At 40.6% G+C, this 144,179-nt stretch overlaps 3 protein-coding genes, 1 long non-coding RNA gene and 1 pseudogene across 19 annotated transcripts; 3 read left to right on the forward strand and 2 right to left on the reverse strand.

The window, feature by feature from the left end:
• The first annotated feature begins 7,531 nt into the window (after positions 1-7,531).
• LOC113926409 lies at positions 7,532-8,339 on the forward strand (annotated as a pseudogene).
• Positions 8,340-34,958: 26,619 nt separating this feature from the next.
• Positions 34,959-56,938, reverse strand: DRAM2 (DNA damage regulated autophagy modulator 2). 7 transcript variants are annotated; one of them, XR_003517964.1, is made up of 12 exons: positions 56,779-56,927; positions 55,571-55,695; positions 54,432-54,501; positions 51,955-52,049; positions 50,538-50,682; positions 46,457-46,524; positions 45,050-45,189; positions 39,152-39,329; positions 38,549-38,631; positions 37,208-37,300; positions 36,026-36,677; positions 34,959-35,157 (listed from the first exon to the last, which is right to left on the reverse strand). XR_003517964.1 is itself a non-coding variant. In XM_027583013.1 (11 exons), the coding sequence occupies exons 5-11, from the start codon at positions 50,666-50,668 to the stop codon at positions 36,570-36,572; spliced, it is 801 nt and encodes a 266-aa protein (XP_027438814.1). In that variant the 5' UTR covers positions 50,669-50,682; positions 51,955-52,049; positions 54,432-54,501; positions 55,571-55,695; positions 56,779-56,927; the 3' UTR covers positions 34,959-36,569. The 7 variants fall into 7 exon arrangements, 6 of the variants coding, with proteins under 6 accessions (XP_027438814.1, XP_027438823.1, XP_027438830.1 ...); XM_027583013.1 differs by having other exon boundaries at positions 34,959-36,677; XM_027583022.1 differs by having other exon boundaries at positions 34,959-36,677; positions 55,571-55,692; positions 56,779-56,922.
• Positions 56,939-56,954: 16 nt separating this feature from the next.
• Positions 56,955-94,312, forward strand: CEPT1 (choline/ethanolamine phosphotransferase 1). Of its 3 annotated transcripts, none has more exons than XM_027582991.1 (9): positions 56,955-57,059; positions 63,783-64,192; positions 69,569-69,716; positions 71,753-71,894; positions 77,715-77,799; positions 91,270-91,401; positions 92,073-92,231; positions 92,729-92,854; positions 93,450-94,312. In XM_027582991.1, the coding sequence occupies exons 2-9, from the start codon at positions 63,854-63,856 to the stop codon at positions 93,567-93,569; spliced, it is 1,251 nt and encodes a 416-aa protein (XP_027438792.1). In that variant the 5' UTR covers positions 56,955-57,059; positions 63,783-63,853; the 3' UTR covers positions 93,570-94,312. The 3 variants fall into 3 exon arrangements, with proteins under 3 accessions (XP_027438792.1, XP_027438787.1, XP_027438800.1); XM_027582986.1 differs by lacking the exon at positions 77,715-77,799 and adding an exon at positions 84,517-84,601 and having other exon boundaries at positions 56,957-57,059; XM_027582999.1 differs by lacking the exon at positions 77,715-77,799 and adding an exon at positions 84,517-84,601 and having other exon boundaries at positions 57,051-57,180.
• Positions 94,313-96,291: 1,979 nt separating this feature from the next.
• On the reverse strand, positions 96,292-115,414 carry DENND2D (DENN domain containing 2D). Of its 5 annotated transcripts, none has more exons than XM_027620732.2 (12): positions 115,253-115,414; positions 110,061-110,236; positions 109,086-109,198; positions 108,312-108,381; positions 107,523-107,600; positions 106,272-106,412; positions 105,010-105,158; positions 101,305-101,482; positions 98,289-98,330; positions 97,793-97,877; positions 97,233-97,472; positions 96,292-96,800 (listed from the first exon to the last, which is right to left on the reverse strand). In XM_027620732.2, the coding sequence occupies exons 1-12, from the start codon at positions 115,284-115,286 to the stop codon at positions 96,724-96,726; spliced, it is 1,383 nt and encodes a 460-aa protein (XP_027476533.1). In that variant the 5' UTR covers positions 115,287-115,414; the 3' UTR covers positions 96,292-96,723. The 5 variants fall into 5 exon arrangements, with proteins under 5 accessions (XP_027476533.1, XP_027476523.1, XP_027476515.1 ...); XM_027620722.1 differs by lacking the exon at positions 115,253-115,414 and adding an exon at positions 114,845-115,182; XM_027620714.1 differs by lacking the exon at positions 115,253-115,414 and adding an exon at positions 113,519-113,829.
• Positions 115,415-129,925: 14,511 nt separating this feature from the next.
• On the forward strand, positions 129,926-132,047 carry LOC113937077. Of its 4 annotated transcripts, XR_003524483.1 has the most exons (5): positions 129,926-130,019; positions 130,196-130,329; positions 130,961-131,065; positions 131,175-131,510; positions 131,868-132,047. It is a non-coding gene; the product is annotated as an uncharacterized LOC113937077 (long non-coding RNA). The 4 variants fall into 4 exon arrangements; XR_003524489.1 differs by lacking the exon at positions 131,175-131,510; XR_003524482.1 differs by lacking the exon at positions 131,868-132,047 and having other exon boundaries at positions 131,175-131,555.
• The last annotated feature ends 12,132 nt before the right edge of the window (positions 132,048-144,179 follow it).

Raw genomic sequence — 144,179 nt, forward strand, 5'->3', positions numbered from 1 at the left:
AAAAAATTAACTTTGAAAAACTAATGAATCATGGTAAAAAAAGCCATGAATTCTATGTGCAGCATTCCCCTAGCACTGGAGTTCTCCCGTTCTTCTTGATTGGTAAACTTGGTCTTGGCTTGCTGGTTCTTCGTGCTGATCTTCTGGGGGAGGTGCCTGTTGCGGTGGTTCCCAAATGTCTTTGCTGGAGGTGCAATTGCCTCGCCCTGTTGGTCCGGTCTAAGCAATTGCTCAGGTTTGCTCCTAGGAGCTTTTGTTCCCTGCAAGCTCCCAGCACAGCTTTGGAGGACCAGAGTGAAATGGTGGCCTCCCAATCTCCGCCCGGAGGAGCTGAGAACTCGGGGCCCTGCTCCTCAGTGCGCCCCCAGAGAAAAGCAGTCACTCCCATCTCCCCGGTCTCCTCTCCGGCTGCACTCTGTGCTCACCCGGCCTGTGACCGAGCGTTTCTATCTCTGGCACCCGACCCCATGTGGAGTATCCAAACCCAGCAGATCCCTGTGGTGCCCTCCCGCGCCACTCCTCCCAGGGGAGGAAGGGGAGTCTCCCCAGCTCTGCTGCTTGTTGGGTCCCTGCTGGAAGAGCAGTGGCCCGTCTGGGCCACGGATCACAGTTTATGGGAACCCCAAGCTGAGAGCACGCGCCTTGGCTCCATCTCTGCAGCTGGCTTCCCCGCTCCGATACCTGGGCGCTCTGCTGCACTCAGGCACCCCCGGTGTTGAGACCACACTGTCCCACGAGGGTTCCACCTCCCACTTAGCCACTGGAGCGACGTCCCTCAGCGGAGCTGACTTCTAAAAGTTCCGATTTTGTGCTCCTCGGCTCTATCACTTGCCAGAAGCGGCCGATGGATGCCCCCTCCCCCGCCGTCTAACCTCCGGAATATCGCCTCGGCTTCACTTCTCCACACATCCTACCTTCCAGAAAGTGGTCACTTTTCTCTTCAAAGAGTTGTTGCTATTCTTTTCTTCGATCTCCTGTTGAGTTCCTGGTGTTCAGAATGGTTTGATCCCTATTCAGCTGAATTCCTGAGACCAGACGAAATCCAGGTCTCCTACTCCTCTGCCATCTTGCTCCGCCCCTCCTTTTATTATCTCTTAATTACACCTTCTTATACGAAAGTCTTAGGGGTTATATAGAGATTACAGCAGACACCCCTTATTAAAATCAAAATTTGTGTATTTCTGGGGCAATTAAAGGAAATTAAAACATTTCTATTCCATTTATCTTTGTTTTGATTCATGTGTATTTTTTCATATATTTTACTTCTACATATATATTAGGCTTAGGCCAATGATGATATGATAATGATGACGATGATTTTATACAATCAACAGTAATTTAGAATTACCCATTTATATATCCATTTTGTTTCTGTTTATTCTTTAATTGCTAATAGTGCTTCTGGAATCTTAAATTTACACAAAGAACCTCCTTCAATATTTCTTTAATGAAGGCTTAATGATGAAATGTCTTGGCTTTATAGGTCCAAAAATGTCATCATTTTTCTGTTTGTTTGTCTAAAAAAATTCTTTTTTCATGTAGAGTATTTATTTATTTATTTTTATTTAAATTTTGTTAGTGAACTTACAGTGCAATATTGGTTTCTGGAGTAGAATTCAGTGATTCACAACACCCTTTAATACCTATCACTGATCTGGCTCATCCCTGATCCACCTCCCTCCATCCAGCCTCAGTTTGTTCTCTAGAGCACTTAGCAATCAGAAAGAATGAAATCTTGCCATTTGCAATGACATGGATGGAACTAGAGTGTATCATGCTAAGTGAAATAAGTCAGTCAGATAAAGACAAATGCCATACAATCTCACTCATAGGTGGAGTTTAAGAAAGAAAACAGATGAACATATGGGAAGGGGGAAAAGAGAAAAGGAGAGAATGCCATCATTTTTACTTAATATTGATAGTTTCACTTGATACACAGGTTTATGTTGGCAATTATTTTCTTTTAGTTCTTTGAATAAATTATTCCATTGAATTCTGATTTCCATCATTTCTGTTATCAAGTCACTTGTAAATGTTTTGTTCCCCCTTTAAACACAATTTTTCTTTTCTTTGGGTGCTTTGAAGACTTTCTCTTTTTCATTAATTTTTATTAGTTTTGCTATAATATACCTATGTATGTTTGCTTTTAATTTACCTTTATAAGTTTATAATGCTTTTTTTAATTTGCAGATTGATTTTTCTTCAATCTTCTAACATTCTTTAGCCAGTATCTCTTCAAGTACTGTTCAGCCCCATTCTCTCTCCACCGTCTTCTTCACTCCAATCAGTCTTTTTTCACTATAACCAACATATCTCGTATAGTCCTTCTTCAAATATCCACCTATTTGCTTCTCTGTGACATCACTGTAATATTTTCTTCTGACCAGTCTTCCAGTTTGCTTATTCTCTTTTCCTCTACATCTTATCTATTAAGTGAATATTATTTTCAGTTATTACAAGTTTTTATCTAACAAATCCATTTGATTTTTTGGTATAGTTTTAAAGTCCATGTCTGTTAACTCCATTATTCGGATTTCTTGGTTGTCTAAAATATTTTCTTGGTATTTGGTTTTTCCCCCTTCCCCACCCATATACTCATTTAGTTGTCAGATATATTAATGTGAGATTTAATGTGAAAAACTATAGATACAATTTGAGACTCTGGCTGATGTGACCTTTCTCCAGACAGGATTTGCTCATGCTTCTGTTAGGAAGATAGGCTAAAGGAACTAGAAATCCCACAGCAGGATGACTTATTTAAGGAATAATATGATCTGAAGCTTGGCTTCAAACTATACAAGGGAAATTCTACATGTACCTCAACCTCACTCCTTTCAGAGTCCCAACTGAATGTGTGGGCTTATTTCCCAAGGTCTCACCTCCTTCCTAGGGCCAATTACTGAAATATTTGTCAATATACTATTATTGACTCCACAGAAAGTGATGCTTGGTTGTGTACCCTCTCTGTATCTACTTTTAGAATCAGCAATTGCTATAATTTGAGGAAAAAGCAGCACCATTGACAGGATTGCTTCTTTGAGCATTTCTTCTTTTTAAAGTTTGGCTCCCAAATTTGCCAATATACCTATGTAAGTTTTGATGCCTTTTTAACATATTTATGCTTTTTAGGATAAACCTTATTGAAGTATAACTCACATAAAATAAATGTGTTCATTGTAAGTATAGAGTTAGATGAGTTTTGAAAACCACATACACAATTCACAGTGCTCACCATAGCACATACCCTCCCCAATGTCTATCACCCAGCCACCCCATCCCTCCCACTCCCCACCACTCCAGCAACCCTCAGTTTCTTTCCTGAGATTAAGAATTCCTCATATCAGTGAGATCATATGATACATGTCTTTCTCTGATTGACTTATTTTGCTCAGCATAACACCCTCCAGTTCCATCCATGTCATTGCAAATGGCAAGATCTCATTCTTTTTGATGGCTGCATAATATTCCATTGTGTATATATAACACATCTTTTTTATCCATTCATCTGTCGATGGACGTTTTGGCTCTTTCCATAGTTTGGCTATTGTGGACATTGCTGCTATAAACATTGGGGTGCACATACCCCTTCGGATCCCTACATTTGTATCTTTGGGGTAAATACCCAGTAGTGAAATTGCTGGGTTATATGGTAGCTCTATTTTCAACTTTTTGAGGAACCTCCATACTGTTTTCCAGAGTAGCTGCACCAGCTTACATTCCCACCAACAATGTAGGAGGGTTCCCCTTTCTCCACATCCCTGCCAACATCTGTCATTTCCTGATTTGTTAATTTTAGTCATTCTGACTTGTGTGAGGTGGTATCTCATTGAGGTTTTGATTTGGATTTCCCTGATACTGAGCGATGTTGAGCATGAGAGACTATGGACTCTGAGAAACAAACTGAGGGTTCTAGAGGGGAGGGGGTGGGGGGACGGGTTAGCCTGGTGATGGGTATTAAAGAGGGCATGTACTGAATGGAGCCCTGGGTGTTATACACAAACAATGAATCATGGAACACTACATCAAAAACTAATGATGTAATGTATGGTCATTAACATAACATAATAAAAAAAAAGAAAGAAAAAAGAAAACTATATACAGCAATGTAAACACTACTAGAATTAGGAAGTAAAAGTATTCATTTCCCCCAAATTCCCTTTGCAGCCAATCTCCTAAGACCCAAATCCAGGCAAAGATGTATTTGTCTTATATAATTAAAATTACAATTTGTTTTTTGCCTTTTCTAAAATTTCTTATGAGTGAAATTATATTAATGTACTCTTTTGTGTCTAGCAAACACTGTTTTAAAATGTTATCTATATCTTTGCATATATCAGCAATTTGTTTCTTTTTATTAGCATTCCATTGTGCAGATACACCACAATGTGTTCATCCATTTACCTGCTGACAGACATTTGCATTATTACCAGTTTATAGTCATTATTAATACAGCTTCTACAAAATTCTAATACAAGTGTTTTTGTGGACGTAAGTTTTCATTTACTTTGGGTAAATATCCAGCTGACTTGTATGGTAATTGTAAATTTGAATTTATAAAAAACTGCCAAACATTTGTATGTCTTCTTTGGAGAAGTGTCTGTTCATGTCTTCTGCCTATTTTTTGACTTGATTATTTGTTTTTTGGGTGTTGAGTTTGAGTTCTTTATAGATCTTGGATATCAGCGCTATCTGTAGTGTCATTTGCAAATATCTTCTCCCATTCTGTGGGTTGCCTCTTTGTTTTGTTGAAGGGGGGAAATCAGAGGGACAGATGAACCACGAGAGACTATGGACTCTAAGAAACAAACTGAGGGTTTTAGAGGGGAGGGGGTGGGGGGATGGGTTAGCCCGGTGATGGGTATTAAGGAGGGCACGTACTGCATGGAGCACTGGGTGTTATATGAAAACAACGAATCATGGATCGCTACATCAAAAACTAATGATGTACTGTATGGTGACTAACATAACATAATAAAATAAAATTAAAACAAAAAACAAAAAATAAAACAAAACAAAAAACGCTGCCAAACAATATTTAAAGGTGGTGATAAATTTTACAATAACCAGAAACATTAAAATTTCAAATACTCCATATTTGGCAATATTTGTGTGAGATATCAATTTCAGTAAATCTAGTTAGTGTATAGTATAATTATATTGATATTTCAATATGCACTTCCCTAATGACAACAATGCTGAATATAATTTGATTCTGCCATTGACCATTTGTTTATCTCATGTTAACAAAGTGTTTAATTTTGCTCCCCTTCTTTATGAATCTTTATATTGGTGGATTAAAAGAGTTCTTCAATATTTTGGATACAAGTCCTTTGTAAAATATATGTTTAAAATGTTTTGCCCTACTCTCCAGTTTTCCTTTTCATTTTCTTAAGGGTGTGTATAGGGCTCTCCAAAGAAACCTGTATATGTGTGTATGTGTGTGCATGTAAGGATATATGTGGAGGGGGGTAGAGAGTTTTTAAAATTGTCTCACATGATTGTGTGGGCTGGCAAGTCATAAATATATAGGGGAGGTCAGCAGGTAAGAAATTCAGGTAGAATTTGACACTGCAGTATTGAGTCCAAAATCTCCACTGCAGGTTAAAGACTAGAAATTCAGTCAGACTTTTTATGTTCCAGTCTGGAAGTGGAATTCATTCTTCTTGAGAAACCTGTTTTTGCTCATAAGGCCTTCAATTGATGGGATGTAGCTAACCCACATTATGGAAGATGATCTGCTTTACTGAGAGTCAACTGATTATAAAGGTTAATCATATCTAAAACAGTATCTTCACAGCAACATCTGGATTAATGTTTGGCCAAACAACTGGGCACCATAGCTTAGCCAAACTGGACACATGAAATTAATCATCACAGAGTGTCTGAAGCAGGGAGTCTAATTTATCAATTTTAATGGCTCAAGCCTTTTACATTTTACATATTAAAAATAAACTTTGCCTACCCCAAGACTGTTAAAATTACTCATAAATATACTTTTATCAATTTTATAAATTAGAAATCTTAAATAGAGGTCTGTGTAGAATATGTATTTTGTGTAAGGTATTGGGTAAGTGCCAGTTTTGTTTCTTCTTGTCTATTCAGTGTTCCAGCACTATTTGATGAAAAAACTATGGTTTTTTTCACTGAATTTCTTTGGAACCCATGTTAAAAATATGTAGACCAGGTATATGTGATGTATTATTTTCATAAGTTTTTGTAAGCAAGACTCATTTCCTCACCTCCTGCTTCCAAAACTAAATTCTTGAGAAAGAGATTTATTTGAAATAATTGGTTCACCTGATTGTGGGGCTGGCAAGAATCTTGTTTTGACAGAGCATTTTCACTTCACTTTTTCAAACTCTAAACATGTTACTAAAAAGTGTCAGAGAAACTTCTGGAATGGTCAAGTAAGGACTTCTTATATCCACTCCTCTATAAGAGAGACACACAGAGACAGACAGATACAGAGAGAACACTGGCAAAGTGGTCAACATCAACTTTTTCAAAACTCTGGAAATTACCCAAAGGTGCAACAAGCTGGAGAGCATTTCTTCAAGAACAACAATTAAATCTCATTGAGAACTGTGAGCTCTGAGGATGCTCTATTCCTACTCTGCTCCATAGGTCAGTGGTAGTCTTGAAAAAGAGAGGCCTAAGAGCAAGAGTAACTAAAGACAAAACAAAACCCCAGCAGTGTAGTAGCTACTGAAGGGACAATTGTTTGGGAAGTTTCCAAAAAAGCCCACTGCCAGAGAACTGTCACTGTTTGACCTGACTGGAAGCTTCCTGGAAATGCCCATTCACAGGGCTTTGAATTGACTCAGAGTTCACGCAGTGAGGAAACATCTGGTTGATAGTCAAAAACAAATAATAGCAATTGTATAAAATTGCAGCTGCAATTTTAGGCAGAAAAACTAGTTAGGGCAAAAAAATTAGGCAAAAAAACTAGTTAGGGCAAAAAAAGATGGCCAAGAAAATTACATAGGAAAATCAAGGGAATAAATGTTCACAAACGGTTTTGAAAGGTTACACACTATTCCTAGAGACCCAGATGGCAGAATACATGGGCAAGGTTAGATGGACACTCAGGAAGATAATTTAAAAGATCCTAATCTTTCCCCTATGGAAACTCTGAATTACTGCACAAGCAGGAAATGAAAGCTAAGAAAGAACTGTAAAGTATTAGAGCATTGAAGGCATACTGCAACATACATACACAGAGCCTCTTTGTAAATGGTGGAAGATTTATTGCTTTAAGTCATTTAAGAAAGTTTCTACCAGTCACTAGCTGACTATGAAGCTTACCAAAGATTTGGCTCCACACAACAAAGAATATGGAATGTACAGAATTGATCTAAATAAGTATTCAAGCAGCAAAGTAACAAACTTTTGGAAATGGGAGTAAAGGGTGAGTAGGGCTGATTTCTAGAGTTCCTTTATACTAGCTCTTCCCTGGCCCTCTGCCTCCACCACCAGTGGACACGGCCTGCCCGCTGGCTTCAGGGCTTTGGGTTCTTCCCACATGTGCATCATGAAGCTGCTATGGCCTGCCTGGTGGCACCAGATGGCACTAGGCCTGGGTGGCCTGGCACATGGCACATGGCTGGCAGTGGCATGGCAAGGCAGCCCAGATGATGTATGGGTATGCTTCATGGTGGACACAGGCAGCCTGGGGGTGGGGGAGGCGTGTGCCCTGGGGTATGAGCAGGCACAGCATGGTGACCTATGCTGCTGTCCACAATGCACAACGCGTACAAGAACCTCCCAGCCAAGGAGCTGGTCATGCTGGCTGAGTATGTGGCCTTCAAGTCTGTGCTCAGTGCAGACTTGTTCATGCAGCTGGACCGGCTGCTGGCCAAGCTGCACATGTGTGACCCTGTGCATTGCAGCCACCTCTACTGAGGTTTCTTTTTAGGCCAAGTCCATGTCAAGCCCAGGAGCACTAGTACGAGGCCAACTGGTTATTCTGTGACTACTAGCTACCCTACACACTGGGGGCTGGCTATGTGCTTTTGACCAACCTGATGCACTATCTGCACCTCAGCCACACTTGTGCACATTGCACAGTAACTTAGGTGTTCTTGGGTGCTTGGCTCTTGTCTATGGACATTCAGCATGAGCACAACCCGGGCTTCAACACCAAGTATAAGTACTGTGGCTGCAGTAACCAGTACCTGGTGACACACAAGCCCAGCCTAGAGGACATGCTGGAGAAGCACCACACACTGATGCAAGAGGGCTACCTGTACAAGCAGGAGGTGCAGCTGTAGCTCTCTGACATCTATGACTGGTCCCCACCTCCCTCACAATGCTGTCAGAGGAAGGAGGTCATACCCTGAGCTGCAGCCAATGACCTGCCATATGTCACAATGGCACTGGAAGGAGGCCAGGACAGATGCCTTGGGAGGTGGCCACAGTCAGAGTCATTTGTGGGCCTGAGGAACAGCCACTGAGGTGGCTTCCCACTGACCTTGCATGGGCAAAGTGACAGGTTCTGGCTAGTAGTCCAGAATTAGTCCGGCCCTTGATAAGACCTCGTTTATTCAGTGACCAGCGAGGTTTTCAGGCAGATGCCAAGCAGTAGTGGATAGAGCCTGGGTCCCAGCTCTAGCAGGTACCAAGGGCTGTGCACCCTAGTGGCCACAAAGAGCATCTTGTTCTGGGTCTAAGAGACCTATGGTGCTTGCCAGGGCAACACATTATGTCCAGGCAGAAATGTCCTGTGCCTGGATTTCAGCCAGCATTGGCCTAGACTGGGAAGATGCCCAGTTTTGGTATGATGGCAGACAACAGGGGGCTTACAGCCCCACCCCAGCCTGTCCACTTGCTGTCTTCTCCCAAGGTAGGGGCAAGCACCTAAAGGCTGGAGCTGACAGGCACTTGCAGGCCCTTTCCCAAAAAAGAAGCTAGACTTGTTCAGGGGTGAGGACTATGTCATGTCCTGCATCCTGTGTAGACCATCCACCTAGGAAATCACTGCACCAAGAGCTGTGGGGCAGAGAACTGACCCTCACATGTTGCAACTTAGCTGTGTGTTGTACTTCAGTGGCTTTTATCAAAACTGCTGTAGATTTATTGGGTTAGGTTACCTTCTTTAATGTCTCATGTTGGTATCATTTGTCATGTGGAAGTCTAAAACTTAACTTTGTATTATATTAATTAGCTTCAATGATATTTTGGTCTGTGTTGCTCTAGAATGATTTCATGTTAAAAGCAATTCAGCACTAGCCTGTGACTTATTTATAAATATTGTAAATCTGTGTAGGTAAGAGTTTAAGTTGGGAGTGTGTATGTCTCAGTATTTTTTAAATTATTTAAGGGAAGACTTTTCTATCAAAACTTGGAATTTTTGGACCAACTGCTTTTATGGCTTGAGTTGTAGACCCATTCCTGCATGTGTGTTTAAATGTGGAAGAATTCGTGAACCACCCAGGCGCCCCTCCCCGGCAGTTTCTAAAGGTCGTGCTGCTCCAGCGAATATGTGCTCCCACAGGTCCCTGAACTTGACTCTTTATACCACACGAGGCGGACAGACCGGAAGCTCTACGCTAAGCACCCTCAGGGTGGGCTGGGACCACTACTGGCCTCTCTGATTTTGCAGCGCTCCGGGGATCCCTGGGCTGGAGTGCCCGGGACAGCAGCGGGGGAGGGCTCCTTTGTTCCGACAGCGCGGTCAGGTGGGAAGGACGTGCGCAGGGAGGCCGGCCGGCAGAACCGAGAGCGGCGCGCGGACATGCAGCCCCAGGCGCTCCCGGCGCTCGGGCTGGCGCTCTCGCTGCTGCTCCCGCCACCACGCCCCGCCCCCCCGCCCTGCCCCGCGCCACGCTTCAACACCACCTGGGAGGCCCTGGACGCCCGCCCACTGCCGGCCTGGTTTGACCAGGCCAAGTTCTGCATCTTCATCCACTGGGGGGGTGTTCTCCGTGCCCAGTTTCGGAAGCAAATGGTTCTGGTGGTATTGGCAAGAGAAAAAGATACCTATGTATGTGGAATTTATGAAAAATAATTACCCTCCTAATTTCAAATATGAAGATTTTGGACCACTCTTTACAGCAAAGTTTTTTAATGCGAGCCACTGGATACATATTTTTCAGGTTTTTGGTGCCAAATACATTGTCTTAACTTCCAAACATCATGAAGGTCTTTAACAGATTGGCTGAGGCACACCCACACTGGAGAGAGCTATCTGCTTTACTTAGTCTACCTATTTAAATGTTAATCTCTTTCTCTGCGCATCGAATCCCCGTGGGAATGCAAGCTGGTGCAGCCACTCTGGAAGACAGTATGGAGGTTCCTCAAAAAGTTGAAAATAGAGCTACCATATGATCCAGCAATTGCACTACTGAGTATTTACCACAAAGATACAAATGTGGGGATCCAAAGGGGTACATGCACCCCAATGTTTATAGCAGCAATGTCCACAATAGCCAAACTGTGGAAAGAGCCAAGATGTCCATCAACAGATGAATGGATAAAGAAGATGTGGTGTATATATATACAATGGAATATTATGCATCCATCAAAAGGAATGAGATCTTGCCATTTGCAATGACATGGATGGAACTGGAGGGTATTATGCTGAGTGAAATAAGTCAATCAGAGAAAGACATGTATCATATGATCTCACTGACATGAGGAATTCTTAATCTCAGGAAAGAAACTGAGGGTTGCTGGAGTGGTGGGTGGGAGGGATGGTGTGGCTAGGTGATGGCCATTGGGGAGCGTATATGCTATGGTGAGCGCAGTGAATTGTGTAAGACTGTTGAATCACAGACCTGTACCTCTGAAACAAATAATACATTGTATGTTAAAAAGAAAGGAAGAAGAAGAAGAGAAGAAGAAGAAGAAGAAGAAGAAGAAAAAGAAGAAGAAGAAGAAGAAGAAGAAAGAAGAAGAAGAAGAAGAAGAAGAAGAAGAAGAAGAAGAAGAAGAAGAAGAAGAAGAAAGAAGAAGAAGAAGAAGAAGAAGAAGAAGAAGAAGAAGAAGAAGAAGAAGAAGAAGAAGAAGAAGAGAAGAAGAAGAAGAGAAGAAGAAGAAGGAAGAAGAAGAAGAAGAAGAAGAAGAAGAAGAAGAAGAAGAAGAAGGAAGAAGAAGAAGAAGAAGAGAGAAGAAGAAGAAGAAGAGAAGAAGAAGAAAGAAAAGAAGAAAGAGAAGAAAGAAGAAAGAAGAAGAAGAAGAGAAGAAGAAAAGAAGAAGAAGAAAGAAGAAGAAGAAGAAGAAGAAGAAAGCAGGAGGGGAAGAATGAAGGGGGGAAATCGGAGGGGGGAGACGAACCATGAGAGACTATGGACTCTGAGAAACAAACTGAGGGTTCTAGAGGGGAGGGGTGGGGGATGGGTTAGCCTGGTGATGGGTATTAAAGAGGGCACGTTCTGCATGGAGCACTGGGTGTTATACGCAAACAATGAATCATGGAACACTACATCAAAAACTAATGATGTAACGTATGGTGATTAACATAATAATAAAAGATAAATGTAAAAAAATAAATAAATGTGGAAGAATTCTAAAACTAACAGAAAAGAAAAGCAAAATAACTAGTTTTTAACAAAAAATATGAATCATGCAAAGAAACTGGGAAGCCGTGCAGGAGCCAGCCATCAAGATAGTGGTCCATCTCCTGCTATGGCTTGTTAGTTCCAGAGAAGCTTTGTCCTCCAAAATTCTAGGTTTATATTTTGATCTGACTGACAAACGCATAAAAGCACAGTGGGTGATCATTTCAAACACAGAAGTGATTTCCACTGTCTAAAGAACTTAAAGGGAAAGAACACTTGTATTTTCCTTTTGGGTGCAAGTATTTAAGGAAACCTCTGTCAGGTCACTGGCTAAACATGTAGATAACAGAGCAGGGACATCATGATCACACATGACAAAGAATACAACATTTGCAAATAGTTTGGAAAAGTCACCTTTTAAAGAAACAATAATTTTGCTTATCATCAACCAACAGTTGAACTCCCTGGACAAGGGGAGAATCTGATTTCCAGAATCAGTACATTATGATGGTCAATATGTCCAGTTAAGAACAAGAACAACATATTACAAAGCATTCAAAGAAACAGAAATGCATGGTTTACTCAAAGGAAAAAGAAAAATTGATAGAAACCAACCCAGAGGAATGTTGGACATTGAACTTGATGACACAAAGACTCTAACTGTCTTAAATATGCTCAAAGACCTGAAGGAAATAATGAACAAACAAATAAAGGATATCAGAGAACAATGTATGGGCAAATAGTGAATATCAATGAAGAGAAAAAAAATTATAAGAAAGAACCAAATAGAAATACTGCATCTGAAAAATACAATAGTTAAAATAAAAAATTCTCTAGAGCACCTCAATACCAGATTCAGATAGGAAGAATCTGAGAACTTGAAGATAGAATAATTGAAATTAGCTATTCAGAGGAAAAATAAAAGAGATTAAGAGGAGTGTACAGAGACCAAGGGGTTTGTGGGACACCGGTAAGCTTAACAATATATATATATATTATGGGAGTCTGAGAAGAGAAAAGAAAAGGAGAAGACAAAAAAATTTGAAGACCCAAATTTCCAATTATGATGGACATAAGTCTACACACACAAGAAGCTCAACAAATTACAAACAGGATAAATAGATTCACATTAATGCAAATTATTTCAAACTACTGAAAGACAAAACCAAAGACAGAATCTTAAAAGCAGAAAGGAAGAAGCAACTCATTGGGGTGCCTGGGTGGCTCAGTTGATTAAGGATCCAATTCTTGGTTTTGGCTCAGGTCATGCTCTCAGGGTCATGAGACTGAGTCCCATGCTGGGTTCCATTCTCAGCACAGAGTGTGCTTGAGATTCTCTCTCTCCTTTGCCCCTCTCCCCCTTCTCTCTAAATAAGAAATAAATCTAAAAAAAAAAAAAAAGCAACACATCATGGTATAAGGGATCCTCAAGAAGATGAACAACCAATTTCTCATCAGAGACTATGGAGGCAGGAAAGTAGTAGAATGAGGGTGCCTGGGTGGCTCAGTTGGTTAAGTGTCTACCTTCAGCTCAGGTCCTGATTCCAGGGTCCTGGGATCGAGCCCTACATTGGACTCCTTGCTTAGTGGGGAGCATGTTTCTCCCTCTCCTGCTCTCCCTGCGTGTGTGCTCCTTCTCTCTCTCAAATGAATAAACAAAATCTTTAAAAAAGAGAGAGAGAGAAAGTAGTAGAATGATATATTTAAAACAAGCTGAAAATAAAAATCTGTCAACCAAGAAATCTATATCTGGTAAAACTACTCTTCAAAGATAAAGGAAAAAATAAGACAGTCTCACAAAAACGAAAGCTAAGAGGGGCTGTCAATATCAGAGTCACCTTACCAAAAAAAAAAAAAAAAATGCTAAAGGGAGTCCTTCAGGCTGAGATGAAAGGACATTAGATGGTAACTCCAAGCCATTCAAATAATGATTACTGGTAAAGGTAATTACATTGGTAAACATAAAAGCAAGTATAATTGTTTTCTAGTTTATAAGCCCTCTTTTTATACCCTATAAGATTTAAAAGACACATAAAAGATTAATTATAAATCTATGTAAAAAGATGTAATTTGTGACAATAACAACATAAAAGAGGGATCAGAGCTAAATAGGAGAAGCATCTATGTATATTTTGAAGCTAAGTTGGTATCAATTCAAACTAAATTATTATAAAGTTAACATTTTATCTTTAATGCCCACAGTAACCACTAGGAAAATAACCAAGAAATATGTATATACACTGAAAAGGAAATAAGGAGATAATCAAAATTCTACACACACACACACACAACACACAAACACAAATCAAACACAAATGAGGCTTATTAGAAAGAACTGAGGAAGAAAAAAAGGTATAAAGCATATAGAAATATATATAGAAATATAGTAAAATTGTAGTAGTCCTTCATTGTCAATAGTCACTTTAAATTTAAATGTATTAAAGTCATAATTAAAAGACAGATTTGTCATAGCATATCAATTAAAAAAATGATCCAAGTACATGCTGCATGGGCCAGACTCATTTTAAATACATAGACACAAATATGTTGAAAGTATAAAGATGGAAAAAAGATATCCCATACAAATAACAGCCAAGAGAGCTGAGTATTTATACTAACATCAGACAAAATGGATGTTATTTTTTATTTTATTTTATTGTTATGTTAATCACCATACATTACATCATTAGTTTTTGATGTAGTGTTCCATGATTCACTGTTTGCGTATAACACCCAATGCTACATTCAATATGTGCGCTCTTTAATACCCATCACCAGGCTAACACATCTCCCCACTCCCCTCCCCTCTACAACCCTCAGTTTGTTTCTCAGAGTCCATAGTCTCTCTTGGTTCCCCTCCAATATCCCCCCCCTTCATTTTTTCCCTTCCTACTTCTTTTTTTTTTTTTTTTAACATATAATGTATTATTTGTTTCAGAGGTACAGGTCTGTGATTCATCAGTCTTACACAATTCACAGCACTCACCATAGCACATACCCTCCCCAATGTCTATCACCCAGCCACCCCATCCCTCCCACCCCCACCACTCCAGAAACCCTCAGTTTGTTTCCTGAGATTAAGAATTCCTCATATCAGGGGCGCCTGGGTGGCTCAGTTGGTTAAGCAACTGCCTTCGGCTCAGGTCATGATCCCAGGGTGCTGGGATCAAGCCCCACATCAGGCTCCCTGCTCAGCCAGAAGCCTGCTTCTCCCTCTCCCACTCCCCCTGCTTGTGTTCCCTCTCACGCTATCTCTCTCTCTCTCTCTCTCTCCCTGTCAGTTAAATAAATAAATAAAAATCTTTAAATAAAAAGAATTCCTCATCTCAGTGAGATCATATGATATATGTCTTTCTCTGATTGACTTATTTTGCTAAGCATAATACCCTCTATTTCTATTCACATCATTGCAAATGGCAAGATTTCGGGTTTTTTGATGGCTGTATAATATTCCATTGTATATATATACCACATCTTTATCCATTCATCTGTTGATGGACATCTTGGCTCTTTCCATAGTTTGGCTATTGTGGCCACTCTGGAAAACAGTACAGAGGTTCCTCAAAGCTACTGTATGACCCAGCAATTGCACTACTGGGTATTTACCCCAAAGATACAAATGTAGTGATCCGAAGGAGTACATGCACCCCAATGTTTATAGCAGCAATGTCCACAATAGCAAAATGGACTTTAAATCAAAAACTGTTACAAGAGACTTAGGGACATTATATATTAATAAAGAGATAATTCATCAAGAAAAAATATACACACACCAAAAAACGGAGCTCCAAAATATATGAAACAAATATTGACAGAATTGAAGGGAAAAATAGTTCTATATTTCAATACACCACTTCCAATAATGGATTGAACATTTAGACAGAAGATCAGTGAGGAAATAGAGAACCCGAAGAACACTGTAATAAACTAGACTTAACAGATAGACACAGTAGCCTCCATCCAAATTCAGCATACACATTCTTCTCAAGTACACATAGAACTTTCTTCAGGTTAGACCATTCGAGTATATAAAACAATTCCCAATAAAATTCTCAAGATTGAAATACAAAATATCTTCTTCTAACACAATGGAAATGCTAGACACCAGTAACAGAAGGAAACTGTAGAATTCAGAACTGTGTGGAAATTAAATACACTCTTAAACAACAAATAAGTCAAAGAAAAAAATTACTATGGAGATTAGAAAATATTTTGAGATGAATAAAAATTCCAAAACTTATAGAATGAAGCCAAAGTGGGGCTAAGAGGGAAATTTATGTCTACAAATGCTTATATTAAAAATAAATAAAAATCTCAAATCAACAACTTAAGTCAACATCTCAAGTGATCAGAAAAGAGGGGAAAAAACTAAACCCAAAGCCAGCAGAAAGAAGGAAATAATAAAAATCAGAACAGAGATAAATGGAATAGAAAACAGAAAAAAGAGAAAATAAATTAAACCAAAAGTTGGTTCTTTGAAAATAATAACAAAATGAACAAACCTTTACCTATGCTAAGAAAAATGAAGGAAGATGAAAATAACTAAAGTTAGAAATGAAAGTGGAGACATTACTACCAACTTTAAAGAATTAAAAAGATTTTGAAAGAATACTATAAATAATACACCAATTAGATAATTTAAATAAAATGGAAAAACTCCTAGAATACATAAATCACCAAAACTGACTCAAGAAGAAATAGAAAATCTCAATAGATTTATTATAAGAGATTGAATCAGTAATCAAAAACCTTCCAAAAAAGAAAAGTCCAGGAGTAGATAGCTTCACTACTGAATTATACCAATCATTTAAAGGAGAAAAAAACAAAACAGAAAATTAGCACCCATCCTATTCAAACTCCTACCAAAACTTAATGAAAAAAAAAAAAGAGAGAAGATTAAAATTACTAAAATTAGGAATAACTAAAGGGATTTCTCTACTGACCAAACAGAAATAAGAGAATATTAAAGGGAAATACAAAACTACAATGAGATACCACCTCACACCTGTCAGAATGGATAAAATTAATCACACAGGAAACAACTGGTGTTGTCAAGGATGCAGAGAAAGGGGAACCCTCTTACACTGTTGATGGGAATGCAAACTGGTATAGCCACCCTGCAAAACAGTATGGAATTTCCTCAAAAAGTTAAAAATAGAACTACCCCATGACTCAACAACTGCACTACTAGGTATTTACCTAAAGGATACAAAAATACTGATTTGAAGGGACACATGCACCTTGATGTTTATAGCAGCATTATCAACAATAGCCAAATTATTGGAAGAGCCCAAAGGCCCACTGACTGGTGAATGGATAAAGAAGGTGTGGCACACACACACACACACACACACACACACACACACACAATGGAATATTATTTGGCCATCAAAAAGAATGAAATATTACCATTTGCAACAACGTCGATGGAGCTAGAGTGCATTATGCTAAGCAAAATAAGTCACAGAAAGACAAATACCATATGATTTCACTCATATATGGAATTTAAAAAACAAAACAGATGAACATAGGGGAAGGAAGAAAAAAAAGAGAAAGGGAGTCAAACCATAAGAGACTATTAACTATAGTCTGAGGATTGCTGGACGGGAGTGGGCAGGGAATGGGCTAAATGGGTTATGGGTGTTAATGAGGCCGGTTGTGATGAGCACTGTGTGCTATATGTAAGTTATATGAATCACTATATTCTACTATATTCTACACCTGAAACCAATATTACACTATGTGTTAACTAACTAGAATTTAAATAAAAACTTGAAATACAAAAAAAAAAAGGAATAGGGGAAATATTATGAACTACATGCCAATATGTTCCTAGAAAAAACACAAACTATCAAAACTGACTAAAAAAGAAATGGAAAATCTGAATAGACCTATTCCAAGTAGAGATGGAATTAGTAGTTTAAAAAACTTACAAAGAAAACCCCAGGTCCAACTAGCTTAAGTGTTTAAGAACTATAATCAGTCCTCCATAGTCTTACCCTGGTATCAAAAAACAAAAGCAAAAAACAGTATCTGTTAAGAATATAGATGAAAAATCCACAGCAAAACACTAGGAAACTAAATCCAGCAACACATAATGAAGTTTTATACAACATAACCAAGCAGGAGTTATCTGAGGAATGCAAGGCTATCTAACACCAAAAAATCAATGCTATATATCATATTGATTTAATTAAAAATAAACAAGATTATCTCAGTAGATCCAGAGAAAGCATTTGACAAAATTCAATGCCCATTCATAAAATGGTCATAAAAATGTTCAACAAACTAGGAATAGAAGGGAACTTTTTTAACCTGATGAAGGGCATTATTTAAAACTCTATAGCCAATATCATACTTAATGTTGAAAGAGTGAATTATTTCCCCCTAAGATCAGAAGCAAGAAATGTCCTTTATCAGGGAAATACATTCTTGTCACTTCTACTGTACATTATAACAAAGGTTCTTGTTTGGGCAACAACAACAGAAATGAAAGGCATCCATATTGGAAAGGAAGAAACAAAATCATCTTGGCTCACAGATGACGTGATTTTGTATATAAATAATATACACACAAACTATCAGAAGTAATAAATAAATTCAGCTAGATTGTAAGATCAATAGACAAAAACAACTGTCTTTCTGTGCACTAACAATAAACAAAATAACGTGAAATTAGAAAATCAATTCCATTTACAATAGCATCAGAAACACTTAACAATAAGAATAAATTTAACAAGTGTAAGACTTGTACACAGAAAACTATAACACATTGTTGAAAGAAACTAAACAAACAAACAAAAATAAATGGAAAGACATCTCGTGCTCATGGGTTGTTAAGGTGATAGTGCTCTTGAAATCGATATACAGATTCAACAAAGTCCTTATCAAAATCCTAGCTAGCTTGTTTGCAGAAATTCACAATCTGATTCTAAAATTCATAAGGAAATGCAAGGGACCCAGAATAGTCAAAACAATCTTTAAAATGAAATATAAATTTGGAAGACTCACACCTCTCAATTTAAAACTTTCTATAAAGTTACAGAATTCAAGAAAGCATGGTACTGATGTGAAGACACACACACACACACACACAAACACATATATTTATCTATATGAATAGAACTGAGAGTAGAGAAATAAATCCAGATATCTATGGTAAACTTATTTTCAACAGGAAAGCCACAACACTCAATGGGAGAAAAAGTAGTGTTTTTACTACAAGTGGGGCTTGAACAACTAGATATTCACATACAAAGAAATAAATTGGGACCCCTACCTCACACCATATACAAAACAATTAACTCAAATACATCATACACAAAAATGAAAAGCTAAAATTATAAAGTTCTTAGAAGAAAGGTTACAAATAAATCCCCATAAACCTGATTTAGGTAAAGATTCCTTAGAAATAACACCAAAGCACAAGTGACAAAAGAAAAAATAGATAATATGGACTTCATAAAAATTAAGGACTTTTGTGTATTGAAAGGCAGCATTAAGAAAATACAAATAATCCGTTGAATGGTAAAAATGAATGTAAAACACAAATCTGATAAACTACTTGTATCTAGAATATAGAAAGGACTCTTACTATTCAATAATAAAAAAGATAACCCAATTAATAAGTAAGCAAAGAATTTAGATAGATATTTCTCTAAAAAAGATACACAAATGGCCAATGAACTAATGACAAGATGGGATATATCATTACTCATTGGGGAAATGCAAATCAAAACCACAATAAAATACACTTCAAATCCACTAGGATGACTTAAAAAAAAAAAGTCAGATAAGCAAGTATTAGGTAGCATGTAGAAAAATTAGAAGCTTTATACATTGTTGGTGGGAATATAAAATACTACACTTACTTTGAAAAAGAGTTTGGAAACCCTTAAATTTATTAAGGGTTTATGATCCAAAGTATATACGTGAGTAATAAAAACATACATATGATCCAAAGTATATACATGAGTAATAAAAACATACATCCACAAAAAAAGTTGTACTCAAATGTTCATAACCACAATATTCATAATAGCCCCAAAGTAGAAACACAGATTTCCACCAACTGCTAAACAGATAAGTAAAATGTGGTATATTTATACTATGCAATGTTTTTTGACAAAGGAAAAAAAAAGCAATAATGAGTATTGTTGTTTTGGGGTGTTTTCTGTGTTTTTTTTTTTTTAATAGTAGCCATCCTGATGCACGTGAGGTGGTATCTCATTTCGCTCTTGATTTGCATTTCCTTAATGATGTGATATTGAGTCTTTTTTTTCATGTGTTTATTGCCTATTCACATATCTTCTTTGGAGAAATATCTATTTAAGTCCTTCACTCAAGTTTGAATTGATTTATTTGGCATTAGGCTGTTGAGTTTTAGAAGTTCTCGATATACTCTTGATATTAAGTCCTTATTAGATAGATGACTTGCAAATATCTTTATAACTTTAAGTGTGTTGCCTTTTTTCTCTGTTGATAATATCTTTTGATACATCAATTTTTTAAATTTTCACAAAGTCTAACATGTCTATTTCTTCTTTTGATAGCCATGCCTTTAGTGTGTCATATCCCAGGAATCACTGCCAAATCAAATGCTGTGAAGCTTTTGATCTATGTTTTAGGTGTTATATTTAGATTCCTTACCCATTTTAAATTTGTAAGTGTTATTAATTAGGATCCAATATTTTCTTTTGTATGTAGATATCCAGTTTTCCTAATCTCTCTGTTTTTTTTCATTTTATTTAAATTATCTAATTATCCACCATTTGTTGAAAAGACTGGGTTTTCCCCAATGAATGGTTTTGGTACTCTTTTCAAAAATCACTTGGCCATACAACAACAAGACATATTGTAATTGAATTTGCAAAATATAATGATAAAGAAAAAGCCTAAGAGCAGGAAGACAAAAGAAGTCCCTAATTTACAAGGGAAGAACCATAAGGCTAGCTGCAGATCTCTCAAGAGAAACATGGCAAGCCAGAAGTGAGTGGCATGATATATTCAACGTGGTGAATGGGAAAAACCTGCAGCCAAGAATACTCTATCCAGCAAAACTACTATTAAGAATAAAAGGAGAGATAGAGTTTAACAGACAAGCAAAAACTAAAGGAGTTCATGACCACTAAACCAGCCCTGCAAGAAATATTAAGGGAGATTGTCCTCACGCAATGAAATAAAGTTTTCAGACACCAATCTGAGCAGCCGTGCAGGGCTGCCTCTGCAAGGGACAGCAGCAGCAACTGAATCCTGCACATAGCTTTTATTTTGTATCAGAAACGCAAGGACAGATGCCTCCAAGTGTGGGAAAGGAGTACAAAGGGATGGCGAATATCTTGAAGCAGGCTAGCATTTTCCCCTACACGTAGGCACGCAGGGAGTCAGTCATGGGATAAGGGAGGAGCGAGATGTTTGGGCTAGCAATTGCCAGGTGCAGAAAGGTGGGGACTGAGGGTCACATTCTTTCATAGCTCCTAACTTATGCCCTGTCCCTGGAGATCATGGGATCCTGCTTCTACCGGGCCATTGTGCTCAATAGCCTGAGAATAGGAATGCTGCTAATGTTTCAGCTGCTTCCACAGTCACTCCTTAGGGCTTACAATACACTTTCTAAGACTAACCCAAGAGATCATGGGATCCTGTTTCTACTGGGCCACTGCACTCAATAGCCCGAGAATAGGAACACTGCTGACATTTCAGCTGCTTCCACAGTCACTCCTTAGAGTTTACAATATATTCTCTTAATCTATGCCTTACCCCAGAAGATCATGGGATCCTGTTCCTAGTGGGCCATTGCATTCAATAGCCCAAAAACAAGAACGCTGCTGATGTTTCAGCTGCTTCCACACTCAGTCCTTAGCGTTTACAATATATTTTCTCAGAATAACTCCACAGGAGAATCTTTGAGTGCAAAGGAAAAACCAAAAGTGACAAAGACTAGAAAAGAATAGAGAAAATCTCCAGAAACGACAAAACAAGTAATAAAACGGTACTAAATACATATCTATCAATAATTACTCTGAAAGTAAATGTACTAAATGCTCCAATGAAAAGACACAGGGTATCAGAATGGATTAAAAGAAAAAAAGACCCATCTACTATATACTGCCTCTAAGAGATTCAATTTAGACCTAAAGACACTTGCAGATTGAAAGTGAGGGAACGGAGAAATATGTATCATGCAAATGGACACCCAAATGGAGTAGCAATACTTATATCAGACAAAGTAGATTTTAAAGCCAAGACTAACAAGAGATGAAGAAGGATACCACATCATAATAAAGGGGACTAAACAACAAGATCTAACAATTGTAAATATTTATGCCCCCAACTTGGGAGCACCTGAATATATAAATCAATTAATAACAAACTTAAAGAAACTCATTAATACTAATACAATAATGGTAGGGGACTTTAACACCCCATTTACAGCAACTGGACAGATCATCCAAGCAGAAAATCAACAAGAAACAATGGCTTTGAATGACACACTGGACCAGATGGACTTAATAGTATATTCAGAACATTTCATCCTAAAGCAGAAAAATGTACATTATTTTCAAGTGCACATGGGAGATTCTCCGGAATAGATTGCGTACTAGTTCACAAATGAGGCCTCAACAAGTACAAAAAGACTGAGATCATATCATGCATATTTTCTGACCAGAATGCTATGAAACTTGAAGTGAACCACAAGAAAAAATTTGGAAAGACTACAAATACATGGAAGTCAAATAACATGCTACTAAACAATGAATGGGTCAACCAGGAAGTCAAAGAAGAAATAAAAAATTACATGGAAACAAATGAAAATGAAAACACAACAGTCCAAAACCTTTGGGATGCAGCAAAAGCAGTCCTAAAAGAGAAGTGAATAGCAATATAAGCTTACCTCAGAATGCAAGAAAAATCTCAAATAAACAAACTGACTTTATACCTAGAGGAGCTAGAAAAAGAACAAATGAAGCCTAAAGCCAGCAGAAGGGAATAATAAAGATTAGAGCAGAAACAACTGATATTGAAACAAAAACACCAGTAGAAAAGATCAATGAAAATAGGAGCTGGTTCTTTGAAGGAATTAATAAAATTAATAAACCCCTAGCCAAATTTATCAAAAAGAAAAGAGAAAGGACTCAAATAAATAAAATCAGAAATGACAGAGGAGAAACAACAACCATGAACACTACATCAAAAACTAATGATGTACTATATGTTGGGTAATTGAATGTAAATTAAAAAAAAACCCAACTACACAGAAATATAAACAATTATAAGATAATTTTATGAGAAACCATCTGCCAACAAATTGGACAAACTGGAAGAAATGGATAAATTCCTAGAAACATATAAATTACCAAAAGGGAAATAGGAAGAAATAGAAACTTGAACAGACTGAAAACTAACAAAAAAGATTGAATCAGTAATCAAAAATCTCCAAACAAACAAAGGCCCAGGGCCAGATGGCTTCAAAGGAGATTTCTACCAAACATTTAAAGAAGAGTTAATACCTGTTTTTCTCAAACTAATTCAAAAAATGGAAATGGAAGGAAACCCCAAATTCATTCTATGAGGACAGCATTACCCTGATACCAAAACCAAAGACTCCACTAAAAGAACTACAGGCTAATATCCCTGATGAACATGGATGTAAAAATTCTCAATAAAATGCTAGCAAATCTAATCCAACAGTAAGTTAAAAGAATCACTCACCACAGTGAAGTAGGATTTATCTCTGGGCTGCAAGGGTGCTTCAATATTCATAAAGCAATCAACATGATACATCATATTAATAAGTAAAAGGATAAAAACCATATGATCCTTTCAATAGATGTAGAAAAATCATTTGACAAAGTACAACATCAATTCATGATAAAAACCCTAAACAAAGCAGGGTTAGAGGGAACATACCACAGCATAATAAAGGACATATACAAAAAGCCCCACAGTTAATATCATCTTCAATGGGGAAAAACTGAGAGCTTTTCCCCTAAGGTCAGGAACACAACAGGAATGTCCACTCTCACCACTGTTATTTAACATGTACTGGAAGTCCTAGCCTCAGCAATCAGACAACAAGAAGAAATAAAAGCATCCAAATTGGCAGGGAAGAAGTCAAACTTTCACTATTTACAGATGACATGATACTCTATATAGAAAATCCAAAAGACTATCAAAAAAATGCTAGAAGTGATACAGGAATTCAGCAAAGACACAGGATATAAAATCAATGTACAGAAATCTGTTGCTTTTATATACACTAATAACAAAGCAGCAGAAAGAGAAATCAAGGAATTGATCCCATTTACAATTGCACCAAAAATCATAAGATACCTAGGAATAAATCTAACCAAAGAGGTAAAGGATCTGTACTCTGAAAACTATAGAACACTTAGGAAAGAAATTGGTGAAGAAACAGAGAATGGAAAAACATTCCATGCTCATGGATTGGAAAAATAAATATTGTTAAAATGTCTATAGTACCCAAAGCAATCGACACATTCAGTGCAATTGCTAACAAAATAACACCAGTATTTTGTATAGAGCTGGAACAAACAATTCTAATTGTATGGAACCAGAAAAGACCCCAAATAGCCAAAGTAATGTTACAAAAGCAAAGCAAAGCAAAGCAGAGCTGGAGGGATTACAATTCCAGATTTAAAGCTGAATTACAAAGCTGTAATCAACAAGACAGTATGGTACTGGCACAAAAACAGACACAAAGATCAATGGAACAGAATAGAGAACCCCAAAAGGGACCCTCAACTCTATGGTCAACTAATCTTCAACAAAGCAGGCAAGAATATCCAATGGAAAAAAGACAGCCTCTTCAACAAATGGTGTTGGGAAAATTAGACAGCCACATGCAGAAGAATGAAATTGAACCCCTTTCTTACACCATACACAAAAGCAACTTCAAAATGGATGAAAGACCTAAATGTGAGAGAGGAACCCATCAAAATCCGAGAGAACACATGCAGAAACCTCTTTGACCTAGACTGCAGCAACTTCTTACGAGACATGTCTTCACAAGCAAGGGAAACAAAAGCAAAAATCAAGATAAAAAACTTCTGCACAGCAAAAGAAACAATCAAGAAAGCTAAAAAGTGACCTACAAAATGGGCGAAGGTATTTGTAAATGACATATCAGATAAAGGGCTAGTATCCAAAATCTATAAAGAACTCACCAACTCAACATCCCCAAAAAACAAAAAATACAGTCAAGAAACAGGCAGAAGACATGAATAGACATTTCTCCAAAGGCATACAAATGGCTAACAGACACATGAAAAAATGCTCAACATCACTCATCATCAGGGAAATACAAATGAAAACCACAATGAGATACCACCTCACACTGGTCAGAATGGCTAAAATTAACAACTCAGGAAACAACAGATGTTGGCAAGGATGCAAAGAAAGGGGAACCCTTTCACCCTGCAAACTGGTGCAGCCACTCTGGAAAACAGTATAGAGGTTCCTCAAAAACTTAAAAATGGAACTACCCAATGACCCAGCAATTGCACTAGTGGGTATTTATCCAAAGCAAACAAAAATAGTGATTCAAAGGGGCACATGCACCCCGATGTTTATAGCAGCATTATCAACAGTAGCAAAATTATGGAGAAAGGCCAGATGTCCATCGATGGATAGATAAAGAAGATGTGGTGTGTATACACACACACACACACACACACACACACACACACACACACACACACACAATGGGATATTACTCAGCCTTAAAAAGAACAAAATCTTGCCATTTGCAACAACGTGGATGGAGCAGGAGAATATTGTGCCAAGCAAAATAAGTCAGAGAGACAAATACCATATGATTTCACTCATATGTATAATTTAAGAAACAAAACAGATGAACATTGGTAGGGATGGGGGTGGGGAGGCATACCAGGAAACAGACTTTTGACTACAGAGAACAAACTGAGGGTTGGTGGAGGGGAGGCTGGTGGAGAGATGGCTTAAGTAGGTGATGTGTACTGGGGAGGGCACGTCATGATGAGCACCGTGTATTGTATGTGAGTGCTGAATCACTAAATTATACACCTGAAACTAATATTGCACTGTATGTAAACTAGCTGGAACTTAAAACCTTGGAGAAAAAAAATCACTTGGCCATATATATCTTCATACAATAAAGATTTATTTCTGGGCTCTCTGTACTATTCTACAGGTCTGTAAGTCTGTATTTATGACAATACCACACTTTTGGTTCCTGTAGCTTTGTAGTAAGTTTTATAATCAGGAAGTGTGAGTCCTCCAGCTTTTTTATTTTTCAGGATTCTTTTGATTATGCAGGGTCAAGAGATTCCACATGAATTGTAGGATATGTTTTTCTATTTCTGAAAAAAAATCATTGCAGTTTGATAAGGATTGCATTGAATCTGTAGATAACTTTGTGTAGTACTGGCATTTTAACAATATTAAGTCTTCCAATCCAGGAACATAGCATATGTTTCCATTTATTCATGTTTCCTTTCATTTCTTTCAGCAGTGTTTCGTAGTTTTCATTGTACAATTTGTCTACCTCCTTGGTTAAGTTAATTCTTGAGTATTTTATTCTTTTTCATGCTATTTTAAATAAAATTGTTGTAATTTCCTTTTCAGATTGTTCACTGTTAGCATATTTTTTAGAGGGGTGGGAAGGGTGGAGAGAGAGAGTATCCCAAGCAGACTCCCACTGTGCATGGAGCCCAAGCCGGGGCTTGATCTCACAACTCTGAGATCATGACCTGAGTTGAAATTAAGAGTCAGACATTTAACTGACTAAGCAACCCAGGTGCTCCTACATTGATCAATTTTTATATGTTGAACCATCCTTGCATTCCAGGAATAAATTTTGATGCTCAGGTTCTCTAATCCTTTAAATATCCTGCCAAATTCTGCTTCCTTATATTTTGTTGAGAATTTTTGCGTTGATGTTCATAAGGGATATTTGTCTATAGTTTTCTTGTAGTTTCTTTGGTATAAGGGTAATGCTGGCCTTTAGAGTAAGTTAGGAAATGTACCCTTCACTTTTTGGAAGTCTGAGAAGGATTGGTATTAGATCTTTAAGGGCTTGGCAGAATTCACCATGAATCTACTAGGTCCAGGGGTATTCTTTCTCTGAAGATTTTTTTTATTACTGATACACTCTCTTTAGGATTTTTGGTTTATTCAGATTTTCTATTTTTTTATCATTTTTGGAAGAGTTTTTTTTTAATGTTATGTTAATCACCACACAGTTCTTCATTAGTTTTTTTTTTCTTTTTTTATTGTTATGTTAATCACCATATATTACATCATTAGTTTTTGATGTAGTGTTCCATGATTCATTGTTTGCACATAACATCCAGTGCTCATTGCATGGAGGACATTAGCAGATTTTCTATTTCTTTATGATTTAGTTTTGGTGGATTTTGAATTTCTAGGAACTTGTTCATTTTATATAGGTTATTTAATTTGTTGGCATACAATTATTCATAGTACTCACAATCCTGTTTATTTCTGTAGAATCAACTGGAATGTTCTCACTTTCACTTTTGATTTTAGTAATCAGAATCTTTTCCCCTTTTTCTTAGGCCATCTAAGTAATGGTTTATTGATTTTGCAGACTTTTTCAAAACACCAACATTTTTTTCATTGATTTTCTTGATTAGTTTCCTATTTTGCTAATTTCCTCTAATCTCTATTATTTCCTTCTTTTTGCTAATTTTTTAGGTTTAGTTTTCTTTTTCTAGTTCATTAAATTATAAATTAGGTTGTTGAAGTACTTTGTAATAATGTACTTTATTACATTTTACAATGTAAGCATTTATAGCTATAAATTTCCCCCTCAGCACTTTTCCTGTGGCCCACAAGTTTTGGTGTTTTTTTCTTTGTTTTCATTCTTCCCTACATTTTTCTAATTGTCCTTGTGATTTTTTCTGTGACCCATTTTTAAAGATTATACTGTTAAATTTCCAGAAATTTGTAAATTTTCTAGTTTTCCTTCTGTTATTAACTTCTAATGTCATCCCATTGTGGTCAAAGAAGATATTCTTCTGTACAATGTCAGACTATGGTATTTTGTTATGGAAGCCCTAACAAAATTATACAGAATTTTAATCCCAAAAAGTGGGATGTTGCTATAACAAATTTCTAAAGTGGCTTTGGAACTAATTAACGACTAGAGGAAGAACTTTGACATGCATGTTAGAGAAACCCTACACTGTTTTGAAGAGACTACTGGCAGTTGTATGGATCTTAAAGGTGCTTCTAAGGAGGCCTCCAATGGAAATGAGAAATGTGTTGGGCATTGGAGGAAAGGTGATCCTTGTTAAAAAGTGACAAAGAACTTGCCTGGACTGTTTTCTAGTGTTTTGTGGAAGACAGAATTTGTAAGTGATGAAATTGAATATTTAACTGAGGAGATCTCTCTCTCTTTTTTTTTCCTTTTTTTTTCTTTTTTTTTTCTTTTTTTTAAGTAGGCTCCATGCCCAGGGTGGAGCCCAATGCAGGGCTCAAACTCACAACCTTGAGATCAACACCTCAGCTAAAATCAGGAGTTAGACACTAAACTAAGCCACCCAGGTGCCCCTACCTAAGATTTCTAAGCAAAGTGCTGCTAAAGTGGCCTGTTCCTATTTGCTACTTATGGTAAAATATCAGAGGAGAGAGATGATAGAAGGTGGAGTTGTAATATGCGGAATTTAAAAAACAAAAAGAAAAACAAAACAAAACAATACAGAGGAGCATAGAGGAAGCGAGGGAAAAATAAGACAAAATCAGAGGGAGATAAACCATAAGAGACTCTTAACCTTTGGAAACAAACTGAGGGTTGCTGGAGGGAAGGGAGGTGGGGGATGGGGTAACTGGATGACAGGCATTAAGGAAGGCACATTATGTAATGAGCATTGGGTGTAATGAACACTGATGAATCACTGAACTCTACTTCTGAAACTAATAATACAGTGTATGTTAATTAATGGAATTTAAATTAGAAAGAAAGAAAGAAAGAAAGAAAGAAAGAAAGAAAGAAAGAAGAAAAGAAAGAAGAAAGAAAGAAAGAAAAAGAAAGAAAGAAAGAAAAAGAAGAAAAAAAGAAAGAAAGAAAGAAAGAAAGAAAGAAAGAAAGAAAGAAGAAAGAAAGAAAGAAAGAAAGAAAGAAAGAAAGAAAGAAAAGAAGAAAGAGAAAGAAAAAAGAAATGGGGGGAAAAAAAGATGGAGTTGTGGGGCACCTGGTGGCTCAGTCGTGAAGCTTCTGACTAGATTTTCAGCTCAGGTCATGATCTCAGTGTTTGTGACATCAAGCCCTGCACTGGGCTCCTGAGCTGAGCAGGGAGCCAGCTTGAGATCCTCCCTCTCCATCTCCCTTGCCCCTCCCCTAAACTTGATGATTTGGAATATTCCCAGCCGATCAATGTTACAAAAATCGAGAAACATGTTTTGTGATAACACTAAGGGTATGGCTAAATACTCATTTGATAAAGAGATTACAAGTGTTTGTATCCCTCAAAATTCAAATGTTGAAACCTATTCCCCAATAGGATTGGTATTTAGAGGTAGGGCCTTTGAAGGTGATTAGGTCATGAGGATGGAGCCCTCATCATGGGATTAGTGCCCTTCTAAAAATGAAACCCAAGAGTGCTACCTTTCTCCTTCCTCCATGTGAGGTACTGAAGAAACAAAAACAAACAAAACAAAACCATTAACAGGAAGAGGGCCCTCACCAGACACCAAAACTGCTGGCTACTTTGATTGAGCTTAGTCTCTAGAACTGTGAGAAATAATGTGTTATTTATAAACCACCATATTTATAGTATTGTTACAGCAGCCTGAATGGACTAAGACAGGATGTTACTCATAGATCCAATCAGCTGTCTCAGCAGTAGCTAGGAATAGAGAGATGGGGTTATACCAGCAGAACATTGCTAGCTTGGATTGAAGGGGCAGAGATGGGAAAATATAAAGGCAGGCTATCAGACTTCTGGGATACTAAAGAATTGGATCTCAGAACTATCCATCTGTGAACATGTTTTAGACTTCAAGAAAAGGGAAGAATGACCCTGAAGGTATTCCGAGATCAGTAAGACTGCCACTGCTACTATGGGATCATAAGGCACAGGTCCACGGGTCAAGGCTTCATTTCCTCTTGAAGTCTTTGTTAACTTTGATTCCAGAGGGCAGAGCCATCTCATGGTTTTCAGTAGGCCAGATTGCTGCCCAGGGCTGTAAAGGAAAGACTGCCACCCAGGGCCTCAGGGACCATACACTACCACCCTAGCAGGCTAAGAAGGTGGATTACTCCCCAGTGGCCTGGAAGACACAGCACTGAGCTAAAGAGGATTATTCTCCAGTCTTAAAATCTAGTGAAATGTTGCCTCCTAGGTTTTGAACTCATATGGGACCATGACTCCTCTCTTCATTCTGATTTCTCCCTTTTGAAATGGAAATGTTTAACCTATGTCTCTTCCATCATTGTATTTTGAAAGCAGATAACTTATATGGCTTTCATAGTTTCACAAATGGAGAATTTTGCCTAAGGATGAATCATACTTCAAGTCTTGCCCACATATGATTTAGATGATACTTAGATGAGATTTGGGATTTAGAGTTGATGAAATTGGCCAAGACTTTTGGGGTGTTTTGATGAGGATGAATGTATTTTGCATATAAGTACATGGATTTTGGTGGTCCAGAGGGTGGACTGTTAGGGATTGGATTGTGTATTCCCAAAATTCATATGATGAAGTCTTAATCCCTAGTTCCTCAGAATAAACCTTTCGGGAGACTGGGCTTTTAAAGAGGTAATTGAACTACAATGAAGCCATTAGGGTGGCCCCTAATCAATCTAACTGGTGTCCTTATAAGAAAAGGAAATTTGAACACATTAAGAGAGACACATGTGCATGCACATGAGGACATGTGTGAAGACACAGCAAGAAGCATTATATGGAGGCCAAGCAGGTGCCTCAAAGGAAACCAAACCTGCTAACCATTTTGATCATGGATTACTAGCCTCAGAACTGTAAAAAAAATAATAAATTTCTGTTGTTTAAGCCACTAGTGGGTAGGACATCTGATTCTGGCACTTATTTCCATTATTCCATGTTGTGCATCTTTCATGTGCATTTTGTCCATTCATGTATCTTCTCTTGTGAAGTATCTGTCAAATCCCTTTGCACATCTGAAAAAATCTGGATGGATCATTTTATTTTTATTTGTTCATGTTCTTTATATATTCTGCAACCAAGTTCTTTGTAAAATGTACATACTATGACATGTTCACCCAGTCTGTGGTTTCTCTATTTAGATTCTTAGGTATCTCCTGATGAACAGAAATCTTAAATTTTGAAAAAGTCTTCTGTATCATTTTCTATTATGTTTCTAGGAAAATTTTGCCTTCCTCAATGTCACAAATATATCCTCATAGGTTTTCATCTAGAAGCTTTACGGTTTGGGCTCTTTCCTCTAAGTCCATGAAACACCTCAAAATGTCTATTTAAGACTAAGTAAAGGTTGAGGTCACTGTTTTCCATTTGGATGGTCTGGTTTGTAAAATCATCAGTTGTTGAAGACTTTCCTTTTCTTGTTGAATTTTCTTGACTCCAGTTGAAAATCAATTGACTATGTAAGTGTGGTCTATATTAGGACTCTATTATGTTTCAAGGTGTATTTGTCTATCCATATGTCAACACTACACTGCCTTGTTTATTTTAATTAGAATACATCTTGAAGTTGGATAGTGTAATGTAAATCCTCCAATTTTTTCAAGATTGGTTTTGCTATTCTAGATGTTGTAAATTTCCAAATTGTACAATCAGCTTGTCAATTTCCTCATAATATCCTGCTGGGGTTTTCTTAGGGGTTACACTCAGTCCATAGATCAAGTAGAAATTGGCATCTTAACAATATTGAGTCTTCCAACAAAGGAATGTGACATACCTTTCTATTTATTTAAGCATTTTTAAATTATTCACAGCAACTTTTGTACCTTTCAGTATAAAGTTCTCATACATATGTAATTTGATTTGTTCCTAGGTATATGACTATTTTATATTATAGATATTATTTCAGTTTTCAAGTGTTCATTGTTAATACAGAATTGCAGTTTATCATTATTGAACTTCTATCCTGTAACTTTTCTAAATTCACTTATACATCCAAAATTAGTAGTTTTGAATATTTCATATAATTTTTGTAAATACACACTTTCCCGTTTTTTTCTTAATCTTTGTTGTTTGTTTCTTTTTCTTACCTATTGTACTGGCCAGGGCTTGTATTGTGATGTTGAATAGAAGGGGCAAGCATAGATATTTTTGCCTCCTTTCCAATTCCAGGGGAAAAGGATTTAATATTAAACCATTAAACATTATATTAGCTGTTTGATTTTCATTGATGTCCTTATCGAATGGTAAAAATTCTCTTCTATTTTTGGTTTACTGGGAGTTTTTCATCTTGAGTGTTTAATTTTGTCAAATTGTTTTCATTACTGTCATTTCCCCTTTATGTTAATTTGGTGTATTATATTGCTGGGATAAACCCAACTTGGTCATGCTATATCATTTTTTTCATTGTTAAGTTTTGTTTCCTACTATTTTAAGTATTTTTGCATCTGGATTCATGAGGGATATTAATCTTTTTCTTTTCTCATATTTGTCAAGTTTTGTTACTAGAGTTATGCTGGCCTCATAAAAGAAGGTGAAAAGTCCTCTTTATTTCTTGAAAGAGTTATGTAGAATTCAGTGTTATTTTTAAATGATATATTTAACAAAGTTCACCAGTGAATTATTCAGGGTTTGGAAGTTTTCTTATTGGAAAGATATGTAATTACAAATTCAATACTTTAATAAATATGGAAATATTTTAGATTTTTTTCTTCTCGTATTTTTGACAAGCTATGGGTTAAAAGACAATTTGTCCATTTCATCTGAGTAGTTGAACTTACTGGTATAAAGTTATCCATAACATGCTCTTACTATCTTTAATGTCCAACAAGCTATGTAGTGGTATCTTCCTTTTCATTCTTGATATTAGTAATTTGTGTTTTCTCTTTTTCACTTGATCAGGTTTTTGTTTCCTAGGCTGTCATAACAAATTACCATAAACTGAGTGGCTTAAAACTACAGAGATGTATTCTCTCACATTTCTGGAGGACAGAAATTGAAAATCAAGGCTCCTTTTAAAGGCTGTAGGAGAGGATTACTCCTCACATCTTAATAGTTTCTGGTTGTTGGCAATCTTTGACTTGAAGATGCATTACTCCAATCTCTGCCTTTGTCTTCACTAGGCCTTCTGTTTCTATGTCTCTCTATGGTCTTCTTATAAGGACACCAAGTCATTGGATTTAATATGATCTCATAACTAATTATACCTTCAAATACCCTATTTCCAAATAAGGTCAAATTCTAAAGTTCTGGATGGACATGACTATTATTCAAGCCTGTATATTAATCTTGATAAGTGTTTATCAATTTTTGTCATTTTCAAAATCTCACTTTTGATTTTGATTTTCTGTTAATTTCTAACAATTGTGGATAAGTTCTCAGTCAATATCTCTTCAAACATTTCTTCTGTACCATTCTCTTTATCTTTGCCTTCAGAAACTCAATTACGAGACGCAAGGCCATTTGATTTTGCCTTCAAAACTCAAATACTCTATACTTTTTATTTTCACTCCCTTTTTGTTTTTTACTTTTGATTGTCCTGTCTTCCAAGTCTATCATTTCTTCTGTGTTAATCCTATCATTTTCAATTCTAGAATTTGCTTTATTTCCCATAATTTACATGTCTCTGCTGAAATTCCCCATCTCTTCATGCACGTTTTCCACCCTTTTTACTACTTCCTTCAGCATTTTAATCATAGTTAATCTACCTCTGATAACTGTAACATGTGGGCAATCTCTGAGTTTGCTTCTATTTCTTTGCTCTCTGGATCAAATTTTTTGCTCCTTTGCAGGTCTTATCATTTCTTGCTGTATGCTGGGTATTTTCCATAAAAGAACAGTAGAAAATAAAATGAAAATAAATAATAGTTACCTCCACAAAAGGGCATGCCTGTTCCTTTGTCAGGCCCTTAGAGTGGGAAGCTGAGTTAATCTAATCTGTAGTTGAGGTAGAGATGAGCTTTACTGCTGATTTAGTTTAACTTTACCACTTGCTTCAAATATTTTAAATTAAAAGGGTTTCCTTTCAGCAGGGATTGGGATCTGAGCATTGGTGAGATCCTAGTGGAACCTTTGTGCTTTTCAGCTAAACTGCCCGGTTTCCAAACATGCAGACTTCCTCTCTGCACTACATTCCAATAGCATATTTTAGAATTCCTGAAGCATTCTCTTTGTATTCTACTCAGGCTTCCTGAGTAGGTGAACTCTCTCTCAAATTACCACGCCTTTTGGAGGATACAGTTACTTATACTCACGCCTCAGAAAGATTTTTTTCTTATTTTAGTTCTGTTCTATGTTCTTATCTTCCTATAAATGAGTGGTTACTAAATTAGCAATCTGGCTGGTTGAAAAGAAGACATGCATTGTGGATTTACAAAGATACTAATAAGCCAATGTTTACTGAACTTCATTTCACAGTTAGTCTATACAGGACATCGAAGAGATAAAGAAAAGTTCTCTTTCTTTTTCACAAATCCACTGAACACTTAGGATATATGGCACTATTCTGGCAACATACAATATAATCTAAGTAACTGGGATGGATAAAAATGGAGTTCCTAAATTATAAAAGATCTCATTTGATTTTCTAAAATCTAAAATTAGAAGTGGACTAGTTCAGGTTCATTTTATCATGTGATTCTGTCATCTCCTAAAATTTTGTCATCAATATCCATTTAGTGTAAGGAGAAAAAATTGGGTAAGAGCATTCCCATTTTTCAGAGTCTTAGTAAGAAAATAATGAACACCCATTTCATTTACATGTCACTGGCTAAAATTCAGTCTCATGCTCCTACTTAATTGAAAGGGAAGCTGGGAAATATAGTCTTGCTGGGTTTCCAGGACAAAAAAGAAATAGATACACTCAGTTCATAGAACCTGCTAATTTTGTCAGCTTAAGACCTTCTATTTTTAAAGATAAATATTCAGTACAAAAATGTTGAACTGAAAAGGAATGCCTTATCTGTTTATCCAAGCTACTGTACTGACAGTGGAGGTAAGGCATATTTTGAGGGAGGGGGTGGTTACCTTCCATTACTTTAGCCATAAGTGAAGGATAAACACATATTCAAAAATCTACTTATAATCCCCTTTAAACTTAATATTTTCAGCCTCTGTTATGCCTATGGGTAAAGGTTAAATGATGGAATTAAAATACTATCAGAGTAACATTTTGTTTTAAAATAACTTCTTTAATGTGTTAGTGCACATTTCTAAGCCTAATATTCTAGTATGGACCTGTAAATCCAAGTTTTTCTCTATGCCATCCTCCCCACATATAATTTATAAACTTCGATTCTATCAATTCCTCTCTCACCATGCTGTGGTCCTTCACAACTTGAATTTCATCTTCCCCGATGTACAGGAGTCAGGACTGAAGGCTGTTTCTCAGGTATGGCTGCACCATCATTTTCAGAGGCATGACAGAAATTTTTCATGGTTTATAACCATTTTTTTTCTAGTGATGCCAGATTTCAATGAATCAGTGTTTACTGAAATATCTCCCATGTTCACTCCTGCATGATAGACATAATCAGTATTTTATTCCACTTTGTCTTATTAGCCCAGAAATCTTCAGAAATATTATTTACATAGTCTTCTATCTAGCAACTTATTCTTAATTGAGATCTGGTTCCACCATATATCCATTTTCCTTTAAAAGTGCTCCTTCTTTGTACTTTAAATTTGTTCTCACCATTTTTTATTTTGGCTACAGAATCATTTCTTCTAAAATGATAAACCTTGTTAATCTTCTTCAGATTCTTCTGAGAACCAGTCACTGAGCACTTTCTGGATGAGTAATTTGAATTTGAGTTTTATCTGGGATCTGTAAACCACCCTTAATCTGCACAGATAGGGATCCAAGTAGAAGCTATCTGATCATTTGCATGACAGAGAGAAAGAAAACCATTTTGGTGGATACCTATATCACAATTATTTTGTACCTTTTTTTTTTTTGGACTGATTTTGTCCTTTAGAATTTGGGTTCTACAAAGTTCACACCCTGTTTAAAAGGCTTAATATCTGCCCATTCAAGACTACTTTTATAAATAATTATAATATGCTATAAATGAAAATCTAAGAAGCTCTTGACTGCAGTTTGTGGTAACTTACATTAATCATATCTGCTGTTATTCACAAACTTCTCAGCCTTATGTATGAACACGAACCCTTATTTTATGTAAAACACAACTGAAGTAAATCTGCCTATAGCTACTTCTCTCATGCATTAGTGATTAAAATCTCATTTCAGAGACTAAGCTTCATGAAACTATTGCAAGTGTGTGTGACAGACCACTTGGCATAGTATTTGGCTTTGTGGCAGGAATCAAGTCCATACCTAGAGAATCACCTGTGCAAAGCTTAAGTAATGAAAGCACTTACATGAATTCAGGTCTGCTCCCCTTAATAAGTGGATTCCAGAAGAAAAACATTTTATAAAGACTGTAAGAAATGTACTGATATGGTAAAACTATTATCTCAAAATCCAATTCTAAAGGAGCTGTTGAGCAATGTGGATTATCTGGGGTCCTGGAAAATATCTCTTATAAAAGTGCTCCAAACAAAACATGGTTTACAATGATTTAGAAAATATGAAAGGCTGGATTTTGTAGACTGCTTGGTGCACTTCTTGTTGTTTCTCTTAAATAAAGTAGAAAAAAATCTACAGTGTTGTAGTCCTTTGATTTTATTTTCTGGGATTAAAAAAGTATAGGCATAAATGTTTTTACGTGGTCTTCTTGAAGATATCCTTTAAAATAACTTGTGAAATGGCTTTATTTATGTCTCTTGATTATCAGTATTCATCAACATCACTGTCAGCCTTGATTAACTGGTTAAAAATTTCAGAGCAGAATAAGGAACTTTCATGAACATTTCCCCCAATCCCTGAGAATCATAATCATCACAGATATATTTTATCCCTTCATCATAAATCTCTGGAAAGCAGCCGTGTTCGTTCATTGTTCACAGGGCAAGGAGCAGTGTCATAGAGAGTTAATCCATGTAAATTGGCTTCCACTCGTAAAGAAATTTTCTGTAACAGAAAAGAAAATTATATATAGGCGTTTGTTCCTTAAAGACATCTTCAATGTCTTCAACATCACATCTTCAATATGTTCTGAAGAATATTTGTGGGATTGGAGATGTAAATCAATTCCAATGAATAACAAGATTGAGACAGATGTACTGCCAAAGGTATCATCTGTAGTATCAACAGTTAGGTAAACCAAGCTTTCCTACTCAGAAGTTCTTCATTTTTCTTTGGTTACTAAAAGGAATCAGTGAAACTAAATGTTGAGGATGGCCTACGTAAACAGGCAGAGTTGATGAAAATTCTGTGAAAAGTTTTCTGCTTACTTGTTTTACAATCCTATTTTCAAGGTTGAACCCCTTACTAACAACACACTACTTCGCCAAACACAGAAATGATTTACCTGAGAGGCTTGTCTTCTGGCATCGCTGCTTATGAAGTTAATTTTCAGAAAGGTTGGAGACTTGACTATAGCAACTTCTTTTGTTCCACCTGAGGGAAGTTTGTGTAAATCTAATGCTGTGTTTTCTTACCTGAAAATCACGGATGTAAGTCAGGAAAAAACCAAAGAAGGAGAAAGACATAGACCATTCCGCTGCAGTGGTGATCATGTGAAGCACATAACCCTTGAGTGACAACGGAAAAAAAAATAATTGTGAAATTTCATCTGAATGATCTAGAATTTCTCTCAAATAAAAGACCCATAAAACCTGTAAACCAATCTGCCTTCTGAAATTCAAAGGACATCAGGTAAACACTAAGGACATATTAATACACTATGGCCTTTTGTTAAAAATGTATCCATGAGTTTATTAATTGTAACAAACATGCCATATTAATTAAAGATGTTACTAAAAGAGGCAGGTACAGAATATATTGATAACATGGAACTCTGTGCACTATTTTCACAATTTTCTGTAGATACAAAACTGTCTAAAATAAGGTTTGTTTAAAAACTTAATTCTATTTATCTTTTATAAATAATTCTATATCTGAACTTTCTGGAAAACAAAACAAAACAACCCTTAATTTATTGAACATATCTCAAGAATTAAAGAAAGACATTAGGAAAGTCCTCCTAAATGATCTAGCTATCGTAACCTCCTCCAGAGCAAAAAAAATTTCCATTTGAAGAACTAAGAACAGGAGAAGCTCTACTCTATAATCAGGAAGTTACTCCCTTTCCCACAGCCATAAGATTCATTAAATGCCACTAAAAATGTCAGTAAAAAATGCTCATGATAAACTTGTGTTATTTTTAGAGCATTAAATAATATATGGATTATAACTGAGGGAAACTAGTAAATTATTTCATTCTTTCATTCTCACAAACATGTCCCATCCAGGGCTAATTCTTTAAAACTAATTCAAAATGAAATACCACTGCAAGGTTTGTGAAAACAGATGAACTTATTTTATCATCTAGCTAGTATATATCCCTCCTCTTTTTTTCCTCAGGGTCAAAGATGTTATCTCCACTCAGATATCCACTATATTAGAACCCAAATGCAGAGTCCATAATAATAAATCTCTAGATGGTAATTCAGAAAACAAGTATTCCAATAATAAAAGATCTCAGTTGGGTATGTTGTACATTATATACATATTTAGAGGAGTCAATTTCTGAGAAAACTCTTTGCCATCACAATTCTCTTTGTATCTTGAAAATGTTCACTGCTGAAACGTGACAGAAGAATATAGGTGGTGCTACATAAACTCAATCATACATAGAAAATAATCCTAATTTAACAAAATGATTATTCTACTGAAAAAGTATCATTTTTTTAGTGATGACATGAAAAATACATCAAAATCAACCAAAATAGTTATCTTTAATATAATTAAACTAAGTTTTATAGATTCCAAGTTCTTACTCTGTCTTCAGGGTTCCAATGGAGTTTCTGTACGATATCTTTGCCGAAATTCCCACTGTACAAAAGGGATGAGCAAGTTAGCACTATAAAAAAAGTAAGTCAAGGAAAATCTCAGAGAAAACCTGTAAGCTTAAATTAGATTCAAAATAAAAATCACTTTAAAGGTCCACAAGGATTACTCACACATGTTTCCAAGGTCCAAACCCATTTTCTGAAAGACTAGGTATTATACAGCAGTAGTGAAAATTAAAATGTACCCGGAGGATTACTATGAAATGGTTTGCATAGGTAATCCCTCTTTGCTCAGTAAATCAGCAGCACTAGCCTAAGATTCTGCTACATAATTGTTCTCGGGAGGGCGTTAACTCATCCTTCCTATCTCTGAAGTGAGTATGATCAGGCTAAATCTTATCTTTGTTCCCAGCTCAATTACTGAGATCCTACGTAAAATTTGAATTTCATGTTTCAAGTCCTTTAATTTAGGGTTACTAACCCAAGAATCTCACCCACAAAATGCCTGCTCATAATATGCCAACAGTGTTCACTTATATTCTGTTACTCAATTCCCTTCCAAGTATAGCCACATTTTACAGCAAAGGATACTGCTAAATGCACTTACTCCACACCAGATAACCACCAGTAGTCTGATCCAGAAGACTTGTTTGCCATGAATTTTGGGCTGCATTTGGTAGGAAAGGATGGTCTGAACGAACATGTATAACGAGCCCATACCAAAGGTGAGCACAGCTCCACATACATGCACAACAAAAAAGGCTGTTTTCTGAGAGGTAGAAAGAAGAAATAAGTAAATAAGGGCACCTCAAAACATATTGCCAACACAATATTTGAAAGCACAAGCTAGTGATCTCAAAAGAACAGTCACTGAATGGAAAAGCACTGTGAATTCTAGAGATTACTTCCTGAAGCAATTCTCTGTCAGAGTACTCCACAAAAGCCAGATTACAGTAAACCAAACTGTTCATATGTCACTACTGAAAATATGACAGTAATTATTCATTTACTCATTGAATAATAGGTTTTTTTGGGTACCTTTTCTGTGTCAAGCACTGTTCTAAGAACTCAGATATATTAGTGAACAAAACAGACAAAAATCTGGCCCTCAGAGTTTACATTCAAGTGAAGAAGCACAAACAATAAGTGATAAACTTTAGAAATAAGTAAAGTCCATCGTATGCTAGATGGTATTAAGGGTTATAGAAAAAGAGTAGTGCCTGGTAAAGGAGGATCAAGATGGTTGGGAAACTGGAGGGAGGGAGTTTCAACTAAAATCTAATTTAAATCTAAGTGCAATTGAAAGGTCAAAAAATTAAAGCATTCCCTCTTGGCTCTCACTGATTGGTTTTGATAAATTCCAATTCTTTTCTCCTTTACCTCACTCAGCAGTATCCATTTACATTTTACTTTTTATCACATGTACCCTCTGCTTAAAAGTGACAAGCTCTCCAAAAATTCTACAAACGTTTTTGGTTGAACCACTCTAGTTTCTGAAGGTGATGCAGTCTGTATTTCACTTGGTTGAGAAGGCACCATAGAGCACCTGGCAGAGAGTGTATGATGGGGTAACAAGAGGAGAGAGGTTAGGGCTTGGGTCCCTTCTTTCACAATCGACTGTGCTAATTCACAAACATAGAGCCCAATTTTCTTAGTTGAAGCTATAAGAAGTAAAAGATAGTAATGTTTTTGCCAAAGCCATTCATTTTCTTTTGGAGAGGAAGGGCTATTTTGATTCAGTTTGTGGTGTTATAACTGGCAATAAGTTATGAGTACTGGGAAGGGAAAAAAAATGCATTGCTATTACCACTTTGAGTAACAAAGAAAAAAAACTTCAGCACCCGTAAAACAAAACAAAATGGTATTATCTTCTTATGGGAATTTATCTATACATATGAATAAAGGCTAGAAAAATATAGGCAAAAATGAAATTAACTATTTTAGGGCTACAAGGAGGTGAATTTTTCCTAAAAAAAAAAAATTCTCATATGTATTGATGAAGGTAAATACAGATATAGCCTGATTGATGTCCACCTGTGATCAGTCCCAACAACAAAATCCTGTGAATTAGAAAGTAAAAATAAAGAATGGAGAGTGCTTATTACTGTATTTTTATAATTAAAAGTAAAGGCATTTAAAACTGGTTTTAACTGGCAGTACTTCTGCTTGTACATTCAATTTTGTCATTTTAGAGACCAGGGGAACAGCAAAAGATCTCGAAATAGGCCAGGGAGTATTTTTCCAGTGGAATGTTAGAGCCTCTGGGGCTGGTTCTACACGAATGTGAGTTTTACTTGGCTCTGATTAGGCTATTTTTCACAAAAAACTTCCGTCATGATAGAAGTTATGTGTAGAGATGGAAGTTAACTTATAGAAAACTAATAGTAAGGCAAATAATCCATATCTATACAAACGCAAGTTGTGTCTTTTTTAATGTTATTATCACTCTGTGAATAATGACCAGTTTTACATCATAAATTTATTTTAGCATTCCCTATCTGACTACAAACGTGTGGCACCTTGACTTTTCTTTTGGGCTGATTTGTAATACCTACTGTTTCCCTCATTAATTAATAAGTTAAATAAAATCTTTGGCACATGTGCAAAAGTCATTATTTTATCCTCTTTAAAAATATATCCTTTCACAAAACAAAGACAAAAACTTATCCTTTGACAAAGACAAGAAAAATTACAGAGATATGTGTGGTCAGGAGCAAATGTCTGATAAAGAACTTATAAATATTCAACGGTCTGTAATCTTTACCTACAAGCAGTTAATGAAACTTAGGAACTAATCTCCTGCTTACTTATCCTCTCTCTCCAAAGTTTCCTTGAGGATAAATTTTATAGGAAGAAAGAATGGCATGTGACAACAGAGGCACATATCATAGAATTATGTTGCCATGAGCCACACAATACCAAGGATTACTGGTAACCACTGGAAACTAGAAAAGAGGCATGTGTCCCCAAAAGGGAACTATCCCTACTAACATCTTGGTTTTAGACTTCTGGCCTCCTGAACTTTGAGAGAATAAATTTCCGTTATTACAAGCCACTCAATTTATAGTATTTTGTTATGGCAGCCCTATGAAATTAATATAGATTTCTGTTTACTTATCCCTTCCAAGTTTCCTCAAAGATAAATGTCCTGGGGGGGGAAAATTCCTCTAAATGGACACTGAGGACTCTTAGCATATGTTTGTTTTGCTGAATATTAGTATACACAGTTGTTTTCAAAGAAATTAAATTTGTGTTTTTTAAGGCAGATTTTTTCAAATCCCATTGGGTCTCTTTAAGCGTAGACAACCACAGTAAAAGCAAGAGAATTTTTATCCATCATGCATAGTCCCTTTGGCCTCTTTAATAAGTCACTAAACAATGAGAACATCTTTGTTCGAAGTGCTATGTTAGGTGCTGAATATACAATGGTGAACAAAACCATTGTGCTTAGAATTAATGGAGAAATAGATCAACTAAAATTTTTAGAAACCATAGATATAAAATTAGACTATACTAAGTGCTGTGAAGAATTTGTTTCCAGAGGCTTAGAGAACACAAATACAAATAAAGAAAACTCGAACTATATAGGAACAAGTCTAGTCACAGAGAAGACCTCCCCGAGGAAGTAGTATGCACTGAGATGTTGAAGACACCTAGATCTATTTAGGTTTGGGGTTGTGAAATGTCCAACAAAAGAAACATGTGAAATGGAGTAAAATAAACTTGTCTTATTTAAGGAACAAAGAAAGTCCAGTGTTATATACAAGGGAGGATATTAAGAAGGGGAATGATGTAGAACGAGGCTGGAGAAGTAGATCATGCAGCCAGATCATGCAAGACCTTTGAATTAATCAAGCAGTTTGGCAGTTCATCAAATTCCTTTTTCTCTCTTGATTACATCTCTTTTCATGGAACTTTGGTGCTGTTCAGCTTTAAGCAGGGGTACAGGGAAACAGAGTGAGATATATATATAATTCCAAAAGATTACACTGGCTGCCATATTAAATGAAAGGGATGTTAAGAGTGAAGGCAGAGGAAGTATTTAGGAGGCTATGGTAGCAGGCCAGGCTACGAGAGATAATGAAATCTGATCTGGTTGAGGAGATGGTAGGGAGAGCAAGCGGAGATGGAAATGAAGAGAAGCAGATGTTTTCAAGAAATGTTTAAGGGGTAAAACCAACAAGCCCCTACTTTAAAACACAGTGCTAGAGTCTCTTCCAAGTCAAACTCTGTAACTTGAGTTTGTTTCTGCAAGACAGAAGTGGGAAGAGGCAGGGGCAATGCACTCACCACTTAAAATAAGCAGTAAAAGTTTACATGAGAAAGGAAGGAAGGATATCGGGGTACTGTTATAGAGTCTGCTTATAAATAGGGCCCAGCAATGAAGCCATCAGTGAAGGATGCAGAGGAAATTCAACAGGTCCAAAGTTGCATGAAAAGAGATGTGATGGAGAGAGAAAAAAGGAATTTGATTCAAAATTTAAAGGCCCAGGGACCCCTGTGGTGAAGATTAACTAGAATGAAAGCTAAAAGGAACACAGCAAAAAAAGTATATAAACCGTTTTTGTAGGCAAATGAGGAAAAGGTAGAAAGGCAGAGTGCACAGGTTACAATCAGGAACTGCCATTGGAATTTACTGGATCGCATAAACAAATATCAGTTAGTAACAGAGGTAGCATCTTAAGTGTGGAGGTCACTTTGGGATTCATTTTTACCATACAGAGATGAGAGATAATTGATAAAGGGACAACTGGAACGAAGACTCACTATCCATATACTAAAAATTCCCCAAAACATTTTTAACGCTGAGCTTTAGAAACTGATTAGTGAAGGCAGGATCCTCTTTGTGGCAAAGACAGCTAGCTAGCTAGCCATCAAAAATTCTGTGTCCCTTCCATAGTATGGAGTTGCCCCAGGAACTGATGCTCAGAAAGACTTCATTTCCCAGCCCCTCTTGTGTCTAGCAAATAAATGTTAATAGAATGATGTGAGTCACTGCCAGGTCAAGGTTGTTAAGAAGCAGGTGTGATTTCTGTATATTCTCGTTGACTGTTTCAATCAGCTGGATGCAGAGGATGGTAAGGACTTAGAGAATGGGAAAGCTCAACGATGGATAGTGTCTGCGCCTTAAATCATTGTGGGAGGAAAGCCGTTTATCAGCCAGAAATACCCGGAGTGGATGCATGAATATGCCTCTATATGTGTATCTGTATGAGTGTGTATAAATAGTTACTAGATGTCTAAATAGGTTATCAGATGTCTAAACTGAAACTCTGAAGACTGCAGAGAGATTAATCAAAAAAAAAAAAAAAAACAACACCTATACGCCTGGGATACAGCTGGTATTACCGAAGACTCATCTGAAAGAATGTCAGTAGAAAGGAATATGAAGAGTTTGCAAATATTTGTGAAGGTTAACCTGCTACTTTAAGAATTCCCTGAGAAGGGGCACCTGGGTGGCTCAGTCGGTTAAGCGTCTGCCTTCGGCTCAGGTCATGATCCCAGGGTCCTGGGATCGAGTCCCACATCAGGCTCCCTGCTTAGCAGGGAGCCTGCTTCTCCCTCTCCCTCTGCCCTACCCCTGCTCGTGCTCTATCTCTCTTGTTCTCGCTATCTCAAATAAATAAATAAAATCTAAAAAAAAAAAAAAGAATTCCCTGAGAAAAATCTGGAAAAGCTCTATATCCTCCCTTTACCTCCTCATATGAGGGGCTGAGCACCTAGAAATAGAGGTGATCGATGGGAACATCTAAACAAGAATATAAAATAGGTAAATGAGTGTAACTTGTTAGGCATTTTTTTTTTCCAAAGATCTTTATTTTTAAGTAATCTCTACACCCAACACGGGGCTCGAACTCACAACCCCGAGATCAAGAGCTGTATGCTCTATCAAATGAGCCAGCCAGGTGCCCCTCTCATATATATATATTTTTTTAAGTTTAAATCTATAATTGTGTCACTTATAATTTATATCAATTCTCTCTGGTCTTGGCGTAATCTCCAACTAAGCAGTAATGAAGAATCTAATAGAGTCCTGTGAATCCTTAAAAGGTCAGAATAATTTATAGGTGTTCAGGAGCTTACTAAGAATGAATTGTTCTAATTGTGTATGTAGTGATCCCGAAGAAGGTCAAATAATTTCAAGGCAGGGGATTCTACTTTGTTTTTTTGTTTTTTAAAGATTTTATTTATTTATTTGAGACAGAGAGAATGAGAGAGAGAGAGCACATGAGAGGGGGGAGGGTCAGAGGGAGAAGCAGACTTCCTGCTGAGCAGGGAGCCCAATGCGGGCTCGATCCTGGGACTCCAGGATCATGACCTGAGCCAAAGGCAGTTGCTTAACCAACTGAACCACCCAGGCGCCTGGATTCTACTTGGTTAAGGCAAAGAAACAATAACAGTGTGTAACTGAATGTTTCAGATTTCCTTTTTAACATGTATTAATTTATGTACCTCAGGAAAATACCTATGCTGAGCTAAAACACAAACCTGGAAGTTTGCCACAACAGAAAGTCCAAAACAACTCAGTAACCCAAGTACAAGGCCAGCCTTGTTTAATTTGATGATACGACTCTCTTCAGGATTCAGGGCATGAACTTGCTTGTAACGAACATAAATGGTAGCAATGCCTGGGAAGAGATAATCCGAAAAACAACAAAGTAATAAGTAAGCAGGGAATAAAGTTGCCAACAAAGAGTTAACAAAGGTGACCTAACATATATCTTCCTTTCAAATTTAATTTGAGAGAAGAGAAAAAACGAAAAGCAGAAACAGCTGTTGATTTTAAAGAACCTTTAAGGTTGCATTATGGAACCAGTAATATCTCTGTGTGACTGAAAGGCACTGGCCTCCCATGGGCCTCACATTTACAAATATTTATGATAAAATTTAAGAGATAAGTCTGATGTTTTCTGACAATTTCTAATGATAAGTTTTATATAAAACAAAATATCCTATATGATTAGCATTAAAGTTTAAAGTAATTATTGCTAAAATATGGATAAAATGGGTACCGGCAAAAAAAAACACCAAAAGGTGATTTGCCTCACTCCCATTGCATTTTATTTCAAATTATTACAACTTGGTTCAATCAGGTATAGCAGTCGATTACACAGAAAACAAAAACAGCCACTTTACCATCCTTGTTAGTCAAGAAAGGGTCAAATCAAATAAAATTTTCCATTGCAAAAATATTGCCAAAGAACTCAGAAGTGTAGAAAATGAAACAGAGATATGCTTTTGTAGAAATGTTTTTGAAAACTTTAGTCATAAGGTGAACTTCTATGCACTGAATCATTCATTTCCTTGACATAAATTTTTGATCCAAGCAGATAATACATATGATATGGAAGAGTTCAAATATTTAAAACAATCACAATTGATGGAAAAAATGTTTTAATCATTAATAAAAGTTTGATTCAAAAAATAAATAATGAACAGGAATGTAAAATACAGTAGAATTCCATTCCTTTGGTGTTAGAACACCGTTCAAAAATCAAAACACGGTTCCACTGCTACTCTTAAACTTCTAAATTGTTTATCCTAAATAAATTTAGTTGGTGTTAGTTGTGGTCGGTGTGTTTATAGCTTTTTGTCCTCTACTGGTCATTAAGAAATCCACTTAAGGTCTCAAGAAATATTTGGTTATACTTTACAACTTCTATTTGGATGAGTAGTCAAATAGCCTTATAGATATTTTTTAAGGATTTATTTCTATAATTTAGCATTTTTAGAAATTGCTTTTCTTTTAAAAGGAACATTATCTGGGACCAAGAATTTAGTGATAACATTCCCTCAGGTATAACCAGAAACTAAAACAAGTAACACAAGTGTTTAAAGAAGGAAAGAGCAATTTCACTATTAATTTTGATTTTTAAAACAATTCCCATTACTTACACAAAACTGCGGCAATATTTAACATTGCCCCAAACAAGCATTTTTCTGGAGCTACTGTACCAGTGTCACTGAAAGAAAAAGAAGAAGGTATGTGGATTTCTCACACTAAATATACATGTGTTATTTTTTCTAAAGAATAAGAAATAATGGGTTACTTCAAATCCTGTATCTTTTTATACATTTGTAAGTTCAACTCAAATAATTTTAGGAGAACATGACAGTTCAAGCTCACAGTACTTATCTAGTTCACTTTTTTTTTTTTTAAAGATTTTATTTGAGAGAGAGAGAGGGAGAACACAGAGGGAGAGTGAGAGGGAGAAGCCGACTCCCCGTTGAGCAGGGAGGCCGATGCGGGACTCGATCCCAGGACCTGGGATCATGACCTGAGCCAAGGCAGACGCTTAACCGACAGAGCCACCCAGGTGCCCTAGTTCACTTTTATCTCATATCACTTGAGATTATTTCTTTTTCAGATAACAGAAATCAATAGAAATTGATTTAAAAAAAACAAAAAACAAACCTGGGTGCCTGGTGGCTCAGTCAGTTAAGTGTCTGCCTTTGGCTCAGGTCATGATCCCAAGGTCCTGGGATCGAGTCTTACATCAGGCTCCCTGCTCAGTGGGGAGCCGGCTTCTCCCTCTCCCTCTGCCCCTCCTCCCCGCTTTTTTCTCTCTCTCTCTCAAATAAATAAAAATCTTAAAAATATACACAAATAAAAAAATTTAAAAAACCAAATCTATCCTGGGTATGTTAGGGCTGTGTTACTAACTTCTATAAATTGGCCAGGTATGTTCCTCTGTCCCACTTGAATGTTCCCTAAACACTATAGGTCCTTTCACAACTCTGCTTTTGTCATGTTTGTTGACCCTGTCTACAAATCAATTAATACCTAATCATTTCCTGTTAATTTAAAAAACATTTATCAAGCACCTACTATGTGCCTGACAGTATTTTAGGGACAGAAGTATAGTGGTTAGTAAAAGAGACAAAGCCCTTCCCCTCTTGGATCTTCCATGTGAGACCAATTTTTCCCTACCCTCCAAAGCCTTGGCCAACTCCTCTAGCAGAATGAGGACTCGCAGAGCATTCTGTCCAGACTTCTGTTAAAATCACTGATCACAATGTATTGCGATACATCGGCTTACATGCTTGTGCTTCAGGGCAGCAGGGAAAACACAGGTCCAGATAACAGCCCACCTACCATTTACTGTGGAACCTTGGGTATGCTCTTGTGTCTCTCTATAACTGTTCCTTATCTGCAAAATGGGGCCATTAATTCCCTCCCAGCCTCATCAGCTCAACATGAGGAAATGAAACTGACAATACATGTTAAGATCTAGCACAGCAGCAGACACAGGGGAGACACCCATTAAATATTAGTTCCTTTCCCTTCCCTCAAACTACAGTAAAGATGAAAAAGACAAAGTCTTTGACCATGAACTGAAGTACTAGAGGAAAGAGATAATAAGGATCTCAGCTAACACAATGTAATGGGAATAAAAAAGAGATGGAAAATCACATCTGGTAAGGAATCAATAAGGTTTGGTGAACATTTGGTTTAGGTTTATGAAAAGTAAAGTAACACATATAAATTCAAAGGATTGCTCCTTTCGACTCTAAGATATACCTTTAGAAACAAAAGATTTAAAAAAAAAAAGAAACAAAAGATTTTGCTACTCTGATCATCTTCAGGGAGTGAGGATTATGGTTTTGTTGTTTGTTTCTTCTACTTTTCAAATTTTCAAGAATAATATACATATATATTCTTATAATCAGAAAAAAAATTTTCTGATTCCCTAAAATTTTAATAGTTGTATTTCAAGAGATGCTGCAGTTTCAAAATATCCTAGAAAAAAACAAAAACATGCATTTCCAAGATGGCTGGCTGCCTCGGCTCTGGAACAGTTTGATACAAACTGGCCTACAAGTGAAAACAGCCAAGTCCATCACCTCATCAGCACAGCACTCCAACCCAGTGGTGATCAAACTATTTTGATCACATGTCACCAAAAAAAAAAAAAAGGGTGTGATTATGTAACTTCAAAATATATGTATTTATTATATAAGTTCAAATATCAAGATTAAAAAGTATACACAGAAATTCCAATAATTTGTTCGTGTGCCCCGGTACTCATCTCCTGCATTCTACCTGGGCATCCATTACTTGAACCAACTAAGAGAACACCTGAAACATACTTGGCAGTGGAACTGTCTTTGGAGTGAAATTTACATTTGGTTATTTCTTTTGGGACTATTAACAATTAAACATTTTAGATGGGGTCTAGGAACTGAAAGGAACTTTGCAGAGCATCTCGTCTAACTTAAGCATTCTTCAAATGAAGGAAATGAGCCTGAGAAGTAAAATTAAGTAGTACTGAGTTTAAATGTATTAGAACATTGGAGAAAGATCCCAGGGTAATAATACTACATAATACTATAATATTATAATAATACAGAAAAATAAAAGGGCAGAACAGGGACGGAAAAGGAAGTGTCTAGGTTACTATCAGAAAATCACATGCAGTACCATCAGAGAACTGAAACTCTGAAAAAGAACCCAAAGGCCTCTTAAATGATTAAAAGCTCCTTAAAGTGAAAGCAGACAAGTTCCTGAATGGCAAATAAAAATGCTGAAAGGCACTCAGGAATTACTGATGTATGTTCTCTAAAAAGTTACTAAAGAATGAACTGGCTCCTTAAGCTACATGTTCCTCTAGCAGAGTGGTGATCAGTGGTGATTAGTCATCAAATTATTCCTACAGTTGGAACCTTAAATTCTAAAATATCTTTGGTTTTTGTACATCTTCCCAAAGTGTAGCCAATTTGTTGCTATCTTTTGCTTCATACCATACCATTGTGGGAACAAATGTAGATGGTAACATTCTGATCTCTTCTTGATATTTTAAAAAGATAAATTTAGCCTTCTGGTTTGTCATCCTTTAAAAATTCACTATTTTCTATGTTGGAGAGGTTATTTTTCAGAATGTAAACAAATAAATAAATGAAACAACTCTAACAACAAAACAAACTATGGAAGGAAATCAATCAAACCACTAATTACCTCTGGACAGGCAGGAGCTGGAGAGGGGTTGAAATAGACTTTCATTTTTTACTTTTATAATCAGTCTAGTATTATTTAAAATTTGTTAGGATAAGTATATATTGCCTTTATAACTGGAAAAAAAGAGTTATGAACATAGCACAAGCAACTGAGTGCCCATACTTACATCATTATTAGTTTTGAAATTTCAAAAATATTACTGATAAGTTTTGATATTTAATGTGTCAGAAAGATCTAGACAATATGTCATAAAGGTTAAAAGCAGGGTCTCTAGAGTCAAATTGCCCAAACTGCATTTTGGTTCCATCCCTGAGTCATGTGGCCTTGAACAAATAACTTATTTCCTTCTCTCTTACATGGGGGTAAAAATTCTTACTTCAAAGGGTAGTTGTAAGGATCCAATCATTTATCATCTGAAGAATGCTTAGAACATTACCTTGCACACAGTAAGTAGATGGATAAATAGTTGTCATTACCATTATCTTTTAATACTATTACTGTTGTTTGCAGCATTTTTTAATTTTAAGGGGAGATAATTCCACTTCTATCTTCTGAGACAACCTCAAATATTTATTTGGAAGACAAGGCACTTAAAGTGTCCTAATTCACTAACTAATTCACTAAGTGAATCATACCCCTCTATCTCCACCTTTCTCTATCACATGGAAAGAACCAAATACAACTTCCTTTTTATATTCTTTTTGTTTTTTTTTTTGGTTTTTTTTTTTTTTTTGGTGCAGTGTTCCATGATTCATTGTTTGTTCATAACACCCAGTGCTCCATGCAGAACGTGCCCTCCTCAATGCCCATCACCAGGCTAACCCATCCCCCTACCCCCCTCCCCTCTAGAACCCTCAGTTTGTTTTTCAGAGTCCATCATCTCTCATGGTTCGTCTTTTTGTTGTTGTAATGTCGAACATAAAATCTGAATTTTAAAATGTTAATGTGGAATGTTAGCTTCACTGTTAGAATGTGAATGATGCATAAACAGTCTCCTATAAAAAAATACATTTCACTGACCTGATATAAGGCAGAGCAGGGTCAACATGGTGAAGTGTTATGGCCGTAATGTACGAAAATATGAAAGCAGCAGCTGTCCAAATTACTAGGGCTGAAGGGAGGAAACTGAGACCTTGCTGAAACCACCACATCTCAAACAGGTCTTCTGAAGTAGAAAAAACAAATTAGAGAAGATTATTCACAAGTATTTCCTCTCTTCTACTTTAGCCACCCACTCCCACTATCTTGTATTTATCACCATGAGCTGTTCCACTTCTGAAATCATCCCCCACACCATCTACTACACCTGCTTGCTTTCAGTTTTTCTGTAAATGGAACAAAGCTTCACCCACTTGCCATACCCAGAAGCGTTCTTTCTACCCCAGCTTTTCACACATAATCAAGTAGTAAGCACTGTTTATTCAACCTCCTAAATTTCCTTCAAATCTACCCTTTCTCTCCATCTTCACTGCCACTACTCTACCTAAAGCACCATCATTTCTTGGCCAGATTATTATTATAATCTCCCAAATGGTCTTTCTGTAGTGTGGACCATGACCAATCTAGACTCTACCCTAAAACCAGAGTGATCATTCTAATTCTGAAATACCAATCTGACTACCTATTCACCTACAAAGAATATTTCAGGTCCTCCCTGTGCCCTTATAAATTGTCTTTCCTCCTTAACTCAGTCTACAGGGTCTTTGCATTCTCTGATCTCTACTTACCTTTCGGTAACTCATCTCTGGCTACTTCTCTGTTCCCAATTCCTTGCTCTAGCTTTCATCTTCATCATCGTGACAAATGCAAACACAGTGTCTACTGTGTCAGCATGTTACTAATCACCTTAAATACATGATCCCATTTACTTCTCACAACAGAATTACAGAGGTTAAGAGCACTGTCCAAGGTCACAGGGCTAGGACTCAGTAGAGACAGAATTCAAACTCAGGCAGTTCTGTTCCAACATCAATCACTATGCTATATGGCTACAGCAAACTTCTTTCAGATGTTCAAATGTGTCATGCTCTCTTGTACACTTGCAGACCTTCGCATACACTGTTCTGTCCGGATAACAGGCTACCATGCTATCACCCTCTAGCCTCACTACCACCTGTTAACTCCTATATATATATATATTTTTTAAAGATTTTATTTATTTGACAGAGAGAGACACAACGAGAGAGGGAACACAAGCAGGGGGAGGGGGAGAGGGAGAAGCAGGCTCCCCGCCAAGCAGGGAGTCCGATGCGGGGCTCGATCCCAGGACCCCGGGACCATGACCTGAGCCGAAGGCAGACGCTTAACAACTGAGCCACCCAGGCGCCCCTCCTATATATTTTCAAGTACCAACTCTTCCAGCTTGAGCTGAGTGTCCCTACTTTGTTTCCAAGAGCACCCTTTTACTTCCCCGACCAGGGCATTCATCTCACTTAACTGTTGCTTGTTTGCTTGGTTTTATCTTCCTCACTAAACCTTAGGTTCTGACAGAGCAGGAACCAACCGTTTTGTTCACCATTCTATTTCCAGCTCCTACATGAGAGAGAAAAGAAAAAGAGCACCTAAATACACACATATCACTCATCACCACTTTCTCTCTTAAATTCCAGACTGAGGATGTTGTTTCTGAATTCACTTATTACTTGACATTAATGTTTCTGAATGCATTTAATTTTTAAAAATAAATACAGAAATACTTTCAAATTATAAGAAATTACTCCTATGTATGTGAAAATAATGTCATGTTTGGAGGAGTATCTTCTCATAGTTTGATGGACAGAAACTGAATATTTCCCATGAACTTTGTAAGAATAACTCTTATCTGTATAATCCTCCCATGTGCTCAGCTTCTTCCAAATAATGAAATCTCAGCATTTTTGACTTGTACTTGTCATTTACTCTGATCATCTGACTTGTTGCTAAATATGTACATTTAAATCTTGCTAAATAAGTTTCTTTTCCTTTATCCCTAAAGTCACCATTATAGACTTGATTTGAATAATTTCCTACTTGAATTACCACAACCTCCTCCTGTTTTTTTTTTTCCCTTTTTAGTCTTTAACATTCTGTCAATTTTCTTCATCAATTTACTTAAACATGACAATTCCTTGCCACATTCCTATAGTGCTTTTCCCAGCATAAGTTTCTGAGACAGTAATTCTCAATTTCTATAAATTTTGAATTACTTCTTAAATCTTTCTTTCTTCTCTTTGAAAAACATTTTATTTTGGATAATTCTAACATAACATCCTTAGAGGCATCTAGTTTCATATTTGTTGGTTCCACCAACCTTGCACCTGTTTAATAGTTTTTGACTATGAACTTGTATTTGGATTTTAATTGGGAGTATTCTAAAAGGCTTAGGTTAAGGGTGAATCATTCCAGGGAGGGTCTATATCTATTTTTGCCAAGCGGTCTGGCACATTACCAAGGGGCCAACTTTAATTTCCTGACTTTCAGGTTTTCTAGACCATGTAGATATGTAAATTTGAACCTTAAATCTGAGTGATGGCAGACCCTGTAGTTTCAAGTTCGCAAGAGGTACCTTTACGCACCCACCTGGACATGGGTGAAAATGAACAAATTTCTTTGTGGCCAGGAAGGAGGTATTTTCCCTAGCCCACCTTTCATGGAGTATAGTTTTTTGAGGATCCAGGCTGAATTTGGGGGAAGGTGGTTCTCCAAGGCCATGGGTTATGCAATTTCAAGTAGATATATTTACATTTTAAGTTTCATGAACAAAATCATCCCCTGAAACACATTTATACAAACTACCATGTGAATGGTGCCTCTTGGAGTTGTATACCTGAGAGGTCAAAGGGCTATGAATTCTTTCTCTCTACCTTGGGTGGGGAGCAAGAGGAGCCTATCACCTGTCCCTAATTGTGCTTTATTTCTACTATCAGCCAAACCAAAAGACACACTGCTAGTTTACTACTCTGGTTTGTTTTCTCTTTGACCTTTTAGCCCTGGGGATTTCCCTTTCTGTTCTACAGGCCTACAATGCATTTAAAAGGCTAATCCAGCATTTAGGAGTTTTGGCAAAAGGAATTTCCAAAACATTGTGTCCATCTCATTGCTAGAAGCATAACCTCCTCTTCCTTTAATCATTTTTGTTTGCTCACATCCTTCCTATTCTTTAAAATTGAGCTCAAATACGATCCTCCACACTCGACCCTTCCTAATCTCTTTGCATCCGGAAACAAGCACTCCTTCTTCTGAGAACACTTGATTTGCACATCTCTTATGGATATTGTCTTCTACAGTATGACAAACAAGGAAAGGTCTTAAGTGGATAAAATCCTTGGTGAGAGACTCCACTAAGCATAGCAGAGGACCTTGCCTATAGTAATCACTAAATATTTTCTGATTGAACAGCCAAAACCAAATCTTCTTAAACCCCAAAAAGATTCATGATTTTTCTATTTCAGTAAACAGTAATGCCATTTTTCCAGGTTATCCAGATTCTAAGACCTCAGAGTAACAGTAGGTTCCAAAATAGTACGCTCTAGCCACATGTGGCTATTCAAATTAAAATTTCAATTGACTAAAATAAAACTTAAAAATTTAGTCTTTCAGTCACACTAGCCACATGTCAAGTGCTCAAAAGCCCCATGTGTCTAGAGGCTACCATAAAGGATGGTGAACATAGAGAACATTTCCATTAACATGGGAAAGTTCTACTGAATGATGCTGAGTAGCTATTATAGGGATTGTACTGACAAAGCACAAGTAAAGAAACATGTTACCGATACATAGTAAGTGGTAGCTTTTAGTACTGTTAAATGGTCTAAAATAATACCCACTTCACAGAGATTTATGCAAGAACTAAATGAGTTTATATATGTAAAATACTGTCACAGATGATCAATAAATGGCTGTTGTTCCTCTTTTAGACTGTAAAAGATGAATTACCTGTTTTATAAGCTCATAAGATATTGGTCTTCAAATCTGCACAAACCAGCACCTTTGTAAATCCTGAAATCTATATACAAAGAAAATAAGAAAATGTTTCAAACCACATTCTTTTAAACGTACAATTTCAAGTCAATGCACCAATATCTGTTCATGGGTAGGACACTATGTTATAGAATTATTAATACGTTATTTTTCTTTAAAGAGCCAATACTTGTGTTTATTTTTTTATTTTAAAGTTAGTTTGGTGAACATACAGGGTTATATTAGTTTCAAGTGTATAATATAGTGATTCAACACTTCCATACAATACCTGGTGCTCATCAGGTTAAGTGTACTAGTGTGTTTTATAATGATGTTGTACCATCTGAAATTAATAAATCTAAGATATTAATTTTCCTATCCTTTCTCACATTAGACACCTTTCGCTGATGTCAAAAAAGATAAAATAAAAGGAAAAACACTGAATTTTCTCCTATGGAAAGGAAAGACAAAAATGAGCAAAGACCAATAGTTTATTATTAAGCAAAATAAAACATTAACTAGTCCGTGTGATGCAGCGGGAAGAACACAGTTGTGAGATCAGCTTTACCCAAGTGCAAATCCTAGCTTTATCAAGTCCCAGCTGTATGATTTGAGGAAAATTACTAAGCTTCTCTGAGTTACAGTATTCTGATTTACAGTAGCTATCTCAAAGGGTTGTTCCTTAGAGTAGAACAGAGAAGGCATACAATATAACAATGATAGCTGATTTATCAATTCTGTACAACTGTAACTAGCCACAAGGATGGGGAACAACACCTAATTCTTTGCATGTGTGAATCATCTTGGATTTGTATCTCCTCAGCCTTTGAGGGTTGTGTTTAAACTGACAGTTTAGAAGACAAGCAGGGCTTGAAATGATTTACCAGTCTGCTAATGACAACTGAAAAATTTAAGCGCCCTGACTTGGTAAGGAAGACTACTTTTGCCCATATATTTTCACAGTGGAAAGCTAGAAGTGTGGCTGGCTAATTGCCAAGTAAACAAAATTAAAATTTTAATGGTTAATGATTTAAGAAACCTTTGAAAATAGGCAAGAACAACCTCCATCTAGTAGTAAGAGTGCTTAAAGATATATTCTTGCATCTCTCACCTACCTTCTCTGCTTTCTTTGAAGATCCATGAATCAGAACAGCAGTTACAATTCTTAAATTTCACAAATGTTTGAATGCCACTGGTAATAAGATTAATTCCTTATACTGTCTCCTCTAAGTGGTGACTGCTAAGAAACAATAAGAAAGTAAATTCTGGATGTTCCAAGTGAAGAGAGAAAGTCTTAAGCTCTTTTTAAAAGTCCACAGAACCACCAGGCCCAAAGCAAAGCATAAGAGAAAACGGTTATTTTTCTAAACTCTAACCTGGCCTTCTGACAAATGTGATATTGTTGTAATTGTTAAATCCTAAAGAGTCTAGAAGATGAAGTAACTTTTTATATATAAGTTGGATCAAATGTTACAAGGGGAGAAATGGGGGAGAATCTGATAATGCCACAAGAATTACGGAACTGCATTTGGGTACTGATTTATAAATTAAAATTTGGGAGAACTGGAAAAATTATTTCCCCGGTGTGTTTACTGGTTTTCAAATGTATCCTAATGTAAAGAACGAACAGTTGTGAGGATACAAAGGACCAGCCATTTACCTTTCTGCCCCTCAGGTCCGCCCCGCGACGGAACTGCGCGTGGTAGACGATCTTCGGATAAACACAAGGTCACCAAAGATCTCAATTTCAAACCTGCCCCCAACCCCCCTACCAAGGAATCTGAGCCCGGGAGTGAAAATTGGAACGCGTACCCAACCGCAGTTTTTGTGGCACTAGGGCGAAGGTTCTCGGTAGCCGCTTAAAACAAAACCCAAGGCATTATTTACACCGCTGCCTCCTTATAGAGGCGCATAACCCTGGGACGCAGATCTCAACTGGGCTTTGCCTGCGGCCCGGAAACGATGCGGGAAGCGGACCCTGGCTCCGCCTGCTCGGGGTTAGTAAGGGAGAGGAACCAGGAGACACCAAGGATGGGGAGACAGAGGTGAAGCACGGAGGCCTGAGCCCAGCCCGCACCCGCCCCCATCCCCCAGGTCCCCAGGAGCCCGCCTGCGCTCCGGCCACCAGCGGGTCCCTCTCCCGCGCTTCGCACAGTATAGTCCCGGGAGGCAGGGCCAGCCGGCACGCGACTCGAGCGCTGGCCATGGCATTGGGGGTACGGGGCTCCGGGCGACTTCCACTTCCCAGACCCGCCTAATCCCATTCTCTGACGCACACCCCTACAGGGGGCTAGGGCCCACCCTCAGGCCCTTTTCAGCCTACCTTGTTTGCTTGGATGAGCCCGCCAGGGTTGGCCGCCGCGTCCGAAGACGGCCCGCGGGACCGAGACAGGGCGGGATGCTAGGGCGCGCTCCCGAGCAGCCAGGAACTGTCCTGGGGCGCGCTTACCTCCCCGAGGAGCGCGCCCGCGCCGCCGCTCGTTCCGACCCTGTATCCCTTTACGGCAACGCGAAAGTGTCGCGAACGGGCTGCCGTCGTTCAGAGTCACTCAGTCGTCTGGAGGCGGAGGTCTAATTTCTAGCAGCGTGCATTCGGGGGTCGGGGTAAGGCTGCGGGGCTCGGCCTTGGGAAGATGGCCGGGTGTGACGGACGTGTTGGGGGGCACGACTCTCGAGAGGCGTGGAGAGAGAGCTGCATGCTCTGGGGTGGGGCATTGGAATATAGGTGTGTATGGACTCAGCGAGGCGAACGCAGTGCTTCCTTGCGCCGGCTGGCCTCGCACTCGGGTTGTGGGGAGGGCGAGGGGCGCCTGCCTCTCTGGCCCCGGGTGGAGAGATTGAGGTGGCGAAGTGCTAGCGCGGGAGCCCGGGGGCTGCTGAGTGGGGGAGCCGGGAGTTGTGGTGCGGAGAACCTCGGCTGGCCGGGGCTGGGCGGGCTGGGGGCGCTGCCCTGGTGGAACCGACCTTGCCATGTCAGGTCCACACCCTCTTGCTCAGGTGCTGCCAGGTCCCCAAACCGTGTTGCATCCGGTGCCGGGGTGGCCTGCCTTTTGGAATGCGGAGGTGGTGTTTCGTGGCTGGGCCACCGTTCTTGATCAGCAACTTTTCTAGAAATTTCAGCGTATATTTCTAGTATATAAATAGGGTTTATTTCAGCAGTATTCTTGGAAGGAGAAAGGACGGGAGGGTTGCTAGTGCTTGCAAGTGTTCCCAGGGACACTGGATGAATAGGATCTTTACAATTAGCTGTGTTTAACTTGTTTTCTCAAATTCGGTGCTTGGCGTTGTGTCATTTTGCTGTTTTGCATCATTGGTATCGAATATATAATTTTGCTTGAGGTTTCTTAGTTCATTAATGAATCCATATTATGATAGGCAAATTCATAGTTATCTTTCAGCAAATATTAATGTCTTATCTTGTATGTGGGCAGAGAATATTCAGTTTCTACACTCGACCTAGTAGGATAGGAATGTGTTCAATATGTGTATTTAATTGACTTACGACAAGTTAGACTGTCGTAAGGATACTTAGCATTACTACTTTAGAACGTTGGCATTCACATAAAGTTCCAGCGATTGAAGTTCTAAAAGCATTTATTTTGCGGCATTTTTGTTTTGTGCTGAGAAAAACTGTAGTCGGAGCCCCTTGTACAACTTCTCTGTACAGTGCTTCCATTTGAGAAATAAGTTCGATAAATCTGCCTCTTGTATTAACCTGTTCCGCCAGAGGCATCTTTATTTTTTTGTCCAGTTATAATAGATTGTTCTGAATATTTAGGGTTTCATAAATTTATTCTCCTTCCTTTCCCACACCCAGTCTCTCTTCAAATTTACATTATAAACACTTAAATGTTTGAATACTATAACTCTAAACTTTGCTATAAGTCAAATTACATTTTATTGCATAGTCAGTTTGTTTTCTAGGCAGCAGTAGAGTTCTTTAAGCTGGCTAAAAGTGCTGGTGATGTTCTTTTGAGGGTCATGCTGTGTTGTCTTTTTTTAAAGGAATACGGAAATAATCTGTAAAATGCCAGACTTTTGCTTTTCTTCTTCTTTTTTTCTAGAGGAAGTTGTTTTCTTTTTTTTTTTTTTTTAGGAATGTAAGATTTCACTCCAGCAAAACAGTAGATCTGAATTGTATTACACAGTACTGTTTTTGCTTCCAAGTCTGCTGAAAAGGCTTTTGTTTTTGCTAACTTGTTCTGTGTATCACTTGTTAAATAATGCTGAATGTAATCCTGTGATCCTATTAGTTTCCCCCCCTTTTTTTTACTTTTTATAATTTGCTCTACTTTCCAAATAGTGTTAGCCATTAGTATTTTTCTTTAGTAGTGCCATAAAGGTTGGAAAGAGCTGTGTAGTCACTAATTCCTGTGAAAGGACTGTAAACATACTGCTGAATCAGTGCAGCTCAAAACTTGGCACCCTTAGGCATGGGGGATGGGAATTCTGGAATTTCAGACTACAGGTTGGATATTGTGTAAGTTTACCTTATGCTATGCTGAGCAGTTGGAGATGCCTTTTTTTAGTGGGATACTTGTCAGATGTTCCCCAAAGCTGAACACAGGAATAATGTAGGCAGCATGCCATTTTCCTCAGCTGCTATAAGCACAGATGTTCTATGTCATAGATTTAGCTTCACAATTTGTGTGTAATTTTAGTAAAGGTATTCATTAAATATCTCTGATTATATTTTTGTACCTTTGTTGGGCTTTTCCCATAAATATTCATGCCTGCACAAAGAAAATTTTTTGTTAGACCATATGTGCACCCCCTCCTCTGGACTCCCACAACGGTTTGTTCACAGCACGTTATAACTCAGCTGTTTATAAGACTCTCCTCCCCCCACCCCCCTTGAGTTTCTTGGGATCATGGATGGCATACTTCAGTCTGTCTGTTTCTTCAGGGTCTAGAACAACTAGGTGGTCATTAAATACTAGATGAACCATTTTTGTTCCTTGTTCCACAAATAAGTCCTAATTACCTACTTAATGTTAGTTATGATAGGAGAGTCTGGGAAAAGAATGTTAAGACAGGCATGGTCTCTGCATTCATGGAGCTAATAGACCAGTGTGGGGAAAAGACCAAAAACAATACAACAAACAGAAAAGTTCAAAATGTGATTAAGTGCTATGAAATGAGTATTGCACTAGAACCAGGTTATAACAGAGAAGGGGAATTTGCTGATTACAAGTGGAAAGTTTACAATAGCTATAGCCCTGTGATCAGTATTATACCAAAATGAATTCCAGGTTGATGGGAAGGTTTTCACCTGAAAATACTCACTTTTACTATTATGATTTATGAAACTATATCCTCAGTTAATAAATAAGTTGTGCTACAAAATTACAAAATGTTTTATAAGCTCATTGATAACTTTTCAAAACATAAGTATAAAATCTCAGTTCTTTACTATGGTCTATAAACCTCTGCATTGTCTGGCTTTTCAAACTTTATTTTATGTCACTCTTCCATCTGATTTATTGCTATCCAGCCATAGTGATCTCAAAGGCACCTGAACAAGACAAGCTCTTTCTTGCCTCAGGGCCTATTCCCTTTACTTGGACTGTTCTTCCTTCTGCTTTTGGAATGGCTAGCTCCTTTTCTTCCTCTGATTTTGATATAAATGCTACCTCTTCATAGATTTCAACCACCTTATCTAAAATGTGCACCCCTTACTATTTTCTGGCTCCACATTTTGCTTTCCTCATAGCACCCATCACAATGTGTAATGCTGTTTGCTTGTTTACCTGTTTTTAGTTATTTTCCAACTGGACATGGGAACCAGGACAATGTCTATCTTGTTTACTGCAGTCAGTATTGGCTGAATCCATTTGGAGCTTGGAATTCATTTTCTCATAAAAACTTATGACTGGTGGTTTCTAGGCTAGCCAGTAATAAATTTTAACTCCTTACATTAACTGATTTAGTTCCTTGTAGTGTGGCAAGAAAAGGACATTTTCTCTTCACCCTTTTGGGCATAGGCCTGACTAGGTAAAAAATCTCAAGTGGCTAGAATAATATTTGTACTATTTGCTTCTCCATTCCATATACCTATCCCACATCCTATTTCCCTTTTTCTTCATAAAGTTCGATCTTTTATAATAGTCACCTACGCTGTTGCACTCCCTTGAGATATGCTTGTTTTTCCTTTGCTGAAGTTCAAAACACCTCTTTTTTCCCTGAGATGGTTTGAATTGCAATAGCCTCTGGGGCTCAGATGTGATCAGATGAATGAAGAGTGGAGATGCACCTGTGGCAGTGACAACAACCTCTGTGCCTATGTCTATAGGCATGTATTGAAAGCAAAGTAGATATCTGTAGGTTGGGCTACATGTATCTGAATTTATATTTGCAATCTTGTTGCTAATAGCTTCACAGAGACAATGTTGCCAAATTGAAATAGTTAAAAACTCATTGGCTTTTTTTCGTTTTCTTTTTAAGGATTTTATTTATTTATTTGACAGAGAGAGGCACAGCAAGAGAGGGAACACAAGCGGGGGGGGGGGGGGGGGAGTGGGAGAGGGCGGAGCAGGGAGCCAGAGGCAGGGCTCGATCCCAGGACCCTGGGACCATGACCTGAGCCGAAGGCAGATGCTTAGCCGACTGAGCCACCCAGGCGCCCCTCATTGGCTTTTTTTCATGTATGAATTATGTAATGGCTAGTTTTAGGAAGGTTTTTCAAAATGTAGACTTTTCTAAAAGAGAAAAAGTAAAAAAAAAAAAATCTAGGTCAGAGGGGGAAAACACTGAGAAAGAAGGTATCAGTTTATCATATAATCCTGCCAAATGCTCAAACTTAAAACCTTTAGGATCAGTTGCTTGTAGTTGTTTAGGGCCAAAAGCAGGCCAGCACCCTCAATATGTCACTTGATTCTTACAGTAGGAAAATGGAATACTACAATAATAAAATATAAATTGAGGTGAATAAACTTTTTATTCCCATTTTAAGTTGAATCCTGTAAAAGCTGATGTATTATAGCTCACCAAATTTGAAGATGCATCATTTAACTATAGAAAAATTTGACTACTATAAAATTAAGTTTTGTGTGGTTATCAGTCTGTCACTTTCTCTAAAATGATCTTGTAACCAGTTGACATTAATCAATTATTTTGTGATACAATTGGGTGTGTGGAAGAATTCTTTGAAATAATAAGATATTAGCTTTGATTTGCCTTGGTTTGAAAATTATTTCAATATTTTATATCTCAGTGCACTTTAGTTAAATTTTGGCACTGGTGATTTTTTTAAGATTTTTGAAAATTTATTTAAGGCGGTTGATAATTACAAAACTACTTTCTGAACCAATTGAGACACATGATTGAGATTTTGGTTGTCACTCTAGATCCTTGGTGACATTGAAACTTTGGAACTTGATATGTATGGGGATAGAGAGTAGTCTTGGGCATGTTTGATACATTGTTGAAATGTCCTGCTTCCTGTATCACATTCTGTATTCCCATAGTGGAACATTTCTGGGAATTTCATATTGCATCCTGGATAGGTTTCTACCAGAAGATCAAAGTACAGCTCTCTTGGTTTGATGCCACTACCCTTTTAGTTCTATCAAGATTATCCCTCCCCACCTTAATCTTTTTATGGCTTTCCTTTCTTCTGCTCTGTAACCCTGAGTTTCCTCCAGTTCTTTATTATTTTCCTTTTTTCCTCATACTTAATCCCGTTGAGAACTTTTCTACTTTCAAAACAAAACAAAACAAAAAACTAGACTTTAGCATCCAGAGTTGATAACTTGAAATTTTCAAGTCTTAAACTCCAGGTATTTGATCTTGTCTAAAACATATCTACTTAAAAAGTTACTTTTATGTCTTTCTAACCCATATCCCCGGATCCCCTTCCATCACCCTCCAAGCCAAAGTAACTGGTTTTCTTTCCTAACTTCCCTTTTTTGTCTCTGTTGATTTGTGTTTTCTTTTGCTCCTTCACCTTTCATATCTAATTCCTAAGTGCTTTCCCTTGATTCTTCCTTCTAAATAGAAATTACAGATTTGACTGTCTTTCACATTTCCATTTTTACCACCCTCTTCTAGGTGCTCACCACTTCAAAGGTTTGAAGTCACCATACTAATTTTTGAGTGTTCTCACTACATTCTGCAGTCTGATGAATATATATAACTACCCTTTAATCTTGAAAATATTCTTGTCATTTTCTTATGTTGCTTAGTAATTTATAATAATTATGTTATCTTTAATCTTTTCTAAGTCAAGTGCAAGTACTTCAGGGATTAAACTCAAGGTCCTTTATGAATAGTCATCACTTAATACACTTACACTTTTGGGCGCCTGGGTGGCTCAGTTGGTTAAGCGACTGCCTTCGGCTCAGGTCATGATCCTGGAGTCCTGGGATCGAGTCCCGCATCGGGCTCCCTGCTCGGCGGGGAGTCTGCTTCTCCCTCTGACCCTCTTCCCTCTCGTGCTCTCTGTCTCTCATTCTTTCTTTCTCAAATAAATAAATAAAATCTTAAAAAAAAATACACTTACACTTTTTTCTTACTACTTTAGTTTTATTAGGTATTATTAGGTCACTCTGCTAATATGTATATTCTGTCTTCCTAGGGTTAGGGGTTTTTTTGTGGGGTTTTTTTTTTGCTCTTCACCCCTGCCTGAAATGTCATCAATATCCCTTTCCACTTGTAAGTTTTATCTTTCAATTTAGCTTAGACAGAAACCCTGTGTTTGTGTGAACCTCACTTACCAGCTGTATGAGGTTGGACAAGTTAGACCCTGTGCCTTAGTTTCATTTTCTGTAATAATGGGGATAATTAATAATCTTTACCTTCTAGAGTTGTTGTGAGGATTAAATGAGTTAAAATGTGAAACATGCTTGAAGTGTTAGTGTGTAGTAAGTGCCCAATGTTAGCTGTTAACATTAAATTAAAATCTGATTTAAGACCCATACTATTCAAGTCATTCCTCTGATATTAGTACTAATTTGCTAGCTGTCTTTGGGTATGCCTTTGGACCTCAGTGTCCATGTATGTGAAATGATTAGGTCATTTCTAAGATTTGTTCTGTTGTATTACTGAAATCAGTGTGAGATAGGAAAAAAAGGCAAGAGCTTTGAAGTCAGACAAGCTGTAAGGTATCAAGAAGCATATTACTATTAAAATCCCTTAATATTTTTCATCTGAGGGTGAGGTTATATGACTTCTTTTGGCGCACACCATCAATAAGAACAAGAACTAAAAACAGATCCCTGGTGTTCTGATCTGTTTGATATGCATTACTGTTACTAGTTTGTTTTTTAAAATTTACTGACATTGATATAAATAGTGGCTGACAGATGTATCTTTTTCTCTTTTGTTTAGGTAAAGACCAGCCACAAAAAGCCGTGAAACAAGATAAATTATTCTCTTCAAATAAAAGACAGCCAAGATCCATGAGTGGGCATCGGTCAACGAGGAAACGATGTGGAGATTCTCACCCGGAGTCCCCTGTGGGCTTCGGGCATATGAGTACTCCAGGGTGTGTATTAAATAAATTGTTTCAGTTACCTACACCACCATTGTCAAGACATCAACTGAAGCGGCTAGAAGAACACAGATATCAGAGTGCTGGACGGTCCTTGCTTGAGCCCTTAATGCAGGGGTATTGGGAATGGCTAGTTGGAAGAGTTCCCTCCTGGATTGCCCCAAATCTCATCACCATCATTGGATTGTCAATAAACATCTGTACAACTGTTTTATTAGTCTTCTATTGTCCCACAGCTACAGAGCAGGTAAGATGAATTTCTTAACAGATTTGAGCATTTGTTATGTACCCAAAACTGTAATTGGGATTTTTAGGTCACTTTAGCTAAAGATAATTTGATTTGACAGCTGTTTATCAACTGTTTTAAATACCGTATCACACATACTATTAATAAAGATTATAACTGCAGTCTATGTTATACACTCTGTTTATGAAACCCAGAAGCAAAAGGTGGAATCTGATTCTAGTAGGTAAATTAATGTTATCAGGGATTAACACGTAAAGATATTCCTTTTAAAATCAGTAAATCTCAATATAAAAAAGTTTTTAAAAATGAGTGAATTTTTTAAAAATATTTTAATAGCTGAATGAAATCTTAGCAAAGTTTAAAATGATCGGAGAGAAAAAGTCTCTAGTAGTGAGATGGCACAGCTGTAAATCAGTTTTATCAAAAGTGGTTTCCTCTCTATTCCTGTGAGAATTGTTCAAATATCCCTTTTCTCTTCCTGTAAATATATGTGACTGATAGGCCTCAGGTCTATCTCTCTTATACTAACAAAGCAAAAGACATGTAAGAAAAAGTCAATATAATACATTTCCTGTTGTGTATTCTGCAATGGCTGCTGTTAAGAAGGGGAGCAGTTATTGCTGACGAAGACATTCTTCCTGGGCCTTCTTAAGCACAAGTCTCTATTGCTGGTCCCTCTCTTACCCTCTGTACCCATCCATTACTTAAAACCAAAACTGAAACTAGAGCTCTTCATCGGAACAAGTAAATCGATATTTATCTCTTTGGTTTTAAAATTTCCTTGATAAAAAGGGAACTAAAATAGTGAGGTAAATGGAAGAGAATCAGAAACATTTATTGTGCCTATAATAATCCGAAAGATCAGTCCCGGGTAATCAAGAAGATAGAAGGGGATCCTCAACTGAAGGTATCAAGAGGTGATTCTGAACCATATGAAATCATCACGGTCACAATAGTTCTTACCTTGTTTTAAACTTGAAGTAATCATTTAAGTAGTCCTTTCAGATGATTTGTTCTTTGCAGTAAAATTATCACCATCCAACCCTCTGTCTGTCCTTTTTGGTTATCATCAATTCATTTGTTTCCACATATAGCTCTTAAAGTAAATGGCTGTTGAACTTCACAGTCACCTATAAAACACGTTTACTTGTTTTTTTGTCTTCTTCCAGATGTTCATTTTCTCGTCACCCTTGAATACTTTTCTTTTAATTCCTCTTTTACTATACAAATCCCGTCCATACAGATTGTATATTCATACAGATTGTATGAATATATTTCTGATTTTTATCATTTTCTTAACTATCTTCCTTTATATCAATCAGGAAACTTAAAAAAACAAAACTTAAAAACAAAAAACTTAAAAAACAAAAACCAGTATGACTGTTTAAATGTGTTCTGGGATTCTTTATCACATGTCCTTTGAACTATTTTACCTGTGGCTTATTTGATAGCCACTTCCAGAGGAACTTGGTCCAGGTCTCACACATCCTTAGAGATACAGCAGAACAACGGGGAGGTGTGTTGATTCTAAAGGAAGCTCTCCAACAATCCTAAGCTAGTTCCATGATGGGGATCAGGGACTGAGCGCAAGTTCAAAGGTAGCTCAACCACTAATAGTCATTTATTGAGGAAACTTCCAGAATGGGAACTATTCTAATCACAGAGAACTTTTCAGAATTGCTGCTAGGAGGAATCAAGGTAGAACATGACTGGAACCACTGTTTGGTGCTCTGCTAGGGAAGGTAGTGTCCCACAAAGGCTATGCCTGGATGTATTTATAGCTGCACAGTAGAAATCCTAGTTAGGCTTTAGATCACAGTGCATTAAAATAGGTCATGGCTGTCTTCCATGTCTTCTTATATCTCTGTGATCTTCAGTAAATTATGTAAATTCTCTTAAGTCACAGTTTATCCTTTGAAATTTTATTTTGTGGTATTAAGAGAAATAAAAATTATCCATTTAGAGTGCCTAACATAATGCTCAATAAGTGGTTATTATTTCATTGGTCAAAAACACGAAGTATGTAACATGTTCTTTCCCACAACCTTCCTCTTATCCTGATTGCCCCTAATAATACATATATATGGTATCACAAATTATTTAAGTCCTTATTGAATTTATTTATTTTTTTTTAATCCCTGTTTTGGAGTCAAAGTGTTCCATAAATTGATTACTCAGGGACATTCTCATTCATTTTAGCTCTAATTCCTATGGCCTTGTCCCAGTAGGTGAACATTAAATTTCATGTCACCAGGTATTGTGAACTTTCCATATGTTTTTTTTGTTACTGATTTTCTTTTAATACATTAGAGTTTCAGATAATCTTTCTAGTAGAAAAGAATGTCACTATTGTGATGGTTTCTGCGGAGTTTGCCATTCTTTTTAGAAAATAACTTTCCAGTAGATAAGAAAGGAAAATCAGCCCTTACTTTTCACATTTCTAAGGTAGAAATGTAGACTTAGCCCTTTTTATATGGATACCAAAATATCCTCATGATCTGTTTCTGAGCCTAAGTATTTAAATCTTATCAGCTAGTAGCTTTGGTTTTAGTTTCCTAAGTTAATTTGGAATTTATCTTGCAGCTTATTATATGTTACATATGCTTGAGTTACCTTTGCCGCATAAGATAGATAAATTGGTATTAGCTATTTTATACACAGGAAAACCAGGATTGAGCTATGTGCTGTTACCAGTGAGAGCTCCCATCAGGTTTAAATATAACTTTTTGGAATATGATCATAAGAGTTTTTTGTTTAACATTCATTTGTTTTTGTTTTATATTACCAAATTTAATGTTTTTGATCTGATTTGCTAAGAAATTTCTTAGATTTTTTTTTTAATATAGAAGATTGGAAAGAAAATTAAAGTGGCACATTGCCCATAATCTTACTGCCCAGACTCCTACTGACATTGAAAAGGAAAGGGGAAACATTACATAGTTGGAAAAATTCAAATAGAAAGGAATAAAATAAAAGTAAAAGCTTTTTTACCTGACTTCCCTTTCCACTCTTACCTCTAATTCCTCTTCTTGTACATAATGTAAGTAAGTTTTTGCTATATCCTCCCAGAAAAAGAAAAAAAATAAACACTATTGCATCAGCATATGTACACATTTGTATGTGTTTAAACCCCACAGTTCTGTTTCAAAAGCTTCATAAAACCATGTTTCTTAGAATTTTTTCACATGAGTTGACTCATATAACAACATCTCTGCAAGATTTTGCAAGTCAGTTCATTGCCTGATTGTGATAAGATTATTTTCCTATGCTGATTCTTCTCCACCCACCTATCAGGGTGTGATGCTTTCCTGAATGATAAATGTGTTCCTTTATTGATTCAGTGTATCTCTCAGGCTCTTAAACCAGCTGAGACCAGGCTTATTCCTGAATGAGAGGGTTTTCCTCCTTTTTTTTTTTTTAAAGGTTTTATTTATTTGAGAGAGAGTATAGGTAGGCAGAGGGGTATGCAGAGGGAGAGTGAGAAGCAGGCTCCTTGCTGAGCAGAGAGCCCAATGCAGGGTTCAGTCCCAGGACCCTGGGATCATGACCTGAGCCGAAGGCAGACACTTAACCGACTGAGCCACCCAGGCGCCCCTGAAAGCTTTCTTCCTAAAACACTTCTGAGTTGTGAAAGAATGGGAACAAGGAAGAAATATGTAAATATTAGTTTAGTATTCTACAGATTCACAGGAAGAAAGAACGATCTGGAGACTACAAGACTTTGCTTTCTCTTATATATATATGTAATTACTATATTGCCATTTTCTAGGACTGTGTGTATACTGAGAGTTGAAGCTGTCTCTGTTTCAGACTAACACTTTGCCCCCATTTAAATCCAAAGTTTAGACCCCAAGAAGTCCCCAGCTTTCTAGTCCTGTAAAGCAGTACTGTCCATTAGAAATTTCTGTGATGATAGTTATGTTCTGTGTCTGTGTGGTCCGGTGTGGTAGCCATAGCCACATCTGACTCTTGAGCACTTGAAATGTGCCTAGTGTAGCTGAGGAACTGTGTTTTTAGTTTTATTTAATTTTAGTGAATCTAAACTAAAATAGCTAATCCAAATATATCTAATAATCTAAACTGAAACTAAAATAATCAAAAATATATCTAATAATCTAAACTAAAATGGCTAATGTAGGACAGAGCAGCTCTAGAGAGTTACTAGATTCCTTTAGGAGCAAGAAGCAGTAGACTTAAAGTCTGGAAGGTGGGGTTCTTAGTCACAAGATTAATCAGTCCAGTGACCTTGCCTATTAAGTATGATTACACAATCACAGTCATTGCTTTCAGGGTTTGTAACTCTGGTTTAGGCTATGGTCCTTTTGATAGCTTCAGTGTTCTAAAATATGAGACTCTTAAGAAAATGTTTAAGAGAAGATCCTTACCTTTAATACTGAGAACTAAATAGAATTTTGAAAGAAACCTCTTTGCAGTACAGAATATAAATATTATTTGCAGCTCTGAGTAGTTTTAATTTGCTGCTGTGAGCATTTAACACTCGGTTTAACTTGATAACCAATACCTGAGAAAATACCTTGTGATTATAGAAATTTTTTCATCGCTTGGGCATGGGAAAATAGTGAAAAGTGATAAAAAACACTCTTCTACATTCTTAAAGAGAACACGTCAAATAGAAGCTCCCCTTTTTTAACACAACATTTAAATCCAGTATTAGTGGTTCAGTTTCTGTCTGGGAAAAGAAATTGTTCCTTGAAAATGTGCCCATAAATATTTGAAAAATAATGTTCTAAGCACTCTGTGTACTAGATCATCATTTCCCTAGTGTCATTCCATGGAACGCTGAAGAAGTGTGTTGAAAAATAGGTTACATGCTCAAATAAATTTGGAAAATGGCAGCATATTGTGTCCCCCTTCTTGAATATTCACGGTGTGTATTAGCAAGATTAATGGCTGGAAGAAGTCCTGCAGTAGAGAAGTCTGTTTAACATTGTTTAATCCAGTATTTCCCACATGAGTTTAGCGTGGAATTCATTTTCTTCACATAAGACGTGTAAACATCTTGAAAGATACAATTTGGGAAGAACTATACTAGATTATTTTTTAATTGACTCTTAGAGTCTAAATGTTAGGAGGAATGTTATGGAAGTTACCTTGTCTGATCTCTTATATAACCTTATGAAGTAGTTATCCAGCATCTGCTTAAGCACCCCTACAAAGCAAAGAATTTGATTCTTTTACAATTCCAATTGTCTCAAAAAGTTTTTCATCACATAGCTCTTGGATCCTCTCCCATAGCTTCCAACCAGTAGTATTTCTCTGGAGAATAAAGATAAAATATCTGTGAGTAAAAATATTATCAGTGAAACATAGTAATGAATGTCTTTATAACGCTTACGTTTCTTATTTGTTTCACAGGCTCCTCTGTGGGCATATATTGCTTGTGCATGTGGCCTTTTCATTTACCAGTCTTTGGACGCTATAGATGGGAAACAGGCAAGAAGAACCAATAGCAGTTCTCCTTTGGGAGAACTTTTTGATCATGGTTGTGATTCACTATCAACAGGTATTGTTGATTTTTTTTAATGTTAATGATTAATAGTGAAAAAACTAATGTGAGAAAAGTGTTGGAATAAATAAGAGGTTTATGGTGTTATGATAGTTATCTGAATAAGTGATTTATATCAAGTTTTAATGTTTTCAAAAGACTATAAATACAGTTAATATTTGTTCACTATTGCCTATATGGGGAAATTTAGAAATTATTTCTACTGAAGTTATTTTTAAATCTAAATATTATTCTTTTGGCACCTATCGTTTTTAAAATCTTTTTAAAAGATTTTATTGTCATTATCAAAAATCTCATAAATTATAGATGAATACAAGAGTGGGAGACTAGGAAATTCGTGGTCTTTATATTTAAATGGATATTCTGTGGATGTTTAAGATTATGTTGTAGACTTGGAGTATAACTGGTAATGGGCTTGGATAAAAAGACTAGGAAGGGGGCATCTGGGTGGCTTAGCTGGTTAAGCATCCACCTTCGGCTCAGGTCGTGATCCCAGGGTCCTGGGATCCAGCCCAACATCAGGCTTCCTGCTTGGTGGGGAGCCTGCTTCTCCCTCTCCTTTCTGTTCATGCTCTCTCTCACTATCTCTGTTGCTATCTCTGTTTCTCTCAAATAAATAAAATCTTTAAAAAAAAAAAAAGACTAGAAAGAAATATACTAAAGTGCTAGCAGTAGATGAGTTACTATATATTAGATTATAGGTGATATATCTTTATTTGTACTGTTTTAAAAAGAATATTTTAGTACTTTAAGAATATTTTAGTATTCTTTGAAAGGGAAAAAGATTTAGAAACTAAATGACAGTTTCTATCTAGCCTTCCTGATAGGAATGTCCCCACCCCCTTACACACACATGCGCACACACACACACACACACACACACACATTTTTACTTAGTTTTTCTGTTGATTTCTTGTCATTTGGCATAGCATTTTAAATATTTTTAAAAGAAACAAAAACCCATGATAATTTTACCTCCCGAACTCAGATTTGCAGATGTAGGTTCATGTGAAAATCATCGTTTTGGTGTGTCCTAACAATAGCCTGCTTAGTAGAGGAGAGTGAATAGCTAAGCACTTATAACTCATAGGACTCAAGAAAAACTGGAGACTTTCATTGAGTATAAAGGCTTGTTGGGCGTCTTGAAAGGATATTATAATTAGGTGACTATGGAATGGTAGGTATCCTATTTTTTATTTTAAGTGATAGTCATTTTTGTGCTGTAGTTTGAGTTCCAAACTTTTATAGGAAGTATTTTTCTGTATAAGTCACCCGTAATTTTATCTGCTACCTAAGAAAAAGATAGCTATGAATCTAAAAAGTGAGTCCTTTTGTAAATTATGTAGACCTTTAGTTTTTCTTTTTTTTTTCAACAATCACATAGTGTTTAATATGTTTCAGGCACTGTTTGAAATCCTTTACAATACTGGTATGTTTTATCTGGTTTTTTGTTTTGTTTTGTTTTAAGATTTTATTTATTTGACAGAGGGAGACACAGCAAGAGAGGGAACATAAGCAGGGGGAGTGGGAGAGGAAGAAGCAGGCTTCCCGCCGAGCAGGGAGCCCGATGCGGGGCTCGATCCCAGGACCCTGGGATGACCTGAGCCAAAAGCAGACGCTTAACGACTGAGCCACCCAGGCGCCCTATTTTATCTGGTTTTGATCGTCATGTTACAAATGAGGAAACAGAGGCACAGGGGATGTTTTTTTGTTTTGTTTTGTTTTGTTTTTTAACTCTGGTCTATAATTTTTTACTGTTCATTAGTATCACTGAGTTGGGAGTGTACTCCAAAAAATGCTCCAGTATTTTAGTTGCTTTTGAGACCTTTGGTTCCACTATGTGGTGTAGTGAAAGAAGAAATTGAAAATATGGGGTAAAAGATTATATCCTGCTTTTCTGGTACCTTGGATAACAGAGAGAAGATTGTACATTCATAGCATGTCTTCTTTTTGCCTCATATAAAATCATTCCCAGCTCAGTTAATGTTGATTTTTCAGATTATTCAGTTTTAATTGTGATCTTTCTCTTGCAGTTTTCGTGGTTCTTGGAACTTGTATCGCAGTGCAGCTGGGGACAAACCCTGACTGGATGTTTTTTTGTTGTTTTGCTGGGACATTCATGTTCTATTGTGCACACTGGCAGACATATGTTTCTGGAACATTGCGATTTGGAATGTAAGTAACACTTAATGGTGGTTTTTGTTGTTTCCTCGTTAAGATATGGAGAATGTTGCTTTTAAGTATTTCAATATTAGGAATTGATCAAAGCACTAAATTAGTTTAACAAATAAAAGAAATTTAAAACTCATTATTATAGCTGCCTAATGGAACTATTAGAACCTCCCAACCAGTATTTTTTAAATAATATGAAAAGCAGTTGCCCCTCCTCTCTCATACCCACTTGTTGTTCCCTCAGATAAATTCACTGTATTTTTCCTTGTTATTCACCGTAATTCCATGTTTTATTTTGACATACGAAAATGCGTTTTCAGGAAAAATAAGATAGTTTATGAGAGCAAAGAGCAACTCACCTCTCTAAATATCATAGTTTAATTAGATTTTATTCTTTTCATATTCTTTATGAATCTATAAAAATCTAAGCTCTTGATAATTCAGCTGTCATGGGGACATACCATGTAGATTACTACCACCAACAAAATGCCCAAGAATTTAAAAAATGAAATACAGACTCCTTTCAAATTCCAAAATGAATGGTTTCTACCTGATGGTCAGTACTTTTCTGTAAATATTAATGAGTAAACTAGTCTTAGAATGAGGTAAAGGATGGAATTCATCAACTGGTGTTTAATTAAGTATCACAGATCCTGTTTACACTGCTCAAGTTAGTATTATTTTTTTCGTGGTGTAGGATTAAAAGACAAAGAACTTGAGAAAAGACTGAATACTTCATGAAATAGCCAAATAAAAATCTCTGATTGCAAGTGATAGAACATCTTAACCTAGTCCCTTTATGGTGAATCATTAGTGGATATTTAAATTTTAGAACCCGAATAAACTTAGTTTTCTAGGTCTTGTAAGAACTAGGCTGCACAGAAATTCAGCTGTTCCTTACAAGTTTAGTTCAAATGATTTTTGTTAAACTTATTTAAAAAGAACTTAAGATGTTATTAACTTATGACAGTAAAAATAACTATTAAAATTTTGGATGTTAACTAAAAGACATGTCCTAGAAGTTTAGAAAACATATTTAAAGCCCATCTTAATGCCCTTAGTGACAATAGTGGACATGTGTGTCCAGTTGAAAACCTGTGCCTCTGTGTTCTTCAGCAATTTATAAAATGATCAGTGCTCAGAAAATATTATGGATTTCTGATAGAAAAAAGCAGTAATTGAAAATATTATGTGCAGATGTATTTTTTCTCAATGTTGTTTTTATAGCCTTTATCTCAATGTTTTTGTAGTATTTCTCTGCATTGGTGAAACCACAAAATATATTAGACTTCTAAGATCACTTGGATTGCCCTAATTCACTTTTAGTTTTTAGTGATATTACTGTTTTCAAAAATAGCAGAATTTACAATATCTGAATTTGACATAGTTTGTTTCAGTGGTTATTATCTCATAGTTAACTTTCAAGCCCTTATTTTGAAAGCTTATTTATCATCAGCTCTAATTAATTATTTTTCCCTTTCAAGTAAAGCAGCACCAACCATGTGGTATGGGAACTGAAGGAAGGAGAGCGAAGGAACCATGGAAGGAGGGGAAGAATAAATAGTGTTTTTAGGAGCGATTTGATATCACAGCTTTCTATTTTCCAGTCTTGGAATGTCCCTTGTGGTGTATTCCTTTAATGAAATACGTACTTGGAGAACTATGAGCAGTTCTATACCGTTAAATCATAAGATACTTGTAGGGAGTGGCAGGAGATAAGGCTGGAGGAGATCCAGAGAATCGGGGACTTCTGTGTCCTGCCAAGAAATACGGACTTTTGTCCTGAATCTGTGGGGAGCCTTTGCAGGACCTAAACCAGAGAAATGACAAAAGGACAGTTTGGAAAGAGCAGGCTGGCATATTTGGAGGGTGAATTAGAATGGGCTGTGACAGAGGTAAGGAGACCTTAGAAGTCATCAGCATCATTAGTGTGAGGAATGCTGATGCCCGAGCTAGCGCGATGACAGCGCAATCCCAGAGAAAGTCATACGTTGGAGGGAGGTTTAAGAGGTAGCAACCGTAGGACCTCGTCTCTGTCTGCATATGGGGAATGAATGAGCGAGCAGGGGCTTAACTCCCAGTTCCCTTCCATGGGTGGTTGGATGGAAAGTGGAGAAAGGCACTACAGGCAGAGGAACCTCTGTGAAAGGGAGAGTTCTACTAGAACGTGTATGTGAGGGATTTTAGACATCCAAATGGAATGCAAATAGCTTAGAAAACTTAGAAAGCAAGCCTAGAAAGAAGCCCGTGAAAATTATTGAACAGCCAGAGGAGGCATACCAGAATGAAAAGCCAGAAATTTCAAAAGAGAACAACGATAAATGCTGCCAAGACTCAAAATGAGGACAGAAAATTGTACACTGAATGTGGCAGTGTGAGGCCATCCAGAGCCGTTTCTCTGTAGCAGTAGGGTAAAAGCCAGATTGTAGGGGATGAAAAGTGAAGGGAATAAATAAGCGCACATTTAGTACAGGTGACTTACAAAATGGGTGGCTGTGATGGTGGGAAGGAACAAGGCATTTGTTAGAAGAAAGAATACAGGTTCAAAGGAAGGAGGGTTTTGTATTTACACAGAAGAAATTGACTAGAGAAGAGATTGAAGATATTTGGGGAAAAAAGAGAGAGATGGGTATATGAAGCTAGATTGTTGAAAATGCGAGACCAGAGTTTAGGGTAACAGGCAGAGGGGCTACATGGGAGGACACTCTCCTCCTGAGACTCTAGTGCTTCCTTATGATGAGACTATATATATAGAAATATTGGGGCCAGTTTGAATATCTCAGTTTAAATTACATATTAGTATTACAAGGAATTGGTTTTGATTTGGAAAATTTGAATACAATTTTCTGAAATCCTGCATTCATATTAAGGCTGCAGTATTTCTTTTTTAAAGTCAAAGCAGTTCTCAAAACTCATAGAAATGTGCTGTGAGTGCTTACATTTAAGGAGATATCAAAATACCAATGTAATGGCATATGGAATAATAGTGATATTCCTAAAGAATTTTTAAAAATGCTATTTTAGATTTCACATTCTTTTCAAGAGCAGAGAGAATAGACAGGTGTATAATACGCTAAATATGGAAGTAAAGATTGTATGTATGGAGGAGAAAGTCCAAATTTTATTTTGTTTAATTAGAAAATAATAAGATAAACTCTGAAATGGAATTTGACTAAAGAAATTTTTTTAAATCCCTTGCTTTTTCTTACTCCTTTTTTGGAAAAAAGTGAAAGCAGCTTCAGGTACCTTGGAAATTTTATTTTAAAATATTTTTATTTTAATTGTTTTATTTTGATGTTTACACACAAGTGAAAAAAATCACAAGGATTTCTTTTTTATATATAACCAATTTAGGTTGTTGTGTGTTTAATAACCACATACCGTATTTGCCAAGTAAGAGATTTTTATTTGTTTTTCTTAGTCTCCTAATGTCACCATTTTTAGTTGCTATTAAGTTTGCTCTTAGTATCTCAGTCAAAAATAGGCTCCATAATTTAATTCATCTATAACTAAATAATTTCCTTTCAAAGTCCGGTATTATGAGAAAGCCAATGTGATTTGGATACATTATCCCTGAAATTATGAGCTAAATCTTTCAGCACTTTGATCACAGCTGAAAGCTTCCTTATACAGAGAATATTAGTACCTTTCACATCTAGACGGAGCCCCGTCCTCCTCACAGTCCTTCTGGACTGAGCTAGTATAGAGCTCTGACAGAGAGGAGTGCTGCTCGTTGGGACCCTTCTTGGTCTAGCTTAGCCTGTTAGGATTTTTACTAGCTTGGATTTGAAAGACAGGAGGGACATGGGCTTAGAGGCTAGACCTTCACAGAAGGAACAGGTCAGCGGAAGAGGATAAGAATTACGAGTTGAAGCTCATTTGTAAATATTTGTAAAATAGTCTTTAAAATGTTTATGGATTATATTAAATGGAAGAGGTCACGTGTCCTCTCTTAAGGTTTAAACCCTGTATATCTAGATATTTTAAAATCGGTAATTTCTACATATATATGGAATCATTTTTATAAATGAAATGCTTAGAAACTCTATAAACAGTCTCTAATAAAACTGTTTATGCAAAATACTGGCCTTAAAAAAACCCCCCACACTGTGAAAAGTAGAATTCTTTTTTAAATTATCATTTGCAGGGGTGGGGGGGGAGGGAGGACACTCTTTTCACAAGACAAAAAAATTATAATGAATTGAACCAGATCAGTATATCTTGCCTCAAGTGTTATCTCCAAATTATTGTCTGTTTATCAGCTTGGGCAAGGCCTATAACTTTCATTTCCTAATTTGTAAATCAGTTTTAGATTTGATGGTGTCCAAGGTTCCTTCTGAAAGTCTATTAATTTCACAGATGTTGTTTCCAATGTACTTAATTATTTATAATTATAGCAGGCAGAATATTTATCTTTATTACATCAATTCATGCTTCTCATGTTTCACATTTACATTAGCTAATACCTCTGCTACCACATTTATTTCTATGTAAGTAGATAACTTCTGACTTTTTCTTTTCTAGTTAAATGAGAAAAGTCAATAGGTTATGTGTTCTACTTGTAGTCTGACAAATCCGGTTCAGTTCTTACCCAAGAAACCTCTAAAGAATAAATATTTGAAGATACCCTAGTAATTAAAAACCGTTAATGTTATAATCCAAACTGTTTGGTAATGTATAATCCACCTTTTGTGGATTAAGAATTAGGAAACTTCCTATTGAATGCCTGTATAGGATATTTGCCTCTTTAAAAGTTTAAGATTTATCACATAAACAGATATCAGAGATTTTCCTTTTGGTTTCTAGTTTCCCTATGTATTTTTTATTGTTGGTAATGATCCAGTCATTAGGACTGTGCTCATTTTGACTTTATTAAATTGTTATAGAACATATCTTGAAACACCTATTTATATTAACATAAAGCCTAGATTGCAGTTTGGACTCTGGGATCATCAGGTAAAATCATGGACTAGTTTCTGTCTCCCTTTAGCCTTCCTCAGCTCTTAATTTTGATTACGTGGTTTTGGTTTGAAGCCTGTTCTACACCAGTAGTCTTTTTCTGTCACCATCTGTGTTCCAAAACTTCATTAGTGATTGAACTGGACATTTTACTTACTTTTACCACTAATAAACTAATCCAATATAGTAGAGAGTTATAATGATGGTATGGAATTAAGGGAAGAAAAAGAGGAAAGAGGATAAGATTCTGGGCTAGAGATTATCAGGAAACAGGACAAGGAGTTGACCAGCTGATTTGGTTCTAACCGTATCCGAAGGAGGCACAGTTTCCCCTTGCCCTTTCCACATCCATGTGCTAATTCTACTGAGATGGCAGAGGTGGGAGTGTGACGAGATGTGGGGCAGTGAAGGGGTGCGGGATAGCTTAGTGGTTCTTCAAACACATAGATGACTGTGCCCTGGGGCTTCTGAAAACATTCCTCTCCAGAGAAGTCTGGGTAGGTTCTGGCACTGACGGGACCTATGTTAAAGATAATGTGATTGTTTGGCAAGTAGTATTCACTACTTAGGTGATTAAGAGTTGACTGTGTCTTTAGTTCTAGTGTTACCAGCTCCCTATTTACAAATCATTTATTCAGTGTGTTACACTTAGAATTTTTAAACTTTTCTAATGTTTTGGTTTGGATAAGAAATATACATGTTTGCATAAGGATAGTAATAGTACTGTATAAATTATATCATTGAATCTTTAGATGTCTTTATAAGGGGAATGCTACCTTCTAAATCTGTTTTTGCTACCTGTAAGGCTCTTTGGCAAAAGCTCTGAGTAAAGTTATTTTGAAATGTTTGTTTCCTTATGCATAGATTCGATGTTACAGAGTCCCAGATCATAATTATAATATGCCAGCTTCTCACAGGAACCCTGGGACCTTGGTTCTGGAACTTCACGGTAACTGCTAGAATATTCATGCTGTCTAATGAACAGTGGCGTGAACTCAATAAAGACAGCACCTTTGTCATGCACAGAGTAATTAAAATGTAAAACATAAAACATCTTCTGGTGGTATTTCACAGACAAACAGGTTAATAGAAAATAATTTTAATATATATAGGGCAATAAAAATCCACCCTATTAAAATTTTTTGAAGATAATATTTCTGGTGATTTGATGCTAAAAAAAAATTATCTATCTCACTTACCGACTATACCTAATACGATTTTTGCTCTATGTAATATTTTTAAAACAAATACCTTTCCACCATTAACTAGATTTTTTTTTTTTTGATATTTACATTTTGAAAACAGAATAAAGCAGAGTTGCCCTTTAGATAAGTAAGTTGAGAGGACTCTTAATAGTAATAGGAAAGATTCTGTGTATTCTCTTAACTCTTTTAGAATATATTCTTTAAACAGTTTAGTACCACTTCTGCTTCTGTTTTCGATGATCTTGATTTTTTAAAAAATTAATGCTTGAAGCTATTCTCATTCCTATTTGTATGGTTTATTGTTTTCTTCTCTTAGTTGTGCTTTTAAAACTAAGTATCCTTTGCTTTTCATGTTGCTATAGCTATCTTTTGAATACCCTCCTTTTTCAGATTTGGTTTGTTTTTAGCAAATACAATATTTCCTTAATGCTGAGTGAATAATATCTCCTTTAACTCTTATATTAGAATTATAATTTTGACCTTATGACTTTTAAAAGTTCGAAAAGATTCATTAGAAAATGGTTTCCCAGTAGAATAGCCAAGAATCCTTCACACTTTAGTATGAAAGGTTTACTCACAAGAAAAATAGAGCTGAAATTCCGTTTATCTTGCTTTCAGGGAGTATTGGGGAACTGTTCATATGGACACCTAACAGGTCATTCTAGCAATACAAGGCTGCATTAGGTTTCCTATATTGAATCCCCATGCCCAAAAATGTTTCAATAATGTGATAGAAATAGTAAGTCTGGTAGCAGAGTTCTTTCTGAAAGGTATCTTGCAGCATTGTAAATCCATTTATTCAGTGGCAGTAGTGACGTCTTTGGGGACAGATTAATAGTGAGGGATAGTCCACATCTTTTTTTCAAAATAAGTTTAGAATTTGGAAAATACTAAGAGGTACTATAGGTATGATTTAGAAGCAAAACAAAAGCCATTTTTATTTGAATTTACAATGTATTTGCATAATTATTTGTGGGAGTCCTTCCTAGGGTAAAATAATGTGCATAGTTCAGAATGTGTCATTTTTTAGCACCCCTCTACCCATAACCTGTCTTCTGGTACTTTCTTCAAAGACCTGAAAATTTATGCTCACTGCAGTTGTCTACATTTATAATTTTTGATGGCTCATTTATGATTATTATTATTTACCCTCACCAAAGGTCTTTTTTCCCAGTGTTCTTAGTGAAAATAGAATACTGACTAAATTACTTTCACCTTGTTTATGATAACAAAGTACCTGTATTTATAGAGCCTTTCCTATTAAAATGTTTCTAGAAACTAAAGCATTTTAATTTTAATATCCTGAAAAATCTTTTGGAAATACATTCTTTTATCAGTTGCTAACTTGCAGAGATTTGCTTTTAATATTTATTGCTTTAACTGATTTGATCATTGAAATGAGACTGCCATATGTTTCTTTGTGGGTTTTTCTTTTCTTTTTTTACAAAGTTCAGGGGGAAAATAAGCTTAAGAAAGAGTTGTTCATTATATTTTGTTTCCAGTTAATTTAATTTATTAGCGTCTAAACTTCCTATTCTATTGCCTGTTGTTTTCTACCAATTTAAGGAAAGTTGTGTTAGTAAATAAGCATCATCCTGTGTGGGCTCCTTAGTGATAAAAAGTTCAAAACTTAGGACAAATTTTACCCCAGTTGATCAGTAAACTAAAAGAGTTTTTAGCATTGTGTAGGTACAACACTTCCAGATTCTTTCAAGGCTCTGCCATGTATTATCTCTCTAACCTTGAAAAGTCAGTTAACCTATCTGACTGAATTTCCTCATCTATAAAATGGTAGCAGTAGTTCCTACCTCCTAGGATAGTTGTGAAGATTAAAAAAGTCAAAATGTAATGTGCTAACTATAGCACCTGGTGTATAGTGTTTGTTACCACTATTATTATATTAATTTTAAGACCTGTGTTGGTAGTTCCCAACAGTTTCCAGATTTCTTCCAGAATTGATTGTGCTAGCTTGAGAGGAAGAATAGGTCCATGATCCCTTCATTTAACTCCATCAACATTATTACTAAATGAGGTGAGAGGACTCTCCTAATTCTTCTGTTTCCAAGGGCATAAGGGTCTGCTGTCCCCTTAAATGTGAGACCTGAACTTGAGTTCCTTTTAGAGGACTTACTATGTTTTAGCCTTTGGCTGTTTTTGTCTTCCTACTCAAAAATCACTGGATGGGTTGCTGTTGTTTGTATTTTTTAGTCTTCTCAGATAATCGAAAGATCCATGTAGTCATTCATGTGGTAGATAATACGGTTTTAAATAATTCAGTTTATCTCAAAAATAGATGCTTAGACTTTCTCTGTATGTACCACTTGATTTTTAAAATATCATGGTTACCATTCACTTGTCTGGTTAATGTTACTTAACATTTAGCTTGCCATGCCCAGTTTGTCCCTTATCAAGAATAGAAAGTAAAATATTGGAAGGCAGTATGATCAATTTCCAGGCCAGTCTTCATTGCAGTCTACCAAGATTTCACCCCACCCATGGTATTTCTGGTATAATAAGTGTTCTGGTTATGTATAAGCTCCCTAGAACTTCAGATCCATTTATAGATAATTGCAATTCTGTAGGTAATAACAGTCAAATTCTTGAATAGGATTCCAGACACCCTCAGTGGATGTCTTTTCAAACAAAATTCTTCTTTTTAAATAATAAATAGCTCACAAGTCAAGTTGTACAAATTTGGGGTTTTTTGACGTTGTGAATTTAGCCCTAGAGCATATTCTATGTTAACCAAGCTAATAACCAACCCAGATTATAACACCATTACATTTACCATGTGTGGTATAACAAATTATGTTTGCAAATTAGCTGCAAATATATCTCTGAATGCATATGTTACAAGTACAAGAAAAATAGATTAACTTGTCTTATTTCTGATATTAGAGTGGAAAGACATAAAACATTCCGGGAAAAGATGATTAACATGCTTACCAACTTTCACAGAATGTCATTTAAGTCCTTTCACATCCCTGTTATTCCTGAGTCTTGTTGGAATTCAAACCAAATGCATTTGTTAGGTATCTCGCCAAACACTAAAAAATAAAAATGAAATTCAAAACAAATTTTCTTCATAATTAGTTAACTTAGGTAGTTTGGGTTATTACACCCCTGAGTCATATTGTAAACCTGTAATTCTGATGTAATAACTGATCTAGGCTGCCTTTCTGTTGTTATGAAGGCCCCATGAGTTCTTCTCTCTAACTAGAGAGTTTCTGTTCCCTGTTTAGAAGTTAAAATTACTCATATTCATTTAAGGTACCTTGATCTCTTTACCTCTTTGTCGATAGACCATTGAGATGTTGTTAGGAGTGATGGGCCCAGGGGATTTATTATGACTATTCAGTTATTTTGAGTGCCACATTAGAGCCTCCCCATCAGAAGAATGAGGGAGCTTAGTCTCCACAACTGGTTTGCTTCTTTCCATTTGTCTTCTGTGGTAGCCATCAGAATGTTGTTTATTGCTGGCTTGTGGTAGTGATTTAAGTGGATTTTACACAGCAATTGGGGAAGTTCCTTTTGTACTTTGACAACCTATACTAAAATAAAGTAGAAATAAGAAATTATTTAAAGCAGTACCATTCAGGATATTCAAATACCTTCATGGTTATAGAAAATTAAGTGTATTATCATTGAATTTTCCCCCTCTGAAACTTTTAGGCTGTGGAAATCTAATGCTGTGGAGAAGAGATTTGTTTTCCCATATGTCTTAAAAAAAAAAAATCACTTGTGTTTTGGATGCTCTTTTACCATATATTCTTTATATCTTGAAGGGCTTATTTTTGGTGTAGTTATGGAGGATGATTTTTTGTTTGTTTGTTTGTTTTGAGAAGTCCCAACATTTGGGAATTTTATCACCCATGTTATTATTTTGAAAATAATAATAAGGAAGTGACTACAGAAGTGCCAAATTCCTAACTTTCTATAACATTCTTCCTTCTGGATAACTGTCTTTCCTCCCCAGCCAAAAGGAGTGAAATGAGCCCTGTCTTAATACATGTTACAATAAGTTCAGCCCATACTAAGAGACTTCTTAGTGGAAAGGTGGGAAGATGAACTGCCACAAAGCCCCTCTTTCCTAAATAGAATCGTTGACTCTTTTGTTCATTGTTAATAGCTTCTGCCTCCTGTCCTCTTCGCTTGCTTCGTTCCTGTCTCTGGGGATGGCCTCTTACTGCACCCTTTTTCATTGACAGTCAAAATTAGAGCCACACCTCCGGGAGTGGTGATAGGCAGTTCTCATGATTCAGAGCAGGAGGGGCTCATCCAGGAGTACTGAGTATTCCTCTAAATCAGATGAGCAAACAGGAAAAAATATTCTTAACTACCTACAACTGGTAAGTAAGCTTTTCCAGCCTCTCCCTCCTAACATTAAGGCATTGTTGATCTAAATACAATGGCAGTATCAGAATGGTTTAGAAACTTCTGTCTTCCAAAATTTCCAAACAAGCTAATCCATGAAACTTAACCTAGGAATCCCATTTTGGGGCTTTGTAAAGATCTTTCATGTTTCCTATTCTCTTTTACATTCATCCAAGGTACAAAGATTAATTGCATGAGGTTCCCTCCATTTTTATTTTGTAATTCTATACTTCTGGCCCTTCCCCTCCCAAAAGGCTACTTCATATATCCAGAAAAATGTTGTAAGATGTCTACCCTCCTCCACCCAAGACAGAGTCGATCATCTTTGACACCTGCTTAGTCTCCTGAATCTGCTACTGAGTGTAATTCCCCTTATTGGCAACACCACTCATCAGGTCAGCTCTACAGATTCTTTTTAGCCTAATTCGGTCCATTTTTCCCCCCAATAAATGTGTATTTAAAGATAACTACATCACTATATGTTTGCAACTTAAGCTTCTGTTCAAAAAACATTCTTGAGCAAACAAAGCTCAGTTTTTTTAGTTGTGAGAGACTGGTTTCAACTTATTTATTATGGGCATGAAAGCTTACCTATCTAGCTCACATTATGTGTTTTAAGTGTCAGTTTTAGAAATGGGGGCTCCATTCTACTCTCGGAATTGAATCCCCTTACTGTTGATATCTATTTTTCTTAGACTAATTTTTAAAAGAAATTACCTTCTTAATAGATAAATTATTCACTTTGTTTAAAACTAACATTATAAAAAAGGTATGCAGTGTATGGTCTCCTTCCCATCCTCATCTCCCAGCTGTCTATTCCCACACTGTCCTCTCCAATAGGTAACCACTGTTCTTAGTTTGTAATGTATCCTTCCAGAAATTTGTTATGTAATTACTGCAAAAATAAAGATAGAATATTATTTTTGCTCTTTTTTACACACACACACACACACACACACAAAAATACCATTTATTCACTCTGTAACATTCCTTTTTACGTAGTATATCTTTGATATTTTTCAGTATCACTATGTAGAGAGCTGCCCACTCTTTTTTTAAAAACTACCAAATATTTCATTGTATGGAAGTACCAGAATTTCTATAACTACTCCCGCACTGAGGGCTATTTTAAAAATTTTCCTACTATAAATAATGCTGTAATAAATAATCTTGTGCACACATTTTGTGCTACCATATCTCTAGGATAAATTCTGAGAATTTTAATTTTGGATCCAATAATCTGAGAATGATAATCTCAAGATTATACGAAGTGCTAGTCTATAGAAGGAAAGAAATACCAGTTTGTGCTTTGCTCCTCAGTCTTTTTGTCCATATTCTTTTTTTTCAGACTTTCAGACTTCTAATTTCTACTGCCCTGTTTTTGTACCAGGTTTGTCTTTTCTTGACTATAAGATCATTTTCAGCAACCTCAAAACTAATTCTTGGCTGCTTTTAGTTCTTCTTTCCAGAGATCTTAGGGTAGTTGACCTAATAAGCATAAGAATTTGGTTGAGAATTGAGTGAAATTTTTTTTTCAAACCCCCTACCATAGAAGGCATTAAATGACTATAACTAAAGGACAGTAAGTTTTATAAGATCTCAGTGATTTATGTTATTTTAGTAAAAACTCACCATTTCCTCCACTTGGTATTACAAAGCACTTGTTTCAAGATTTCATATTATATAGCAGTACAATGCAGTCCTCTCTGCTTGAGACTCAAAATTTAATAACACACATACCCTGCCCCAGCCCCTTTTTTCTTTTTTTCTTTTTTCTTGTTTTTGTTTTTGTTTTCTTGGTGGGAAAGGTTAAGCTATAGTTTCAGCCCAACTTCAATGAGTCAGAAATTTCCTATGGAAAGGAGGGGTTTTTATTGCTCTGTGAAATTCATCAAATTAAATTAAAAGCCTCTGGATTTTATTTGATTTTGCTCATAACACATTTTTGACACCTCCTTTTCCCCTCTCCTCAATATTTGAGATTTTTTTCTATTGTGCATGATAGAGGAATGCTGCTAAGCTTGCAAGTAATTAACTTGAAATTGTTTTGAGTAATTCTGCTTTTTTGGCTTTTTGTACCTAATCAGAATTGATGTGACTGAAGTGCAAATCTTCATAATAATCATGCATTTGCTGGCAGTGATTGGAGGACCACCTTTTTGGCAATCTATGGTAACTTTGTTCACATTGTGTATCCCATGTAATGCATGTTGTCTTTTGCTTGTGTTTTCTAATATAGGATAATCCAGTTAAAGGGTGATATGTAAAATTATTTTATTTTTTATGAAAATGAAAAACCACAGCAATGGTAGGACACAAACTTCTTTTTAGGGCATGGTGAATTTTACTACTTGGAGTTAGGTGGTACGTTAGGTCCGTTCCAGGGCTATTGTTTTTGAAGGCTATTTGAATTATTAGTCATCCCATTTTACATCTGAGGAAACAGCAGGTAGTATACCAAGTTAACCAATGACAAGATGAGACTTTTTTTCTCTTTCTGAGCTATATGAGTCTACTAGTTTTTCTATCATATGCTTAAAACTGAATAACAAATTTGGGGTAGTAAATAAACTAGCCCCAAAATAGAACAGATGCTTATTGAAATCGGTGACATAGAATTGTTTTAACAAGCCAGGACTTTGATTTTCAACCTGACCTATAAACACAAATATTTTTTCCACAAATTTCTGAAAGAGGGGACATAACATATATATAATATGTTGGCCAAGACTTAGTAACCAGACTGCCTGAGTTTGATCCAGGCTCCGCTGCCTATTATGTGAACACCATCTGTTACTCAACTCACTGTGGCTGAGTTTCCTCCTCTGTAAAATGAGGACAATCACAGTACTTATTTCATAGGGTTATTCTTTTTTGTTAAATGAATAATACATGTAAAGCCTTTAGAACAGTGTGTATCAATTACAGTATCAGTGAAAGCTGCTCTTACAGTTGGAATTTCTCCTTCCACATTTGAGCCACAGTAGTTTGTAAGCCCTGGTCCAGGTAACTGCTGCTCACTACCACCACTGCTTCAGAATTTACAGTTCGTTTGGTGTGATCTAACCAAAAGATGTACTACTCCCAAACAAACGATTCTTAAAGATGCAGATGAATTTTAAGGTATAAGGGAAATTGAACAAGATCTTTCCCATACTTAATTCACTTTATGATGGTAAATTAGATACTTGAGGTGTAATTGACATACTTCCCTGGAGTATTCATCACCAGAAATTGTTTAATGCCTTTTGTTGGGAGGGATAGGGTTGTGAGGAGGGAGGAGATAAAAGAATAAAAATAATCCATAGTCAACCAGGAAAATTCTGAAACTATCCAGTTATGTATATAATATCATGCAAATTCACATCTTTCCTACACATTAGTCTCAAAAGCCAGTAGGGTCTTTAGTGAAATCTAAGATATATTCTAGTGAAATCTGAGCTCTATGGATAGATATATGGACATAGATACATAGAGAAAATTTTATTACTTTTACTTTCCAGTAGGTTAAAAATATAGTTATTTTTATATATACAGTTGACCCCTGAATAACACAGATTTGAACTGAGAGTCCACTTATATGCAAAAAATTTTCCATACAGCACAGTAAATGTATTTTCCTTATGATTTTCTTAATATCATTTTCTTTTCTCCCATATCCTTTCCTCTAAGAATACAATATATAATATATATACACAAGATATGTGTTAATTGACTGTGTTATCAGTAAGGCTTCTGGTCGGTAGTACGCTATTAGTAGTTCAGTTTTGGGGGGGGGAGTCAAAAGTTATACGCAGATTTTCAACTGCATGGAGCTGGGGGCGGGTGGGCACTCCTAATCCTCATGTTGTTCGAGGGTCAATTGTATGTTGACTTAAATTTTTTGTATCTCTTGACTATGTTATGTTCATAGACTTTGTGTTTTATACCAAAGTCCTCCCTCTTCCAAAATTTTTTTAAGTATATTATCTTAAACATATATAAATTACCGATAAAGTTTTGTCATACCAGTAACCAAAAACTGATTTCTGGCTTGATCGTTGGAAAATAAGTCAGCATCGGTTATATATACCTGATTATCCTTATCAGTATGGAAATACATAAAGCATTATTGCAAATGAAGTTATAGGCTATACATATATCCTTTTTTTTTTAAGAGAGTGCAAGAGCGAGGGGGGAGGCGCAGAGGGAGAGAGAGGATTTTTTTTTAGAGTGTGTGTGGGAGAGAGAGAGAACACGCATGTGAAAGTGCACAGTGGGGTGGGGGGAGGGACAGATGGAGAGAGAGACTCTCAAGCAGGCTCTATGCCCAGCATAGAGCTCAACTCAGGGCTCTGTCTCATGACCCTGAGATCATGACCTGAGCCAGAATCAAGAATCTGACACTTAATTGACTGAGCCCGTATATATCCTTATTTTTTTTAGGTGGTCCCTAGCAGTGAATTTGCTTCAGGTACACTTGTTACCTTTTTTACTAGGATTTATATACATGTACTTAACAGAAGTGATTTTTTTTCTTTTAAAAGGATCAAATATTTTGTTCAGTCTTTATCGATAATTAATATAATCATCCTTTTTTATTAGATATTTTAAAAAGTGACCTTAGGAAGTCTCAGGTCCAAGACTGGAAATCCCCAGGCCCGGCAATCCAGTTCCAATAGTAGTGAGGTTAGGTTGCAGCAGAGAAACAGATTCCCAGGCCTTTGTCTCAGTGTTACTGCCTATACCGTTACCATCATTAAACTGACAGCGACGGGCCTGACTTCTCTGGTGATATTTGGAGGCTCAGAGAGATACTATGTATTCTTTGAGCAGTTCCCAGTACAGATTCCCATAATTGACCTCAGACCACCATATTTTTTCTTTTTACTTGGCCCATATTCATCACTGAATATGGTGTTTCTTTCTTTTTTCCTATTTGACAGAGACACAGCGAGAGAGGAAACACAAGCAGGGGGAGTGGGAGAGGGAGAAGCAAGCAGGCTTTCCGTGGAGCAGGGAGCCCGATGCAGGGCTCGATCCCAGGACCCTGGGATCATGACCTGAGCCAAAGGCAGACGCTTAACAACTGAGCCACCCAGGCGCCCCATGAATATGGTGTTTCAAATTGCATTATGTTAGTTTAGGAAAGATTACATGTAATATTCTCACTTATTCGTGTGCCAAAATGGAGCAAAGATACCTGTTTAGGGCCCAGATGCGAAATTTTCATCTCTTTTGAAGTCGAGGGCATAAAATTGACATTGCTTTCCAAATCTTCATAAAAGGCTTTTACTGATAGTTAGGAAGCAAATTTATGGTAACAAACAAAAAGAGTACAAATGTCTTCATAAAGCTGATTCCAGATCAGCTGTTTTACAAAGATAAGTGATTTATATCTGCTGCTTATGGATTACCCATTTCTTGCTGCTGCTTTTTTTTTTTTTCTTCAGAGAAGATGGGTTTTTACCAAAGTCTGTAATTAGTTCTTTTGGGTTTGGTTGGTTGTTTTTTATGGAGTTTTTTTTTTTTTAGGGGGAAAGAAATTATTTTCATGCACAAAAGTCAGTGCACAGGTTTACACATTGCAAGACATAAAACAACAATCCATATTGTTGATTTCTGTATCGCTTCCCCAAAAGAGTATATTCTTTTGGAATGTCTTGAAACTATCTTTTATCATATCACTTTTTTTTTTTTTTTTTTTTTTTTTTTTTTAAGGAGAATATCATCACTTTGAAAGGGACCCACATGTAATCCCCTCATGGTCACTTTCACTGATGTTTGATTATTTTAAATGTAGTAGTTGATTAAATGTACTAAACCATGAGATATCTTCTGGAATCCAGTTAAGGCAAGTCTTGAGAGACTTCAGGTGAAGTTTCAGAATTCCCTAGGTAGAACTAAAGACTTACTATGTAGTGTAATTTATTTGTGTCTCATTCTTAAAAGACTGAAGAAGTACCCTTACACTTAAATAATTAAGACATGGTGATTTTCCTTAAACACTTGGTAGACACTGTAATCATTGTTATATTAAATTTAGTTGGAAATCACTTATATTAAAAGTATTTATAAACAATCATTGCCATGTTGTTTGGCAGACAATTAATAGTATCTAATCTCAAAGTGATACATTATATTTCTGCTGAAATTTGCAAAGCCTATAAGAACATTTTATGCTCCTCTAAGTCTTAACAAATTAATAATTGATATTCTATATTAATCCGAACTGTTGAACCAAAACATGTCCATTGTAATCTGGTAAATCTGAGAATTTAATAATGCTTTTCTATTTCTAACTTTATTTAAAATTAATTACATTGGATTGGTACTATTTAAATGCATAATGTGGTAGCCTGAATCCAGAGGGTTTTCCCCTGGCTGTAGAGCAGAAACCATGACCCAAGAGAGTTCTTACTCTTCCTAGTCCAAAAGACCCAGAGCTCTGATGAAGGTGTTTTCAATATCGGTCCTTGATATTTCTGTAGAGTGGATACATGTTGGTTGCTTTAGACAAGTTCCAAGAGAAGGAGGACAGAAAGGGAAAAATTGAGGAAGATAGAATGTGCCCACCCTCCTTGATCTTGTGTGGGAGGTGAAAATGGTAACAATTTTAGTGCTTTTTATAAGTGGTTCAGTTGGTGCTGAGTTTTAAGGGATTGCATGGTGAGCCTTGGGATTCCTCTCATTCTAGCTTTTCCTTCACTTTGCCTCAGATTTTCTTGTAGCTAGCATCCTTTTTCCTTAGCTAACATCCTTTTTCCTTCTTAATATAGGGGCAAGATGTGTCTTCATATTCTCCCATAGCAATAATTCTGCACAGAGAGTAAGAGAAAGGGAGATCTTAATCTTCATTCCACAAGTGTATATTTAGCACATATTATGCACGGCTCTACAGAGAATATAAAAATCAGTGCAAACAAAATCCTACACTCAGGAGCTTATGGTTTGGTGTATATAGCTATCCTATATGATGGAAGTGGAGAGGGTCTTAAGAATGTTTATGATACCTTCCTCCTAAGTCTGTAGCTTGCTTGCTTACTTTGTGGTCCAAGCCATTTACTAATTTGCCTGGCTTCTTCAATATTTCTGTTTATTCTTTCTTCTGTCAACAGGCAACAGTTTCCATTTACCTAAAAGCATTTTTACCAAATTTTAATTATAGTTGTAGTAGTATTGTGGCACAGATTATTGCTACTCTAGGGTTGGCACTCTATTGGTACCCTGGCCCTAATATAGACATGCCCCTGTAATGGCTTAATGCTTTGCTTCTTTTGAAATCTGAGGGACTATAGTATTTCCCCCTTTGCCATACAGGTCCTTTGTATCTGGAGGGAAAAGGAAACTAGCAAGGGTATTAAATTTAAGCCAGGTGCATCAGATTAAGATTGCAATATCCCTAGTTTTCTGAACTAGAGCAGAAAAATCTCTTGGAGTCAAAGCATCCATGATGTTTATTTTCTCCTTTACTGTTAACAAGTTTTGATTTGGGCTGTAGGGTTTAGAAATGAATTAGGGAAGGAAGAAGGCCATTTAGGATGCTCCGTAAAGTTCTGGGCTTAATTTTTAAGTTGACCTACTTCATTTTAGAAAACTAAACACTGCCATAGTACAACTTGAAGTTTGAACAGTTGATTACAATTTTTTTTTGAGCTGCAGTTTTGCAAGAGGTCATAGAGTTGTGTAAACAAACTGAGTTCTTCAGAGTTTTGAAGAAATAGAGTATCTAAACATTAAGATTTATGTTTAATTTACCAATTTTACTTGGGTTTTATATGTACAAAAAAAAAGTGGGAAATGTGACATTTCCTATTTGGTTTTGAAATGGTATCCCTAAAAAGTATAAACAGCCCTAATTAAAATGTTTTCATTATAAGAACTCATTGCCTATTAAACCCTGTGGGCTTCTGAAATTTTGTACCTCTTCTCATTTGTTCCTATTAATAGAATATATCGCTTTATGTTGCTTTATTTTCAACCCATACTGGACACAATGTGAGCCTTCTTAAAAGCTGGAATGAGAGGTGCAAAAAGGAAGGAAATCTTAAATGATTTTAAAAACTTAGTATAAGTGTATTTCATTTGAAATGGTGGATATTATGCTTACAAGATTGAATACATGATCCCAATGCCCTCAGCCCCCCTTACTTTAGATAAATCAATCCATATTTCAGTACACTATAAAAGTACATTATTTGCTTATTCTGAAAAGGAAACTAAACATGTTAAAATTTTGGATACAAAATTGTACCTGCTGTGATGTGCTTGATGTCTTTTTTCCCTGTATATGAACGTCTTCTTGGCTGCCCTCTGCTTTTTCAGGCTGCTTGTATCCTAACAGTTGGGAGTTGGGAACTCTTCTGAGTACAACCTTCCTCTTCCATTCCCTAGTTTGCAGAATTTTTAAATCTAGTTGCAGATATTTCTAGTCTTTTATGCTCCACACTTTCTCTCCCGTAACAATTAGTAACAAACTACAGATTGAAAGGCAGAGTTCCAAAAATGTACAGAGAAGGCAAAGTACACTTCATTTATACAAAGTCCAGAAGACAGCCTGTTCCACTGTTGCCAAACTTCTGGGATGCATTAGGTGAACTCTACGTAGCAAGTGGCACAAATTAATAAAGTTGGATCAGTAATTTTTTTAAAGGTTGGTGTCAGAAGTGAGATTAATTTCTATGTAGCCTCTTCTCTTGGTTATATTGTTTATAGTAGAAAGAGGGAAATGTTCATTAATTTAAGTATTTGCTAAACTGGAAGGAATGGAGGATATATGGCAATATGAATCAAATGTTTGTTGTATTTTCTTATTTTAATTTGTATATATTTTAATTGTTCTCTCTCTCTTCCCATTAAAGATTCCAGTGGTGAATATTCAAATGAAAATTTTTCCTGCACTTTGTACTGTAGCAGGGACCATATTTTCCTGTACAAATTACTTCCGTGTAATCTTCACAGGGGGTGTTGGAAAAAATGGATCGACGATAGCAGTGAGTACATGTTAAGATTTCCAGCAATTGTTTATACCAGGACTTGGTTTTGTAGTTGCTTTTTGATTTGAAGTGTATAAAATACTTGTTAATTTAGAGTTTCTGCTTAGTCTTAAACAAAAATGATACCTAAAACTTCTCAGTTCTGTCTATACGTGCATACGTTTATATGCTTACATGCATTTTTTTTGTGCATGCACGTTTATACACATATATATTTTTAAAAGTATGATCGGGGGCACCTGGGTGGCTCAGTCGGTCGAGCCACTGGCTCTTAGTTTCAGCTCAGGTCATGTTCTGGGAGTCCTGGGGTCAAGCCCCGCATCGGGCTCCACACTCGGTGTGGAGTCTGCTTGGGACTTTTCCCTCCCTCTCCCTTTGCCCTTTCCCCACTTGTGCTCTCTCAAATAAATAAATAAAATTTTAAAGTAAGTAGAAGTATGATCTGCTTTGTAAAATAAACCTGGCCATGTATCTTCAGTTTGGGCCTAACCAGCCCATGCTGCCTGCTTTCTTCATTAGCTGTTCTGGTATTCAGTTACAGAAACTGCTGGCTGGCAGGCACCATGAGGTTCTTAGAAGTTTGAGCTGATCTGCCTTACAGCAGATCCAAGTGGTATCTGACAGTATTGAGTGCCGTTAATCGCCCCCCCTCTCTTTACTCCGCACAGGGAACAAGCGTGCTCTCTCCTTTTCTCCATATTGGATCGGTGATTGCCCTAGCTGCAATGATCTATAAGAAATCGGCAGTTCAGCTTTTTGAAAAGCACCCCTGTCTTTATATACTGACATTTGGTTTTGTATCTGCTAAAATCACTAATAAGCTTGTGGTAAGCACCAGAGTTTTTGTTTTGTTTTTAACATTCATCTTGTTTTGGTTTTATGGCCCTAGTTTTCATTCCACAGCTTCCCAAGCAGTTCTAGCGTTTGCTGTCCTCCATCAACATGGGAGCTCTTTTTCTCTTCTGTGAAGCTACAACTTGACATTACCAGAAGCTCCGTGGACCTCCGCAACACTTCTTTCTACTGCAGCTTAATTTGGTGCTTTAGTTTATCTGCCTTCTGCAGTCTCAGTCTGTACATTCAAATTAAGGCTCTTTATGAAAAGCATCTTTTGGGGGGCTTCGCTACATGGGCTGTCCCTTTGGTGTATAGCTCTCACACATACTTCTTGTCAGTTTTTTAGTTTTGGAAATTCAACTTTTTATTCAGTATTGCTAAATAATTCTTGAAACTTGTGATTTGAGCACAAAACTGATTTAACTGTGTAGCTCACAGTTGCTCTAGTATGAAAATGCCTGCATCACGGTTTCTCTTTTATTTGCAGGTGGCACACATGACTAAAAGTGAAATGCATTTGCTCGACACAGCATTCATAGGCCCAGCACTTTTGTTTCTGGACCAGTATTTTAACAGCTTTATTGATGAATATATTGTACTTTGGATTGCCCTGGTAAGTATTGTACCGTGTCCTATTTCATGATTTGGAAGCCACTTGTTTTCTTGTTTCTGTGGGCCAGTCCCGAAAGATAAGATCATATAATTGTAATGATTTGGCATGCCAGAAAACCACAATTATGGGACTTTGCGAGTTCCTTGTGGCTTCGTCTTTGAGCCATTTTTGCATTATTCTTACTAGTCCTGCCTTTGTCAGGGCTTAAAAATTCCAGATTTCTGACTGTAAAGCAGGAGCTGATAAACTACATCCTGTGGGCCAGTGACCTATTTTTTGTAAATAAAGTTTTATTGGAACACAGCCATGGCCATTCATTTCTGTATTGTCCGTGGCTGCCTTCATGCTACAGTGGCAAAGTTGAGCAGTTGAGATGCAGACAGAGCCTAAAATATTTACTGTTTCTCTGAGAGTTTCTTGATCCTTAGTGTAAAGGAAAAATCCGTGAGGAAATTAAGTTATTAAATCATATGGAATTGAAGACGAGTCTGAAAAGAAGGGAAGAAAGTCAGAGAAGCTCCTCCTCTTTACTTTCAGGAAGCTCAGGGATGGCCTAAGCAGGTCCTGAGAATCTAACAGTCTCTCTTCTTTCCAGGTCTTCTCTTTCTTTGATTTGATCCGCTACTGTGTCAGTGTTTGCAATCAGATTGCGTCACACCTGCACATACATGTCTTCAGAATCAAGGTCTCTACAGCTCATTCTAATCATCATTAATGACGTAAACTCGGTGTTATATAGGAAACTCCTGTTTTCTGCAGGAAAGAATCCGAACATATTAAGGAGAATGGGGTGGATAAGAACAAATATAATTTATAATAATCAATGTTGTATAACTTTTCTTTGTTATTGGTAACACTCCTTAACTATCCTGTGTGAGAGTGGGAATTTCAAGTCCCATCTTGTAATTGTACATGTTGTCATACAGGGTTTGGCCCAAGGAAGCATGCAGGAAAAATTGCCACGTGTTTGTAATTATCCTGGATTCAGAATAAAATTGTCCTGGGGAGCTGATCCCCAGTGGTGGAGATTTCTAATGTAAAATATTTGCAGGCCAAAAGACGGTTGCTTTATAATTTTAACAAATCATCATCTTTTAGTGACATCCTTGTTTAGTGTCTTCTCAGGCTTTCTTTAACTAAAGAGCTCAGCTTGTGGCACAGACATATCCCACTAGCTTATGAGATGGAATTAGTGATAAAGACCTTGAATTTGGATTGAAAGGTTTCCTATCTTTACATTGTTGAGGAAGTCATTTTTTTTATTGCTCAAGAAATGGTATCTCTCATGGGCTTGGGAAATCTGGTTAGCATGCAGAATAATGTGGTAACTTTGTTGATCCATTTTATTTTTTTAAATAAATATATGACCTGAAAGCCAGCCTTTTTCTCAATTTTATTCAGTGGAAAGATAACTAAGTTTTAATGTCATTTTTTAAAATTCAAGCAAAACTTACTTCTCTTTAATAAATAAGGAAATTCGGTCAGCTGCTTTGTCATTATGTGTCCCGCGATCTTTCTATTTTGTATAAGCTGTTCAGTTTAAAACCTGGGAGAACTAAAAAACAGGAAACAAAAAAATGAAACATAGGAGAACTGTGTTCATTTTCCCTCTCAATAAGTTTTTCTTTTTGTTGCAGTTGTCACCCTTGAGATTGCCTTTAAAAGGCAGCATCATTTATTTTTGAAGATTTACTTATTTATGTGTTTAAGAGCGGGAGCATGAGCAGGGGGAGGGGAAGAGGGAGAAGCAGGCTCCCCACTGAGCAGGGAGCCTGATGCGGGACTCGATCCCAGGACCCTGATATCATGACCTGAGCCGAAGTCAGAGGCTTAGCCGACTGAGTCACCCAGGTGCCCCGAGATTATGTCTTTTAGGAATCTCAAACCTTTCCCCCAAATTTTCAAGAAGAGAGGCTTAGGCCTCTCTGGGCAGTTAATGAAAAGTCATACTCCTATTCTGGCTCCGCAGTATACTACAGTTTGAAATGAGAACCAGGTTTCTTCACTAACTATAATCCAGATCTGTTTCCATTGTATGTAGATAGTACAGTTGCTTGAATGGAGGGGGACAGCAGAAAAGAAACTGTTGGCTAAAACAAGGTATCTTCTTCCTGGTTTTTATTTATACCCTGTTTCTGTAATGGTGGGTGAACAGCAGCTGCACTGCCTCAGCTGGCAGGCAGAACTCTGCTTTCTTGCACTCTTAACGCTTCCATTAATCCCATGTAATCTTGAGTAGCAGTGACCGTGAAACCTTGAATTTCTTTGCTAGACTGTAACAGTAAAGAGAAATCTCTGTTTTTGATTGCTAGCAACTTCTCCAGCATCTGGGGTAGAGAACTGCATGCAGGAAAATGCCAGGGCACATACACACATTAAAAAGATGAAAGTTTTGAAAGACAAGAGGCTTCTAAAAGTTTCCCACCCCTTGCAGTGTTGGAACAGAAGTTGCCGTTAGAAGTATAGAGGGAAGGGGCACCTGGGTGGCTCAGTGAAGCCATCGACTCTTGATTTCAGCTCAGGTCATGATCTTCAGGGTTGTGGGATCGAGCCCCACATCAGGCTCTGTGCTCAGTACCAAGTCTGCTTGTCCCACTCCCTGCCATGCTCGCTCGCTCGCTCTCAAATAAATAAATCTTAAAAAAAAAAAAGTATGGCGGGAAAATGGTTGAGGTGACCACTAAACTCCTTTGGACACTTAAGATTATAATAGTCTTTTCTGGAAGGGAAGAAAATGGCATTGAAGCAAACCCTCTACCTATAGCTAAAGAGTTGAACTGGGCTTCTCAAAATAACCAAGTAGGAAGCTGGATGTCTACAACTGAAGCTCCAAACCAGAAGTGATGGGCAGACAGACCTGTCCATGGAGGCAGCGTAGAGGTCTTTCCCAGCTTCTGGGAACTGAAATTTCTTACCCTCAAGTTGCCCTAGACCGGAGAAGCTTCCCTGGCCAGCAGCCTTTCCTCCCAGGTTCTGGAAGGTACACGTGACTGGAACCAAGAACTGTTGCCCCGTCCCAGTGCTGTTGCTGCTTCAACCGGTGTCCCCCGCCTTCTGTTAGAAGCAGAGCTGCTGACCACATAGCTGTCCCACTGCAGACACAGCCCCAGAGTTCGGGGCCACTGTGCCCACATTCCCCCCTCCCAGTCTGTTTACTCTCTCTCTTTTTTTTTTTAGATTTTATTTATTTATTAGAGAGAGAGAATGAGAGAGAGCACGAGAGGGAAGAGGGTCAGAGGGAGAAGCAGACTCCCTGCCGAGCAGGGAGCCCGATGCGGGACTCGATCCTGGGACTCCAGATCATGACCTGAGCTGAAGGCAGTCGCTTAACTGACTGAGCCACCAGGTGCCCTGTTTACTCTCATCTGTGCCCTGTGCTCCTGGTTCTCCCCCTGCCCCCAGAGTGGAAGCCAAAGATAACACATAGACAACGAGATTTTCATCTTTATTCTTAGCTTCACATGTCCACAGACTTTTTATGCGGAGAGACGGAGCCTTTGGGCCACAAGTGCTTTCCGTGTTGAGGATTTTATAATAGTGGTTCCTCGAAGAGGGCAGTCACAGCGACTTCTAAAGCTCCGCAGCACCTGTGCTAACTGCGGCCTGCTGCCCTGTGCTGCCCGTGCGGAACATGCCGCTTAGAGCCCAGCTCTGAGCACACAGGCCGGAGCCTTCCAGAGTCCAGAGAAAGCTGATTCCAGGGGTCCCAAACCCAAGACACCAGCTCAAAGCAAGACCTGGCTACCAGGACCCGGAAGAAGGCTGTGGATTCTGGAGGCGGCGGCGTGCTTTGCCGATCCCACCATGCTGGCAGGGGCCAAAGTCCAAAATGGGCCTGTGAGTCCAGTCCCTCCTGTTGACCACAGCTCTTACTTCACAGTCTTTTCCCTTGATTTCTTTTGTTTCTTCTGTTCCTCATATTCAAGTATCTTCTGTTGGAAGTAGCCTGTGGGTTCAGATACAGGTGTTAGAGGCATGTCATCTGGCCAGGCGGACGACGATGAGTTCAGGAATGGAGATCAGAAGTAACCTCTCTGTCTGCTCCCCGTGCTCCCCTGCCACGCCCACATTCCTGTCAGGATTCCCGTATCCTCATGGGCCTCTCGAGAGCCAGGTACTCAGTTTGGCCCAAAACCGGGGCTACACATAGAATAATTAATAGAAATTAGCTCCAGACTAAAACAAAGAGCAACTTGGACAAAATGGCAGCCCAGAGGCATTTTCTGAGGCTTCAGCTTATTTTGGTCCAACCCCACCGACAAGACTCCGTCTATTTTGCGGGCTTCCAGAGCCAATGCTCTTCATCCTAGTGCCACACCTGACTTGGAGGCAGTGACCCTCTCTGGCCTTGGAATGATAGGGGGCTGTCACCGTATACCTGCAGGAGGGTTCCTGCTCTTCTCCGCTTCCTGGATGAAAAGAGAGAAGAGCTGTGTCTTCACAAACTTCTTCACAAATCGGCGGTTGGCCTTGGAGGTCAGAGCCTTATAGAAGGCCCGTTCTTGGAAGTGGCCTTGCCCATTTGCCTCCCGCTTGATATAGGAAGCATAGTGGCCCACTGTCTTGACAAAGAACTGCACAAATGGGCCCGAAACATGCTCGTTGAGCTGTTCTGAAGCTGCAGGAGACACACAGAGGCCATCTCAGAAGAACCACCCACTCCTGCCTCCCGGTGGCTTCTGAGGCAGGCGGAAAGCTCCTGGGGAAGCGGCTAGGGTCGGGCTCACCATTACTGATTAAAATGGGAGACCGGGTACAGGTTCTTCACCATTGCCTGGGAAGACTAAAATCTCACACTCAGACTTGCCCTAGAATCTAGGCCCCTGAGACTGGCCCAGGACTGCTGAGTGAGTGCACTCTAGTTCTGGCTGGGATGGTTGGGAATCCTGCCCTCAGGTTCTATAGAGAAACCCAAAATAAGGGGGACCCAGGACTTACTCTGTGGCTCATTGGTCCCCTGACCAAGGGAGTCTAAGATGTCATCCTGAAGCTTGGGTGGAAGGATATCTTTTTCATCACCAACCTAGGAGAGGAGAGCTCGGAAGTCAAGTGGTCCGGGAGGAGGTGTGCAGTGTTGGCAGAATGCCTGAGGAGGGCATGAATTCTACACCCCGACTCCACCCCAAGTTGGCCACGTAGGAGAGAAGCAACAGAAGCCGCTTCTTGGCCTTCCATCTGACTGTAAACATTAGCAACTCTCCCTGGTATCCCTGTGGCACGGGGTTTACATTCCTCCTCTAGAGGCACCAAAACCGATTGCCTGGTAGTGAAGCCGTCTGCGTCTTTGCCACGGGCTCCTTGAGGGAGATCTTATCAGCGTGGGTTCTCACCCAAGAAGAGCACTTCAAGTTTGTGCGAGGTGGTGGTGCACGGGAGACACTAGAGCGATGGAGTTGGTGGTGGGCCTGCAGGGGGCCGGAGCCCAGACACTTACCGACATTAAGAAGGTTCCTTCACAAAGATTCACCAACAGGACCTGAAATAAACACAGAACGAATGGCTTTCTCTCTTACCACCAGAGACCTCAGGAGCACAGCACCTGCATTTCTGCCTGTGGCTGCACCTGTCGGCCCAAGTAGGCAACAAGATCAGCACCGGCAATTCTCCCTTCCTGCCTGACACCCTCCTTTCTCACCACCCTTGGAAACCCCAGGTCCCTTCCTGGGGAAAGGTAGGAGGGTGTCGGAAGCAGGAGGAGGAGCGCTGAGGTAGGAGGGATACAACTGGGGAAGCCCCAGCCGGTCACTCTCCTAATGAAACACTGATCGTAGCAATGGCTCCTATATATGGAACATTGAGCACACGGCACACATGATCAGGCTTGGCACATTTTCTCTCCTTCAATCCTCCCCTCGCTCCTGTAGAGGGAGGCACTATCCCCATTTTGCAGATGAGGAACCAGAGAAGTTGCCTGAGGTCCTCCAAGTAGTAGAACCGGTTTCCAAGCCTAGATCGAGCTGTCCTAGGTACTCTCCTCCCCACGCCTTCAGCTCCCTGACCTCTGACCAGATTTAGGCCAGCAATGGACACCTTTTGATCTTTTAATGCTTGCAACAACTTTATGTACGATTGCCCGGGAGTGCTACTTTAAAAACTCCCTGGGATCGTTGGGCCTTCCCGCAGGAAACAGGAAGAGAAGGAAATGAACCCAGGGCAACAGGAACAGGGAAGGAAAGGCAGTGAGGAGACCATGTGTCTGCAGGCGGCGGGGAAGGCGCGCACAGGGCTGGCACTTGAGTTCATCCCTGCCGGAGGGGCCCTCCGTCTAGACCTGACATTACAAATTGGCATCCTGCTGGTTAGATTCCAGCCTGCCGATCTGTTTCTTTGAGCCTCAGAGTATTTTTAAACAATTGAGTTGGTTTCCAATATTTAAGTTGGAAAATTTCACATCAAATTTGCTTTGGGGGCTTAAGAAAAGTCAGTAACTCTAACACTGGTTCGTCCGCGTTTCTAAAGGACCGTGTTCGGATGGAACGGAGTACAGCTGCCTCCTTTAGGCAGGACCCGTGCTCCGCCGTTTACCAGGATCCCCCGAAGTCTGGGTTGGTCATTTAAACGCCTGTTGGACCCATCTTTTCGGTTTAGACTCTCCGTCTTGTCAGTACGGTGAATGATCCTTCTATGCGCCCTTCTTCCAAATAAAGGGAAAGAGGAACCGGCAAGTGTGCCAAAAGACAGAACAGGCAGTGTAATCATTCATCCTCAGGGGAGAAAAGCTGAACTAGTCCAGGCCTGAGACCTCTTGAATACACAGGCTCAGATGCCCTTCTTTATTCAGGGAAGGCTGTTCATTTCAGGGAGCTAAGAATGTGCATGAAGAATTTTTTTGTGAAGTTCCCCCAAATCTTTCCAGTATTACTCTCTGTTGAGTAATCCCTTCCAGAGCTTCTGTGGGCAGAGAATCCCCCCACAGCCACAGTTGGCCCCTGGCCCTCCCCCTTCCTCACCCCCTGCCCATTTCACAGAGCAGCTGCTGAGGACTAAAATGGGCCAAGGCTCTTGGATAGCAGGAGCGGCAGTCTGGCTGGCCTTGGGGTATCTTCCTGCCTGGCTGTCGGGGCCGCCTGGAACTGCAGCATCAGCAAGTTTCATAACTCCCAGGGTTGGGACATTTAAGTCATTGCCAAACATGGGGCTGATACTCTGACCCAGTTAGTCACATGGCAAAAGCTGCTTCAAAGGGCCCATCTACTCAGCACTTCTGAGGAGGGCTGGGAATGGCAAGGAAGCGAGGAAGGGAAACAGCCTGTTTCTTTACTTCCCAGCAACACTTTGTATAAGAAGGGCTTTGGTTCCATCTGTGGTGCTAGGTTCCATCATTGCCTGTGTGGCCTCGAATAAGTCAACTGAGTTCTCTGGACCTCCGTTATTTCTTATGCATTTGGAAGAAGTCCTCCCACCAGGGCTGGTTCCTGCCTCTTTAGTAGCTTACAACGAGACCCCATCTCTTCCCTTGGTCAGCCCTTTGCACAGGGGAGTCAATGGTTAGCCAGTGCAGGCATACCTAAGTAACTCTGGTAGCTTGAGATTATAGTAAGGTGATCTTCGGAAAGTGGCTACCGACAACTCAAAGCAGAGCGCACGTTTTGGGTTGTTTTTCCAACACTGGAGATAACTTTATGCTACCGATGCCCATTTTCACCGCTGAGCCCTCTGGTGTGTCTGGGGCATTGCTAAGATAGAAGATGACAAAATCAAGGGGGATCTGGACCTCTATCCTCATTAGCCAAGTGCGCTCTGAGGTAATCAGAAAGATAACTTGGGGCACCCGGGTGGCTCAGTTATACATCTGACTCTTGATTTCAGCTCCGGTTGTGCTCAGGTTTGTGAGATTGAGCCCCACATCGGGCCACGCACTCAACTTAAGATTCTCTCCCTCTCCCTCTGAGCACCCAACCCCCCCCCACCGCCACTTGTGTGCACACGCCCCCCTAAAATAAATTAATTAAAATTATAAAAAAGTTAACTCCTGCTACAAAAATCTGCATTTTCCAAGACTCATAGTTTGTAGGAGGGCTACGTTAGCTCACTTGCAAGGAATGCGAATGAATTCTAGTGGGCTGTGTGTTGTATAGACCAGCTGTGCTTGTCCATTCAGATGAGAGATAGGACAGCCCAGAGCCTGCCCTTTGCAACTAACTGACCTAGGACAGCTGAATGACCCCTGAATAAGCTGCCCCTTACATCCAAAAGGAAATCGTTCAGGAGGAGGAAGCAGCCACTTACTGAGCATCAGTCATGTTAGGCACCAGGCTATGAGCTTTTTGCAGGTTATTTCCCCTCAAATCCCTAGCACTTGAACACCGATATCCCCATTTTACAGATAAAAAGCTCAGGCTTAAAGAGGTGAAGCAACTTGCTCCAGGTCACACAGCTGTTGGCAGCAGAGCCCAGGTCTGACTCCAGCTGTGCCTGGCTCCGGGTCATGCCCTCTTCTAGCACCGTACCTCTTCCATGGGGCTATCCATGACCTGCTGCTGAAAGCGCATTTGGACTCCAACCATGAAGGGAGTGGGGCAGCAGACAGTGTCCAGAAGTCTCTCGGGGACAACGGGGATGTAGGTGTGTGCCCAGCTGAAGGGGTAGAGCAGCGCAGCAGCAGCATGGATGCACTGAGACAGGGTGCTGGGGACAGGGCACAGGGAACACGAGTCAGACAGGCCTCCCTGCGCCTCCACCCCTACACAGCCCCCACGGCCCTTCCCCCGCCAACAGGACAAGCAAGTCTGGGAGCTGTGCTGGTCTCGGAGCTTGTGAGGAAGAGTAGTTGGCAGCGGAGGGACGGAAACCAGGAGAGGCTGCGCCTCATCTCGTCAAGGACAGGGCCTCTCTCTGATCCTTCTTTTCCCAGTTAGTTTTCTCTCTCACCTCTGCACAAAAACACTAGTGGCCCCAAAGAGGAGGGGAGAGGAAATGCCGTCACTCCAGCGAGTCACGGGGTGAGCCCTTCTATAGGCTCGCCACTGCGCGAAGGATGTGGAGACCAGGAAGTCCAAGGCACTGACCCTGCTTAACAAACTTACAGCGTAGTTAAGGAGACACACATGTAAACAGTGGAACAGAGCAGAGAGGCCAAACCCTATTTCCTCCTTGTGGTTATCCACCCTCACCCCCAGTCTTTACCTCTGGCCCCTCGAGGTTACTTAAAGTTAACAGGTTGGTGCCTGAGTTAGCTTGGGAAATTCCTAGATTCCAGGAACCTTTGCCCAGCGATTGCTAGCCGGAAAGTCCCAGAGAGGTGGCTCCTCCACCCTTCCAGGGAAGCAGTCCCTGTGTGATCACTGCCTTGGTCACGGCTCAGGCAGAGTCCTCACCCCACCCACCCTCCAACACACACACCCAGCCCCGCTCTCTGTCCTTTCCAAGGCCTCTTCATGGCTCTTCATCTCTCCAAACAACCCTCCTGCCAAGGCCAATAAAAACACGCATGCAGGAACCCTGTTTCAGTTCTTGGTATGGAGCTCGCACTTCCTGAGTTAGAAAGACTGAGTCTCTGAGGGTCCAGCCAAGGCTGAGGCTGACTGGAAGTCCCCTCCCTGCCTGGGCTTCGGGAGCCTGGCAAACTCAGGGTGGGAAGGGGGTGGGGAGTGGTGACCCTCCCCGGAGAAAGTGAGCACCTGAGCAGCGAATCCTGCCAATCTGGGCCTGTACCCAGGTCAGCGGGCACCTGGAGTCCCCCCTCACTTCCTTAACACTGATCTCAGGGGAAAGGCAGGAACCCCAGCCCTAACCACAACAGAACCTTCTCATTTTTCCACAGGGTTGCAAGTGGAAGCGCTATTTCCAGAGCAAAAGATTACACCACTTCCCTTAAGGATTTGGCTCACAGCTAGTGCCTTTTTGGTTATCACTGATTTTGTAGAAGGTTCAACCCACAGCCCTTACTTCCTGCCCAAACTGCCTTTCCTCTAAAACCCATGATATCCACCTGACCCTCTGGCCTAACATTTGAGTCCCTAACATCCTTTTCTTCTTCCCTAAAAGACAGAACCAGGGTTGCCAACCCAGTCTCATTGGCTTTCTCCCTCCCCAGAGAGCAACAGACGGTCAGCCTCCCACTGTTTCATATTTTTCTCCTCCATTCTGTCACATGTCTCCCCATGTTTTTCTCAGACTTGAGGCCCCTAAGAGGCAGAGACCAAGACATGACAGTGCCCTTCTTCGACTGTGCCTTGAACTGTGAACTTATTATTAAGGATAGCAGCTAGATTTTGCACAGCAAAAGAAACCATCAATAAAATGAAAAGGTAACCTACTGAATGGGAAAAGATGTGTAGATGATATGTCTGATAAAGGGTTCATATCTACAATATATGAATTCCTACAACTCAGCACCAAAAATTATCATCCTCGAGTGACTAAAAAATGGGCAGAGGACCTGAATAGACATTTTTCTAAAGAAGACATACAGATGGCCTAACAGGCACACGAAAAGAGGCTCAACATCACCAATCGTCAGGGTAACGCAAATTAAAACCACCATGAGATATCACCTCACGCCTGTCAGAATGGCTAGTATCAAAAAGACAAGAGATGACAAGTGCTGGCGAGGATGTGGAGAAAAGGAACCCTCGTGCGCTGTTGGTGGGAATGCAAGCTGGTGCAGCCACCGTGGAAAACAGTGTGGAGGTTCCACAAAAAATTAAAAATTGAAATACCATACAACCCAGTAATTCTGCTGCGTGTGTACCCAAAGAAAACAAAAACGCTAATTTGAAAAGCTATGTGCACCCTTATGTTCACTGCAGCACTATTCACAATAGCCAAGATACGGAAACAACTCAAGTGTCCATCGATTGATGAATGGATAAAGAAGACGTATATACAATGGAATATTACTCATTCATGTGAAATAACGAAATCTTGCCATTCATGCCAATGTGGATGGACCTAGAGGATATTATGCTAAGTGAAATAAGTCAGACAGAGAAAGACAAATACCATGTGATTTCCCTTCTATGTGGCATCTTAAAAGCAAAACAAAACAAACAAAAGCAGAAACCAACTCATACATACAGAGAACAAACTGGTGGTTGCCAGAGAGGAGGTGTGAGGAAGGATGGGCAAAATAAGCAAAGGGGGTTAAGAGGTACAGACTTCTAGTTATAAAATAAATAAGTCGTGGAGATGAAAAGTACAGCATAGGGAATATAGTCGATAATATTGTAATAGTATCGTATGGTGACAGGCATTGACTACACCTATCTGGGTAAGCACTGCATAATGTATAGAATTGTTGAATCAATATGCTGTACACCTGAAACTAACATAACACTGTATGTCAACTACACTTAATAAAAAGTAATAATTAAAAGAATAAAAATAAATAAAATAAGTAAAATTAAAAGACCCCCGTGGAAAAAAAATCCCAGCTAGCTCTTACCAATATGTGTGCACTTGGGAAGGTGATAGGTACCTGATGTGCACTGTTTCATTTAACCCTTGACACAATCTTATAAGGTAGGTACAATTGCCCTCTTGATTTTACAGATAAGATCATGACTTCAAGAAGTTAAGAAACTGACCTAAGGGGAAGCATACAGCTAAAGGTGGAAGGATATATTGGATTTGAACCTTGTTCTGCTGATTTCAACATCTCGGCTTTCAACCACTAGAGAATTCTACATATCCTAAGGTCAAAGACCATGTCTAGTTTGTCTGTATCTTCCTGATGTTGACACACAATAAATGTTTGTTGAATGAGTGAATAAATGGATAGATGAGATGTGTGTTGAATGAGTGAATAACTGGATAGATGAGATGTGTTTGCCCTTAAGGATGACGGGCTTGGCCTCCATACCAGCATACATGCCTTCTCACCCTGTCCTGTGCCCTGCCTCCCTCCCTAAGCCATCAGGAGTAGAATCGCATCTGCACCCACCCTGACTGGTCTCTGCCTGAGCTGTCCCAGAAACACTTCAAGCCCTGCTCAGAGCTAAATCTGGAAATTTCTTTAGGCTTAGGAAGCAATCAAGTTTGGAGGCAGAAGCAGGGGAATTGCAACAGCTGTTTCTCCAGAAGGCTTAGTACAAAATCAGACCTTGGAGGCACGCAGGTCCTACAGCCCGATTCCCTCAGAGAGCCCTCCAGCCTGTCCTCTGAACCCGGGGGTGCCAGTCAGCCCAAGAGAGCTGTTCAGCGGCTGGACCCACCTGAGACCTTCTGCCAGAAAGATGATTCTTCTCTCGAGCACCGCAGAGGCAAAGATCTGAAGGATCTGCTCAAAACGGAGACAGCGCAGCAGAGAACTGAAATCCACGTGTTCGAGGTGGGAGTCTAGGGGCCGCGTCAGAGAGATGAACTGCAGGGGAATCGGAGAGAGGAGGCGTCGCCACACTGAAAAATCCCAGGCCGCGAAGGCTGGGCTTCCAGCCGCCTCCACTCCATTCGCCCCACCGACGTACATCCGACCCCGCCCCTCCCCTCCTTTCCCTCGCGCTCAGGGCCCTGCGGACGGGTCTGGAGTCTGGCCCACAGGCCGGCCTGCGCCCGCCCCTCCACGCGCTCTTCCTGCCCGAGGGCCTTCGCGGCTCAGGCCCCTTGGTCTCCCCCTCCCTCCGTCTCAGAGGCCCCCTCCAATTCGATGTGTGTTTTCCATCATGTTCTCAGGAAGCATCCCATGCCTTCCCATTCATCACTGTCACGCCATTTTAAGTAATACACTTTCCTCGTGCGTTTACTTATTGAACATCTGTCTCCTCCGCTAGACTTTAAGCTCCAGGAGGTCAGGAATCGCATTCATTGTATTCACCATTTTTCATATCCAGAAAATAGTACAACTTGGCGCATGGCAAGCATTCCGTGCTTATTTTGGGAGAAAGGGGAAAAGCCTAGCCCCTCCCCTTGCCTTTAGGTGGGGAAGCCAAGGTTCAGAGAGACACACGGATACTCCGCAGTCCCCAGGGTCAGGACTGGGATTCTTAAAACAATGTCCTACTTGGTGCCTCGGTCTGCGTAGTGCCTGCAACTGTAGCATCCCCGTGAGGCATGCGTGGGGACGCACGGGTGGGGATGGATGATAAGAAGTAGACTGGTGGAGGCCATCAGGTAGAGATCCTGGACACACAAGGGAAGATGGGGGCGGGGGGTGGGAATAGGGACAAGTGGCAGTTTGGGGGCTGTGGGCATCGTCCATTCTAGCACCAGGAACCTCAGCTTACATGTTTTATTATAAATACAAGTCTGGGCGGCTTGAACAGTAACGAGGTGCTTGTGAGCTTCAGGTTGGGAGGATCAGAAACCGTGGGTCTGATTCTCAGCTCTGTCGGTAATTCCAGTCGGGCCCCCGTCCCTGCCTGGCTCAGTCTGTCTGTGCTAAGCCGGTGGATGGCAGGACTGAGAGAGCGGTGCTCCCCCCACCCCCACAAGCCTGCCCTCTACACCCAGGGAGGGGCTCATGTACTCAGTACCCCACCTCCGTGCCCGAGTCGGGGATGAAGCTCTTGAGGGTGACGGTCTTCCCGGGAGCAGGGAAGGCTGCCTCTCGGAGGCCCTGCATGAACGGGTAAATTACCGCCATGGAGATCTGGTGCCTCTTCTCTACCTCATCCAGGATCTGAAAGGCAAGGTATGGATTGTGGGAGGCAAGGCCCAAAGGGAGCCAATGGGAGGCGGCAGAGGCCCCACGTATGAGCCTCCCCCCTTCACTACCCCACCAATCGCACCCCTGCCCTGGCCCAGCCAATCCTTGAGGACATTCCAGGCCCCTCCACCAACTGCTTCCCTCTCCTCCCTGGCAGAGCCCAGTCCGCTGTTTATCTCCTGTGCCAGACGAGACCTGCCGCCTTCTTCCTCTTACCTTCTTTACCAGGCCCCATTCCTCCTAGCTGCCTTCCCACCCCCCCAGGAGTCCTCCCAGAGCAAATCATCATCCACGATGGTACCATGTCCAGTCATGCTGGATGCAGTGGGATCCTCGAAGCCTGGGCCTCTTGGGTGACACTCGGCCCTCCTACTTCCACTGGAGACTCCCCAGGGCCAGGGCCAGACTCCATCCCTCAGAACACTCCGCCAAGCAAAGGTGACAGTGTCCCCTCCTCATCCTCCCAAAGGCCTGCTAGGGGCAGAGCACACTGAAGCTCTTGCGTGGCCACCAAGACGCACCCCGTCCATTCTGAGGACTGACTCAGGTGTACTGGCGCTCCAGTTACTCCAGCAGGAGAAGCCCTAGAGAACTCCACCCTCCAAGGAGTCGGGGGGAGTCTCGGAATAGTATACTATGACCCTGTATAGTAACTATCTTCATTATTTGTTCAGTGTTCCGCGTTTCTCACATCACTTCACTGGAGCCTCGCGCCAGACCGTGAGTCAGGGAGGTGAGGGATCATTGCACAGCGTTGCCAGATGAGGAATGGGAAAATCCCGCCTCCTAACCTGGGGGTCTCCCTGCTGTCCTGCTCCAGGTGCTTTCTTCCCTGACCAGAAGGGGAGCCTGGGCTCTCTGCAGGCGAGACAGGCCCCTGGGTTCAGCACCCACTTTTCTCTAAAATGAAGCTGAGCCCAAGCTCCTCTCTGCCTCAGTTTGCCCAAATGTGCCTTGGTTTGCCCCCGGCTGTGAGGGAAGAGCTCCGCTCAGGGCCTGGGGAGCACAGACAGGTCAGGGGGCAGGCAGACCTGGGAACTGAACAGGCCCAACAGGCCCCGAGGAATCCCGCTCCACCTCTACCTTGGAGAACAGGCCGAAGCAGCCGATGCAGCTGATGATGCAGTACACCTTGGGAAGGCGAGGGCCGCGGCCGGCGGGCTGGGGAGGGACAGAGAGGCTCCTTCAGTGCTGCAGCCTCCCCAGGGCTTCTCCCAACTGCGGCTGATGGGGCACGAGGCTGGAGGCTGGGGCGGGGGGGCTCACGGGGGAAGGGGGTGGGCAGAGGTGGGCAGAGCTTCTGTTTGTGGCACGGACAGCAGGGAGGCCAGAGCAGCCACCCAAGTCAAAAGCAGATGGCCTGGAAGGGGCCGAGCCCTGCCGCCACCAGCACCAGCACCATCTGGGGTCCGCGGAGTAAGGGAGCAAGAGTGCTGTGGAGACGAGGGAATGGCTAGAGATGACAGCACTGGAAAAGTGACTTGGAGAATCCTTTCAAGACCCAAGAATCATTGTCTGAATCCCGGTCTACGCTCTGGGAGGCTCCAGGGCCCGAGGCAGCTAGGCCTGGGTACAGAAGCTGGAGGGAGGATCAGGTAGGAGCTTCCCACCGGGCGAGCTGTTGAAAGCCTGGAGGAGAGCAGAGACCACAGCATGGCCAGCGAAGGTCCCCTGGGTGGGGAGAGAGGGGCCTGCGTCCCCATTCCTGCAGGGGTGCAGAGGGCACTAACATGGCAGCAGGTGCTGGGCTGGGCTCTCCCGGCAACCACCGCTGCCAGGGAGCCTTGGCTTTTGCAGCTGAAGCTTGAGCAAGCCCAGCTGTGGAGTGGGGCAGGACACAGAGAGGAGGGGGCAGTTCTGAGTGGCACAGACCAAGAGGCGCCTGCAGTATCCGATCTTCCTGCTCCCATCCACATTGGTCAGGACGAAGGAGAAGGTCTCCCTGAGGAGGAGCAGACATATGGTTTGCATTTACTCACCAGATCCTAAAAGAGAAAGGCGGTCAGCCTCAGACAGATGCTGAGGGGGTCAGGAGGGCAGAGGGGAGCTGCTGATTAATCATGAGAGCAATAATAACATCATGATTTATTATGTGCTTATTGGCACCCAGCTCTAAATACACCCCCTCATTTAATTCTCAAAACAACGCTTTGAGGTGGGTTCAATTACTATCCCCACTTTAAGGACAAAGGCACCGAGACTGAGGAGGTCGTTCTTATCCAAAGTCATTTGACTCAAAAGTAGTAAAGCCAAAATCTGAACTCAGGCAGCCAAATTCCAGGAGTGATGCCGAAAGGGACTTTGCCACTTTGCCTTCTTAGAAGCCAAAGGCCTTCCCTAAAGTCCAGCTTCTGCCAGAAGCAGTCAACACATGGTGACCGTCATTCCCAGGACAGGTGAGAGATTCTTGCCCTTCTCTGGACACAGGTGACTGACTGGTCAACCTGGTTGGCCAAGACCGTTGGCCTTGGGGGACTCCAGGCAAGATGCTTGTAAGTGAGTCAACTCCAGTCCCTCCGCGTCAGGAAGGAAACTGGTGAGAAACTGTCATACACAGCAAGGGAGGGAGCCACAGGGCCCACAGAGCTCACACCTGTCTCTTCTCCCCCATTCGCAGATTCCTCTGTCCCAGGCCCGAGCAATTACCTGGGATACTCAGTGAGCGGTGCCCACTCATTCCCATCTGGGAAGCAGAACAAGGGGATGGCTCCGAGCAGCCGTTCCTCCTCCTCCTGTTGGCCCCGAAGCAGGTTCTCCCGCTAGAAGGAACAGGAAGGGAAGCCAGTGAATTGTGGAGGTCGCGGCAGGTGGAGAGGGCCTGAGCATTGGCAGGCTTCTTTTGAGGCTCTAGAGCAGTGTGAGAATAAGCCTTCCTGCTGGCATGGGGGCTCAAAGTGTGCCTCCTACCGTCACTCAGCACAGGGGCTGCAGTCTGGGGCTGGACCCACCCCGAGGCTGAAACAGCCCCTCCTAAGGCCAAATCCACACGAGCCTGAGTTAGACATCAGGATCCTTAGGACCCACATAGGCAGGAAGGAGGCCAGGGCCTCACTGAATACAGAAAGGCCCAGAGGCTGCCTGGCCTGCTGGGAGGGCCAAGTGAGAGAGCTCCCACATGAGAGAAGAGAAGTGGCCAGCTCAGCTGCTGAACCGTCGGAGTTAACAAGAAGGATGCCCTATCCCCACCCCTTACCCTAGCCCAGGCGCAGACAAGAAGGAGCCTGGTGTCTGGGCTGCGGCCATAGGCTGAGCCTGCCCACCAGCTGTGAGCCGGTCCCACCCTCTCCTTCCCACCCACCCCAGGGAGGGGAGGCCTGCAAGGAGGTCTGGCAGAAGGCAAGCCTCTCTACAGAGAAGGGTGACTGAGGACAGAATTTGGAAGAACACGCCTCGTTTCCTGGCTAGGGAGCCCAGGTCAGTTCCTCACAAAGAAGCCAGACCTAGATCCTGTGGGTGATAACAGGAAACCAGGCTGGGCCTGAAGGAAGGAGCACGGCGCACAGGGCGGCTCTAGACTCAAGCCCCGGCAGGGTGGAGTGGGAGAGAGGCTCCTCTCCCTACCCCCACCGCCTCTCAAACACCCAAATCCTGTCTCCCACTGCCCCCTCCTTCCAACCTTACCTTGGGAAACTGGTAGGTGATGGTGGGCTCATAATCAGCCCCTGAACCCTTTTTTTTGAGGGAAACCACGAGGAGGTATTCAAAGAAGTGTTGCCCTCCAGCAAAAGGGGGCAGACAGTGCTCCTGGGCCCTTTCCGGCTCCTTTGCAGCGTCCCTCAGATTGTCCTGGAGAGATCCTGAAACCAAGACACCAAGGCCCACCTGGTATCTCAGTGGCCCGTGCCCCAAGGGGTCTGCGTGGCTCCAGGCAACTTTGCCCCTCGGGGCCGCCATGCCAACGCCAAGGTCCCCGGAGCCTGCCTAGACCCAGGGCCCGGCACAGGCTGAAAGCCACCTGGGCAGTTTGTGTGCCTGCCCTGGGAGATTTCTGAAAGCACAGGGAGCCAAGAGGAGGACAGAAACCGCTGGTGTGGAAACCAAGGACATGTACTGGGGAGCCACTCGGGAGGCCCTCTGCCCCAGAGGCAGAGACGGTGCCCACCCAGAGGCGCCCAGGGCAGGACCTGAAGCAGTAAGGCCTGAGCGGACATGGACCCGAATCAGAACAGGTCCCGGGGCCATGTGTCTGTGGCCACACCAACCCCGTGGCTAGCGCGACCAGCTCTGAAATCTAATAGGGGAAGCATCCCGGCCTCCTCACATGGGGGACCAGGTGGAGGTCGGGCTATAGAGACTCTACAGGAAGAGAAGGAAGAAGCAAACAGCCCATCAGAGGGGTCACCCTAGAAAACAGGAAGTGGGCAATCCAGTCCAGACCTGCTCGGAGTCCAGGCAGCCGGTTGCGGAAGAGCCTGAGCATCCCTACCACTTGTCCTTCCATCTTCTCCAGCCTGGGGTGGGGTGGGGGGGTGGGCAGGCGCATGGAGCGCTTCCCCTTCCTCCAGCACAACCTGGCTACAGAAAGCCTAGGAGAGAGGCTGCCGCTTCCGTCTCTAAACACAGCTCCATGCAGCTACCCCGTGTGCTGCCTTCCAGATAGGGGAGAGCAGCTTCCATGCTGAGCACCCAATGATAGAGCAAGAAGGATGTGACGGGACCCAGGAAGGCAGCCAAACGCCCGCGTTGATAGAGGCAGCATCCTGGCACTGCGGCTCTGACCTCAGCTCCTCCCAAGAGCCCCAAGGTGTGGCAAGAAAAAAGGTCATGAGCAAACACCTCTTAGGCCCAGCTGCTTCTGGGTTAAGGGCTTTGTGCTGCAGTCTGCGCAGTGGGTTTATTTACAACCTCGGAACAGTGAAGAATGCCCAGCAGCAGCAGACTGTGGGCACTGGAACCACACCAGCCCCAGGACAGGGATCTGATATCCCCGTAACTTTGACTCCTGACCTTTCACATCTCAACTTGATTCACTACAGCCAAAAAGTCCTAGGCCCCCCTGCTGCACACTGAAGCTTCCAGAACTTCAGGACTGCAAGCAAGCGCAGGGGACCAAACCTTCCCCACAGCCAGCAGGCCACTGTCTCCCTTGATTAAGATAAATAGACTCGGCCCATTAATTCTCTACATGGAAAATTTTTTCTAGCAGGAGAGTTCTGGAAATCGATCCGAACCTAAAACCCTCCTCTCCTGGAGGTAAAAGAAAGAGCAAACCTATCTCTGAGCTGGAGAGTTCCTGATATGTCAGGATGATCTACAGTGGTGTATCTCTCACCACCTGCAATATATCCTTTTTATTTTTTTAAGATTTTATTTATTTGACAGAGAGTACAAGCAGGGGAATGGCAGAGGGAGAAGGAGAAGCAGGCTCCCCGCCGAGCAGGGAGCCCGATGCGGGGCTCAATTCCAGGACCCTGGGACCATGACCTGAGCCGAAGGCAGACGCTTAACCGACTGAGCCACCCAGGCGCCCCCCTGCAATATATTCTAAGACTAACTTCTCTCAAGGGACTGGCTCCAGAGCTCCAGCAAAGAATCCCTCTTCCCACATAGGAAGCACTGACTCAGGACATTCTCCCTGGCCCCAGTAGGGGACTAATTGCATCAGCAGCCTGAGGCTCACTCAGTGACAGTGGAAAGCAACCGGGGTGATCCCTGCCCAACCCCCACTCCTGCTCAGCCTTTTTTCCCTGTTGGGTCAGGTCAATAGTTCTGCCCAAGCTAAGAGCAGAACAGCTGGCCCCCTGGGCTCTAGTGGTGTCTCGAGGCTGTGTCTGGAGGCTGGGGAAAAGAGAAAAATAGCAATAAGTCACCTGGGCTTTTCACATAAACTTCTGAATGAGTAAATGCATGGGGTAAGAGCCAGGAGGCAAAAGCGTTTGGTGTTGTCTGCCACTCCAGCAAAGAATTTGTAGCCTTCCGGCAGAAAATGCATTGCTGGGATAGGGGGAGATGGCTGCCTTGTTCTTAAGAGCTCCAGACCAGGCCTCTGTGGGACTAGTAAGAGCCAGTACTCAGGGGCCCAGACATGACTCCTGGGGAGAACCCCAATCACAGTAAATAAGGATGTCACAAAGGCTGTAATGATGAGGACAATGACCCAGAACACTCAGAACTGTCACCACGCCTTACTCACAACCTACACAGACTTGTTGCACAATCCTCACCACCTGTGTGAGGAACAAGTATCTTCCTGATACAGATGGGGAAACTGAGGCACAGAATAATTCAGGGACTATTTAGGGACTATTAACAGAGTCTGTTTGGAGCAGGAATTATGACAGTTCCATGTCTATGCTCCCGCATTCTGGATGCAGTACACACCAAACATCCCACCAGTGTGGGGTGCCTCCTGTTTGCAAGGGTCTTTGAGAACCCAAATCTTTTCACTGATCATTCCAGAACCTCAGGAAATTACTCCTTTCCCTAAACCCTTTGGGTTGCATTTTCAGCCCATTTCCTCCTGCTTTATCAGGAGAGCCAGGAGAACAGCAAAACTCATAAAATCAAACAAAAGAAGTTACTAGACTTTTGGGCTGAAGCCCAAGAAATCCAGAAAAAGATTGCTTTCTTCTTCCTTTCAAAGAAGTTTATCAACAGAAGAGAAAATCAGAAGAGAAAACACTCCATCGTATTAATGTAGGTCATCTCACTTAATCCCCAGGGCCCTGGAATGAAATTCCTGTCCTGAGTTTTTAGCTGAGGAGGGAGTCACCCTTTCTAGGGAAGTCAGGAGTCTGGTTACACTTGTTCCTCCACCAGGAAGCCCCTCCCACAGGCACCCGAATAAAGTTACAGAACCAGCTAGAATATAGGTGAGGGGACTTTCTGGAACTTTGATTTGGAAAGCTGGCCCTTCCTTTTCTAGTTCAGCTGCTCCCAACTCAGGACCACCACCACTGCCACATCTTCCCAGCAGGATGACTTACACACACATGTACACCCCCCCCCCCACACACCCTCTTATCACACAATTGGCCTGAGGCCAAAAGGGCAAAATAAGATGGGGAACTCCCCAGAAAGGTGGAAGGTGTTATGGAAGAAGAAGAGGGCACACTCGCCTGGCCTGACAGGTGGCTGACCTTGGGACAGGTAATCCAGGCTGCTCATCTCACAGCTACTCCGTGCCCAAGAAGCTGCTCCAGGCACAATCATCAGCCCAGTTTAAGGGCTGGGGTGGGTGAAACAACTGGAATGTCTCCTCTGGGCTGCAAAAGGCAGAACTCTTCCATTCACACGGATTTCCCGAGGGTTAGGGGAGCCCAGGAAAGACCAGGCCAGTACTCTCGGGAGAAACGAGGACACCAGGCGCGCCAGAGTAGCTGAACTCTTTTCCAGGCATTGCAGTTCCAGGCCCTGCCCCCACTCTGGTCTCTGACCTCTCTGCCTTCAAATGACCAGATACTGTAAGCCTGGGTTTAGGGAGAACAGCAAGGACTGGGAGTTGGCAGGGGGGAGGGGGGGTGGGGGGGTGGGGGGGGTAGGAGTGATGGTAGAAGGGGCGCTGATCTCATTCCCAGATCTCCCCATTTCGGCGGCCTGGAGTAGGAAGGGGTCTCACTAAACTTTTTGACTGCCAATGTTAGAAAGCTGGGAACGGCCCCGATTTATTTTCCAATCGGCTCCTTTCTCCTCAGTAGGTGGGAACTCTGGGACAAGTATCTAAGGGTTACTGCTGCCCAGCCACAGGACTGGCTACTGGCAAGCCGAAATAAATGTTTGTTGAATGAATGAAAACATGAAGGAACTCCTAATTGCGTTCTTGCAAAGCCCAGTACCCCTGCTAAGAAGAAAGGGAACGAACGGTGACTTCTAACAGAATCCCCACAGCCCTGTAATTATTCTCCCCTCACCTGGGGTGGGGGCAAGAGGGGTGGTGGCGGGTGTCAGGAGCCAAGGGAGGCGTGCCCTGTCTGGTCCGCACACTCTAAGGCAGCAGCGGAGCAGGCTCTGTCCCAGGTCTGCTGGGGGCCACGCTCTCCCCGGCCCTGCCGCCCGCAGGTGGGGGTGGTCACGTCGGGGAGCCGAGCGGCGGGGCGGGGCTGAGGCCGGGGCTCCCGGAGGGCGCCTCAAGAACACTGCGGTTGCACCACAAGCTTCCTGGCTGGAAGGACACGTGGCCCCGGGGCCCCACAACGTCTTCCTTTGGCCCGCCGCCTACCCCCTCGCCCCCAGGGACCTGGCCACTCCTCTGACCTCCGACCCCGCCGCCGCCACCTGGCCCCGTCCCCTGCACCTGCGCCACCCCCCACTCCGGCTCATCTGGCGCCGGGCCTGCGCTCCTAGTGGCCCTCGGACTGCCCCCGGAGCCGCCCCCCGCGCCGCGCTCCCCCGGCCCCCGCCCCGCCAGCCTCGTGGCCCCGGCCTCGGGCGTCCGTGCCGCCCCCGCGCCCCGGCCCCGCACTGACCCCCGCGGCCGCGCTTCAGTCTCAGGCTGGCTCGGAGGCGGCGGCCGAGCCCGTCCATGGCCCGGCGAGTGCCCGGCGCCCGTCCGGGGTCCGCGCCGGCCCCGCCCCCAAAGCTCGCCCTTCGCGGGCCCGGCACTTTCGCTTTCACGCGGGGGGAGGCCGAGGGCACAGGCCCGGGACAAGGCGGCGCACCTTCCGGACTGCGGGCCAACCCCCGGCGCACCTGGGCGGGCCGGTTCTGCCCTCGGCCCCCCGGCGGGGTGGCGTGGGGTGACAGAGGGCGCTCGACGCGCGTCCGGGAGGAGGCGGTGCCACCGCGCTCCCACCCTCCGTGGGGCACCCCGGGAGGTTTGACTTGCCGAAGCCCGCAGTCCCCAAACGCGCGGGTGCGACGCGGTCACGCCCTACCTCCGCGGCCCGGCTGGGAGTGCCCTCTGGGCATCGGTGCCTCTTCCAGGTGGCTCCAGACTTAACTCAGAGGACACAGAATTCTCAGAGTCAGCACACCCTTCCACCTTTCATCTCTCTCCACCCCAAAACCGCTTTAGCCTCTGACAATTTCCAGATCTTTTGCCTTCTGTGTCCTTGCATCCGCAGGGCACGTGTCCCTCGCTCTTTTCCTTGTTTCACTTCCCTAAGAACCAGCGAGCCAACTGCTGCCCTTTGGGTTCCCAAGGAGGGACAGCAGAGGCGCTTAGAGCTCTTGACCCTGCCTTCCCTCCAGAGTGTTCTTGGGCAAATCAGCGAAGTGGGGGGTAATTCCTGCCCTGACGCCCCCAAAGAGATGTGAAAGCTAAGGAGCAGAAAGCTCTTTGTAGACTCTTATGTGATACAAATGTAAGGGATGATGATTGTGGTGGTGGTGGTGTTGATGATGGTGATGATGTCGATGTCAGTTGTAGCTGTCCACACTCGTGGTCTAATCCAAAATCCTGGAACAACCTTTCAGCTCCTCCTCCACCCTTCTTATATTCATTGGCTTCCAAACACACAGGGACTACAAGCTTTAGTGGTCAGACATGAAAATTTGCATCTGATAAGCCCCACTTGCTTCTGGGCCATCTGCCGGACTCCCCTCTCCCTCCCAGACCTGCATCTGCAGGGTGGGAAGGGTGGAGGGTGTGCAGAGTCCATCTGATGTGTCTCCATTCACAGAGGTTTTAGCCTCAGTGTCAGTGTGGGAGGCAGAGGGCAGAAGACACAGCCAGAAATATGTCTGGGATCTATAGAAATGACCCTCAGACCTACAGCTCCTTTCTCTCTCCTATGAATGGCCTCCAGGTACCTCTTGTGTCACAGACAGGGTGGGTGAGCAGGAGTAGAGAATCCAGCCTTGGTATTAAACTGTCTAGTCTTTGCCAGGAGGTTCTAAAAGTTGTCTGTACTCTGGGCCTATGCAGTTTTGTACTTAATTACATGGTCTGTTTCTGTTCCCTATTCTGTGTGTGTCACACCCACACACAAGGACACATCTCTTCCCCAAGTGTCTTCTCTTGGCTGCCCTGGTGTCCTATGCTTCTCTGTGTAAGTATAGTGGTTGTTCATGATCAACTTGTCCAGTTGGTTGAATGTTATTTTGCCTTAACTTTCCCAACCTATTTTATGGTGGTGCCAACCAAATTATTTCCTTCCCTTAAAAACAGTTGAAGAAATACGTGCACATGCACACTAAAAAGACATGCACGAATGTTCATGGAAATCCTATTTGAAATAGCCTCAACACTGGAAATAATCTCGAATGTCCCTAAACAGTGAAATGGGTGGATTGTGGCACATTCACAATGGAGTACTATGCAGCAGTGAAAATGTAAATAAACCCCCGTTGCCTGCATCACACAAATGTGATGTTGAGCCAGAGACCCAGATACAAAAGAACACATAATGTAAGATTCCATCTACATAAAGTTAAAAAACAAGCAAAACCAATACATGGTATGAGAAGCCAGGATGATGGTAGATATGAAGGAAGGTGGAAGTAATGATTGGAAGAATACCATAGGGCTTCTGGGGTGCTGGGAATGTCCTAATTCTTTACCTAGTGGCAGATACATAGATGTGTTCACTGTGTGATCATTCTTTGCATTGTACACTTCTATGCATTTTTCTCTATGTATATGAGTTTAATTTAATTTTATTCATTTTAAAAAAGATTTTACTTATTTATTTGAGAGAGAGAGAGAGAGTGTGTGTGTGTGTGTGTGTGTGTGTGTGTGTGGTGAGAGAGAGAGAGAGAGAGAGAGAGCTGGAGGGAGATGGAGAGGGAGATAGAATTTGAAGCAGACTCCGTGCTGAGCAAAGAGCTTGATGCGGGGCCGTATCCCACAACCTCAAGATCATGACCTGAGCCGAAACCAAGAGTTGGCTGCTCAACCAACTGAGCCAACCAGGTGCCCCATATGAGTTTAATTTTAAAAGATTTTTTAAAATACTCATTAGGACCTTAGGGTGACATAAATGGAGGTATAAGCCAGTTGAGAATAAGGAAGTACATATAACATTAGGAAAGTTAATTGTTGCTTGGTTAGAGGGACATATGGGTTTGAAATGGTGGGTTAAAATGGGAAAGATTAGAAGGTATTTATAAGCCTAGGGATGGGAACAGCAGGGATGAGATGTAAAGTATGAGAGTGGCAGGTGGATCAAGGTCTGAGAGGAGGGGAGAAGGCGTAGGTACAAGATTGGCTTCAAAAGGGAAAAGAGAATTTTATTTGAAGGGGAAAATAGATGAGAATGGGTATGGATGCTGATTGATTTTTAGGTCAGAAAGTGAGAAGTTACAGGATAGAACAAGACACCTCAGTTTCTGCTAAGAGAAAAGGCTTCTTTCCTCTTTTCTTCCTGTAACTGCCATTCCCCACATTATTCCACAGGTTATTCTCCCAGAGTTTGGAGGGGGAGCAGAAGAAAATGACACGAGCCTTTCTTTCTTGATGGTCTTGAAAGGAAGCTCCCAAGTGAGTTTTATTTGGGGAGGTAATGTAGCAGAACGGACTGACATTGGACTCAGCCCTACCTGCCGCTTACTTGCCCTGTAGCTTGAGGTTGGCATTCACCTGAGCCTCACTCTCCTCTAAGATAATAAAATCACCTTGCGGGGGATTGCCAGCACTAGAAAGAATACACTGTAATTTGAATGTCCAAACCTCACACATCACTGTAATGCCCCAAATCACCATAGTCTCCACTCTCTTTTCATTGCAGAAGTACTGTCTTTTACCAGGCTCCTGGTTCCAGGTATTCCTGAGAAACCCTTAAGAAGTGTTTACATGCTCTACAGACCAATTCTGGTAGCTGCTTGTCATCGTCACAGGGATCCAAACTACTACCCTCTCCTTCCACAGTTATGCCCATTTGCCTCAAGACAGACTGCTGCTCTCCCCATGCCATTTTGCCCAACCTAGAGATTGAGCCTATCTCCATTCCATACAGTGATTGCTAAGATCAGGAAAGAAGGTTTGTTAAGACTTTGCTGAAGGCTTAGTGATACGAGACAGATATTGCCAAAGAGGGAAGTTAAAAGTGAAGTATCACTGCTCTTGGGGTCTGCAGCAGGGTCCTCTCCTGGATACTTCTCTGCCTGTCCTCACACCCACCCCCAAGCTCCCGGGGCCAGCTGACCTAACTGCAGTGGAAATGCTCTGGAGTCCAGCCCTTCCTCCATATTCACATGTTCTAGAGTGATCGATGATGACAATGTTTATTACCTTCAGGGGAGAATGCGGACCCATACACAGGATGTGATCTTGCCCGTTGGCACAAAGACACAAGAACAACAGCAAAATCAAAAACTGCTCCAAAGGATGGGCTCTCTGGTACAGAATAACATTATCAATAGTCCCGTGCAATTCCTCTTCATAGCTTTAGGTGAACAGAAGCTCAACTATCTAGCCTTCAAACCGTCTTGAAGTTTTGGCCTCTGATCTCCTGTGATAAATGACTTGGACAATAACCCATACATTCACCAGGAAAAAGCAATGGTGGCCAGGATTTGTAAAGGACGTCTGAATAATGGCAACAAAGATGACCTTTTATGTTACGCAAAGAGCTTCTGGAGCCAAGGTTCTCAAAGCTCTCGCTTTTAGACAAGAGTCTGTGCTCTCTCTTTGCATAACCTTGACCAAATCTTGATCCTCCCCCATGTAAATCAGATCCTCCTGTTACAGCCTCAATTCACACGATTTCCTTTGTTTCTGTAAAAGCACTTATGACAATTTGTAGTTACACATATATTTCTGAGATTATTCAACTACTCTCTCCTTTTCCAGAATTTTCCCAAAGAGGCATTAGTCATGTCTCTTTTGCTTAACTCTGTGTCCCAGGTGCACACGAAGTAATCAGTAAATATTTGAGTGAATAAATGAATGGATGAATCAAAGGATAGTCTGCCCTAAACTTCCATCTCTAAGGAGACAGGAAATTACTTGAAACGTTTTTATTCTTCTGGGTTCTACCCAGGGCGAACACTTAGGTTGCTTAACACCCATTCTGCCTTTTACCTTTGCTGGCAGTCTTTGGCTGGAGTTGTATCACATGGGCAGAATCTGATCATAGAAGTCCCAGTCTCCTTTCTTGACCTTCATTTATAGTGGGCATGCGACTCAGCTCTGACTAGTAAGGGGCTATCTATTCTAGTCAAGGGGCGATCTGCTGGGGATGTCTGGTACAGGTTTCTCTAGAAGGGATGGTGTTTTTCTGCCTCTGGACATCACTGCGTTTGGACATGACAGAAGCTGCTGAGATGAAGCCACCACATGCGCAGAACGAGGCCAACATGCTCTCAGAGCAAGGGGGCAGGTACCAGGTGTGGCTGGCAGGAGCCTGCTGCTGCCTCAGCTCTGCACTTCTTGTTACCCGAGGTAATAGCTCTCCTTACACATTAAGGCAGTGAGCTTTCTAAATGCATCTTACATGGCATCCAACACAAATACACACGCATATAATATATAAAAAACAAAACTTTCGCAGGACAATACCACTCCTACTCTGTGCAAGGTGGTTCTCCTTTTTTTCTTCCATTCTATTATTGCATTTTCAAAAAAACATAATTGAGTGGGGCGCCTGGGTGGCTCAGTCGGTTAAGTGTCCAGCTCTTGATTTCAGCTCAGGTCATGATCTCAGGGTCATGGGATCATCGAGCCCCATGTCAGTCTCCTCACTCAGTGGCAAGTCTGCTTCAGATTCTCTCTCTCCCTCTACCCGCCCCACGCTCTCTCTCTCTCAAATAAGTAAATAAGGTTTTAAAAAATTAAAAGACATAATTGAGTCTCCCTCTAATGATTACATCACCCAAAAAATGTGTGTGACCTACTCCTTAAAAAAATTGGGGGGTTTTCTGGTACTTTTCTGCAAATTCTGGAATCAGACTACCTAGGTTGGTATCTCAGCTCTGCCAGTTACTAGGTTTATTAAATTGGACATGTTTCTTAACCTCTCTGTGATTAAGTTTTCTCCTATCTGGTGGGAATAAGAATGGTACCTAATTCCTAGGGTTGTTTTAAAGATTTAATGAGTTAATACATGGAAAGCACTTGGGATGGGGAGACATCAGGAGCTCTGACCAGAAAACTGACATGATCTCACGAAGATGAATAAGGCATAGTGTCTTGTCCTTACGGAGTTTCCATTCCTATGGGAAAGATATTTTAATGAGGAGGTACTAGGATTAAGAGAAACACGCAGCAATTTAGGGACATGAAGGAGAAATGTGCATTCCAGCCTGAGAAAAAAATCTAATCTCCAGGAGGTAGGACTGGGAGGTAAAATGAAATCAGAAATTTCTATTTACTTAAAAAATATAATACACAAATTTTTAGAGTAATTTCAGGTATATGAAAATCGAAAGGAAAGCACAGTACAGAGAATTCCTGTATATTCCCTCACCTTCACCCTCACACAGTTTTCCCTATTATTAATATATTGCCTTTGTGTGTTACATTTGTTACAATTGATAAGCCAATATCGGTACACTATTATTAAGCAAAGTCCATAGTTTACTTTGGAGTTCACTGTTTGTCCCGTACATTCTGTGGATTTGGCAAATGTATAGTAACATGTATTCATCATTACAGTATCAGATGGAATGGTTTCACTGCCCTAAAAATCCCCTGTGCTCTACCTACTCATTCCTCCTTCCCTCGCTTGAAATCCCTGACCACCACTGATCTTTTATTGTCTCCATAGTTTTGCCTTTTCCAGAATTTCATAGAATCGGGATCAGACAGTATGTAGGCTTTTCAGATTGGCTTCTTCCACTTAGCAATGTCTACTCACTTTTTAAAAAAACCTTTCTAAATACAGAATACATTCAGAAGAAAAAGAACGGATAGAATTTGAAAGTATCTTTTTGGCACTGTTCAGGGCTCTGAGTAACCGATAGGCAGAACCAATTTTCTTATAAGCAACTGCTTAATAGTATTTGTTGAACAAATATGAATAAATTCCCAGCAGTATGACTACAATATTAACACATGCGCAACACGTATTTGTTGAACTGAGCTATAATCCTAACCCCTTGATTACACTTAGGAATTTCCGAGTTCTCTCTGGCCATTCATTTAATAGGAACAAACAACTCTCATGGATTGAACTCTTTCTATATGCAGGCACTACGCTAAGCATTTTATAAACATTACTTCAAATCAGCTTTACCAATAATCCTCTGAGCTAGGTATTACTATCCCTGCTTTATACATGAAGAAACAGGCACAAAGATGTAAAGAAACTTGCCCAAAGTCACAAAGCAGGGAGAGTGCTCCTTTCATTCACACTCAGATGAGAACCTTATCTCCAGGTTCTTGGTGGTGGAGAAGGGGTGGGAGGGCACTGCTGATGAGTCTATCAGCAGTTGCTGTGGAATCTTCTGTGAAAGCCCAGGACTCAAAGTCTCCTATGATGCCCTCAAACAGATATCCTGTGTGATTATAGTTAGGCCAGTCTGCTCACTGCTCCCAAAGTGCCCTACCTTCCACACTGAAGAATTCCCCAAACTATATATGAGGGTTTTTTATTTTTTATTTTTTTGTCGTTGTTTCCTACATGGGACAGAGGCTCATCATTATAGGTGTCACAGGTGCTGGGAGTCCTGAGATGTACATGACACCTCCAGAGATAAAGCAGACGTACAGTTCTGTAATGCTGGGGAAATGAGCCCACCATTCACTGTAGGAGGAAAGAAGGGGACTCAAAGCTCAGGGAGGGCTTGTAATTCATCAAAGATCGTTAGAGGGGGTGGAGCAAGATGGCGGAGGAGTAGGAGACCTGGATTTCGTCTGGTCTCAGGAATTCAGCTGAATAGGGATCAAACCATTCTGAACACCTACGAACTCAACAGGAGATCGAAGAGGAGAGTAGCAACAACTATCTGAACAGAGAAGCGACCACTTTCTGGAAGGTAGGACGTGCGGAGAAGTGAATCCGAGGCGATATTCGGGAAGATAGACGGCGGGGGAGGGGCCTCCGCCGGCCGCTTCTGGCAAGTGATAGAGCCGCGGAGCGCAAAATCGGAACTTTTAGAGGTTGGCTCGGCTGAGGGACGTCGCTGCAGTGGCTAAGCGGAGGGTGGAACCCTCGCGGGACAGTGTGGTCTCAGGACCCTCGGGGTCACAGAAAGACCGGGGGTGCCTGAGTGCGGCAGAGCTCCCAGGTATCGGAGCGGGGAAGCCGGCTGCAGAGACGGAGCCGAGGCGCGGGCTCTCAGCTCGGGGTGGCCATAAACTGTGATCCGCGGCCCAGTCGGGCCACTGCTCCTCCAGCAGGGACCCAACAGGCGGCAGATCCGGGGAGACTCCCCTTCCTTCCCGGGGAGGAGCGGCGCGGGAGCGCACCACAGGGATCTGCTGGGTTTGGAGACTCCATACGGGGTTGGGTGCCAGAGATAGCAACACTCGGTCACAGGCCAGGTGAGCACGGAGAGCGGCCGGAGACCGGGGACAAGGGAGTGACTGCTTTTCTCTGGGGGTGCACTGAGGAGTGGGGCCCCGAGTTCTCAGCTCCTCCGGGTGGAGATTGGGAGGCCGCCATTTTTGCCCTGGTCCTCGAAGGCCGTACGGAGAGCTTGCAGGGAACAAAAGCTCCTGAGATCAAACCCGAGCAGCTTGCTTAGCCCGGACCGACAAGGGCGGGGCAATTCAGCTTCTGGCAAAGACATTTGGAAACCACAGCAACAGGCCCCTCCCCCAGAAGATCAGCACGAACAGCCAGCAAGCCAAGACCAAGTTTACCGATCAAAGAGAACGGGAGAACTCCAGCGCTAGGGGAATACTGCACATAGAATTCATGGCTTTTTCTTTTACCATGATTCATTAGTTCATCAAAGTTAATTTTTGTTAAGTGTTTTCTTTTCTTTTTCCCTTTTTCAACCAACATCTCATCAATCTCATTTTAAAAAAAAAACATTTTTTATTTTTCATTTTTAGAGTCATATTTTATCCCTTCATAGTAGTTACCCTTATTTTTGGCATATATATATAAGTTGTTCTCTCTTTAAAATTTTGAAATACAGTTTCTTCTAACAGATCAAAATATACCCTAAATCACTAGTGTATGGCTCTGTTCTAGTCTCCTGCCTGATCACATTCTCTCCCTTTTTCTTTTTTTTTTTAAATCTTCTTTCTTTTTTCAAACAACTTCTTACCTTATCAAGTCCTTTTATAAAATCTTTTATACTTTTCATCTTTACAGTCATCTTCTATCCCTTCATTTATCAACCCTTATTTTGTACATATATGTCTTTCTTCCTTTAAAATTTTAGGAGGCACTTTTTTCTAACAGACCAAAATACGCCCAAAATCTAGTGTGTGGCACTGATCTATGCACTAGCCTGATCATATTTGATCACATTCTGCTTTTTTTGTATTGTTCTCTTTTTGTTTTTATCTTTTTTTTATCTTTTTTTTTTCTCTTTCTTTTTTCTTTCTTTCCCTTTCTCTTCCCCTGGTTTCAGGTCTTTTCTGATTTGTATACAGTATATTTGCTGGGGACGTTGTAAACCTGTTAGCATTTTGTTCTCTCATTCATCTATTCTCCTCTGGACACAATGACAAGATGAAAAAAATCACCTCAGCAAAAAGAACAAGAGGTAGTACCGTCAGCCAGGGACCTACTCAATACGGACATTAGTACGATGTCGGACCTAGAGTTCAGAATCATGACTTTAAAGATACTAGCTGGGCTTGAAAAAAGCGTGGAAGTTATTAGAGAAACCCTTTCTGGAGAAATAAAAGAACTAAAATCTAACCAAGTCGAAATCAAAAAGGCTATTGATGAGGTGCAATAAAAAATGGGGGCACTAACTGCTAGGATAAATGAGGCAGAAGAGAGAATCAGTGATATAGAAGACCAAATGATGGAAAATAAAGAGGCTGAGAAAAAGAGGGAGAAACAACTACAGGATCACGAGGGCAGAATTCGAGAGATAAGTGATACGATAAGACGAAACAACATTAGAATAATTGGGATCCCAGAAGAAGAAGAAAGAGAGAGAGGGGCAGAAGGTATATTGGAGCAAATTATAGCAGAGAACTTCCCTAATGTGAGGAAGGAAACAGGCATCAAAATCCAGGAGGCACAGAGAACCCCTCTCAAAATCAATAATAATAGGTCAACACCCCGACATCTAATAGTAAAACTTACGAGTCTCAGAGACAAAGAGAAAATCCTGAAAGCAGCTCGGGAGAAGAGATATGTAACCAACAATGGTAAAAATATTAGATTGGCAACAGACCTATCCACAGAGACCTGGCAGGCCAGAAAGGACTGGCAAGATATCTTCAGAGCACTAAACGAGAAAAATATGCAGCCAAGAATACTATATCCAGCTAGGCTGTCATTGAAAATAGAAGGAGAGATAAAAAGCTTCCAGAACAAACAAAAACTAAAGGAATTTGCAAACACGAAACCAGCCCTCCAAGAAATATTGAAAGGGGTCCTCTAAGCAAAGAGAGAGCCTAAAAGCAGCAAAGATCAGAAAGGAACACAGACAACATACAGTAACAGTCACCTTACAGGCAATACAATGGCACTAAATTCATACCTTTCAATAGTTACCATGAATGTAAATGGGCTCAATGCCCCAATCAAAAGACACAGGCTATCAGATTGGATTAAAAAACAAGACCCATCAATATGCTGTCTGCAAGAGACTCATTTTAGAACCAAAGACACCCCCAGATTGAAAGTGAGGGAGTGGAAAACCATTTACCATGCTAATGGACACCAAAAGAAAGCTGGGGTGGCAATCCTTATATCAGACAAACTAGATTTTAAAACAAAGACTGTAATAAGAGATGAGGAAGGACACTATATCCTACTTAAAGGGTCTATCCAACAAGAAGATCTAACAATTGTAAATATCTATGCCCCGAACATGGGAGCAGCCAATTATATAAGGCAATTAATAACAAAAGCAAAGAAACACATTGACAACAATACAATAATAGTGGGGGACTTTAACACTCCCCTGACTGAAATGGACAGATCATCTAAGCAAAAGATCAACAAGGAAATAAAGACTTTAAATGACACACTGGACCAAATGGACTTCACAGACATATTCAGAACATTCCATCCCAAAGCAACAGAATACACATTCTTCTCTAGTGCCCATGGAACCTTCTCCAGAATTGATCACATCCTAGGCCACAAATCAGGTCTCAACCGGTACCAAAAGATTGGGATCATTCCCTGCATATTTTCAGACCACAATGCTTTGAAACTAGAACTCAATCACAAGAGGAAAGTCGGAAAGAACTCAAATACATGGAGGCTAAAGAGCATCCTACTAAAGAATGAATGGGTCAACCAGGAAATTAAAGAAGAATTAAAAAAATTCATGGAAACCAATGAAAATGAAAACACAACTGTCCAAAATCTTTGGGATACAGCAAAGGCAGTCCTGAGAGGAAAGTATATAGCAACACAAGCCTTTCTCAAGAAACAAGAAAGGTCTCAAATACACAACCTAACCCTACACCTAAAGGAGCTGGAGAAAGAACAGCAAATAAAGCCTAAACCCAGCAGGAGAAGAGAAATAATAAAGATCAGAGCAGAAATCAATGAAATAGAAACCAAAAGAACAATAGAACAGATCAACGAAACTAGGAGCTGGTGCTTTGAAAGAATTAACAAGATTGATACACCCCTGGCCAGACTTATCAAAAAGAAAAGAGAAATGACCCAAATCAACAAAATCATGAATGAAAGAGGAGAGATCACAACCAACACCAAAGAAATACAAACAATTATAAGAACATATTATGAGCAACTCTATGCCAGCAAATTAGATAACCTGGAAGAAATGGGTGCATTCCTAGAGATGTATCAACTACCAAAACTGAACCAGGAAGAAATAGAAAACCTGAACAGACCTATAACCACTAAGGAAATTGAAGCAGTCATCAAAAATCTCCCAAGAAACAAAAGCCCAGGGCCAGATGGCTTCCGAGGGGAATTCTATCAGACATTTAAAGAATTAATACCTATTCTCCTGAAACTGTTCCAAAAAATAGAAATGGAAGGAAAACTTCCAAATTCATTTTATGAGGCCAGCATTACCTTGATCCCAAAACCAGACAAAGACCCCACCAAAAAGGAAAATTACAGACCAATATCCTTGATGAACATGGATGCAAAAATTCTCACCAAAATACTAGCCAATAGGATCCAACAGTCCATTAAAAGGATTATTCACCACGACAAAGTGGGATTTATCCCTGGGCTGCAAGGTTGGTTCAACATCTGCAAATCAATCAACGTGATACAATACATTAACAAAAGAAAGAACAAGAATCATATGATCCTCTCAATAGATGCAGAAAAAGCATTTGACAAAGTACAGCATCCTTTCTTGATCAAAACTCTTCAGAGTATAGGGATAGAGGGTACATACCTCAATATCAAAAAGCCATCTATGAAAAACCCACAGCTAATATCATTCTCAATGGGGAAAAGCTGAGAGCTTTTCCCCTAAGGTCAGGAACGCGGCAGGGATGTCCACTCTCACCACTGCTATTCAACATAGTATTAGAAGTCCTAGCCACAGCAATCAGACAACAAAAAGAAATCAAAGGCATCCAAGTCGGCAAAGAGGAAGTCAAACTCTCACTCTTTGCAGATGATATGATACTGTATGTGGAAAACCCAAAAGACCCCACCCCAAAACTGCTAGAACTCATACAGGAATTCAGTCAAGTAGCAGGCTTTAAAATCAATGCACAGAAATCAGTGGCATTCCTATACACCAACAACAAGACAGAAGAGAGAGAAATCAAGGAGTCGATCCCATTCACAATGGCACCCAAAACCATAAGATACCTAGGAATAAATTTAACCAAAGAGGCAAAGGATCTGTACTCAGAAAACTATAAAATACTCAGGAAAGAAATTGAAGAAGACACAAAGAAATGGAAAAACGTTCCATGCTCATGGATTGGGAGAACCAACATTGTGAAGATGTCAATGCTACCTAGAGCAATCTACACATTCAATGCAATCCCCATCAAAATACCAACCACCTTTTTCAAAGAAATGGAACAAATAATCCTAAAATTTGTATGGAACCAGAAGAGACCCAGAATAGCCAGAGGAATATTGAAAAAGAAAAGCAGAGCTGGCGGCATCACAATTCCGGATTTCCAGCTCTATTACAAAACTGTCATCATCAAGACAGTATGGTACTGGCACAAAAACAGACACATAGATCAATGGAACAGAATCGAGAGCCCAGAAATGGACCCTCAACTCTATGATCAACTTATCTTTGACAAAGCAGGAAAGAATGTCCAATGGAAAAAAGACAGTCTCTTCAACAAATGGTGTTGGGAAAATCGGACAGCCACATGCAGAAGAATGAAACTGGACCATTTCCTTACACCACACACAAAAATAGACTCCAAATGGTTGAAAGACCTAAACGTGAGACAGGAGTCCATCAAAATCCTAAAGGAGAACACAGGTAGCAACCTCTTCGACCTCAGCTGCAGCAACTTCTTCCTAGAAACATCACCAAAGGCACGGGAAGCCAGGGCAAAAATGAACTATTGGGATTTCATCAAGATAAAAAGCTTTTGCACAGCAAAAGAAACAGTCCACAAAACCAAAAGACAACCAACAGAATGGGAGAAAATATTTGCAAGTGACATATCAGATAAAGGGCTAGTATCCAAAATCTATAAAGAACTTATCAAACTCAACGCCCAAAGAACAAATAATCCAATCAAGAAATGGGCAGAAAACATGAACAGACATTTTTCCAAAGAAGACATCCAAATGGCCAGCAGGCACATGAAAAAGTGCTCAACATCGCTTGGCATCAGGGAAATCCAAATCAAAACCTCCATGAGATACCACCTCACACCAGTCAGAATGGCTAAAATTAACAAGTCAGGGAATGACAGATGTTGGCAGGGATGCGGAGAAAGGGGAACCCTCCTACACTGTTGGTGGGAATGCAAGCTGGTGCAACCCCTCTGGAAAACAGTATGGAGGTTCCTCAAACAGTTGAAATTAGAGCTACCATTCAATCCAACAATTGCACGACTGGGTATTTACCCCAAAGATACAAATGTAGGGACCCGAAGGGGTACGTCCACCCCAATGTTTATAGCAGCAATGTCCACAATAGCCAAACTGTGGAAAGAGCCAAAATGTCCATCGACAGATGAATGGATAAAGAAGAGGTGGTATATATACACAATGGAATATTATGCAGCCATCAAAAGGAATGAGATCTTGCCATTTGCAACGATGTGGATGGAACTGGAGGGTGTTATGCTGAGTGAAATATGTCAATCAGAGAAAGACATGTATCATATGACCTCACTGATATGAGGAATTCTTAATCTCAGGAACAAACTGAGGGTTGCTGGAGTGGTCGGGCGTGGGAGGGATGGGGTGGCTGGGTGATAGACATTGGGGAGGGTATGTGCTACGGTGAGCGCTGTGAATTGTGCAAGACTGTTGAATCACAGATCTGTACTTCTGAAACAAATAACGCAACATATTTTAAGTAAAAAGAAAAAGAAGAAGATAGCAGGAGAGGAAGAATGAAGGGGAGTAAGTCAGAGGGGGAGACGAACCAGGGGAGATGATGGACTCTGAAAAACAAACTGAGGGTTCTAGAGGGGAGGAGGGTGGGGGGATGGGTTAGCCTGGTGATGGGTATTAAAGAGGGCACATTCTGCATGGAGCACTGGGTGTTATGAACAAACAATGAATCATGGAACACTACATCAAAACAAATGATGTAATATATGGTGATTAACATAACAATAAAAAATTTAAAAAAAAAGATCGTTAGACATTTCTACCTATAATTAGAAATGACAAATACCTGATTTTCTCCAATGCTTGCAAACTTCTGATCCAATAAACGCAATCTTTCCAAGCAGGTGAACAAGTCTTATAAATCAAACATATCAGCCTGCTAAATGTGGTAAGCAGACAGAGCATAACCAAAGCAGCACCTCAAAGACAAATTACTTTCCCTGAATGAACACAATTTATGAAGGTACTGATTCTGTATTCATTTCTTTATTGTCTCCCCTGCTTCTTCGTACAATTTCCCAGAACTACATATTTTTCTCATCTGACCAACTTAAAAACCACCTCAGTGTCATGACAGCAGTAACTGACATTTCAGAGTCAGGGTTTGGTCTGAGACTCTGGATGGGGAAACAAGGCTTGCACAATAATTCCAAGATCATTCTAGATAAGCCCTACCCTAAGAGCTGAACCCTTCTTAGAGTCATGAAGACTTCTCAATCCTATGCCTTTCTCAGAATATAGTGCATCTTCTATCACTGTTTTGATTTTTTGAATGGTAACCCTTTATAACACTTTTACCAAGATGTCTTCCACATGAATTTCAATTGACTAATTTGAATCCAAACTCTTCTTGTCTGAATTGCAGTGAAATATTTCTACTGCCTGCCTGAATTCCACACCCCCCCGTCTGCCTGCATCTCACTTGTCTCATTAACCACCGTATTCTGGTCCTTTATTGACAGAAGCAGCCTAGAACTGTAGAATGTCCAGTCGGAAGGGACTGTGTCTGAGGCATTCCTATGTTCCAGGCTGTCCCTTTCTCTTGCTGGCACCTCAGTGGGCACGGCCTCGGCGATAGGAAAATCCCCGCCTTGAGAAAATGAGAGTCTGCCAGTTGCTGGCCTTCCCGGCAGGGGTAAAGGGTGGGGTGGAGGGGTGTGGGGTGGGGGGATGGTGGGAAGTCTTGTCACCATACAACTAGTTAGTGGCTGTCAGGATCAGAACCCAAGATGACTTTGTCCAAGCCCGTCTTCAGCCCAGTGAAGGGATCTGATGAATAATCTATTTTTTTCCCTTTTATTCACTTAATAGGCAAAGACAACAGAGAGAGCAGTGAGCACTTAGCACAACCCTAGGACATGGAAATCAGTAAATATTCGTTTATTGACTGATTTGACATCAACACCCAGCTGTCCACATTCACCCTAATAACAAAGCCCAGGAAGGTATGACTTCCATGCCCCCACAGTTCCCCTCCTCCACCCCTGCCCAGCCCAGGAAGGAGCTGTGCTGAACAACTGTGACCATGGCCATTGTGGCGGAAGCTCAGGAAATGATGAAAGGCTTTGAAAGACAAGCATGTGAAGAAAGGGGGAAGGGAGGGGGAAAGTCACAGTGGGTAGGACTTGGAGGGAAGAGAGAAAGGTAACGGTTGGGTAGAGAGGCTGGGGGCAGGACTGGCATCACCCTCACAACTATGGCCCCACCTGGGTCTCAGAGACTGCTCTCTTCCCTTTTGCTCCTGCAGGGAATATCATTCCATCTTATGTCTAGGTCATACTGGTTTTTTTTTTTAAGATTTTATTTATTTATTTGACAGAGAGAGACACAGCGAGAGAGGGAACACAAGCAGGGGGAGTGGGAGAGGGAGAAGCAGGCTTCCCGTGGAGCAGGGAGCCCGATGCAGGGCTCGATCCCAGGACCCTGGGATCATGACCTGAGCTGAAGGCAGATGCTTAATGACTGAGCCACCCAGGCGCCCTGTCTCGGTCGTACTTAAAGAGATGATGCACATAGTTGTGTGTACAGACTGATACACACACTCACATAGATGCCCCCGGGTCTATTTAACTATAGGTACCAAATCGACGTGTGTTCCAAAACTGGACTCTACTGAGTACAGCCACTCAAGCTCGGGGCCCTCCGGAGCTTGCATTCTTGAAATCAGACGCCGATTCAAGGGTGAGTGTCAGCCTCGGCCTCGGCGGGTGCCCTTACCAGACCTGACTGAGAGCTGAGAAGGGCCAAGCCCACTTCATCATTTCTCCTCTTCTCACTTCCTCTTTACCAGTCACTCCAACACCTCTCCCTACAGATGTCCTTTGCTGAGCATCCACTGTGTCCCAGGCATGCTGCCAGGTGCTACAGACCTGAACTTGACTCCAAGGAAGCACCCATCTCAGCTTTCAGAGTTTTCACACCCAACATAACCTGTGGGCTTCTTGCAAAGCCCAGGGGAGACTTTAGTTGTGAAAATGTTTTGAATAAGTGGAGTATCTGAGCTAATACTACACTGTGTACTTCAGTGGGGTATATAACGGAGCTCACTAGTGAGCTTGCTGCCAGGAGGAAGAGGAACGTAGCAGTACTTGGTACCCACTGGTGGGACATCTGAGCAGCAATCAAGGTGTGAATATGTGGGAGACCATGAGCATCAGGTTCCCAGGGTGAATGGGGCTATGAAATTAAAACTGTTTGCTTTGCTTTTGCTTTATCATTTTTTTTTTCTTTTTGTGATATACGAGGAAAAAAAAAAAAACCAAAGGAAACCAAATTCAGATTGGTACTTTTTCTGTGGGGGCCCAGATGCCAGTCCCCTGCTTATCAGGAAATTGAAAGTGTCAGTTGCCCTAGTAACAGAGACCTGGCTGCTGGAGACCTGGGGGTGGAAGGTGGGGTGAAGGTTGTTTACCAGTTTGTTCTGGGGAAGGAGGTGGAACCATCCCCCACAGCGCTAACCAGAGGAAACTGCCTGTTCCCCAAGGTTGTCATAGAGCTTCCTGCCAGAGCATCTGACACCGGAGTTCACGACTGAGGTGGGCCTTCGCTACAAAGCCTTTCCATAGATGGAGACACCAGAGGGTTTGTGAATGACCAACCAACTGCCTCCCGCTCAGACCCGAGCTCCCTCCTGCTGACTTGGGGGGGGGGGGGGCTGCAGGTAGAGACAGCACCAGGCTTTTGTTTGGTTCTGGGTTTGGGTTATTTTTTTTTTTTCAGGCTTTTGAATTTCTGTGTTTAAACCCTGGCTCTACCATGTGAAAGCTACAGGACTCCTTCCCTGTAAAAAGGGGACAGGGTATAATGCCTGCTGGCTGAGAGTCATGGCACTTTCTCTCCCATCCGTCTCAATTTTCCCCTTCCCTCTTCGATTCCCAGGATCCTTTACCCCTCCTCTGGTGTGGCCAGCCAAAACTCAAAACTCTTCTTTGTTTGGCAAAGCAATTTTGCTTTCTTTGTGTCATGTGTTGCTCTCTAAACCAGATCCTGGGATCTAACTTTTCAGCAAGTGCTTTGCTGATGACAACAACAAAAGTTCTCTAGAAGGGATTCTGCTGCCAGCTTTGATAGAACATGCATTTCCCTCCCTCAAGTCTGTACTGGTTCTTCACTCTGCGCTTCCCTCATTTCTCAAGATAACCTACAATGAATGAGATGGACAAACCGACAGCCAAACTGGCCTACCCTTTTCTACACACTTCACAAATCTGCGGTGCATTGCTCCTCTTACTGACCAGTTTTTCTTTTTTAACAATCTGAGACCAACCACGCCCACCCTTCCCCCTTCACGTCTCTCCTGTCTTTCTTTAAAGCAGCTTATTTATGAAGTCTTTCCAAATCACTATGCCATCATGCCAACATGGTGGCAGTGCATGTTTATTATATACACCTGCCAAACACGGGAAGGGGGGAGAAAGTTGTTTTGTAACAAAATTGCAAAAAGCAATCAGTCAATGGTAGAAATTGTCAATCACTAATCTAACATTCTTCATGAAGTATGCCCCTTTGATTCTGCTAACAGAACCTCATGCGTTTAGCTACCAGCAGAAATCTTTTGACTCTAGGGAGAGAAGACCTCCTACTCTGGCCATAAAGAATGAATTGCAATTTGCCTAGACCACACATAGAATCTCATTCTCCAAAGGTTGGCTACATGATGCAATGAAATATAAGGGGAATTTTGCTGGATGTGGCTTCCAGGAAAGCTTTTGCTTTCTTGGGTAAGAAAGGGACAAACTCCACTGGCAGGGTCCCTTTGGTCCCTTTGCCATTTCTTCTTTCCTGGAATACTGATACCATACAGCAGCCACCTTGGGACCATGAAATGCAAGAACAAGGGCAAAGGTACAATTTGTTAAAGTATGGAGTCATGGAACTCCATAGCAAGAGCCTGAGATATCGATGGTAACCTTGAGTAGTGGACCAATATTGGTCTAACCAGCCATGTGAAATGAATAAGCCTCTATTTGTTTATGTCATTGGGATTTTTGTTATACATACCTAAACGCAGTCCTAACTGATACATAGTTCTTGCTCTTAAGAAATGGTCAGTGGCTCAGTGTATACAACTTGACATCACTCTTCATTCTAAATCCAGGGCATGAAAAAATCCTGTCTGCTCTACCATCAAAATATATCCCCAGGGGTGCCTGGCTGGCTCAATCAGTAGAGCATGGGATGCTTGATCTTGGGGTCATGAGTTCGAGCTCGACAATGGGTGTACAGCTTACTTAAAAAAAAAAGAACCTACAAAGTATATCCCAGATTTCAACCATTTCTCATTGCCCTGATGTTAACCTGGATTAAGCCGCCATCATTTCTCACTCAGAATATTACTAGCATTCACTTAACAGGCCACCTGTGTCTAGCCTTCCCCTCTGCAGTCCGTTCTCCAGAGAGCAGCCAGATTGATTCCATTCAAAGGCAAATCAGATGGTATCACTTCCTTCATCAAAACTCTCCAGTGGTGTCCAGGTTACCCAGAGTAGAAGCCAAAACCCTTAAAGTGACCTATAAGGGCACTGTGTGATTTAGCTCCTGGTTTTTTGTCATTTTGTTTAGTTTCCACTACTCTGCTTTGAAGTTCTACTGCTATCTTTTTCTTCAGAATCTCATCTACTTCTATCCCCAACCAGTGAATTTTTCATTCTGAGTATTTCATTTTTCAGCTCTTGAGCTTCCTTTTTTATTGGGTTTCTCTCTTCATTGTACTCACGTTTCCCTTTACATCCTTGAACGTACTTACAATAGCTGCTGCATGGCCCTGTGTGTTAATCTCTGTCACTTCTAGGCCTGTTTCTAGACAGATTTTTCCCCCTCATTCTGAGTCACATTTCCTGTTTTTTGGCATATCTAATAATCATCACTGGATGCCGAACACTGTTATGTTGTCGAATGTTTAGTGTGTGTGGACAGGCAGTTCATATACTTACAGATTGACTTGAGCACTTTGCAGCTCATGTTAAACTTTGTCAGGGAAGGGCTAGAGCCGTCTTTAGGGCCAGCATGTCCTTTACTAAGCATTGAACCTTCCGAGATCCCAATTTAATTTCCTAGCTGCTCAACCAACACTTTCCTCCTGGACTTGCTCAGAGTTCACAGTCCTGCACTATGGGTTACCTAACATCCGAAAACATGGTTTCTAGATTTCTAGTTTATGGCATGAGGGTTACTGAGCCGTAACTGGAAGTGGCCACAAACACTTCTTTGTTTTAATGAATTCTGCATTTTTTATTTCATTTTGCCGTTTTTGCCATCAGATGAAATGATTAATAATGATGCTGAAGGGGCGCCTGGGTGGCTCAGACGGTTAAGCGTCTGCCTTCGGCTCAGGTCATGATCCCAGGGTCCTGGGATCGAGCCCCGCATGCTTCTCCCTTTCCCTCTGCTGTTCCCCCTGCTTGTGCTCTCTCTCTCTGTCAAAAATAAATACAATCTTTAAAAACAATAATGTTGCTGAAGATGGAGGTGAAGATGGCCACAGCTCTTTGGAATATGGATGGAGCTCAAGTGGATTTAAAAGTTATGAAGAACAGAGTGACTCAGAGTACCACAATGGGGTCCCCAGGTCCTTCCTGTGCAGTAACCACCAAAAGCAAGTATGTGTTCAGTCTGTGTAAGAGACAGAATATCTCATGTTTTGTTTTCTCAAGTTTTTATTTAAATTCTAGTTAGTTAACATATATGGTAACATTGGTTTCAGGTGTAGAATTTAGTGATTCATCACTTACATAGAACACACCCAATGTTCATCACAAGTGCCCTCCTTAATACCCATCACCCATTTAGTCTAGCCCCCACGCACCTCCCTCCATCAACCCTCAGTTTGTTCTCTGTAGTTAAGAGTCTCTTATGATTTGTTTCCCTTGCTCTCTCTTTTTTTTTTCCTTCCCCTATGTTCATCTGGTTTATTTCTTAAATAAAGAGGTGCCTGGGTGGCTCAGTCATTAAGCCTTTGGCTCAGGTCATGATCCCAGGGTCCTGGGATCGAGCCCCGAATCAGGCTCCCTGCTCCGCGGGAAGCCTGCTTCTCCCTCTCCCACTCCCCCTGCTTGTGTTCCCTCTCTCGCTGTGTCTCTCTCTGTCAAATAAATAAATAAAATCCTTAAAAAAAAAAAACTCCACATATACGTGAAATCATACGGTATTTGTCTTTCTCTGACAGACTTATTTCCCTTAGCATAATACTCTCTAGCTCCATCCACATCATTGCTAATAGCAAGATTTTGTTCTTTCTGATGACTAATATTCCACACCACATCTTCTTTATCCATTTATCAGTTGATGGACATTTGGGCTCTTTCCAAAGTTTGGCTATTGTTGATAATGCTGCTATAAATATAAACATCTGAATCTGTATTTTTGTATCCTTTGGGTAAATACCTAGTAGGGCAATTGCTGGGTTGTAGGGTAGTTCTATTTTTAACTCTTTGAGGAACTTCCATATGACCACACTTATTAAATGTGCATTAAACTAGCATTTCAGCCTCCATTCTAGTTTCTAAGATACCAAGTTGAGTGTGAGTCCATCGGCATGTGGTAGAGGAAGTGAAACTCAGAGTAGGGAAATAATTTGCCTAAAGACAAGCTGTTGCTGGAGCTAGGAGTAGTGCCCAGGTGTTTTGTGCTCTTAGGCTGACCTTTATGCTCAAACCATATCACCTTTTCCTGGCTTAGCTCCTCTGAGCACTCCCTCCCCCTCAGTTCCTGTCTTCTAACATTTGTAATACTGACTCCCCTCCAACACCTCCCCCTACCTTCTTTCAGACTAGCTGGGAAAGGTCTTTCAGGCCCAGTGCATCAGACCATTTAGAAGGACCAAGACCCACTCCATCACAAGCCAGTGGGATGAGCTTTCTGATTCTCCCCACTTTGACATCTGCCTCAGATTTCCCCCAAAGGCCCCTCTTACCAGCTCGCAACAAGAGGAGACCACATCTGTGAAATTGTGTTGTGACCAGCAACACTTAAGCAATTGGGATTCATCAAAAAACAATTAGAGTAGAAAACATCTGCTTCTGTGTGTCAGGTGATGAGGGGCTAAGGGCCACAAAAGGCCTCTTTTCTCCAGAAGGACTCATTCCAGGGACTTGCTGCCCAGCTGCAGGGGTGCCTCGGCTGCTGGTTTTCTCAGGGTCTGCTCTGATGCAGAGATCCTGTTTTCCCAAGGTCATGCCCTTACTAGGTGACTGGATGAGATGAATGTATAAAGGCTCGGGCATGTTAGTCTGAAATAGGGCAACTCTGATGGCCAGCGCTTGTTCTGGAGCTCCCCACCAGGCGGGCCAAAGCTTTGTCAGGGTTGCATCATGACTTGGCTTCTCCCCCTGCCCACTCCTGCCTCCTCCCCAGCCTCTCCCAGGTGACAATTCCTGGTGAATGATCTGTGCCCAAGTTCTGGCTCCACACTTGTTTCCAGAGAACCCAATCTATGACTCCAGGAACCATCACTGGGCCATATAGTCCAAGTTTCCTGCAGCCATGGTCTCGAGGTTAGGCAATGGGTGATAACCCCATAGGACCATACCCCTGATAAAACAGGTATGGGACCCTCATAACTTTCCACCTCCCTTCTTTACCAATGTGATGGAAAATTGACGTGAACATACAGAATGTATTGGAAAATAGTATCAGATATTTACTGAGTGTGCATTCTGAGCCAAGGCACTGTGCTGCACCAACGTGATCACTTTAATCTCCACAAACGATCCCACAGGAAAGGTAACCCTATCATCCCCACTCTGTAAAGACTTCCCTAGCTTCTGTCTGCAAAGAGTCGGGGCAGGCGCATGGGTAGGTGATGAATGACTATCTCAGGCTCCTTCCAGGGGCCTGGCCCCCTTTTCTACAGTATGAGCTCCTGACAATTGTTTCCTTCTCATCTCTGGCTGGAGCTTATATCCTCCCTTTCCTCCTTCCTCCCCCAACTCTCAGTTCTGCTGATCTGGCAGGCCCTGTGCTGGACCCACTAGCAAAGCAGAGGCACTTTCAGTACCCAACACCCACCCTTGAAAGTAGGAACGTGAGAAGCTCTCAGCCCACATCCTGTATCTGAGCGAAGTTCTCACAGGTGGTTCAACCCAGACAAGCCTTTATGCAACATCGTTCAGCTCACCGCCAGTCTGACAACCACCAAATCTGGGCTCCCAGGAGGCCACTCATTCATTCATCCATTTATCAACAATGAACTACCAGTGATGGCCCTACTGGGTACAGGGGCTGCCTGGAAGTACACAGATGAACCACCTATTCATTTATTCATACGCTTGTTTATTTAACAATGACTTACTAAGATCCTATTTTGTCTGAAGCACACGTCCTGACGAAATGGTGGGAGTAAGAAGCAGTCTTGACCTTGCATTCCTTGGGAAGAGAGAAGGGTTAGAGTCCATTATTCAACTACTTTACTATAAAGTCCAGTCTCACACACAAAGACCAGTTGTACTTTGGACGTACAAGAGGTTTTTAGTTCAGGTGGGATAGTGACTTCTCACACAGAAGGGGTTCTCAGACAAGGTGGGTATTTGGGCATCTCCTTTGGTTGGTTCCTCCCTCGTTCTTTTTGGGCTGGGTCTTTTCAATTAGGCTCTCTGGGTGCCTCGCAGGCGCACTCTTCTCACCAAGGAACAAATACCTCTTTCAGAAGCTGCTCTCTCCTCTCTTTCCTCCCAGTGCTCTGTGTTGTAGACCAGCCTTTCTTAGCATGCTTCCCATGTGTTCCCAAGGCTGACATTTGCTGAAAAAGCCTATCCCTTCCTCTGCCTAGAGGCACATAAACAAAATGCCCCTTTCTGTTATACCAAGTTTAGGCCTGAACCAGGTCCCAGAAAGCAAGGTGGAGAGGTGCCACGCCTTAGGAATGCGTGCATGTTGGGGCAAGCAAGGAAAACCCATCTTGCCATATTTAGAGCAGAGTGTTTCTTCCTCCTTTTTCTGCATTTTCCCCGACTTTCCCTGGTGTTCTTCCTCTGCTTCCTCCTCCTTTTGGGTCCATGCCTATTTCCTCAATGAGCCAGACTCATTGAGCTAGACTCATTTCTCTCTCCCTACTCATCTTCCAAACTTTTCGGAGATAATCCTTATCCCATGAGAAGACCGAGAGGCTGGGGGAGACAGTACCCTCCCAGGAACCTATCAGGTGTTGAGCCCCCCTGCCAACCACCGCCAGGGGGCGCTGCTTCCCCTGGTCTCCTGCTGGGGAGGCTGTCTCCCAGTCCAGGCGGGGGGTGGTTCAGAGGCTCGGCAGGGTCCTCCACCCAGTGCCTCTGTTGCCTCGCTAATAAAGTGCTATCTTCCATTTTTATTCGCTCCTTTGGCAGAACAGGCTTCTGAATTTCCTCCTCAAGCAAATCACTAAAGCATATGGTTTCTGACCAAACCTTGGTTTAATTAGTTTTCCCCACTTTTAGGGATTCAAGTCTTCCCTGGGGGTTTCAGAGCTAGGTCTTGCCTTCTTAGACCCCTGTAAATCAAGGTGACCCAGAACTGGCATTTAAATCTGACCTTATTAACCAAAAACGGATGTCCTCACATCTCTGGCCATCTGGCAATTCTCAGTTGCCGTGATGCCCCTAAAGGCTCATTGGTCACTCTTGCTCTCCTTGTCTGTCCAAGGAGACCATTCCTGTCCCCAAGGCTTCACTGATGGCCGAGTGCTGCGTATAGTTTTAACTTTTCTTCTGCACCCTGGTTGGCAATGCCCAGAACCTCTTTCCAATCCTATCTCAAAACTCACTTTCTTTTCTTTTTTTTTTTTAAGTTTTAATTAAAATTCCAGTTAGTTAACATACAGTGTAAGATTAATTTCAGGGGAACAATGTAGTGATTCAACACTTCCATACAGCTGGTGCTCATCACAAGCGCACTCCTTAATCCCCATCACCTATTTCACCCATCCCCCACCCACCTCCCCTCTGGGAACCATCACTTTGTTCTCTATAGGTAAGAGTCTATTTGTTGGTTTGCCTCTCTCTCTCTCTTTCTTCTCCCCTTTGCTCTTTTGTTTTGTTTCTTAAATTCCACATATGAGTGAAATTATATGGAATTTGTCTTTTTCCTACTGACTTATTTCTCTTATCAAAGCTCACTTTCTAGGGGAAGTGAGTCTGATCCCTGCCAGAGCACCCCCTCATTCCAGTCACCAGTCTCTGTCCCATTGGTACTGCTATGCTGCCCGGACTCAATCCTCTGCTCCTTCCTTCTGTATCTTGCCTCACTCCTGCCCATGTCCTCCTTCCCGGGTTCCATCAGAAGCCATACATGAAGATTGACAGACTGGACTTCATAAAAACATTGCTGTAATTGCACAAACACAATATAAACAAAATATGAAGGAAAAAGCATGGGAAAAATCGAAATAAATATGAGAGAGAAAAGATCAATACATGTAACACAGAGAGAACGCCTAAAAAGCAATACAAGAAAGATGGACAATCTGATAGGAATGGACAGGCAACTCAGAGTAGCAATAGTATTGGCCAATAAATACAACCTTTAATTCAAATATGTTAACCTTTAATTTTAATATAAGTTAAAATAACTTGCTCAACCTTTAATTTTAATATGTTAAAATAAGAAGCCATCATTGTTTAATATAAAAGGTATAAAAGACTGATAATACCCATTATTTGTTAGAATGGGGGTAATAGGCATACTCCATACACTGGTGGAGGGAATATAAACTGAAGCACATTTTGAAGAGTAGTATAGCAATAGTAAGTGCATGTTCTTTTATACGAGCTCATTGCAGTATTGCCTGTTATTGTGGAATTTGGAAACAACTAAAATCAGTGGGAGATTGTAGCCACTAAAAGGACATTAACTGATATATCTAAATTGATGACATGTAAGGCTGCTTTATCTTAAATTGTTGAATGTGTGTGTATAGAGACAGACAGAGACAGAGACAGAGAAAGTTAGGAATGATACATACTAAACCATTAACAGTGGGGTTTTTTTTAGAGCATGAGTAGTTACTTTCATTTTCTGCCTTATATACTTTCATATCCTTTAGGGTTTGTTGCAATGCATATTTGCCACAATTATAAATTTTTTTTCAAATTTCCATTTTGGGGGAAAAAAGGAACAATTTGTTTACATATTTGTCTCTCCCCCTAAGGACATAAGTTATTAGAAAGCTGGAACCAAATCATATTTATATGTATAAAGTAGCTGGCATAAATACTCCATTCATATGTATATATATGAATATATATTCATATATATACGAAATACTCCATATGAATATATATTTGTATATATATATGAACTATATATATATATATATTGTTTTTTTAGAGAGAGAACACGTGTGTGTGTGTGCAAGACAGCGAGGGGGTTGAAGAGGGAGGGAGGGGGGGCAGAGGGAGAGGGAGACAGAGAATCTCAAGCAGGCTCCATGTTCAGCACAGAGCCCAATGAGGGGCTCAATCTCATGACCCCGAGAAAATGACCTGAGCCGAAATCGAGAGTCGGACACTTAACCAACTGAACCACCCAGGTGCCCCATCCCCACCCATTCATATATTTCGAATTGATCTTCTTTTACACATTTTAAAGGTTGATACTCTATTTAGTATATCCTTCATTCCCTATAGTATTATATTTAGTTGTATTTAGATATTTTCCTCCCTAAGTAGAGTCAAGTTCCTTGACGCAGATCAGATGCATCCCTTATAAGCTCCTAGCAGCTCATTGCCAAATGTAGACTTCCCATAATGTTTGCTGTACTTGTTGGATACTGAGTGATTAAAAGTCTTACTCCCTTTCTAGACTCCAACCCCTCCAGCCATGTTCTCTTCCTCCTCGGAGGTGGAGTTTTGAGTTCAGAATAGACTATGGTCTGTGTGACTGGGAAAGAGCAGAAGTCTGGGAAGGAATGTCTCCAGTTTAGGCTTTGAGTCAGCATAGGCAATGTAACAATAGAGCAGAAGACCTTACCTGGGACAGAATCCACAACTTGGACCGGAATGAGACTTGTTTCAGAACATCTGCAAACAATTGTCATGACATTGAAGATAACACAATCCCAGCCAGGCTGGGAAACGGGCTGAGAGCTGAGCAGAGTGGGACAAAAGAGCCTGGGCGAGACCGTTTTCACGTATTTGGGCTGATCCATTCTTACGTTCCTTTGCAACAGTCTGTCTTGTTTTCTTATTGATTACGCTGGTTCAGTCCTTTTGGTGGGTTTCCCACAGACTTTTAAAATAATAACTGTAATAATTTTGACTACCATTTATTGAGCACAGTCTGAGTTAAGGGCTTTTTGTCACATGTGTAGTAGGGTAAACACTGACTCTACCGCAATCCTTCATTACAAAAGCATCAGTTTTAATTTTCTAAATCAGAATAAATCTGATCCTATGCCCTTAACTCACTGGACTGATGAGATATCTGATCTCAATCATTAGTAACCCTCGTTCCCCCGCCCCCCACCAATAGTTGATCTGACTCTAGTCCAGATGTTCAGGAGTTCCCACGGTCATTGTTGCTATGCTCCTGCCCAAGCCTACCTACTGCCTAAAGGCAGGTGGTTTTGCTGCCTCTGTCATCCCTGGGTCACAGGTATCCTGTGGGTTCTTGGGCAGGTAGGGGCTGTTGCTCACCCACCAGCCAGGCCAAGATGGTCAGAGTGGAGGAGCAGAGGGCTGGGGCTCTTGCAGACAGACACCTGGAGAGGACTGGCTGTGTTGTCCAGGCATAGGGCCCAGAGCAGTTTGAAAGCTCCTAGACTAGATGGCTGGGCAGCAGCCTCCCAGCACTGAGTGATGTAGTTTTGGAATATAGGTGAGGTTCAGTGGGGTGGAATCCAGAGCCGATGACCAAGAAAGAACTCTTGAGGCATTTTTGGTGCAAAATGGTGGTTTATTAAAGCATAGGGACAGGACCCGTGGGCTGAAGGAGCTGCTGCCCCGTGGTCTTGAGGAGTAGCTGATTATATACTCACGAGTTGGGAAGGTGAGGACAAAGTGGGTGTCCAGAAGGACTGTCATATGCTAAAGACTCTCAGGGTACTGGAGGCCTGGTTGTTGTCAAGCCAAGGTTGTTTTTCCCTCTAATGAGGCACTAACATGAAGACAGTTGGGAGTTTCCTGGAGGACTGTTACATTCCTCGCATCACACGTCCTTGTCAATGGGCTTCAGGTTCAAAAGAAATTCAATTTTCTTTACATTTCCTTCTACCTCAGCCTCCCTCAATTTCATGTAGGGGAGGGTGATGTTAGGGCTTCAGGAAACTGAGCTATGTGCCTCTGGAAGTTAGGCTATTGATAAGAAAGCTTCTTCCTTGTAAATCACTAGGACATTTGTAAACTGAGGGAGACTCCTGTCCTGCAGGACTGTGATCTCTATCACTTAACCATTTATTTTTCCTTTAGGGCAGCCAGGAGTGCCTGAGGAATGTCACAAATATCACATTGCGGGGGGGGGGGGTAGGGTGCCAGCTTCTTTCTGCTTTGTCCTCAGCTAGCCTTCTGCTCCCTCATCATGAGCGTCTATGTTTTAGTGACTCCAGTTCAGGCCTCACGTTACTACTTGGGCTTTGAAATATGTTTTTGTTTGATTCCAAGCTTAACTTATGTAAGAGTAGGCAAGGTGACCTTCGTGCCTGCTTCCTCTCCAGGAATTCTTGTGTGGGATTCCTCGAGGCTAGATGAGGTCCTCCAGATCTCCCCCTGCGGGCCTTCCCTTGACTTCCTCTCAGACCTTGGACTTGGCTTTGTTCTCCTGCAGCTGCTGACTTGTTCCCTGAGGCGCGCGCACACACACACACACACACACACACACACACACACACACACACACACACACGCACACACACACACACACACACATCATTTTGCTCCAGCAAGTGTGGCCTCATTTGTGCAATCTTGACCCTGTGGTGTAAGGCTGTCCTGTTCTTACTATTTGTGGGCCCCAGGGCGAGGGTACAAGTGCAGATCTGCATTTCATATGTTTTAAATATTTAAAAGAGCTAACTGTTAAAATATGATTTATACTCCCATGTTAACAAATGGGATTTCACAACAACCTAGAAGATCAGGTTTGAATTCATCATTCTCAGACTCCTAGGGATTCTGTATGAGCATGTGTTCGGCACTCAGCCCACGGGCAGCTCCCCTCTTCTCCCTTTCAGCTTCTCACAGAGCAGGGGCTTCACACACACACACACACACACACACACACACACACACACACACACACACACAATACACACAAACACATACAAGATCCTCTGGGCCATGCATGTGCACACCAGCCTTGGGGTCCACATTCAGGATGACGGGAGCAAGGCAAATGCCTATGCAGTCCCTGACAGTGGGCACCAGGCTATTCGGACAAGAATCCCAAGTCATGGTTTAGAAGAGGAGAGATGTGACTTCCAGGTGGATGTGCCTTTAGCCCTGGAGTCTTGTCTCATGGCGAGGGCTGCAGCTGGAGGAGGACCAGAGCCTAACCACCAAAAGCAGGGGGCAGCCTACCATGGCCCATAGGTCAAATCCAGCCCACTGCCTGTTTTTGTAATTAAATTTTTTGGGAAGAGCTATGCCCAGTTTGTTGACATATTGCCTATAGCTGCTTTCTCTCTATAGTGGCAGGCTTGGGAAGTCACAACAAACACAGCATGGCCTGCAAAGCCTGCAATATTCCTCTCTGGCCCTTTATGGAAAAGTTGGCAATTCTTCCTCTCCTGGATGGTGCCCAAAGCAGGCCCTAAAGCTGTTAGGATATAAGGATGTTTCCGGGTCCACACACCTTCATTTCACCATAAATTTCCCCTGATTCTCCCTCTTCT

Source organism: Zalophus californianus, chromosome 4, assembly GCF_009762305.2.
Source record: "Zalophus californianus isolate mZalCal1 chromosome 4, mZalCal1.pri.v2, whole genome shotgun sequence".
Classification (NCBI taxonomy): Eukaryota; Metazoa; Chordata; class Mammalia; order Carnivora; family Otariidae; genus Zalophus; species Zalophus californianus.

Excerpts from the sequence above, each read along its gene's own strand:
- DRAM2 (XM_027583029.1), bottom strand. The coding sequence starts at position 50,668 with ATGTGGTGGTTTCAGCAAGGTCTCAGTTTCCTCCCTTCAGCCCTAGTA. Across the intron at positions 46,525-50,537 it reads CCTGCTCTGCCTTATATCAG|TGACACTGGTACAGTAGCTC; the intron begins GTCAGTGAAATG and ends TTTTTCTTTCAG. Across the intron at positions 36,678-37,207 it reads CTTACATCCGTGATTTTCAG|AAAATTTCTTTACGAGTGGA; the intron begins GTAAGAAAACAC and ends TTTCTGTTACAG.
- CEPT1 (XM_027582991.1), top strand. The coding sequence starts at position 63,854 with ATGAGTGGGCATCGGTCAACGAGGAAACGATGTGGAGATTCTCACCCG. Across the intron at positions 77,800-91,269 it reads CTTGGTTCTGGAACTTCACG|ATTCCAGTGGTGAATATTCA; the intron begins GTAACTGCTAGA and ends TTCCCATTAAAG. Across the intron at positions 92,855-93,449 it reads TTGTACTTTGGATTGCCCTG|GTCTTCTCTTTCTTTGATTT; the intron begins GTAAGTATTGTA and ends TCTTCTTTCCAG.
- DENND2D (XM_027620706.1), bottom strand. The coding sequence starts at position 110,922 with ATGCGCCTGCCCACCCCCCCACCCCACCCCAGGCTGGAGAAGATGGAA. Across the intron at positions 108,382-109,085 it reads CCGCTCACTGAGTATCCCAG|GGAGACCTTCTCCTTCGTCC; the intron begins GTAATTGCTCGG and ends GCTCCTCCTCAG. Across the intron at positions 107,601-108,311 it reads GATACTGCAGGCGCCTCTTG|CCCGCCGGCCGCGGCCCTCG; the intron begins GTCTGTGCCACT and ends GTCCCTCCCCAG.